We start from the raw sequence: 144,179 nt of genomic DNA on the forward strand, positions 1-144,179 counted from the left end.
GGTTAATTATTACTGTTAGTATGGGGCTGTTGCAAAGACTCCATGAACTACATATGTTTCATAAATAGACATTTATTTGCATCTCTAGATCTAACCCCCCCCCCAACTTTCTATATCCTACTTTATACTGGCTCTAGGCTACCTGGAAGACCTCTATCAGTGAGCATCTTTGTCCTCTGGCTCTAATCAGGCCAGTGGAGACATGAGCAGGAAGAGATGGGCTTCCTCCCAGGGAAGGCTCCATGGGTCATCTCTCTACTGAAGACCACAGCTCCTATCAGATAGCTCCCTACAGGGCTGTCTACTCCCTCTCTGGAAATTGGTAACCACTCTATCCTTTTGATAATGATTTCCTGCTATTATGAGCTCTAGGATACTACAGTATCTTGGTTTTTCCTTCACCCTGTCTGCTTCCTTCCACCCTGTTTGTAAATAGTCCCTTTATTAAACTCTACAGAGTTTGATCATGTGAACTGCTTTCTGCCTGAAATCCAATTGATATGGATTTCATATGATATGTCAGAATAATTTGTGAAGTAAATCATACATGCCTTTAGCCTTCATGCTAATTTTTCCCTATATCCCTAGAAACTAGCAGTGTTAAACACTTGCAAGAGTAAAAATAAAAATCCATTGTTATAAAGAAAATAAATCTAATGTCTAAAAAACATCTCCTAGATATCCCTTAGAAACCTCCAACTCAGCATGTCTAATATTGACTCATCATCTTCCATGTCATCAATCTGTTCCTCCTTTTGTATTCCTAAACACTTGTTAAAGATATCACCACCACTCTGGCCACCCATGTGAAAACCTCAAGTCATGTCAGCCTCTTCCTAGGACCTCATGTCCCACTATGTGCAAGGGGAAGGCAAATATCAAGAAAGTTGGATAGAGCAAGTAGCATTGATCTGGGTACTGTTTACTCCTTATTCACAACTGTTTCTTCTATTACACTTTCTAACACTCTTCCATAACTCTGGTCACAAATTGCTATCATCTGATAAATATCTGACAACCCTGTTTTATACTCACAGACAATAAAGGGTAAAAATTACCCACTAGAGAGTGTAAATATTTTTGAGGGTATAAGTGTGTCCTCTTCATTGTTTATTCGGAGCATTCAGCAGAGTTCCTGGCACATGATAGATATTCAACAAATGAGTGAGTAAAAGGGAGACATAGAATTAACTTTTTCTGAAAAAAGTTATGTTCTTTTTCTGATACAAGATTAGAAACAAGTCACTTTAAATGGGACTGGCTTTTTTTCAGAATGACCCTTCTTCTTCTTTACTTAACCATTTATAAGAAGTACTAGCATTTCTCATCCACACCAATGGACAAAAAACATTACCAGGTGTTAAGTGCCTTTGCAAAATGAACACCTTAGAGCCACTGGAGAACTGAAGATGCCTGTGTCCTTCCACAAGTCTTTGCTTCTGTGACTTCCCTCCATCACCCTCAGTGTCAGGCCTCTTTCTCTAAGCTTCAAGGTTAAAGTCCTTTTGCTATTGTCAGTTGTTTGCTTGAACCATAGCCGTTTCCAGCTGTTAGCTGTAGTGCAGTAACCATTTAAAGGCCTATTACACTTCCTCCTGGAGATAATTGATGCTAATGAGGCATGAAAGAATCCATGGGAATAATTGGTGGAAAAGTTTCAGTTTCTTTTCCTGAAAAAGAAAACCCTCAAATTTGATCATGTGTGAAAGTCAGGCATTGCAATGAAAGGAACTGAGTTTAAAAAATAATCTTTTGTCATTAAACTACCTGAATAGAGAGGATGGTTGGTCCAAGGCAGTGTAATTGAGATTCATGTTTATTATTCCTTTGGTCTTGCCCTAATGGGTTCATGAGAATTGACTATAATGAACAAACAATGGTTCTGATGAATGAGTTTATTGGTGAATTCATAAAACATATGGTAGGCTTCCTCTGCCAGAAGTATTTGGGCAAAGGAAAAACAAATGAAAATCAAGAATAAATAAATGATATGACATAAAAACAATGTTTGAAGCAGACCAGAAAGGTCAACCAATTAGGGTTTTATTGATCTGGAAAAAAGGAAATCCCAATTCTATTCTAAGCACATTTGGGTAAAGCTCTGCTTAAATTGGATATGAAGACTGTGTTTTATTAAAACCCAATGGATGCTTTCCCAATTTTCACATTCTTCTATGTCATCACAGTTTTGTTCTATAAAATTCATGCTGCAATATTAATGAATGCTATATATACAAGGAGCATTACCATCCTTCTATTAGTCTGGATAGGTGAGCCTCTGGTATTCTCTACACATAAAGAACAGTTACCATCCTTATATTAGTCTGGATAGATATGCTTATACTATTCCATTAAAAAAAACCCTCAAAATCACAGTGATTTAACAACAAATTTATTTTGGTCTCATACAAAATGCACTCCTACTTCAGGTAATTCTTTAATCTTGCTTTACTTCCATTTTAAGAAATACTTTTAAGATGATTGATCACTTTTACCAGAGAAGAGGGTACTGAAGGGTCTTCTGCCAACAATTAAATACTCAGCCAGAATATGTCACGTAATACCTGATGTCAAAGACTCAGAACCATTACTGTACCACAGAAGTGCTATAGAACTGCAATCAGTAGTGCCACAGTTCCTTCCAAGTGCAAACCATAGTCAAAACTCTTCTTAGCTATGTCTTCTTCTGCCATGGGGGATATTATGCCTTTACCAGAATATTATAGTAGGAGGGTCCTCAGTTTTACTTCTGGCTGCACCATTTCGAAGGTGAGTGACCCTGGACAAATAATTGAATTTCTCCAAGTCTCACTTTTCTCATTTGTCAGATGGGAATAATAGTATCTATCTTGTAGGATTTGGGGATTGAAAGGAATGATATATGAAAAGTGACTAGCACTGAATAAGAACTCAATAAATCTTGGTTATTCCAAAAAGTACAATCAGACCCAGATATGTACTTGCTACCCATGTCATCATACCTTCCCCATCCACTGAAAAATGCCTGAGAGAGAAAGAAATAAAGCAGCACTGGCCAGAGAAGACTGAACTAGGGGACAAGCAACTGTTGGATCTAAAATCTTGATGTAGAGATTATTAAATGTCTGTGTCACTAGGATGAGAGTTGTCTCTGATCCCTGCAAATGCTATACAATAAGTGAATTTCAGTAAAATGCTATACTATAAATGAACTTTTGCAAGTTCTTTGGAAAAAGCAGTGGTAGACCACAGACAATCTATTTCTCTGAAATCAATTCCAAGCTGATTTAAGTTTAGTTTGAAATATAAACAATGGCCTATATTAGCCTTGTAGATGAAGCCTACACAGGACCTTACTCAAATGTTCACTTTGCTTTTTAAGCTTATTTTAAGAAGGTATAAATGTAACTCTATTTAAACAAAACCCCCCATATGAAAATTTTGAATTATTTAAAATAATTATAGGTATAATTTCTACTTCACAACAGGATTCAGGATAGACTCTGTTTAAATATCAATATTGCCTATCTGTACTCTAAAATGTTGTGATTTGCCAACAAAATTGTAAGAATACAACTCTCCCTGTAATCGGCGTCTGTGATGACTATGGATCATGACTAGAAGACATCATTTCCCTTCTTCCTTTCCATAGCTTTCCAAAAGATTCGTGTCAATATCCAAGTAAGCATAATCATAGGAATTTAAATTATGCTGATTTCCAACTCCCAGAGAAATATTACTTCTGAAATTATTATATTATTGAAAATACCTATTTTCAACAACAACAAAATATGAGGCATGCAAAGAAACAATATTGGCCCATACTTAGGGAAAACAAAACAAAACCATTTTTAGAAGCTGCTCTTGAGGAAGATTTACTGACAAATTTACTGTTTCTATGTTAGATTTACTAGACAAAAGCTTTACATCAGTTTAGATATGTTCAAAATACTGAAGGAAACCATGTCTGAACAGCTAAAGGAAAGTATAAGAATAATATCACCAAATATATCAATAAAGACCTAGAAAGTATTTTTTTTAAAAAAACTCAGAAAGTCTGGAGCTGAAAAGTACAGTAACTGAAAGGAAAAATTCTGTAGCTGACAAAATGGGGAAACAGTGAATTTGAAAATAGGTTGATTAAGTTTACTCCATCTATAGAACAAAATAAAAAAGAATAAATGAATGTGAACAGAACCTCAGAGAATTGGTGGAACACCATCAACTATACCAACATAGGTATAATTGTAATCTCAGGAGAGAAAAGAGACAAAGAAACAGAACATTTGAAGAAATAATGGCTGAAAACTTCTGAAATTTGATTTTACAAAACAATCTTCACATCCAAGAGACTGAATGAATTACAAATAGGATTAACCAGTGAGATCCACACCAAAATACATCATAATAAAACTATTGAAAGTCAAAGACAAAGAGAAAATCTTGTAACATGAGAAGAAACTCATCACATACATCCAGGCGGACCCCAATAAGTTAACAGTTGATTTCCCATCAGAAACTACAGATGCCAGAAGGTAGCAGAAAAACATATTTAAAGTGCTGAAACAAAAAGATTACCAACAAAGAAAAAATATCCTTTAAAACTTGAAGGAGAAATGAAGATATTTCCAGACGCACAAAACTAAAGACCTGCCCTATAAGAAATATCACTATGAATAAGTGTGTATGGTTAAAAAGAAAGAAAGAAGAAAGAATGAAAGGAAGAGAGAAAGAGAAAGAAAGAAAAGATGATCTACATAATAAAATAAACACTTTCAGAAAGACACAAACTTTCTAAATTGATCAAGGAGAAATAGAATATCTCCATACATTTATAGCCAGTAAAAAAATTAACTATCAAAAAATTTCCTGGGACACCTGGGTGGCTCTGTTGGTTGAATGTCCAACTGTTGATTTTGGCTCAGTTCATGATCCTAGGGTCATGGGATTAAGCCCTGCATCAGGCTCTGTGCTCAGCGTGAGCCTACTTGAGATTCTCTTTCTCTCTCCCTCTGCCCCTGTCTCCCACTTGAACTCTCTCTGTCTCTAAAAAAATAAAAAATAAAATAGAAAGAAATACAAAGAAAATACATGGGATTAGACAGTTTTACTAGTGAATTCTGCCAAATGTTTAAAGAACATCAATCCTCCACAAACGTCCCCCCAAATTAGAAAACACTTAAGAACTCTTCTTATGAGGTCAAGAAAACACTGCTACCAAAACTAGACAAAATTAGATGTCACAAGAATGGAAAAGTATAGATAAATATCTTTTATGAATATAGACAAAAAAATCTTCAAAAAACAAACAAAACCTAGAACACTGAATTTAGTAACCTATAACAAGGATTATACACCAAGATGAAATAGAATTTTTTTCAGGAATGTATGTTTGGTTTAATATGCAAAGATTACTCAATGTAATATATAAAAGTATGGCTCCAGGCCAGTTCTACATATGATCTTTCAGGCCTGACTAAAATCAATTATACAGCTTTATCTGAAAGGCCTCTTAGGAAAAGCTGCCCCACCAACATATACACCAAACTTAGTGTGTAGCCATTGTATCACAGTCTCTGGTGGGAATTGCAGTAAAGGATTCAGTACCCTCCACAGCCATTCTGAATATGTGCTTTCTTAGCTCAGTAGCTTTCATTCAGAGGCCTCCTTATTGGAGAAGTCTCAGCCAAGGCCTGTGTCAGGTGCCTCTGTCAAGCCCACTTTCTAGGGGGAGGGGAGCTGAAACACTTTTCTCAACTCTGACTCAATATTAAGTATTTTTACACTAATAACCCTTCTCTCTCTCCCTCCCCTGTACCCCTGGGTCCATAAATATCAGGACTCTTGTTTGGGGCTCCCTCAGCAGTGAGATGATCCCCCTGTCTGCATTAATATATCTGACTCCTGGAACCATTTCATGGGAAAACAGTACACTGGGGGAGCTAGTACTTCCTCTTGTTTAGCTTCTTGGCTCACACTAAATGAAAGCTTGACTGTTAACTTTCATTTTGTCTTGTTGCTTTAATTGACTACCTAAAACCTAGATAGCTGGAAGCTCAAGTCTCTCCAGCTATGCTCTGGAGAATATACCATATTAATATAATAAAGGACAAGACTACATCATCTCAATAGATGAAAAAATAGACAAATATAACAGCATTTGACTATAAAAACACAACAGTAGAATAGAAGCAAATTTTTCAACTTGATAAAGGACATCTATGAAAACTCACTGCTAACATCATACTTAATGGTAAAAGACAGAAAACTTCCCTCTTAATATCAGGAATAAGACAAAGATATTTTACTCTCATCAGTTTTTTTAAAATTTTTTAAAATGTTTATTCATTTACTTTTGAGAGAGAGAGAGAACACAAGCGGGAGAGGAACAGGGAGAGAGAGGGAGACACAGAATCTGAAGTGGGCTCCAGAGCCTGACATGGGACTCAAAGTCGCAAACCGTTAAGATCATGAACTGAAGTCGGACGCTTAACCAATTGAGCCACCCAGGCGCCATTCTCATCAGTTCTGTTCAACATCATACTTCATGTTTTCTGGGTTGCCTGAGTGGCTCTGTCATTTAAGTGTCCTGCTTTGGCTCGGGTCATGATCTCACAGTTCATGGTTTCAGGCCCTGCATTGGGCTCTGTGCTGACAGCTGGCTCAGAGCCTGGGGCCTGTCTCGGGTTCTGTGTCTCCCTCTCTCTCAGATCCTCCCCTGCTCACACTGTCTCTCTCTCTCTCAAAGTAAATAAAACATAAAAAATTTTTAAAAACATCATACTTCATGTTTTATTGTAAATCACAATAAGGCAAGAAAAAGAAACAACAGGTATTCAGACTGTAAAGGAAGAAGTAAAACTATTTCTATTCCCAGATGATATGATCCTTATATATAGAAAATTCTAAGGAAGCCACCAAAAACTATTAAAGCTAATAAATGAATTCAGAAAGGTTGTAATATATAAGATTAACATGCAAAAGTCAACTACATTTCTGCATACCAGTAATGAATAATCTGAAGGTAAATCTGGGAAAATATTTGCATTTACAGTAGTATCAAATAAGGGGTGCCTGGGTGGCTTAATCAGTTAAGTGTCAGACTCTTGGTTTTGGCTCAGGCCATGATCTCACAGTTCATGAGTTCAAGCCCAGCATCAGGCTTCTCGCTGACAGTGGAGCCTGCTTGGGATTCTCTCTTTCCATCTCTTTCTGTCCCTCCCCTGTTCACACATGCATGTTCTTTCTCAAAATAAATAAACATTTAAAAAAATAAATAATAAAATAGTAATAAAATCTAACAAAAGAAATGCAAAACCTGTACACTTAAAAGTATAAAACATTGTTGAAAGAAATTTAAAAAGATACAAATAAATGGAAATACTTCCCATGTTCATGGATTGGAAGACCAAATATGATTAAGGTGGAAATGCTTCTTTTTTTTAATGTTTATTTATTTTTGAGAGATAGAGAGAGATGGAGCGTGAGCAGGGGAGGGGCAGAGAGAAAGGGAGACACAGAATCTGAAGCAGACTTAAGGCTCTGCGCTGTCAGCACAGAGCCTAATGCAGGGCTCGATCCCACAAACCGTGAGATCATGACCTGAGCTGAAGTCAGATGCTTAACCAGCTGAGCCACTCAGGTGCCCCTGGAAATCCTTTTCAGATTGATCTGTGAGTTCTATCCTCATTAAAATCCCAGCTTCCTGTTTTGGAGGAATTGACAAGCTGATCTTAAAAATCATATGGAAATTCAAAGGTCTGAGGAAAGCCAAAACCACCGTCAGAGAAAAAAAAAAGAATCAAGTTGGAGAATTCACTCTTTCTAATTTCAGAACATGCTACTACAGTAATCAAAACAGTGTGGAACTAGCCTGGAATGGACTTATAGATCAATGGAATAGAATTGGGTGTCTAAAAAGAACATCGTTTTAGTTTTTCACAAGGGTGCAGAGACCATTGATTAGAGGAAAGAATAATCTTGTCAACAGATTGTGTTGGAACAGTTGGAACCCAAATGCCAAATAATGAATTTGGATCCCTACCCTACTCCAAATAAAAATTAATTTAAAACTTTATATTAAGGTCTAAAACTATAAAACTCTTAAAATAAATCATAGGCATAAATCTTTGTGATCTTAAATTAGGCAATGATCTTTTAGATAATAACTCCAAAAGCACAAGCTACAACAATAGAAAAAAATAGGTAAATTGATTTTATCAAAATTAAAAACTACTGTACTTAAAGGGAAACCTTTGAGAGACAGTCCACAGAATGGAAGAAACATTTGCAAATCTTATATTCTGATAAAGGTCTTGTATTGAGAATATATAGAGAACTGTTACAACTCAAGAACAAAAAGACAAACCAATTTTTAAAAAGGGTAAAGGATCTGAATACAAATTTCTCAAAATAATGTATGAAAGTGGCCAAGAAGCAAATGAAAAGATGCTTAATATCATTACCCATTTAGGGAACTCCAATTCAAAACTGCAATGTGTACCACATCACACCCAATAGGATGGCTGGAATTAAAAAGATAGAAAAATACAAGCACTGGCAAAGATGTAGAGAAATTGGAACCTTCTAATGTTGCTAATATAATTGTAAAATTATACATGATACAATATAGATGAACCTTGAAAACATCAAGCTAAGTCAAAAAAAGACTTAGCATGTATGAATTTCATTTATATGAAATTTCCATAATAGGCAACTCCATAAAGACAGAAAATTGCTTAGTGGTTGCCAGGAGCTAAAACCAGGGAGGAATACAGAATGAGTGTGAAGGGGTGCAGTCTCTTTTGGGTTTGGTAAAAATGTTTTGGATTTAGATAGGTGAGAATTGCACAGCTTTGTGAATATACTAAAATATACTCAATTTTATACATTAGAAGTATGAATGTTATAGTATAACTGTAAAGCATTATAGTATAAGTGAGAACTATAACTCAATTTTTAAAAAACCTATGGAAAGATCTAAGTAGAAAATTAAAGCTACGGGGCGCCTGGGTGGCTTAGTCGGTTAAGCATCCGACTTTCGCTTGGGTCATGATCTCGCGGTTCATGGGTTCGAGCCCCGCGTCGGGCTCTGTGCTGACTGCCAGCTCAGAGCCTGGAGCCTGTTTCAGTCTGTGACTCCCTCTCTCTCTGACCCTCCCCTGCTCATGTTGTCTCTCTCTCTCTCCTAGAAATAAATAAAACATTAAAAAAACAAAAGAAAGAAAATTAAAACTGTCTTTATGACCTGGAGATAAGCACCACTAACATTCTTGAATATTTCATTCCAATCTCTTTCTTATAAACATATATACCATATATACATATTTTATTAAGTCAAGTTTATGTATACATATGCATGTTATAGATATATAAATTTCCCTCCCCCATGGTATTGTGAGGTGTTTTTTTTTTAAGGACAGAAATATTAAGACAGATACTAAGGAATCCTTTTTCTGAAAAAGTTGGCTAATATTGTGCCAGTTTTTCAGTTTAAGCTCGTCTACTGCTTGGGCAAATGTAAGAAAATGCTTTCTAAGAGCAGGTATTCACCTTGAAAATAATTTTGAAGAGTGATGAAATTGAGTGTTGAGATTTACTAAGTACCAAAGTGTAGCAGAAAAGTTGTTCTACATGGTATTTTTATAAAACTTTTTCTTTCTCTCTCAACATTCTTTTCTTTCATAAATATCCCTGTTTTTAAGTACAGGTCTATAGTCAAAGGCTGTATCCTAGCTAATGAGTAACTAGCTGCCCTCATTATTTGCCAAGCTAATGTTGTACAGGAATACTGCATGTTGAATGATAAAAACCTTGGTTACCACACATTAATTCTGGTACAATATGTATTCTAAATGTTCCCCATTTAAGTAGGAAAGTTCAGTACATTTTAAGTGTTTATCTTTCTGTTTGCATTTCACTCAGAGACTAAAACCACACACCATGCTTTTCTAAGTACACAAACAGCTCCAGTGTCCTGATTTAGTAATAAAAATTAGAAATAGATTAAGACACCAAATTAAAATACAAAAGCATTGTGTTTTTTTTTAATGTTTATTTTTGAGAGAGAGAGAGAAAGACAGAGTGCAAGCAAGGGAGGGGCACAGAGAGAGGGAGACACAGAATTTGAAGCAGGCTTCAGCTCTGAGCAGTCAGCACAAAGCCTGACCCCAGTCTCAAACTCATACTTGTGAGATCATAACCTGAGCCAAAATCAGAAACTTAACCAAATGAACCACCCAGGAACCCCAAAATACAAAAGCATTGTGATCCTTACTGGTTACTTTCATTATATAAAATATTTTTGAGACAAACCAATTGTTCTTGTAAAATAAAAAAATACAATCCTATTTTTAGTATTGCAGAAATATTTCAGAAGATAGTTTAGGTTAAAAATATATCTAGATTATAGCCATTAGAAACATTCATATAACACTTTGTTTTCTAGGCCCTTGATAGTAATAGGTTGGTTATCAGTTACAGCATAACTTTTATTAAAAGATGAATAATGGACCAATTTTTAGAAAAGGCTATTGAAATGATCATGGTTAAATTTGCTCAAACCCTCCCAGTGAACCAATAGCAGGTTGAAAGTCTTGGTTCGTTAATTCCCAGGCCTGGTTCTTTTTTTTTTATTTTTTAATGTTTATTTATTTTTGAGAGAGGAGGGGGGACATGCTCAGGGGAGGGGCAGAGAGAGAGGGAGACACAGATTCCAAAGCAGGCTTCAGGGTCTGAGCTGTCACAGAGCTTTATGTGGGACTCAAACCCGTGAACCATAAGATCATGACCTGAGCCGAAGCCAGACACTTAACTGACTGAGCCACCCAGGTGCCCCTCCTGGGCCTGGTTCTAATGCAGCTGGGTCACAAGACCTTTATCAAAGAACTCATAAAAACACATTTTATGTGAGACAACTAGTTAGAAAAAATATGACCTTTCAAATTATATCACCATTTTCCACATAAAAGCCTCAGCCAGCCTCTTAATTCATGCAACCTTTGGAAGCCATAAAATCACTCCCCAGGGAAAGTTGATGTAGATTTGATTGGGTGACTGTTCCTTGAGACTCAGAGTAGGTAGGAGCCAGCCACCCACAGCACATCCCGGGAAATTGAAATCCACTCAACACAGGGAGAAATTTGCTGTCTGAGGAAGACTTATTTGAGCCCTCAATGAACTTCCTAAAGACAGAGTTATTTATGCTGGCTAGAGGTTTAATCTTTATCTCTTGATTGCAAACCAAAGAAAACCTTTAGACTTGCCAAATGCCTAGAGAGGAATGTTTCATAAATGTTAACAAATACAGAATCCTGTAAATGGAAATGCTAAGAGCATTTATGCATAAAAATTAAAGTTATCATAAAAGGAAGTTCTTCCTGATGCCATATTTAATGGAATTTTATTTTTCAGGCAATATTCTTATCATTTATGGGGTTTTTTTTTCATAATAGGTGTACTCATCTTTAATACCCATCACCTATTTCACTTACCTCCCCCCTTGCCCCCCCCCCCCCCACACACACAATTCCTCTCTGGTAACCATCTGTTTGTTCTCTATAGTTAAGAGTCTTTCTTGGTCTCTCTCTGTCTCTCTCTCTCTCTCTATTTCTTTTACTAGTTTGTTTTATTTCTTAAATTCCACATATGAGTAAGATCATATGGTATTTGTCTTTCTCTGACTTATTTCGCTTAGCATTTTACTCTCTAGCTCTATCCATGGCGTTGTATATATATATACTACTACTTCTTTATCCATTCCTCTATCAGTGGACACTTGGCCTGCTTCCATAGTTTGGCTGTTGTAGATAATGTTGCAATAAACATAAGGGTGCATGTACCCCTTTGAATTAGTGTTTTTTTTTTTTTATTTTGGAGGTAAATATCCAGTAGTGCAATTACTGGATCATAGGATAGTTCTATTTTTAATTTTTTGAGGGAACTCCATACTGTTTTCCACAGTGGCTGCACTCATTTGCATTCCCACAACCAGTCCAAGAAGGTTCCTTTTTTTTACATCCTGGTCATACCAAAACTAAAGCTGGGATTTTTATCTTTTAACAAAGTAGTTTTACTTTATAACTTGGTGGGTGAATGACTGATGAAACAAAAGGAAAAGCAGAGGGCTTGGAAATTTTCCATTTAAATACCTTCAAAAGTTATCCTATTCTAATATAAAGTCTTCTTTTTTTTAAGTTTATTTATTTGACAGAGAGAGAGAGACAGAGTGCACGCACATGAGTGGGAGAGGGGAAAAGGGAGAAGCAGAGAGAGAATCTCAAACATGCACCATGCTATGAGCACAGAGCCCAATGTGGGGCTCCATCCCACAAACCTCGAAATCATGACCTGAGCCAAAATCAAGAGTTGATTGCTACCAGCTGAGCCACCCAGGTGCCCCTATAAAGTTTTCTTTATATTAAAGCTTCATAATAGGAAATACTAAAAAGTTGAATGAATGGAAAAAATTCAATTAAAATTTTTTTAATTCAAGTTCAGTACTTTTTCATCATAGAGATTTATGTATACAGTGAGGTCTTAATTCTGTATATATTTTTACAATCTATTCATGTTCATAGAGCCTTAACATTGAGCATTCCCCTCATGTAATTACAAATTCTATAAAACATCATTTTAAATTGCTGTAATATCCAACATGTAAAATATACCATAATTTATTGAAATATTACATCATTGATGAACATTTAGACAAAATTTCAGCTTCTGTATTTGTAAATAACAATCCAGTGAACGTCTTTGTGGATAAAAGGTTTTTACACATTTCAGCTTCTGTTTAGAATTGATAAACATAGATAATGTATTAATCACCTTCATCACTGAAGATGAAAATCACCAACTGTCTTTCTTTTTCCTTCAGGCATATTGCACTCTTCTTTTTGTGTTTATAATCACTGAATTTAGACTGAAAGCCAAGAAATCAGGTTCAGTACTGCATCTTTACTTGTATGGCACTGATATTCAACAGATTTCTTCGATGATAATTTATCTGCCTCGAATAATACCACAAATCCATTTAAGATATGAAAATGAACTTTGAACAAGAGATAACTAGAAAAATTATATAATAAAGAGGCTCTGGTGATTTTCAAGCAGCTTTGAAAATCATTTTATCTTAAAGTTTTATTGCTATTAAGCTTAAATCCTAGTAGTGCCTGAAGGGACAATTTTTCAAGTACAGGTTTTCTTGTATAGCTTCCCCCTAGAAATGCCTAGAGTTCTCTGATTACATTTGAAAACTCACTGGTTTTGGGACATGTTACATAGCACATGCACTTTCATAACTGGGTGAACACACAATTCTTTTTGTTACAAGGAAATTTTTAAATGCAAAGTAAGGCTTGCCATCCTCAGAGACAATGTTGGCATCCTGAGACAGTTTTGGCCATCAGATTCTTGAGTGTTTGGCCAACAGCTGTGGTCAAAGTGGATAATTGTGCCTGGTTAAATTTAGTTCTCTCTGACATCACACATCAGAGGAAAGCAGCACCACACATTTTTCTTCAAAGAGGGTGGAGAATTTGTATAGATGATTCAGAGTCAAGGAATGAAAATGACAACAGACATTCAGATACAACACTGAAAACAAAAATCTCTCCAAGTTTTTGGCTGAAGAGACAGTAGAAAATTCCCAAGTAGAACCGAGAGATGTGACTCCTGTGGTTAGTGGCAAGGAGTCATTTGCAGCACCATCAGAAAGTAAAGGGGAAGCAACAGAGCAAGGCTCTGTTACATCTGTTTACTAAGCTCTGTAGGCCTCACCGGCTATCTTGTAGTCTTTTTGTGGAAACTAGATAAACAACATGCGTCACTGCGGCTATTTCATTCTATCAGAGAAGTAGAAGGAAGGGTTCTGTGGACTGTAGATATTTGCAGAGTACAGGTCTCTCCAAGCAATTATTCATTATACAAAAGAAAGAAATTGAAATGTATTCTGCCAAAGATTGATTTCTTAAAAACCAAGTCAAACAGAAAAATACTTCTAAATATACAGATGCTTATCAACTGTTTGTTCTCAGAGGCATCCATGTCGGTGTGACACCCTCAATATCACCCCCCATATTTGGGGTTTTCCTGGCCAACTTTCCGTCCCTATCTCAGAAACACTTCTAGGAACTCTAGTCTTCCAAGATTTACAATGTCTTTATCTGCCTCTAGCACTGCAGTTTTATGCTGCAGGAATGGAAAGGAGAGAGGAATGAGAATTTCTGCCCTCTTTCTACTCCACCATCCTCTAATCTCTGCTTATCAACATTTGTTGATTGAAGAGCTGATATATGGTGGGCTTGCCTCTCTCCTGTGCTTACTAAGTTTTGATGGATCCTTACCCTTCCTTCTCAGCCTTCTTCTTTGTGATTTTTTTAAGTGATTTAACAGACACATCCCTGAGGGGACTGGGGTGTGCAGGAAAGAACATAATGTGGTGTGCATAATGTAGAATAAGCCTATGTCTACTTATCTATGGGTTAGTTCTACCTAACAAGTATATTTAATTTAAAAGACATTATCCATCCCAGAAAAAGTCTGATGTAAGGTCATCCTTTTCTCACACTCTCACCCCTGTTATGGCCAGATCCCTTCCTATGCCATGTTTTTTTGTGCTCCTAAGCAAGACCCCTGTGACTTCTCCCCACTTCTCCATTTGTCCATTTGTCCTAGACTCTGGCAAGTTTAATTGTTGACATGAGAACATTGCCCAGAGGCACAGTGTTCATTGAACTCAGTGATGTATCTGATTGAGAAAGAGGGAGACAACTTAGGGACAGGTCCACAATGTAATAATGGAAAGGGAAATGGAGTCCATCAGATTGGGTTAGAATCCTGGTGGCACTATTTACAGAGACAAGTCTTTTAAACTTGAATGTCAGTTTCCTCGTCTTTAAAATGCACCTCTTAACACTCACTGCAAGGAACTTCTAGATAAACTAAATAAACTAATGCATGTGATATGACTGGCAGGAATAGATGATCAATCTCAGGGTCACCTTCCTTACCTCTCGTGTTTAGTTTCATCCCTTCTATCTTCCCAGGCCCTCTTTCACATAGACAAAACAATTAGCAGCTGTTAACTGAATGAATTAGTGTGAATATGCTGATAAGTGGACCTTGTTCATAAAATGTGTATAGTGAAATCTCCTTTGTGACTAGCCCAAATTCTTGCTGTGCATAGAGATTTCCTTAGGCTCCAAAATTCCCCAGATGGACAGCAAGAGGGAATAGGTAAGATGATTGTGACTATTGTTTTTTATGTGCATCAATGTATATAATTACACATCAAATAAATTTTTGCATAGAGTAGATGTATACAAATTTTCTACTTCTGGTAAAGAGTTTCTCACATTATAGTCTTCTGTACTTACTAGAAAGGCCTTAAATAGTGTGGCTTCTGCCAATCTCTCCATTTCATTTCCTGCCATCTTACCTCCCTTCTGGTACTCCAACACCTTCTAAATTATATCTTAAATAATTCAATAGCACCACCTTCTCAGTGCCTCTGCTGAAGTCATTTCTTCATTAGATTCATCTTTCTCTCAATCCCTCCATCCACTATCGATTAACTAACACTTTACTCAATGGTTACTTCTGGAAAGACTTTCCTAAAATCGCTTCCTCTCTTTTCATGGTTTTTTGGACTTTTCCTTTTATGCCTACTGTGTTTATATAATGTTACTGCCAGCTAGTTTGTCTGCTTTCTTCCCTTCTAAATTCTCATCCTCATGAGAGCAGAGTCAACATCTTTTCTGTGCTCTTCTGTGTTCCTACAGTATTCCACATTTCCTGGCACATAGTAAGTACTTTAAAACTACATGTTGAAGGAATGAATGAAGAGATAAAGGTACTTCACAAATTTGCATTTTTTTCTCCTCTTCAAATATATACCCCTTCAAGTAATACTCCTGTCAGTAATAAATGGTTTGGTATATTTTCCACAGGGTCATTTTATGTATTTGGAGAACTTGAAGATGACTATTTCTATCTTAGGCTTTGGTGTCTATTATTGAAAACCAATTACTCATAATAAAATACACTCAAACTTCCAGTGAGCAAATAGAAGAACTATAGGAAGAAACACCCTTTTTAAACAGGCAAGTTCTTTGCATCATTTACTTCTAATGGTCAGCAAAGCAATTTTATTTATTGGCCCCAATTTTATTACATCTACCCATAGTTTTTTAATAAGGATTCAACTATATACCTGTGATTTCCTTCTTAGAATCTTTATGATGTTGTAGATGTGGTACACTCCTTCAGTAAGTATAAAATGATTCATAAGATAGCATCACAGAATGTTTGACAAAGAAAATAAAAGGTAACTAGAGTGCAATTGCTTGACTGGTGTTACTAGGTTACTATTCTGTAAACTTCCCATTAATCTTGGGCTCTGGTGTTTTCAATTCCATTTAACGAGGATTGGAGCTACCTTGATGTGTCTAGCCCTATAATTTATTAAGAGTCTGGCCAGAAAGGTGGTTATTCATAATAACAGGAGGCTGAGTATGTTTTTTTAAAATGCTACAGTTAGAGAAATGGGCCAAGTTATCAGGAAGGACAGTGATAGGAAACTTTGACTGACTTATTTTGATATATTTTTTTCTTAGTATCTGACTACATGTAAGTTTTCACAAGACTTATCCTACCAGCATAAATTGGTAAATTGATGCCTATTTATGGTATTAACATTTTAGACCTGTAGACACATATATTTGCCCCTAAATGTTTTTTAACATAGATAAAAAGAAAATTGAATGCTCTGTTTTTCAATTGTTAAGTTTGTTGTTTATAAAAATGGAATAATGGTGACAAGCTTTCCCAAAAATGTAAGAAGAATCACCCACAGTCTATCATAAAACATAAATGTTGAGTGATATAAATGGAACATAAGATATAGCTATGGACTTTGATCTTTTAGGCCTAATAGAGCTGTCAAAAAATAAAAGAAACTCTCAGTAAATAAGAAGAGTCATTTATTTATTCAGGCAGGAAATCCTATGTATGTTTTAAGCAGCTACTGTGTGTCAGGGATAGCACCGGGAGCAAGGTAAGGGGAGAATTAAAACTGTGGAAATTTAGACAAGATGCGGAACTCTGGGAGTCAGATCCCTAAATTAAATACTTATACTAATGTTGGGCAAGTGCTCTCATACATAAGCAAAGGACTAAGAGAATACAGTGGAAAATTCTAATTGTTTCTGGAGGAGTTCAGAGGGGTTTCAGAAAGCAGGTAGCATTGAGCAGATGGACGCATATTTCTCCACCGAAATCTCCATAGTGTATTGAGGCAATCCACTGCACTGGTGAGCTGAAAGGTTATGAAAGAAAATAAAACACATCAGATAACAGATTGCTATTATAAATTACCTTGAAGTAAGCCCTTCTCGGTAGACCTTAGGTTCATACAACTAACTCCAAGATAATAGTAACAACCACAGTAATTACTACCACTGGTATTACTAACATCCATTCACAATCTGTTATTAAAAATTATCACCTGGGGCACGTGGGTGGCTCAGCCGGTTAAGAGTCCAACTCTTGATTTTGGCTCAGATTATGATCTCACAGTGCGTGGGATCAGGCCCATGTAGGACTTAATACTGACAGCACTGAACCTGCTTGGGATTCTCACTCCACCCTCTGCCTCTCCCCTGCTTGCGCTCGCTCTCTCTCTTTCTCTCTCTATCTCTCTCTCCCTCTCTGAAAAATAAGCATTAAAACATAAAAATAAAAAAATAACCTTTAAAAATTATCACTTGCTTAATATTAAGAATCCATAGCATTTATTTTTTTTATTTTTTTAATTTAAAAAAATTTTTTAATGTTTTATTTATTTCTGAGAGAGAGAGACAGTGTGAGCAGGGGAGGGTCAGAGAGAGAAAGAGACATAGAATCCAAAGCAGGCTCCAGGCTCTGAGCTGCCAGCTCTCTCTGCCAGCACAGAGCCTGATGCGGTGCTCAAACCCACGAACTGTAAGATCATGACCTGAGCCGAATTCGAAGGCTTAGCCAACTGAGCCACCCAGTCTCCTCAAGAATCCATAGCATTTAATGTTAGGTACCAATCTCATTTAATTTCTACAGCCAGGTGATGAAAATATTATCCCCCTTCTACAGATGAAGACTTTGAGATGAAGGAGGTAAAGTTAATTGTCCTAAGGTTTTACAGTCAGGATAAAGATTCAAAGTAGAGTCTGACTTCAAGTGTATGTTTCTGCTTCTTACTTCAAATCCAGGGAAGCATTTGAGAAATAAATTAAAGTTTTAAAGGCATGAGAGAGATAAGATGACAGGTTATCTTCAATTAACAGTGGAAATATATAATTCATTGAGGCAAGAGGTAGAAGTAGAATGTGCCTGGAAGTGGCACATTCTTTTGTTCTGGAAAACTTCAAACATCAAAAACAGCAGAAAAAGTTTAATATAATAAAACAAATGCATGCATTCACCACCTGCCTTCAATAGTTATCAACATTTTGCCAATTCTTTTTAATCTCCCCCTAAGTTTTTTGTTCCTTGAGTATCTAAATACAAATCCCAGATAGCAAATCTTTTCTTTTTTATCTTGTAAATACTTCAATATGCATCTCTATCTGGTAAGGATATTTTCTGTTACCATCATAGACATATTTGAAAGCATTATCTTCTTTAAATACAAGGTACGATAACACTGAATGTTTTCAAACTTAAAATGTAGCCCCTAGTTCATAGCGGCACTCTCAACAATAGCCAAAATATGGAAAGAACCTAAGTGTCCATCAACTGATGAATTTATCAAGATGTGGGTTATCTATACAATGGAATACTACATGGCAATACGAAAGAATGAAATCTGGCCAGTTGTAGCAACGTGGATGGACCTTGAGGGTGTTATGCTGAGTGAAATAAGTCAGGCAGAGAAGGACAGATAACCATATGTTTGCACATATAGGAGGATTAAGAAGAACTTAATGGAGGACCATGGGGGAGAATAAGGGGAAAAATAGTGGGGGAGAGGGAGGGAGGCAAACCATGAGAGACTCTTGAATGCTGAGAACAAACCGAGGGCTGATGGGGGGGAAGAGGAGTGATGGGCACTTGTTGGGATGAGCTCTGGGTGTTATATGGAAACCAACTTGACAATAAACTATTAAAAAAAACTAACTTAGGATATGTGTGTGTGAAAGAGTGAGAAAGAAAGACGTATACAGGGACAAAGAGAGACATAAGGGCAGTCTTCAGACCAAGCGCCATTCACACAGGCAACATTTTTCATTCATAAATAAATAAATAAATAAATAAAATGTAGCCTCTGTAAGAACAAAGTAACAAAAAATATTTTAGCTCTACTGTTTAGACATATAAAGTAATGCTGACATCATTAATCAAATCACATGCAAATGAAGTTATTTTGAATGATCGACTTTTGATCATTTAGGCACACATAACAGAATCTATAGGTGTAAGGAAGCAGAAATCCTTCATTGGCTCAAGATAAATCACATGTATTGAACAATGACATACAGCTTAAAAATGTGTCTTGTGAAAATACATAGGACAGAATTTAAAAATCCTGCTCTTTATATCTGTTAGACAAGAAGAAAATGTACAAACACAAAGAAATTAGTGCCAGAAAACGTAGATATGAATATGAGTACTCATTCAGCTATATTTTTAAAAAAGAGCCAAAGAGCTAGAATAAATTCAATTAGACGTTTATTCTAGTCAATACCTATATCAAGTATACATGTGTCATTTTCACAAGCAAATCGCTTTTCTTCTTTAAGAACCATTCAGCTATAATGCCTATTTCACACTCACCCTCACCTCAGCTGTCTAAACCAAAGTCATTATGTGAAGGAAGAAGCCACGCTCTAACAAATATAATAGAATCATAATAAAAATGATCCTTAAATGATTTACTGGTCCAACCAATTAAGCACAAAGAAAGTAAAGCATAAAATATAACTTTGCCAGAATATCACAATAGAGCCTTCATAAGAGATACTGAGGCTGCGTCTACAAAAGTTTAGCCAAATTGGGCTGGAGAGGAAACAAAAATTTAAAGCAATAACAAAACAAAACAATAACAACAACAACCCATGTCTCATTAGCGATAGCTTGCCATAACTCCACTAGCAGCTAAAAGCCCCAGAATTTTCCTCCACTGATCTTGAGACCATCTTTTCAAACAACCCTATTCCTGAAAGGCCCCGGTGAAAGTCAGCTCCTACAGACTTGCTGACTCAGTTAAGAAAGGCCAGCCAAGCACTACTGAGAGCTCACCTGGTTGAAGGAACCATGAGCTGGTCAGTTCACTTCTGATGTGAGAGAAAGAACAGTTCATTTCTTCTCTAATTAGATACTAGCAAACTAAATGAGTAGATTCATAGAAGTAGGCTATCATTTTGCCACCTGGATGAGAAAACGAGAAATGCCAGAGATATGATTCTTCAGCAAATTGTCTACAGCTGCCAAATTGCAGATTTGGGAAGCCCAAGACAGCAACTATACAACAGAATATCTGTTAAACCTAAAATTTTCCTGAAACATGTTTTTATATATCTTATGTTGCAATCATCAGGTGTGTCAGAGTATATGCTAGAAGTGCCCATTAGCTATTTGTTTTTCTAACTGGATTGACCTAGTGATAGAACACTGAAAAGATTGATTTATTTAAGGTTCATAACTTGACTTTTTGTGCCTCAGTTTATTCATCTGTAAAATGAATGAGATAGACTAATATCTGTCTAGAAGTACCTTCTGTAGGTGCCTGGATGACTCAGTCAGTTAAGCATCTGACTCTTGATTTCAGCTAAGGTCATGATCTTACAGATTGTGAGTTTGAGACCCGTGTCATACTTGCACGGCTGACAGTGCAGAGCCTGCTTGGGATTCTGTCTTTCTCTCCCTTCCCCCACCTCTCTCAATAGAAGTAAACAAACTTAAAAATAAATAAATAAAGTAGCTCCTAGTATTGAGCTGAACATAATATAAATAAGAAAAAGATGCATTTTAAAAGTTAAAAATGCAAATTATAACTTTTATTGTGGATGATTTTTCTCTTTAAGCTGTTTTATGTTCTTGTTTTCTTTGTGTTTTGTACCTACTTTGTAAAACAAGAATGCTTAATATTTAACACACAAAGGAAAATTGGTCAGATGTAATGGTAAAAACAGAATCAGACATTAATCTACAAAAGTGCTTTACTCTTTGGGGAGTCAACTATATCCTAAGTAACAACCTCAAAGAACATGTAATTAATGAACAAAATGAACTGTAATTTTAAGAGAGATAATTTGTAACTTTCTTGGGTCTAGCATTTGTAAACTTCTTTTTGGACTTCAGGATGCAGCAAAAGAAATTATTTTTGTACATATCACATGTTGATTTTAGGTGCCACTGAAGAATATGATTAGAGTTTGGCTCACAAATTGTTGATAGAAAAATTGTTTTAATATTTTATTTGGTAATTTTTATTGAGTGAAAAGTATGGAGGTAAGAAAGATTAATGTCTTTTTGTCTTTTATATATTCCTCACTATTCTGTCCTTGCATATATGTATCAGGGAAGGATGTGGGATAAGTAGGAGGAAAGCTTTATTTAAAAAGGACTGTTTTTTCTGGCCAATTCTCAATCTAAATCTAAATGTCTTCTGTGGAACTGCTACTTTGTAGACATTAGTTTCTGCTGTCATTTTCAGAACAGCACAGTGATTTAGCGTGTTTACTCTGAAATCAAACTTACTGAGTTGCTGTTTCTGCTCTACCACTTACTAGGTATGTGACAGAGAACAAATTATTTAACTGTTCAGTATTTGTGATCTGATCTATAGAGAGGGAATAATGTGGAGTAGTTATGAAGGTTCAGTGAGTTACTACATAAAGTGCTTAGAGCAGAGTAATTGCTCAGTAAGTTTTGCTTATTACTTTCAGATATATTGCACATTAAAAAACACCTTTGTTTGGCATGGAAAATACTTTAATCTTCTTTGCTGTCTTTGAAAATAAAAGATGCTTAAAGTAAAAAGAGAAAGAAAAAAAGAATTCTACTAGCTGAAGAAGAAACAGATTTTAAGTCTTATTTAGAATTGAAAAGAAGACTTCTGATAAGAGAAGACCAGTCATCCTAGAAGAAAAAATTGCCCATGAAACTTCTTTCATGCTTGAAATTTAAACTGTTGCCAGCAGAGTCCACCTTGGGAAAGCAGGATCCTGTAGGCATTGATGTAGATGCAGTCCTTTTGGAGAACAGCCCAGGGATACACGTCAAAACTAGCCAGCCCTCATTCTCTGTAGCTTAGTGAGCAATTCCTGGGAACCCAAGTTCTAAGAAATTAGTCAAGAGGGGAATAATCTCTATCATGTTCATAAAAGTGGTCATTGTAATATTATGTATAATCATGAAAAACTAAGAAATGACCTAAATATCTCTTGGGAGAATATCTTATTGATGAAATATTATATCATTAATAAACTCATGCATATAACTTTAGCAGTTAAAAAATAAAGCTTAATATTAAGAGGAATGGGGACTTAAAAGTATATATCATATTACTGTAACTGTACAAACACATATTTATAGGTATTTTATGTGATTATATAATAACAGGCAAGAGAATTGGGAGAAAACAGCTAGGTTTTGTCTGGAGTAATCAAGAGTAAAATTTTGAATTGATGTTTAAAGAATAATACAAAATTAAAACACAAACACATATGAAGTATAATGCTAAAACTAATCAAGGAATTTATGTTTTAACAAACTGATAGTTTAGATTACAGTTGGAGTTCATTAATTCTTGGAGGATTTTTTACTGCCTTTCTGCTAGTATTAACACTACTCATAAAACAATGTACATTTCACTTGTGTGATAGGATACTTATGACTTGGCAGGTTTGAAGTGAGAAAGTATTTTGTTAATTGCTCAACAGCTAATAATTATAAAGACTGGGAGGCAGAGTAGAAACCAACAGTATCAGGGGCGCCTGGGTGGCTAGTCGGTTAAGCGTCCAACTTTCGCTTAGGTCATGATCTCGCTGTTCGTGGGTTCGAGCCCCGCATCGGGCTCTATGCTGACTGCCAGCTCAGAACCTGGAGCCTATTTCAGAGTCTGTGTCTCCCTCTCTCTCTAACCCTCCCCTGTTCACTCTGTCTCTCTCTCTCTCCTAGAAATAAAAAAAAAAGAAAAAAAGAAACCAACAGTATCAAACACCTACTAGGCAATATGTTAGTTTTAAAAAATTTGACTTTTCATTGGAAATACTACAAGAAAATTATGATTAATAATATCAAAGTATAAAAATTTATCTAATACCACTTTGGTCAGGCTCAATGCTAGCCTCTAGGAATTTCATAAAACCACAGATGTACACTGGAAAGAGTATGTGTTCAATCATAGGGATCCTGACTTCCCTCACTGCTGACTTACTTCAGCAACAGATTTCAGCCTCATGCTCAGAAACATGACCTGGCAAAGCACACCTGAGATGGGTAGACCCAAGGATTGGACCAGCTGTCTTATGGCAGAAACCAGCTAAAGACCACATGAGACCAAGTGACTCCTCCTCCCAACGTCAAAGGAAATCATAAGGATAAACAGACACCATCTTGGGAAGGAAGAAAAGAAAGAGAGAAACCACCATAATAAGGACTCAAACTTAGAACTCATAGGAATATTTACCCCAAAAAGAGATCTGAAATCTAAACAGACTGTATAAAGTAGAGGAAGCACAAAAACCATTAGCTGACAATACTTATCTCTTTCCTTGCCACCCAGAGGAGTACAGTGGGGGTGAGGTATTTATAGGAACATTAGATAAGTGATAGAAAATAGGGTAAAATCTCTTTGTTTAGCCATATGTGAATAGCTTTCTACCTTGTAGATGGTCCTAAAGCAGAAAATACATTTTATTTTTTGACTTCTATCACATTAGAAATTAGGACATTTAGTTATAAAAGAAATGACACTGAATGAAATCATAAGAGCTGAATGGAGCAAAGAAGTGCCCTAATTCATCATCCTGATTTCAGGTAGACTCACATAATTTAGTCCACCATACACCTTTAGCCTGGGCACCTGACACATATATAGAGGGATTTGCTCTTGGTCTGTTGTGGTGAAGAGGCAGAACAGTCACTCTCTACCAGGCCTATCTGTCTTTCCTTTTGTTTCTTCCCTTTCATTTTGACTTGCAGGATATATATATTTTTACTATTAATAAATTTCTGCCCTTCCTGTCTCCACTCCTCATGTCAGTTTATACTTCCAACTAAGAAAACACCACTCTTGTTGAACCATTTAGAGCAAATGTTAGAACAAAATAGCGAAAGGATTGTTTAATCAAGGAAATACTTGAAAGGAGGTGAAATTATTGCCACCCTTTATTATTTTGACTTTTCGGAAGAACTTTAATTTTTTTCCTCTGATGAGCATTGTCTGCAGATTATGCTTTGAATATTTGAATCTTCCTGATGCACTAGCATATTCAATTTTGTACGACATCATACTATTAAACATACCATATACACAATTTTCCAGGTTTACCAACTTATGTTTTGCTTTTTTTTTTTTTTTTTTTTTTTACTTTGGTCTTATGTATTTGGTGGATTTTTTTTTTCCCCTTTAAAGAGAAGGAAGAGCCTTCCCTAGTTACATCTATGTTAGGGACATTTATTTAGAATGAAATAAGAATGACTTGTAATTATAGTTTAATGTTTCAAAGTAGGAAACTGTGCCAAATTGCTTAACCAAATGCAGATTTGGTTGGGACTCCGGAGTTACTTCTAAGTCAAGGCCTTGGAAAGTCTGAACCGTTGCTTATCTTTAATTTATGGTTCTCTGCTGCTAAGGGCATCACTGAACTGATTGCTCACCAGGTTAAAATTTTGGCTTAGAAAATTTGTGCATCACAAAAACTTCAAGACAAACTTACATTGCATTCTTTATCTTAGTTATAACATTTGTTTCTCTCAGCTAAAAACTCTCATTTAGGTGTATCCAATCCAGATTAACAGAGACATCTACAAAACTGGTCTCAGAAAAAGGTAGAATGTTGGAGGAGCTCTCCTGAGATTTCTAAGCTCTTTAATTTCCTTTTTTCCAATTTTTGCCTTATAAAATACTGTTTGTAGCCTCCCACCGGAACTGATCTGGAACATTTCAGCATTCTAATAAACAGTTTAAAAGATCCATATATCTACAAGTTTAGAGTAAAAGATGGTGTAGAACAATGTTTTTCTCAAGCTTTCTTAAGCTTCCAGACTTTTGGCACTTAGGGTGGAGATCTTTACAAAGTAAAATTTTCCCTGTTGTGCCTGGATTTGTGCCTGTACAAACAGCTCAGCCTTCCAGGGAACTAGAAGATGACCAAAGGGTCTATGGGGTATTGAGGGCACTGTGGCTTCATTCCAGAATTTAGCACTGTACTTCCTCATAACAAAGCATATCATATGGGATCTTAGCAAGAAACAGATTGTACACTCAAATTGGGCCTTTTGAGGAAAGATTAGCACAGGTACTATTTGTGAAGGTAAGGGAAAGTCAAGGAAACCACAAGCTAGGGGTTAAGAAAAGCAGGGTCAGAAGGAGGGACTGATATCATCCTGGGTTTGAAGTCCCAAGAGGTGGAAGCAGTTACCAGATCTTAGTGACAGAGGACAGAGATAGAGAGATGCATGTGGAAAAGGCTGTTGGCAAGAGCTTGGCCTACAGTAGACATATGCAGCCTACCCACACTGAACTCATCCTTGAGCTCTATAACTGGCATCAAAGGATAAGGGAGTCTATTGATGCAGGTCAGACTCTTGGAGAAATGGCAGGGTAGAGCCTGGATCTGAAGAAGCAAATAAACAAGATACAAAAATAATTGGGATTGATCCCTCAACTTCAGGGTGATGGCTACTGCTAATCCATAGACACCTCTCTATGTAAATTGGCAAAATGTAAATTGTTGTAGATGTTAGACTCAGATTTATTACTACAAGAACTGTGCTTTTATGAGAATTATGAAAAGATTGCCCTTCTTCCAGGAAATATAGCCCAGTGCCAGAGTGCATAGCTTGGAAAGCATATAGTGGGCTGGATTCCAGTCCCCCATTGACCCCCTTGGCTGAGCAAGACTGCCAGGATCTGATCAAATCTGACCAAGAATACCAGAAGTTGACCCTAATTGACGTGAGCCAACTTAAGTAAAGACATCTCCTTGTCAGAACTATTGGTTCAGTGATGGGTGCAGAGCCCAGCCCAAGTCAATCTGCATCATACTACCCCCTGATTATAGCCAGTGGTTCAAGGGCAGGCACATGTCTGTCATTAGCTTGACAGAATTGAAGTTCAGGACTTTAAGTCTGTGACTGCTCAAGAAGTTGTTTCCCTTACCCCAGAAATAAAAGAGGAAGCATGTGGTCCTGGGAGCTTCTAAACCATAATGGAAGCCAGCCGAAAATGAGCTTGATGCCTAGAAGGACAAAACAGAAAAAATCATCCACAACTCTCATAATATCACAGTGTCAGAGTCAGATTATGCCTGAAGTCTGCCTTGTCTCTGTACTTTTCAATTACATTAGTTAATAAATTTCCTTTAGTTTTTAAGCTACATAGAGTTGGGTTTTCTGTTGCTTGCTAACAGAGACTTATAGTTCTTCTAGCCCTCTAAATTTGGACAATGTGAGTTTTTTCACCATCTTCATTTCCCAACCATTTGAAACCAGGAAAAAAAAATCTATTCAACCCAAACTGAATCTTCAGCTCAAACCAAATTGATTTTCAACCATTCCTGTATGTCTGCTCTCATTATTATTTACTTAAAAGTGCCTGCAAAATTCTTTTGCACATCCCAAGTCATGTTTTCTTTCTGACACAATTCTTAGCAAATTTGCTGTTGAAATATCTTTTATATCATTTGTTATAACAATTATATTTGCATTTATATACTTTGCCTCCTCTGATACCTACCCAGTCTATCTTTTTCATACCGACAGTTGGATTCTCTCTTAGTTTTTCCATATTTTGCATTTTACTTTCTTGCACTCAAGTGTGAAGCTATAATAGCTTATTAGAGATATTGCTATAAGAAGAAATAAAAAACAAAACTAAAGTATAGCAACTCAAGAATTGGTCAGTTTTAACTATCAGGAGCTATAGTACAAAAGTAGACTAAAATGTGGCAGCCCTAATCTCTGTAGTGATCAGAACTTGTCTGAATCCTTACAACAACCTTTTAACCAGCTTCCCTGCATATGATCTTGACCTCGCCTCTATACCACCCCTAAGAAGTTAACAGTTACATTCCTGATTGGAGGGGAACTGGCACATAATAAAACCTCAATAGACATTGGTAAGATTCTTGCTTTACAGAATTGTGTTCAGACTTCTTAAGAAGGGATTTCTAGTTTCCTTCCTTTCTCTTGCATGCCTTATAGTTTACTTTCCAGCATCTTTACACAAGTCTTTTTTCTACCTGTGTCCTTTACATTCTGTCTCCTCTACCTGAAATGTTTTCTTAACCTCTCTTCCATATACTTCCCAGTTTTACTTGGCCAACTCCTACTCCTGTTTACGTCTGTCTTGTGTTGTTGTTGTTGTTGTTGTTGTTGTTTAACATCTATTCATTTTTGAGAGACAGAAAGAGAGAGAGTACAAGTGAGGGTGAGGAAGAGAGAGGGAGACAGAATCTAAAGCAGGTTCCAGGCTCTCAGCTGTCAGCACAGAGCCCAAGTCACAAACAGTGATCATGACCTGAGCTGAAATTAAGAGTCGATGCTTAACCATTTGAGCCACCCAGGCACCCCTTAAGTATTTCTTACCTGTCACCCTCTCCAGGAAAGCTTCCCCTTTCACTCTTCTGGAAGTTGCTCTTTGTTTGTGATCTCCTTTTTGTTCTAACCCTTTAATCTGCTATCCATATGTATCTATACATGGACTTGCCCATTAGATTGAGCTTCATGACAACAGGGGCCATTTCTTACTTCATTTTGTATTTCTATGACCATCAGAGAGAAAGAGCCAGGCTCTAACGGACATCCATATACAAAAGAACGTTTTTATCTCCGTAACAGTTAAGAAACCAACAACATAAGAATTAATCTCCTAAATATGGCTGAGTCAATTGAGAAAATTTTTGCATTCAAGTTAGATATTGGGTTGCTGTTAATTATGAACTGAGCAGGATTGACAATTTGAAAGTGAAATAAAATTTTCATTTTTTTTTAAATTTTTTTTTAATGTTTTATTTATTTCTAGGAGAGAGAGAGAGAGACAGCGTGAACAGGGGAGGGTCAGAGAGAGAGGGAGTCACAGACTGAAACAGGCTCCAGGCTCTGAGCTGGCAGTCAGCACAGAGCCCGACGCGGGGCTCGAACCCACGAACCGCGAGATCATGACCTAAGTGAAAGTCGGACGCTCAACCGACTAAGCCACCCAGGCGCCCCAAGTCAAATAAAATTTTCAAATAACCTTTAAAACTGTAAGTAGCATGTTTGTTCAGTTTTCTCTAGTAGCTCACTAATGATATTTCAAATACTTTGGGCTACTGCTGTGATAGTACCTTCAAACAACAACAGCAGAGATAAAAAATAAAACAACTGGTGCAAAGCATACTTTAAAAATCTGTCATAGAAAATTGTTGGTGAAAAGAGGTTAATTCCAAATTTTAAGGGGTTTTATTCCAGCTGCTTGGCTCTCATCTTTGTTCAGCAGGAACAAAGGGAAATTTAAATGTGCAATTAAAAGGCATTCTGATTTTTCTTAGGATGAAGTCTTTCTAGTTGAAACCTGTCAAAAAACCCACTCTTCCTTTTTGAAACCATGTAATAAATATAACTTGCTCATCCAAGGGTTTTGACCCAGCTGTCAATAAGACTTTCTATCACCAGACTGTTAATAATATTAGACAGACTGGGCCTTGTACCAAAATGAGTGTCCACTGTGATGCCAGCCATGGCACATGGTCACTGTATGGGGACCATGCAGTCTAGCAGCAGTCATGGTTGATCAGCTTCACTGGGGAGATATGGGAGGGTCTACTGACCTTGCAGGCCAACTGAGGCTGGAATCTCTTCATGATCTAGGAAAATTATTGCTGCTCTTAGGGTATAGGTGGACTTGTACATGGGTAAAGAGCACAGTATCTGACAGAGAAAATAATGCAATGGTAGCTGTGACAAAGAACAGTTTTTGGGATAAGGCAGTCAACCCTATTTTTTACAAATTAACTAGACCCTGGAGCAAAAGGAAGGAGCCCAAAAAGCCAATTGTGAGAGACCAGCTTGAGAGTAAACAGAACAGTGAAGGATGGGCCACTGAGGCAAAAGAATGAAGGGCCCAAGACTACCACAGGGCTTAGGATAGACAGAGACATTGGAAACTGACCAAAACCACATTATTTTCTACTCTGATTAGTTATGTGTGTGCCCAGCATCACTAAGAAAGCATGCATATAATTTTCCTAGAATGCCACTTTGATTCTTTTCAAATAATTATGCTTTTATTTCTAAAACTCCGTGTTAAAGTTACTAGAAGTTGTTCTTTAAGAGAGAAGAAAATCTGCCCATTTATGATATATTGTCAGTTGTAAGATGTAGACTGATTATAGAAATATTTTTTTAAAAAGACTGTCTTTGAACCTATAAAATATTGTACCTGGATTCTATCAGTTCATTTCATGGTAGTGTTTGGATGAATATTAACTTGAATGAGTCATCTAAGATGCCATGTACCCTAAAAATGCTCCTTGCTGATGCCTAAACAGACATCAACCCAGCTGGGACATTGACATACCAGCAAAGTATATTAAATAATGCCAAATGGGCAAAACCTGTTTTAAGGTTGGCATGGGATATATATATATATCCCATATATATATGTTTAATTCTTGCTTCTAGAAAAAACCTGGAGAAATGAAATTTGGATGAAGTTAGTATAACTTGTTCCCCATCTCATTCTTTGAAGTTATTCAATTTATTTTTTGATACTCTTTACTATTACCATCACCATTGCTTTTATTTATTTTTTTGCTATTACTGATATAAAGGCTACAATTCAGGAACAGCTGAATGCAAGAGCTGCAGAGTGCGAGATATGGGGAAAGGGTGTAGAGCTAATATGCTGTCTCCACCCCTAGACCTCTATGTGTTCACCAACCTAGAAACTCCCCAAACCCCTTTGTCTGTGTTTTTTTTAAATATAATTTATTGTCAAATTGGCTTCTACACAACACCCAGTGCTCATCCTCATTGCCCACCACCCACTTTCCCCTCTGTCCCACCCTCCATCAACCCTCAGTTTGTTCTGTTTTAAGGGTCTCTTATGGTTTGCCTCCTTCCCTGCCCCCATGGTCTTCTGTTAAGTTTCTCAAGATCCACATATGAGTGAAAACATATGATATCTGTCTTTCTCTGATTGACTTATTTCGCTTAGCATAATACCCTCCACTTCCATCCATGTTGCTGTAAAAGGCAAGATTTCATTCTTTCTCATTGCCATTGTATACATAAACCACATCTTCTTTATCCATTCATCACTTGATAGACATTTAGGCTCTTTCCATAATTTGGCTGTTGTTGAAAGCACTGTTATAAACATTGGGGTACATGTGCCCCTATACCATTGCTTTTATTTTGCAGTCTGTTAGAATTGCTGACAGTCTAAGCCAATGGTCCTCAACCTGGCTGCACATCAGAATTACCTGGGAAACTTTTGAAAAAATATACTCCTGAAATTCAAAAGCTTAATAACATACTCTTTTGGCCAGAATATGGAGAAAGTCTCAAACATTGCTGGTAGGAATTTAAAAAATCATACAACCCCTATAGAGGAGAGTTTGGCAGTATCTATCAAAATATCTTTTGACCCAGAAATCTGACTTAAAAGAATTTACTCCAAGAGACAAACTGCTATAATTATTTTTTTTAAAAAAAGGAAAGGAAGGAAAAGAAACATATACAAAAGGGTTTTTCTGTGTCAAATTATTATTTGCCATGGCAAAAATTGGAAACCACCCAAGTCTATCAATAGGAGGCTGGTTGAATGAACCCTGCTATGCCCACACACAATACAACATTATTTTACAGTAGAGCTATAAAAAAAAAAGAATGAAGATAACCCCTGAGAATTAATATGGAGTGGAAAAAAGCAAGGTGCCAAAGAATATGCTATTATTTTTTATATATCTATACCTACATAAATATATAGTTGTTTATTTTTTTCTTTTTTAATATATTTTTTAAGTTTATTTATTTTTAAAGAGAGAAAGCATGAGTAGGGAAGGGACAGAGAGAGAGAGAGAGAGAATCCCAACCAGACTCCACACTGTCAGCACAGAACCCAAAGCGGGTCTCGAACCCACAAATCGTGAGGTCATGACCTGAACCGAAGTCAGACCCTTAACCAACTGAGCTATCCAGGTGCCCCTATAGTTGTTTATTTTTAACAAAGAAAGAAAGAAGGAAGGAAGGAAAGAAGGAAAGAAAGAAAAAAAGAAAGGAAAGGAAAGGAAAAGAAAAGAAAAGAAAAGAAAAGAAAAGAAAAGAAAAGAAAAGAAAAGAAAAGAAAAGAAGAAAAGAAAAGAGAAAAGAAAAGGTAGATAAAAGAATATAAGTGGTTCCCTATCTGGAGTCAGCAGGAGAAAGAAAGGATGCTGATAGGAATTGAAAGTTACACGAGGCTTCTCTGAGTACAACTTTTTCATAGTTGTAGAAGTTTTGAGTCCTGTCAATATTTCATAGTTTCAAAAATAAAATTATATCAATAATAATGAAAACAACAAACTTAAATTTTAATTCAAACAGAAACAAATGAATTCAGTTTTATATTACGATAACACAACCACACAATTTTTAAGTAACTCTTGAACACATTTCTCTGACTGCGGTATACCCTTAATCTTGTCAAGGTAAAAAGAACAACAATATCATGAATATTACTTAGTAGGATTGTTGCTGATTCTTAAAACTATCCTTTTGTGTACTGTAGGATAAAGCAAATTAGTAAATATATTGGTGGTGTTAAGATTCAGAGTTTTTGTTGTGGAAGAAGCAGTATATAAATATGGAATAGAGAAGGTAAGAAGAAGCCCTGAAGTATGGATTTGAGGTGGAGTTGTCATCATGAACTTATGATTTTAAAAATATTTACATTCTTTTCTCAGTCAACCAAAGGGGCCCAGAAGCAATTTTACCCAGAGAAGATGAACATTTTAGTACAAAAATCTTGGTTTTAAAATACCTACATTCACCACTGAAAAGAACCAGTGTTCCCTGGAGAAATGGTTGACTCCAGATCAGAGACAGAGAACATACAAAGTGAGCCTGTAACACTTATGTGAGAAAACAAAGTAGTGTCCAGAAAATGATAAGTACACATCAAAAGGACAAGGCAGCAAGCATGAGGGGCCAAATAACAGAAGTTAGGACAATGTGGGGATTAAAAAACTAAAAAAAATGGAGTGAATTTTTAAAAATCTATGAGTACATGGAGGTACTGGAGGAGGGAGTCTTTTCTTCACAAAAGATACCAGCTACTAAGTGTTGAAGGAAAACAAAATTAGGAAATTACTATTCTGCAATCCCCAGTGTAGCTCAGACAAAGATCATTAATGCATGCTGAAAGTCCTGCCTGCAAGTGTGTTGAATATAATATTCACACAGTATCAAAATATCATCCCATAGATTATTTATTAATTATAAAGGGAAGGGGATACATTTAAAATGAAAAAAAAAAAAAAGGTAGACATCGTGTTAATGTAATGACCAAACTTAGCATAAAACTTGCATATGTTATCTCCTAGAGTGATGCAATTCGATGTATACAATAGCACCTGTATAGGATTCTTACTGAAAATGTTTAACCTGACTCTAATTGTGAGAAACAGATTCAGACACATTCCATAAAACAATTACCCTACAGTCGTCAAAAATGGTAATTTCATGAAAGGCATAACATAGGTAGAAAAAATGCTTTGGACTAAAAAAAGTCTAAAAAACAGGATTAAATAAATACAAAGTGTGTAATCTATGATTGGAGTCCAGATTTTTTTTAATCAGCCAAAAAGTGCATTACTAAAACAAATAAAATAAAACAGGCAAAAAATTTACTGGAACAGTTGGGATCATTTGAATATGGACTAGTCATATTCACTGCAGTATAAATCTTTTCTTTTAAATCTTTTCTCTTATGGGCACCTGGGTGGCTCAGTTGGTTAAGTGTCCAACTACAGCTCAGGTCATGATATCACGGTTTGTGGGTTCAAGTCCTGCATCAGGCTGACAACTCAGCTCGTAGCCTGAGGTCTGCTTAAGATTCTGTGTCTCCCTCTCACTCTCTTCCCTGCGTCAATTTGCCCTCTGTCCCTCTTTCTCTCTCAAAAATAAATAAACGTTTTTTAAAAAATAAAATAAATCTTTTGGATCTCAATTGATACGATTTGTGTGCAGTGGGTATCAAAATTTCAATGATCAGACATTAATATTTAAACATACAGATATTCTACAGCATTTTATTTAATGCTTTTTAAACTGGTTAGAGTGTTTTTTATTTCCTAATGAGAATATAGTTGCTAGTGTAGAGATTGTTTTACATTTGGTAAACATAAAAGCTGAAGCTTATATGATTTCTCTGTTTCTCTCTCTGCCCAATCAACTTAGAACAATTGTTTTACAGCTAGACAACCACATAAAAACTTGCCACAGAAAGCAAATTAGAAAATAACCACAACCAATAAACCAAAGAAGAAAATTAATTGAAACAATTCATGCATATGGACAAGGGCCTTGACTTTTTAATCAATTTCTTCCCTGTAATAATTAGCACAAGGCCTTTTAAATGACTGGTGCTTGTCATAGCTCAAGACTCATCCAGTTAACTAAAGGTACAGGGCACAACATGGAGATACAATTCCCAGAACATGGAATAAAACAGAAAAGCACTGGTGATGACTGGAGCACAGAAGAGAGCTCCCAATGATAGATCTTACATCGCAATGTGTGGATCAATGATGATAAATCACTGGTGCTCAAGCTGCCCCTCTTTTTTCTACACCTTTGGCAGACATCAGTTTTTCACTGCCATGTTGTTTCCCATTGTCTCACTATCTTTTTCAATCAAGTGTTCAAAGTCACCACCAACAGTAAATTAAAAATACATTTCATATGAAATAAAAAAGAAGACTACAGTTTAAAAATTCTTGTTTCAGATTAGGCTAGAGTTGCAGGCAGAGGAGGGGCCGTATTCCCACAACTTTGGGAGGAAGCTTTGGAGGCTGTAAGCCAGGCAGGGATGAACAGTGCTCAATAACTTTTAAATTAGAAAGTGAACTAAAGTATGGAAGAACAGCAAAAAACAGGTTCCTTCTACATTGTGCCATGTATCATGTCTTCAAAACATAATATGCCAAATACTTGTCTGCAAACTGAGTAAGAGCAAGAGGGCTGCTCCCATTTCAAAAAGGCAAGCTACTCATTGGAATATCGGAAAGTGAGTCTGAACCAGATGGCTACAAAGGTGTTAGAGTTTTCCTGGGGCTGGTGGTATCTGCTAACCTGTGGTGTTTGAAATACCTTCAAGGGAATTCTTGACTGTGATTTCCCTGACTCCTTTATAAATAACACCCATGATTTTCCACTCTGAAATTCTACCGTTATCAATTTTCTTTTAAAACTAGTCTTTCAAGCACAAAATAGGGCATACAATAAAGCAGTTTGAAATTTTAGTAAAATGACATATTTTTGAGAAATGCGTGTGCATTTTTTGTTTGCAAAATATTTTTTATTGCATACATCCTATCTAATAATTCTTTCTAGTTATTCAGGGTCTGATTCACCCTTAAATTACATATGTGAAAAACAAGACAGGTAAATTCAATTTCAGTTAGCTAAACTTTGCATGCCTCCTAGCCAATGGAAATTGAAAAAGCTTGCCCAAACTATGCAGTAAAATCAATCATCCAGTCATGATTAAAGCCGTCAGCCTCTAAAGCTCTAGCTCAACTCATTGAACCATTCAGCCTTCATAAGGATTTTATTACTTTGTAATATATTGATTTTTTTCTTGAAAAATTAAAGTCTGCCTTTCAGCTTCCATGGTTAAGTGTATAGTTGTCAAGATTATAATTGTTGACTACTTGGAAAATAACAAAACCATTATTTGGTCTGTGTCCCCTCTCTTTTATATTCCTGATATTGCCATCTTTTTCCCCACAACTTTTAAGTATAAACATGCACAAGATTCTTCAATTTTATGAATTCTCCTGATTCTATGACCCCATCGGTATATTACTTTATTACTCCTTCTCATATCAGTCAAACTTCACAGTCTTAATTCTGGCACTACCCAATCACTGTTCAATCCACTGAAATTTACTCTCTGCCAGAACCAGTGAACTGATAAGTTATATTCAAGGATATCAAAAGATCTCCATCTTGAATACTAAAATTTTAAACCAATTGCTGTACAGCATAGTGCCTATAGAATTGTACTGTAATGTGCACTTTAAAACTTGTTAGTAGAGAAGCACCTGAATGGCTCAGTCAGTTAAGTGTCTGACTCTTGATTTCAGCTCTGGTCTTGATCTCACAGTTCATGAGATTGAGCCCCATATCCAGCTCTGCACTGTCAGCACAGAGCCTGCATGGGATTCTCTCTCTTTCTCTGCCTCTCCTGATTCACTCATGTGCTCTCACTTCTCTCAAAATAAACATGAAAAAAATTGTTAATAAAGTAGATCTCATGCCAAGTTTTTTTTAACTACAAAACAATAAAAAGAGTCACAAATGAGTTTGGAGGTGACAGATATTAAGGCTTTCCAGGTGTATACATATCCCCAAACCTGTAAAATCGTTTACATTAAAAATATGAAAATTTTCATATATCAGTTATACTCACTAGAGCTGTTTTGGAGAAGTCTATTTTATAACCTTAATTACTTCCCACTCCAAATGACACTTTAAGACTTTATTCATCTTTCTGGATCTGACTGATACATTTGACTTTTTTGAATTCTCTTTCTTGGCTCTCTATTTTTGCCTCTCTCCATTCCTTTTTTCTCTTTTTCATGAACTCGTCCTGATTTGTATCTCTTCAAAATGTTGGAGTTTCCGAGTTCTATACTTGGTCAACTGCTTTTCTTATGGTAGAGCTTCTCTTTGGATTGTTCTCCACTCCAGGATCTTAACTACCTCCTGTATACTAGTGATTTCCAAAACTAAATCCCTATCCTTGACCTTTCCTCTGGATTTCAGACTTATATTTATAAATACCTGTTGGACATTTCCAATCTTGTGAAATCCACTAATATTCAAAGTATAATTTACCCTCAATCCTGCTCCATTTATATTTCATGTCATTTAATGAATCCACATTTACCAATTCTTAAATCTGAGAGCTTTGCCAGCCTTCCCCTTGCCCTTAACTTCCATATTCAATTAATCAAGAAGTCCCATCAATTATGTCTTAAATATTTTTAAATTAAAATTAAATAAATATTAATCTTATCTTCTCTACATCTACTATCACACAGCTTAGTTGTCTCTGATCATTTTAATTCTGTTCTAGTTGAGTTTCTTATTTCTAGTCTTGACTTCTTCAAATTCATTCATTGTACTACAGCCACAATAACCAATGTAAAACAAAATCTGACCATCATTCTCCTTCTTATAGCCCAAAAGTTTCCCTACAGCTTAAAGAATAAAGTCCAAGCTTATCAGGGTGGCAAAAAGGACTTTTATAACCTGGCTTCAATCTACCATTGCCAACAAAGATACCTGCTTCACAATTTATTTAGCAATACCAAAATTTATAATTTCCCATCCACATTGAACATTATCAGGCTTTGCCTCTTGGTTCTTTCTGGAACACTGATGTGTCACATCAAAGCATAAGCTTTTATGGAGCAGATGTACGATTTTCAATCTTTCTTCCGCCTGTCATGGCAACTAGCAACATTCCAAATGATGGACTGTCAGTTTCAGTCCCTGAGTAAGGACAATGTCCTGAGATGGATATGAAAATAAGGGAGCAATAAACCTGTGTTGTTTTCAGCCCTTAAGAATTTTGAGATATCTACTACTGCAGCATATTCTAACCTATCCTGAAACATATGCCTTATTCTAATTTGTTAATCTAATTATTACTATGCTTTAAATTTTACTTGGTTACTACTTCCTTTCAGAAAGTTTTTCTTGAATTTCTAGGGTATTTCCTTAACTAAAGAATAATAGAGCTGCTATAGCTTTAAAAGAATTTAATCGCATAAAATACTTAAAAGGCTAATTATTTTTTATTTTTATTTTTTTAATGTTTTTTTATTTATTTCTGAGAAAGAGAGACAGCATGAGCAGGGGAGGATCAGAGAGAGAGGGAGACACAGAATCTGAAACAGGCTCCAGGCTCTGAGCTGGCTGTCAGCACAGAGCCTGACGCGGGGCTTGAAGCCACGAACTGTGAGATCATGACCTGAGTCGAAGTTGGACGCTTAACCGACTGAGCTACCCAGGCGCCCCTAAAACACTAATTATTTAGATATTACCTTCATAAGATGTGCCTATTTATGTGGTTGCTATTACGCTGTAACTGTCTGTGTCAGTTACCTGATTTCCATCTCTTTCTGTTTTGCATTTCATGTATATACATAACTCTTATATCTCTTATAAAAGAGCAAGCTAACCAATATATTTCCCCAAATATCTCTCTTTATTAACATGCTAACATTATAATTGCCAGTTTCAGGACTAGTAATGTCCAGAATAAAAAAAGGAGATGGTGTAGACACTACAGTCAGGCTTCAGCTACACTCAAGGTTTTTCATGCAGCTAATGTCTCTGAGCTTTAATTTCTTCAGTTGTAGTACAGAAATAGTAATGTGTGAAGTTTTTTGAAGGGGGGATTGAAGTAAATCACACATACATAGAATTTAACATTATATCTGATACATAGTAATTTCTCAATATATGATTACCATTACTGGTTACTTTATACTTATTATCTATCATCACTAATTCTGTGGACAGGCTGTTGTTCAGGGGCTGTGAATAGTTTGTAACTTTGACATGCCTCCACTAAAATTTGTAAGACTAGGAGCTCTCAAAGAGTATGTATCCCCATTGCATTTTATGTATCCAGAATGCCATATATTGAGCTCAGTAAATATATATTTAATTCAGCTGACGTTTTAACAGATGTCTTGCTTACTAACCCAAACTTGTAAGTCATCATGTTGAGGACAGAGTTAGTATTATTTTTGAAGATGGCACAAATCCCAGTTCTCTCGCAGCTGGGAGACAGCCGCCATTGGCATGCTCCTGGTCCAAAAAATTGCCCCTTCATCTGAACTGTATAGAGTTGCCACCTACGATGTTGCTGATTGTTCACAAACACTGTGCACACATTTGTATCAGGAGAACAACAAATGTGTCTTCTGGACAGTGAGATACTGGAGTACCTTGTCTGCAAGCTTTAGCTGGCTGGAGAATTCAGAACATCTGGAGGTTGAAATCTCTACTCCCCTTTTAAGGTGTGTCAACAAAGGCAAACTGCCTGAAAGTATTTGTTGAGCTCTACATGAAGGCAACCAGTGGAATGACCGACAAAAGACTATATTATAAATTGAAGAATTCTGTCGCTTACTGTAAACAACCTCGTGGAAATAAATAAAATAGAAATTTGTGAATTAGGGAAAATAGCTATAAAAGTATAATATATTTTGTCTGTATTTCATGCTTTATTTTCAGCAGAGAGTGGGAGCATGCACCTGGGTGGCTCAGTCAGTTAAGTGTCTGACTTCGGCTCAGGTTCGAGCCCTGCATCAGGTTCTGTGCTGACAACTAGCTCAGAGCCTGGAGCCTGCTTCAGATTCTATGTCTCCCTCTCTCTGTCCCTCCCCTGCTCACGCTGTCTCTCTCTCTCTTTCTCAGAAATAAATTAAAAAACATTAAAAATTTTTTAAATAAAAAATAAAACAATTTATAGAAACACAGTAACCTGTAGGCCAACCACAATGAGGAGGGAAAAAAGAGAAAACTAAAAATAATTAGATGCAGTTCAATAAACCACACAGGAAAATACATTAGTGGGTTCTGACAAACTGGTATTGAACAAAGAGAATTTGTGGTTCTATTTCCATGCCTCATGGTTCAGATAAAGAAATCCTTATGATTAAGGTCACATAAATATTATGAGAGTCAACAGGACAACAGATGATTTGTCCTTTTTGATGTGATGTCTAACTTGTTCAGTTTGCCCTTTGGATACTGTAATCATTGAAGGTATCTCAAAGATACCTGCAGAAAAGAAAACCAAAGACCAGCCTTCATACTACACAGTGAAGATATGCCATTTGGCAAGATGCCAGCCCCCCTGACCACACCAGCACTTTTGGTGTATGACAGTGACAGTGTTGTAGACAGTAAGCAGCTGAGCATCGAGTCCTAAAGAGTTCATGTGATCTTCATGTTCCCCTTCCTTGTGCAAACACATTTATCTTTTACCTACTTGATCGCACATAGGTTCCAATTAAAGTAATAGCATGAAGACTTTGGATTTTATGAAAATGTTTGCATTAGCTAAAATAAGTACATGCATACATTAAGTCTTTAAAGTAACTTATTCTTTGTCTAGTTTGCATTTTGTTTATTTTGAAAAGCACATGAAAAATTCTTTTCAGCCAAAAAAAGAAGTATTCAAAAAAACATGGAAGAAAAAGAAACAGTTACTAGAACATTTTATTCAGATCTCTTTCTGAAACTTTATCTGGAAAGTCATATTAGAAAACATAACACATAATCTGCTAAAAATTTTAAAAGTGACTGGGAATTTTTATTATCAATCCTGATGTTCTGACCAAAACTTTCTCTTCTACCTCTAAGGGCCAAATTCTTCATTGACAAATGCTTTTATTTCCACAGCCTCTCTGGATTTCACGGTGGATAAAGTTATTCTAATATTTTAGGAATTGGATGGCTTTTTGGTTCATAATGATTTTGTGAGAAATGGTGTTCTGTGAAGAGAGTGGGGAACTGGGATCTAATTTCTCCAGTACATTTTTTTTCTGGCTCAAACAATTAAATTTTGTTGGCACCATAGAAATGGTTTATTCTTTAAATTTTTTTTTAAATTTTAATGTACTTTTGAGGGACGAGCGGGGGAGGGGCAGAGAGAGAAAGAGACACAAAATCCTAAGCAGGCTCCAGACTCTGAGCTGTCAGCACAGAGCCCAACCGGAGGCTGGAACTCACCAACCGCGAGATCATGACCTGAGCCAAAGTCAGACTCTCAACTGACTGAGCCACCCAGGAGCCCCAGAAATGGTTGATTCTTACATATATTGCTTAGTGTGGCAGAATGGAAGAGAAAAAAAAAAGATGCTGGGCTTTAAAATTAAACCAGGAATCAAATTCTAACACAACCTCTTACTAGTTGCATGAAAGCTATATAACTACTCAGAAATCTGGTTTCCTGTCCTTTCCTCCTCCTCTTCCTCCCCTTCCTTCCCCTCTCTCTTCCTTCCCTTCCCTTCCTCTTTCCTTTCCTTTGCTCCTCTTTCTTTCTCTTTTCTTTTTTTCTTCCCTGCCTCTCAATCTCCCTCCAGCTACCCACCTCTCTTGCTCCATCCCACCCTCCCTTTCTTCCTTTCTTCTTTCTTTCCTCTCTTCTTTTCTCCCTATCTATTATCTCTTTAAGCTATCCAGAAATATCTACATTAAAAGAGTATTGGGAGAAATAAGCACATGAGAGTACATCGAACAGTGTCTGGAATGTAGTAGGCCCTATATAACATTAGTCTCTGTTCATTTCACCATTTTGCTATCTGAGAAGCCCCAATTTGTTGATGAACATAACATCTGAGTAGGCATCTCACACTTTGGCATATATCAGAATCACCTGGAAGTCTTGTTAAACCTGCCTCACTCACCTTGGGGTAGGTCTGAGAATTTGTTTTTGTTTTTGTTTTGCTTTTAAAGCACCTGTTTTAAGAAGTGCTCCAGTTAATTCTTTTTTTTTTTCTTTAACATTTATTTATTTTTGAGAGACAGAAACAGAGCATCAGCAGGGGAAGGACAGAGAGAGAAGGAGACACAGGAGCTGTCAGCACAGAGCCCAATTCAGGGCTCGAATCCATGAACTGTGAGAACTTTGATCCTTGCCAAAGTCATAAGCTTAACCAACTGAGCCACTCAGGTGCCCTGAGAATTTGTATTTCTGAAAATACCTAGGCAGTGTGTGTGCTGCTTGTCCATTGACACAATTTAAGTGTCTTTGATCATTCTAACAGATAGCAAACAAGTTGTATCTCTTGGGCCAACTCCAGTTGATTGGTGTGCTCTGTTGAGTTGAGACCATGATAGGCCAGAAGGTTGTGTTTTTGAAGTGCTACGTATTTAACATCTCTACCCTCCCTGCAGTAACTTTTTTCTTCTTACCACTTTCCCATCTCTCAGTTAAAATGCTGAATAAACCTCAAATTCCAGCAACCTCAAACCACCTACCAATCCTCATACACAATCAGCACAATTCAGATTTGCTTCATCTACTTCCCGGTACCAGACCTCCTTTCAAACCCAAAGATACCTATGAACAGTCAGAGATGAATACCCATATATGTCCATCAGCCACATAGAACTCATAAAGTCCAGAAAAATAAGTAATAATAATAAACTTAAAATAAATGATAACTTTTCTGACTATGGCCAGACCCTAAGATAAATGCTTTCAGGGGCGCCGGTTGGTTCAGTCGGTTAAGCATCTGACTCAGCTCAGGTCATGATCTCACAGTTCATGGGTTTGAGCCCCGCGTTGGGCTCTGTGCTGACAGCTAGCTCAGAGCCTGGAGCCTGTTTCAGATTCTCTGTCTCCCTCTCTTTCTGACCCTCCCCTGCTCACGCTGTCTCTGTCTTTCTCAAAAATAAAATAAAAAACATTTAAAAAAATTTTTTAATTAAAAAATGATAAATGCTTTCACAAACATTATTTTATTTAATTCTCCTAACAATTCTATGAAATAAATATTTGTATATCAATTTAGAAATAAAGAAATGATGGTTAGAAGAGTTTTCCCAAGTAATTTTCCCAAGGTCATCCAGAAAGTATGTTAAATATTTCTAATCCTAAATTTGTGTTTTTAATACCAAAGGCTGTGTTTTTAATCCCTATAGAAGTAGGTGAGAACACTGAAACACTTTTTCTGGTTGTTAGGAAAAAAATACCTATTGTCCTTTTGGGGTTAGGATCTGTTTGTTTGTTTGTTTGTTTTTTAATGGATGGGATACATAATTTTAATGTCATATATAAGTGAAGTACTGAATGCCTACATAAATGGAGTCCTATGCAATTAAAAAGTCACCTCTACTAAATATAAATCTGTATACATGCTCTGGTTTAGTATTTGTCAATAGTATTCTTTGTTATCAACTGTTCTTATTATAGAAGTCTCTCATGTAAAAAGTACTACATCTTAACTCAGGTCTGATGATTCTTGTTCATCTCCAGTTTCTAAATTTGATGCATATTCAATGCTTGGTTAGGATTTAATATTAAAATATCCTTACTTTTTACTTGTAAGGCACCAGGGTGATTTTTGATTAAAGATTTCTTGCTTCTGCATGTTCATTATCAAATTAACTTAATTTATGTATATCCATGCATGATTCATTCCTTATTTTTAAGAAAAAGCATATTTAAAGTGAGTCTGTTCATTGGTGAATTATATGCATGCTAGGAATAATTTGATATAACTGCTTGATAAAGAGCTACTATAAAAATCATCCCCTCAAAGCTCTAGAGAATATAATTTGTGGTAAAAACAAGAGTTGCCTCCCTGCCTCCCCCGGCCCACCCCACTGGGTGCTGTTGTGTTTATAATAATGGATAATCAAAGCCATTTTAAAATGTCATTCATTCTATTCCTTTTATGTTTGGGAAACTTCTATTTCTCTGAAATAACATATTTGTTTATGTTGATAGAAATTAATTTGGCACTTGCAAATGTTTCTTCAAGCATAGTACTATCAGTTGTTTTTAAACTTTCTTATTCTTTAGGACAACTCATACTGCCATGAGGACCATGAAGGGAAATAGCCTGGTATTTGTTTTTCTCTGCACCTTACAGAGCTGCTTTGAGATCAAAGAGATTCCTGTGTGAGAAGGAGGTCCACAGAGTACAGGGTGAACAGGAGATGATGCCCAACGGGCAGGGGAGTCTGATTATGGAGACCAACTTCCAAGTCACCAAAAATATCAGCTGACTTACAGAAACAAGAATCACAGGATTATAGAGCTTAGAAGCACAATGGTACATAAGAGAAAACCTTTTCTGACTTTATCTCATAACTGATTATACTAAAGGAGAGAAGGCCACGAAGCCAACTGCATAATAATAATAATAATTATTGTTGTTGTTGTTGTTAAAATAATCACAGATAATGCTCCCAGAAATCTTTAGAGTCCTAGCCCAAACCAGAATTTTCCAGAATAAAAATCAAGTGACACATTCATCATTGAACAGCCACATATAGGTGGGGAAGAGCTTCATGCTGTGGAGGAAGAAAACCAAGAGTCAACAGTCCTTTGCAAAAAAAGTGGAAATTAGTTTATCATCATAGTCCATTTACTTATGTCTACAAACTCTTAAGTCTGAATTAGAGAAACATTTGCTGAAAAAGTGAAAAACTCTTTTGGACTAGGACATCTTTTGTTTAGGAACAGCTTTGACCAAAGTGTGATTTCCATGGCGACTTCTGAGGCATTAGATTCAGCAGGGGACCAACAAAGAGATGACTCTGATCATGAGAAGAGAAGCATTAATATGGGATCCTGTATGAAAAGACTGGGAAGACACAAAGGAGAAATTTTGCCCACTCTACACTCTGGCTCATGATGTGATATCCAGCACTAACTGTGGTACCATCCTGGCTTAACCACAAGACATAAAATTGAAACCATGATTCTAAAATAGACCTTATATAAGCAAATCTACTATAGAATATGGGTCTACAAATGAGGATAAATATAGTAATACAGTGTAAAGCTACAAGTTAATACACACACACTAGCAAATAATGCCCCCAGGATTAATTCAAAATTTTACAGAAGGAAACTTAAGTTGTTATATTTATCAGTACAATGAGTAAATGTTTGCCTTCTTTTCCAAAAGGTGGTAGAGGCAAACAGTATAGGTACCTGTTTACTTATAAGGCTGGCGTTGATTCCCTTGTTGCTCTGGGAGATGGTTAAAGTTGATGTCACACTCTAAACCAAAATGCATCATATCTGTACTTTGGGAGGAGCGGATGGCTTATATGGCTGAAAGCCAAGGTGTTCTGTATGTGATCAGGCCCTGCCTGTGTGTTTGTTTAAATCATTTCTAGCAGTGTTGGTGTTACTCTAAGTAACCAGGAATTGCTTTCTTTTTTGGATATCATAACACACTTACATTGGCACTCATGACAGTATTCAAGAGGAGGAAATGATAATATAGGATTAGCAGCAGGGTGATTTGCTGTGTATCCTAGGTGGACTATTCATTATTTCCTGAACATATAAGCTCTTACACACCTATGTTAATTGCACACTCCATTTTAGCTGCTTAGAATACCCTTTCTTTCCCAACAGTGCATTCCTAGCTATCCTGAAGACTCAATTTTCTTTATCTTTTATATTAGAGAATACTATATGTCTAGCATTACAGGTTGCTTTTCTCAGTATATTTAGGAGATTATTCCATACTCTGTCATTCTATATAAGCACACAGAGATGTATTTTTAATAATCTGCCAGTTTCTCTTGGGTCACATAACATAATCTGTTTAACCAACCTCTTATTGAAGGATATTAGTTGTGTCTGCTGTGTGAAATTACACAAAAGGCTGCAAAGATCCTGAGTTTGTATGTATGTATCTTTGAACACATGTGAACATATATATAGCTAGAAATTACTGAGTTAACATATTTATTTTATTTTATTTTTTAAAGCATATTTATTTTAAATTAAAAGACTACAGCTTTTATAGTTATGCCTGTTTAACTTCATTTTGTTTGACTCAACCGTTCTGCCAGCTGGTTTTGCGATACCATGGTTCACTGTATTAAATCACCCCCCTCCCCAGCCTTGTGCCTATGTCCTTCCATAAAGTACAGCATTGTCTTCTTCATCCAAGTTTCTGGTTACAATGTGCAGTGTATGCAGTGACCAGGACCTTTTCACTGATATCCTGGGGCCCTGCCCATTCTGACAGAATATTCCATGGGCCCTCTTAGTCCTGGGCTTGCCATAGAGGCTCAGTTTTCTACCTGTGAGCTCTGAAACATGATTATAAGACTTCTCCTGCATTGGAGCTATAAATGGGGATGTTTCTGCCATATTTAAATGAGTGTTGTTCACCCCCACCTCTCACCACTCATCCTGCCTTCTCATGGTTGTTTTTGTCAGCTGTATAATCAATCCTGGTGAGTCATATCTTAACTACTGAGGGAAAGAAGATGAAGGAAAAGTTCAGAGAAACAGGTTCCTGATTTAGTGTATAAAATCCACTGACTAAATGAACAGAAGTTCCGGGTTTGTTTTCCATCAGCTGATATACTTGAATGTTACACAATCATCTGATTTATCAGATACTTTCATAGAAAGTTTCTTTTTTTTTCTTTCCTTTAAATTAGTAAATTTATTTATTGAAAAATAAAACTGATCACTGGTTGACTTAACTCAGTCCCAATTGCCCTTCTTTTCATTTCTCATTATGCACTTATTTTTGTTTGTCTTATCTTATTTTCATCTGCAGATGATTAAAATTTATTCTAATTCCTTAGCATATCCATCCAGATCTTTTCCCCAAATCTTTTTAATCGTGATGCACTGCCTACACATACCCATAAAGCTATGTCTCGGGGCACGAGATGTCCAAACTCCTCTTCAGAGGACAAAAGGGCGGGGTAAGCAGGAAGGGATAGACTTCTTTCAAATCACAGCATGTCTAGACTTATGCCCAAATACATTGCTTCATGATAAAGTAGTAAGTAGGACTTTTGTGGAAAAATATATGGTAGAGAAAACAACACAGAAGCTTACATCCTTTGAAAATTGGACATAGCATAGGGTTCAGGAATTGTCTAGCCACAGGTTGTTTACATGTGGTCTGAGCATTTTCTTAATGTGATCCTGTACTTAAGTGTATATAGGTTCAGCCAGAAAAGAGAAAGATGAACATCAAAGTTGTTGCAATGCCAGAAGAAAATTACAGGGTGTTTCCATGTTTGAAAGATCACTAGTTTTCACTATTGGTTTAGGGCAATGAATTATCCATAAATAAAAACCTTAAAGACCTCTGACCAAAAACATATACTGTGTTTACAGAAAGTACAAGTTTAATGAGTAGGAGCTCCTATCACAAAAGATCAAGTGTACTCAATTAGGAAAAAAGAATTAGAGGAACTAAAAGCATTGAAGTAGTTTTGGAAACATTCTGCCAACACATTCTAGAGGGTTTTTTCCCCAATATGGATTTATTACTGTTACAAAATAAAACACTAAACAGGTTTTAATAACTAATTTTATTTAGAAATATTTGTATGGTGCCTGGCTGAGTCAGGTGGTAGAGCATGTGACTCTTGATCTTGGGGCTGAAGGTTCGAACCCCTGTGTTGGGCGTGGAGATTATTTAGAAAGGTTTTAACTAATAATGACTTCCACTTATTGCTTGCTTACTCTGTTCCAGGCACTATACTAAGAAGTTTACATGCATTATCCCATATGAACCTTACAACAGTCCTGTTCACTGGTCAGCACAGGTTCTCTAGCTATGACAAATAAACCCAGATATCTCAGCACAATTAACAACATGCAAGTTTATTCTGATGAAATTGGGTCCAGTAACTTTCAGGAGTGGATCTTCTGCTTCCAGATCACTTCAACAGGGACAATTAAAGATTACACAACAGCAAGAAAATTCTTTGGACTAGAAGTAACATACATCACTTTTTTTCACAACTCATTGGCCAGAATGAAATCCCATATCCAGGGATATCTGCAAAGGAGCTTGGAAATGTAAAGAAGCACATGAATATTTTGTAAGCAGTGTCTTTTTCATATTCTGTAAAGTAGACATTATATCCATCTCATATATGAAGTGAAGCGTTTCTATACATTCTAAGATAAGGGGAGTAAATCTGGAATTCAAACCCTAAACTCCAACCAGGTGCTTAAATCTGGGAGCCATTTTTGTTTTTCAAATGATGATACAATGCCTTATTCATCTTTTTATAAATTCTCTATACTGACCTATCAGCAAATGAATTGAATGTAGATATAATATGGGCTTTTCCATGAATTAAGTCATGTAATTATTTCTTAACCCCTTAATTAGGTTATAATTGACAGAGTCCCATACTTGTTATCTCTACAGTCCCAAAACACAGAATTTATAATGAACGCTCATTAAATATGTGTTAGTTGATTGAAACCATTTTTAGCTTCCCATTACTACTTTCAGTTTTGGCTAGATATTTGCATTTTTACCTTCTGATAGCAGAAGAATAAATAAAGGCAAAGTCCTTTCGAGAAAAAGAAGATGTTTATTTATTTTTGTTTTTCTTGGCTTACTTGATTTTGAATTCAGGTAAAGAAAACAGCACTTAAAAATTATTTAAAGCTGACACATACCATAAAATAGCAGAAAACGAAACACTGCTTCCAGTCAGCCATCATGATTTTATATGATTTGGCTATTGTATTCTTTTTTAACACATTATTATTTTCTATGTCTAGGATAGTTATGGTTTTACATGAGTTTTTACCAAATTTCTTCCTCTGCTTCTGTATATTTTTTTTATAATTTTCTATGCATTTTCATACTTCTCTATCCTCTTATTTTGTTTTTTTTACATTTCTTCTATTCTCCTCCACTATATTATTTTTTATATTTTAAAATAATATTCAGTCAAGTGTTTATATGCTTCTTAATTCTTTTTTTCTAATTGTTCCTCTCAGCTGTCCAGATGTTTTCATTTTATAGCTTCAACAGGACCTTATTGTATCCCCAGATAACACTCTTCTTGGCACCAACACACATTTTAAGTATTACTTATGGACTTAGCAGGTGACATCAACTTTCTACAATGTCTTTCCCAGTGAATGTTCATTTTCTTTATTTTTTCCAAGTTCCTATGATGTTTTGTTCTGTCCTTTCAAGAGATTATAAATTTTTTCTAACATCCCATCTTTAATTATTTAATAACTTTATCATCCTGTTAATTAGATGACTTTGTCACCCATTTTCTATATGATATCTATATAGTTTATGTGTTAATGAACAGTGCTCTTAATGCTTTTTTAATTATGTCTACTTGTATGAGTTCATCTGTTTATACTTAAGTACTTTAAATAAAATGACCAGATAATCAAATCTGCTTGAGCATAATTTATATTCAAACATGAATAAAATGAAAGACATCAAGTATGACATGATTAATGTATTTTTAACAAATGAGTTATTTTCTTTTTTTAGAATTTATTTTTTAATTTACATTGAAGTTAGCATATAGTGCTGTAATGATTTCAGAAGTAGATTCCAGTGATTCATCCCCTATGTATAACACCCAGTGCTCATCCCAACAAGGGTCCTCCCTAATGTCCCTTTCCCATTTAGCCCATTGCCCTACCCACAACCCCTCCAGCAATCCTGTTTGTTCTCTATATTTGAATCTCTGTTTTGTCCACCTCAGTTTGTTCTCTGTACTTAATTTAAGAGCCTCTTATGTTTTGTCCCCTCTTTGTCCCCCCTCCTTATTTTTGCTTTCCTTCCCTTATGGTCATCTGTTTGTATCTTAAATTCCTCATATGAGTGCAGTCATATGATATTTGTCTTTCTCTGACTGGCTAGTATCACTTAGCATAATACCCTCTTGTTCTATCCATGTAGTTGCAAATGGCAAGATTTCTTTCTTTTTGATTGCCGAGTAATCCCAATGAGTTTTTTTTTAATTGTCAAGTGAACTGAGTGGAACCTCAGCACTGGCATTATAAGGGTTGCCATAAAAATAAGTCTTCAAATTATGTTTTAACAAATATTAGGTGCCACACATCATGTTGTGTACAAAAATCACATTAGAGAAAAACATAGGCAAAGTGCAGACTTTCATAGAGCTTACTTTCTGGTAAGAATGCAAAAGGAGAATAAAAATAAAAATAAAGCAAACTGAGCTATAAAAAATTATTAATGACAAAGTTATGTGACATAAAACAAAACAATAACAAAATACATAAGGTACATGTACTGTCAATAGTGAAGTAAGGAAAGACTTCTCCAGGGCAATCATATTTAAGCTCCTGTCTACTAAACAATAAAGTTCTTGTGGAAATAACTAGGGATCTTGAAGAGAGAAAGAACTCAGTGGGTTTGTATTGAAAGATGTGTGAATTTTATTGTGGAAATGGGAAGCTCTTGAGTTTTAAGCAGAGAAGCAACATGGTTCTAGTATTGTTTGCACCACATATATTTATTAAGCACTTACTATGAGCCAGGCACTGTTCAAGGCACTGGGGATACAGCAATCAATACAATAGACACAAATATCATCTGATGGTATGGAGAATTTCCTTCTGGTATTTTAAAAGTATCCTAATGATTGCTAGGTAGAGAGGGGAGTGGGGCAGACAAAATTATGAGAATAAATGGGCAGAAGACATGAATAGACACTTTTCCAAGAAGACATCCAGGTGGCTAACAAACACAGGAAAAAAATGCTCAACATCACTCATCATCAGAAAAATACAAATCAAAAGCACCATGAGATACCCACTGCACACCAGTCAGAATGGCTAAAAAATAACTACTCTGGAAACAACAGGTAAAGATGTATAGAAACGGGAGCACTTTTGCACTGTTGGTGGGAATGCAAGCTGGTACAGCCAGTCTGGAGAACAATATAGAGGCTCCTCAAAAAATTAAAAATAGAATCACCCTACAACCCAGCAATTGCACTAGTAGGTATTTATCCAAAAGATACCAAAATGCTTTTGAAGGGGCATGTGCACCCAGTGTTTATAACAGCACTATCAACAATAGCCAAATTATGGAAAGAGCCCGAATGTCCATTGGCTGATGAATGGATAAAGAAGGTGTGAGATACATACACACAGACACACACACACACACAAAAACACACACACACACACACACACACACACACACACTGGAATATTACTCAGCAATCAAAAATAATTAAATCTTGCTATTTCCAATAATGTAATTGGAACCAGAGGGTATTCTGCTAAATAAGTCAGAGAAAGACAAATATCATATGAGTTCACTCATATATGAAATTTAAGAAATAAAACAGATACAAAATATAGGGGAAGGGAAGGAAAAATAAGTTACAAAGAGACAGGGAGGCAAACCATAAGAGACTCTTAAAGACAGAGAACAAACTGAGGGTTGTTGGAGGGGAGGGGGATGGGTGGATGGCCTAAATGGGTGATGAAGATTAAAAAGATACTTGTTGGGATGAGCACTGGGTGTTATATGTAAAGTATGAATCACTGGGTTCTACTCCTGAAACCCATAGTACGCTGTATATTAACTAACTTAAATTTAGATAAATATATTTTTTAAAGGATAAAAAAAGAGAAATGTGTCACAAGAGTCCAGCAGAGAGATGATTCATGCAGCAGTCCAGTTGAAAGACTCATCTACTCTAGGATATTTTATAAATAAGATGCTTTCCTTTTTTTAGTTTTTACTTACTTATTTTGAGAGAGAGAGAGTGAGCAAGAGAGAGCAAGAGCAAGCAGGAGGGCAGAGAGAGATGGAGAGTGAGTCCCAAGCAGGCTCCACGCTGTCAGTGCCAAGCCTGACATGGGGTTCAAACTCACAAACCATGAGATTATGATTTGAGCTGAAATCAAGAGTTGGACACTTAATTGACTGAGCCATCCAGGTGCCCCTAAATAAGATGGTTTGAATACATCTTCCCTGAATTTTATAGTCAAACCAGGGCAAAATTGAAAACTACAAAGTTACAAAGTAATGTACAACAAAGAATATGCATTAATCATTAAATCAAAATAAACTGTAGACAAATATAAATTCCAGATATATTAAGATCTAAATATAGAGAAATAAAACCAAAATATAGAGAAATATTTTCCCAATTCTGCTGTGGGAAAGCCCTTATAAACATAATATGAAAAACGGAAACACTGAAAGAAAAATTGTAAGGTTTGTCTACATAAATAAAAACCACTTTTGTAAAGCAAAAACACCATAAATGTAGTTTAAAAATAGCGACAAAATGGGAGTGGGGAGAGCTGGCAAGATACATGCAAAGGGTAAAATATAATACAGAAAAGCTTCCAAAAAATCAATGCAAAGCATTTTTTAGAAACACATTTTGATTTTTGTCAATATTAGCATGATATATTCCACCTAATTTAACTGCCTGCTACTGTGCTCATTCAACAAATTGCAGTGAATGTTTATTTAATCCTAACTCATGCCAAGTGCTAAAGAGTTCAATATGAACAAAACAGATGTATACCATTCTCTCATGTAGCTTATAGTTCAGATCTGATACTTACATGATAACAGCATTTAATAATCACTATAGATGCTACAAGATCATCTATCTAGAACACCAATAATAAATAATCTCATTGTCTGTTTGTCTTTCCACATAGTTCTATAATTATTTCAATTGTTCTTTGGAAATCTACTTCTCAAACTGTGAAGCTCCAAATGGGGTTATGGGTATTTTTTGAATACTTCCTGTTTCCTAGTTAATAATCCTTTTAGCAAATTTATTGAGTTCATACTATGTACCCAGGCTATAATATATTCTAGAACTATAAAGGTGAGTCGATATGGTTCTTGCTTTCAAGGAACTTACAGCTACAGGGAAGATAGACTAGTAAATCAACAAGTATGGAGTGGTAAGGTATATGCTATGCTAGAGACACATATGGGACTGGATAGGACTATAGAGAAAAGACATCCAAATCAGTATCGGACTGGGGAGAAAGTCTATAGAGGATTCTGGGCTGATGGTGGTAAAATTTAATAAAAATTCGGAAGGACAGGTAGGTTTCAGCTAAGTGAAGGAGAGGGGATATTCTCAGCAGGGGGACTAGAATGTGCATGAGCACACAATAGTGACTCAAATGTTGGAGAAATTGCTAAAGAGTAATGTATGCATGACACTGAACATAGAAAATTAAAAGACAGATAGAGAAGCTGTGTTGAAGACTTTAAGAAGTATTCTGAAAGCTATGGGGAAACAAGAAATTTAAGGAGGGGTTTGACAAGATCCACTTAAATTTAACAATTTTACCCTAGAAGTATTATGGAACATAAATTAGGTGGCAACTGCATAAGTCCATCTCAGAAGTGATGGGAACTGAATGAAAGCAAGGAATGATCAGCTATGATGAATATGAGAAAAACTTAAAGCATAGTTCATGACCTATTATTTGGGAGAGATAGAAGGATAAAGGAAAGAGAAGGGTTCAAATGACTCCCAAGTTTTCTAGTCATGATGCTGCAGTGAATAATGGTTCCATTCATGAAGATGAGGCTTTAAAGAAGGGGAGGTTTGGAAGTAAAGAAGATAAATTCCATTTGGTCACATTGCACTTCACTATCTAACTGGATATATCCAGGAAGTTATTGAGTATTTGGGTCTGGTGCTCAGAAAAGATGAACTGGACTGAATATTTATTTCTTACCATGCAAATGATAAGAGAAGTCATGGATTAATATAAGACCACCCAGGCAGAATATGTTGAGTAAGAAGAGTAGATATATTGAAAGGGAGTCTTGAGAAGACACTTTGGAGTGAACAAAGGAAAAGAGGCTAATAAGGAGTAGCCAAAAGAATATGAAATTAATCGGAAACCTATAATGACACAAAAACCAATGGAAGCACTGTAGGATATGTCACTGATAATTACAAGGTAAATGAAAATACAAATTTGTCTCTTCATGATTTTTCTGATCAATGTAATTTAGTTTCATGGATTTATGTATTTCTTGTATGTAGCTGATTCTCAAATGGTTATCTATATATAGTCCTTAACTCTCTCTACACTTCTATTAAGCATTCCATTTACCTTCTAAGATTCTCCATCTATTAGTCCCAAAGCATCTACAAAGCAGTATGTCCTAGTAATAAGACTGCAGACTCAAAGAGCTGAGCTGCACTTGGATGGACCTAGAAGGGAATATGCTAAGTGAAATAAGGCAGACTGAGAAAGACAAATACAGTATCATTTCACTTATATGGGGAATCTAAAAAACAAAACAAATAAACAAAAAACAAAAGCAGATCTATAAATACAGAGAACAAATTTATGGTTGCTAAAGGAAAGAGAGAGGAGGAAATGAGCATAATGGGTGAAGAGGAATGGTAGGTACAGACTTCCAGTTAAAGGAGTGAATTAAGTCATGGGAATAAAAGGCACAGCATAGAGAATATAGCCAATGATACTGTAATAACATTGAAAGCATAATTTATTGAGAAGTTGAATCACTATATTCTACACCTGAAACTAATGTAACATTGTGTGTCAAAAATACTCAAAGAAAAAAAAAGAGCTGGAGTACCTTTGTTTGATCCTTGTTCCTTAGCTCAATTTTATAGCCTTTGTATGATTTGGTTCCTCCTCTGTATAATGGGGATGATAATAACACCTAATTCACAGGATTATAACATGGATTAGTTAGTACAGGCAAAGTACTTAAAATATTATGTGTGGCACAGAGTGAGAACATGATAATTATGTACAAAACTAAAAATATTAAGTTTTCTCTGAAACTTCCTATTTCTCTATTTACTCTCTATATTAATGGCCTCATCATCTTCCAATCACTCAGGTTGTAATTTTGGTTTATCCAGTGGAATGTGAGATTTATGAGGACTGAGACAGTGCCTGCCTTTTCTACTGCTCTGTTGGCATCATCTAGAGTATGCCTCATACTGAGTGTTCAGTGAATATCTGCTGAATGAATATCAACAGAGTATTAGTTGACTTATAATTATTCCTTCTCTTCCTTAGTCCTAACACCTCAGCTGTTAAAATATATTGATTCTACTTCTGTATTATTCACTTTTATATCTTGTTTCTTTGTCCACTGTCTCTACTTTAATTCATATTCGTATTACCTTTAGGTTAACTATTATCAAGCCTTCTAACTGGCCTCCCTCTCCATTCGGGCTCCCCTTCCTCCTTTTCACCTTTTCCTCTCAAAACACACACACATCTACCTGGATCACACTGACATTAGATTAACTTTCTTAAAATAGTTCTGATTCAAATCTAAATGTGTTACCCTAGAATAAAGACCTTGTCTAATATCACTCTAATCTGCTTTTCAATCCACAGTCCTGAACTGGATAAGAGAATAAAATGGAAACACATATATTTAAACAAATATTCATCACACTGTATGCTAATGGGTAAACATAGTAAATAAATTAAGTATTATCATATAGGGGAGATTTGTAGATTTGTACAACTGGGCAATGTTTATAATGAAGTATAGTACTGTGTTGAACCTTTAAAGGAGAGTAGAACTCAGGCAAGCAGAACAGTAAAAGAAATGTGTTCTAAGAAGATAGAAAGAATATGCAAATATAGGAATGCATATGAAATATACATAGACCAATAGTAGATCTGAGATATTTAAAGAAGGTAACTTAAGAAGAAAGAATGGTGTTTAAACTGTGATAATGAATTCAAATGAGAGGTAACTGAAGAATCAAATAACATATCAGAGAAAGAATTCATTGATCTGAGTATGTATCTAACATCAATAAAAAGGAGAAAGAGGGATCTAAAATGATTTTGAATTAATAGGAGTATTGATAAATATGGAGCTATGATGAGAGAAAGCTGTTTGGAGCCAAAAATGATAAGCACAGATTCAGAACTGTTAAGTTTCAGAAGAGGACCTTAGTGGAGATATCCAGTGGAGAAGAGCTTGAGTTCAAGTTAGTATTATGGGCCAGACCAGGAATTTTGAAGACATCTAAGCACAGATGGTTGTTATAAACATGAAAATAGATAAGATCCCTGAGGGAAAAAGTTAAGCAGAAGTTTGCAACAAAAGCTGTGCCCATATTGAGAACTTAAAAAACACAAGGAATCTATTGTGGAAGACACATCTATAAATAGCAGAGAGAGCAGCTTCATTTTTATCAGTGCAGAAAAAGAGCTTTTAAAGGAACCATCAATAGAATCAATAGAATTTTAAAGGAACCATCAATAGAATTACTGGGTAGAAGTGGAAAAGAATAATCATTTGATAGATCATAGATTAAGAGCCTAATGGTGGTCTTAAAGAGAACAGTGTATACAGAAACTAAACCACATTTGCCTATTCTATAAATAACTATTGAGCATCTACTAAGAGCCAGGAGCTGAGCTGAATCTTTGAATCATAACAGAGAATAGAATAGTGATATTCCTAACTTCAGAATTTATACTTTAGATGGTAAAATGGACAAATAACCAGATAATTAGAATGCAGTGTAATAGGTGAAGGTAGAGGTAGGGAGAGGTCCATACTGATGAAAGCCCAGGAAAGGGCCCAGGGAAGTGTTAGTGCTGTGTTATTGCTGCTGTTGTTTGGCCAAAGTGATGCCAAAACCAGACAATGGAGGGTAATTGAAACAATTTGAATATTATAGTCGTAAAAGACACAAAAAGGTAATCCAGGAGGAGGAAAACATGTTTACAGACCCTGAGGTATGAAAAGACATGCTAAGAACACAGAGTGGAGAGATAGGACATTATTAGAGGTCAGATTGTGTAGGACTTTGAGAACTGAGTTAAAGAGTTTCAACTGCTTTATCATAAGACTAATGAGGAGGCTTAAAGAGAGGAGTGCCACAATTGGACTTGGGGTTCAGAAATGTTCTTCCAGATGCATTGGTATGACATAAGGTTTACAGGAGAGTAAGACTGGGCAGGGGATGAGAAATGGTGGGGAGAGGCCACTGACTGAGAGCAAATATTGTGTTGGACTGAGAAGAGAAGTGTCTCCTAAAGACTTAAAACTTTCAAATAGCAATGGAGACACCATTATGGTGTTTTGTGTGGTTTTTTTAATTTTTTTAATGTTTTTATTTATTTCTGAGAGAGAGAGAAACAGCGTGAGCAGGGGAGGTCAGAGAGAGAGGGAGAAACAGAATCTGAAGCAGGCTCCAGGCTCTGAGCTAGCTGTCAGCACAGAGCCCAACGCAGGACTCAAACCCATTAACTGTGAGATCATGACCTGAGCTGAAGTTGGATGCTCAACCTACTGAGCCACCCAGGCACCCCTATTTTTTTTTATTTTGTTAATGTTCATTTATTTTTAAGAGAGAGACAGCGTGAGCAGGAGAGGGGCAGAAAGAGAGTGAGACACAGAAACTGAAGCAGGCACCAGGCTATGGATTGTCAGCATGGCTCGAACCCACAAGCCATGAAAACACAACCTGAGCCAAAGTCGGACACTTAACCAACTGAGCCACCCAGGGACCCCAAGACCATTATGTTTTCAACAAAGACAAATATGGATTTTGTTTTGCTCAGAAAGGGCCCAACTAATGTTAGGTAACCTGAGTGTACAATGGACTATTTAACAAATGCTATAAACTTTATGCAGCAATGCTAAGTGACCTAGGAGGATTAAGACTTTAAGCATGCTCTGGGGCTAGGGATTAGTATGATATTCAAAGTAGAAGGCTATGAATCTCATAGATAAATAATTATGTTGGAACTGCTCATCTTTCACTAACATCATCCAAAGATGGATTATCTAACAGCTTTTACCTTGAAAAAAGATCAAAAGCTGATTTTAGGGAGAGAAAAGAGCGGCTGAGTAGAACTAGAACCCCAGGGTTCTAGGATGGAAATGGAGGTAGACAAATAGGACAGAACATTGATCATCAGAAGTTGGTCACTTAAATGCATTAAAGGATTCTGCAGTACAAATGGAGAGATATGGAAATACCGAATAAATGCAAAATATGATGAAGATGACAGGGCATTTTTCCTGTTTTGTTCATTAATCTATCCAAGGAGGGTAATGGTGCACAATAGGTTTTAATAAATATTAGTTGAATGAATGACTGAATTTATTGATAATACTTGACAGACCATAAAGCAGCAAAATTATTAGGGATAAAAGATCCAAAAGAAGGAAATATTTCTTTAACTTTAATTTTGAAATTAGTGTTATGGAGCATGCTGAGAAGAGCTAGTAAGAGAATGAGTCCAAAAGGAAAAAGGATTCTTGAAACAACATACACAGAATATGAATACATCCCAAGAGCCCTCAGTTTGTTGACATCGTCCCCAGTCTGATTATGTCAATGTATAATATTTAATACATTTATTCTGAAAGGCACAGAACAAACCAGGATTTCTTCCTCTGCAGCATCATGTGTGTCAAGAGACCTTGGCTTTGTTCCTTAGCTTTGTATTTTAGCATAGGAAGCCTTTTAGGAGACATTTGACCACATATAGCCAAACAGAGGCTTAACTGTTTTAATACTGTTCAAATGTTAGGAATTATAAACATTGACAGTAATCTATATTTTTTAATCCATTACATGTATAAATACTTTTCATTTGTGTTAACTTATTTCCCAGTTGGAACAACTCTATATATAGAAAAGATAGAGATACTTTATAGGTGAGTAACAAATGCTCAGGATTTACAGGATTTACTCTGCACTACCTGATTAGAGGCCAAGCAGGGACTAGAATTTAGTGTGCCCAACCCAAAGCAGCATTCTTTCCAGTACCCCACACAAATCTCAAACCACAGTTGAGTCACATTTTAGAGCATGGCGATAGCCCGTGGTGCACAAGCTCTCAGTCTGGTGGTTTAAACACCACTTGGCTTTGGTGCAGAGCTTCAGCCCAGTGACCCAGTGCTGAATCTGAGTGCATTGTGGAAATCTAGGTATAAATCCTAAGGCAAATGTTGTCCTTTTCCAGAACAGTAGACACTGGCATCCCTTAGTGTGCATTTTGTTCAGGGTAAGTAATTGTTCTGAGGTCAAGACAGAACATCTGAGCCATAGACTTCTACCAGCTTTCTTTCATAGCACTGGGTCTGGGTAATGTTGTTATTGGGAGACACCAGACAATTTACCTTTAGCTGAAAAATATAAAAAAATACAAGTAGCCACTCCAGATTTACTTTGCGAAAGACTTAAAAAATACTGTGTGATATACAAATAAGCCTATTTTTCTATCCTTTGTTGCATATCCTAGAAAACTGATTCTAAAGGAAAGCATATTCTATGGTATACCAGGAAATATGGTTTTTCATTCTTCTTTGCCAGCTGAGACTTTCTTCAGAGCACTTGCTTTACCAGAGGCTCAGTTTCCTTGTAAGTTAAAAAAAAAAAAAAAAAAAAAAAGCCTCTTCCAGTCTGTGATATCATCATTTGGATCTTTTAAATATTGAGATATGGTGGAGTTACATTTTTATAACTGGAACACGAAGATATCTCAAGCATAAAAATAAGTCATAGAAACATTGAATCATGCTAATACTTATCAAAGCTGGGGGTTAGTAGAAATACATTTGGAGGTATGACTTTTCATATCTCTTTTTTTCCACTCTGAGGTTTCTTGAGTCCTTATTCATTTACCCAAGAAAGCTTAATTTAGAATTGGCCTGATTCAGTCTTTAGGATTGGTTAGGAGAGTCCTAAGTGCCACTTAAATGCCACCTTCCATTTCCTGGGCAAGAGTGCCTCGGCTGGCACAACCCCACAGCCCAGCAGGGCAGCGGCAGTTGTGGTAGGAGCTGCAGAGGGATTGCTGTTTCAGCCCCTAAAATTAGTGCCTAGAGAGCTGGAAATTCCAGTAGTCTCTGATCAGATGGTCCGGAACTAGAAATAACAGGAGTGAGAAGTTCATGAAAGAGAAGGCTACAATCCCAAGGGAAATTTGCACAAGTGCTGCACACTGCTTTCAGCAAAAAAGGATTTCTACTCCATTCTATCCTGGCTGTCTATCTCTAGATCTTTTGTCTTCTGCCATCTATTGACATTTAATATCCAATCACATGGCACACGTGTCTAGACCCATACAAACAGAAGACCAACCCCGCCCTCACCCCACCTCTCCTGTCGTCTTTCCTCTTCCTCACATTCTTTCTTTGTTTTCTTTGTCACCTCCCCTTCTCTCTGATTGCAATGCCTTGAATACAGTATATACCCCAGCAGTTCTTACACACTTCTTGAAATGTCAGGCAAGGAATAAACACGAAACAAAATGCAGAAACTGCATGTTTAGTTTCTACATTGCCAGAAGAGGGGATATGATTTTGCATTACCAAAGGTAATGTTGGTGTCACATTATCTGTTAACGTTCCAGATAAACACTGAAAAGACCTGTTAAAGGCCATATGAGACTTCTCTCCCAAGCACCAACTCATGGTCACCCATTCAGTAACTGACTGTAAAAATGTAATTTTCCAGTAAAAGGGAAAAATATATAATAGTCACTTTTTGCTAAAAGTACCTTACCTTTTTGGAAGTAAAATAAATATGGATCTCTAAATTGGCATTCAAAGCTGGCATACAACAACTCTATCTGGGAGGGAGCAACTTGTGATTCCTGACAGTAAGGCAGGGAGCTGATATAAATAAGGGAGACACTGATACTCTGATTACACAACCACTGATCTGATAAAATTAAGAGGAAGGCCTGGGATTATCTACATCAAGATATAAAGAGCTCCAGGAGATTAACCAGAGTCAATGTTTGAGAAGGGGAACATTGGTTAACTGACTTCTTAACTATTTTTGAGAGTATTGGTACTAAGCAAAAGAATGACAAGGGCAATAGGTATATCCAGTCTTACCCATCTTCAAGCTGTGCCTATAAATTCAGTAAAGCAGAATAACCTATAATTATTTACATAACAAAGGAAGCTAGTCAAATACCATAGGTTCTCTGGTCATAGACCTTATACTCTGAATGTATCAATTTTCTTACCTTCTTCAAACCAACCTGGCCTATTCATGCCACTAAGCATTTGACAGCATTAACTTCCCTGTCTGAAATCTCTTCTCCTTTCCAGGTCGTGGTGCATTGCTTCCCATTCTTCAAAACCAACTCAAATATCCTTAGTGAAGCCTTTCCCCCCCCCCAATAGACTCCCCTAGCAGAGTTAAAAACTTTCTCTTAGGGGTAGCCCACAAAATTGATTTCTTTCCTTTTATAGAATTGAGCACATTATGTTGTAATAAACTGTATATGTGTCACTTCTTTCCATGTCTTCCTCCCCATCTTACCTCCGAACCCGAGTTTTACTGGAGTAGAGCCATTTCTTAGTTATCTTCTTATCCCTAGCACAGATCTGACATACAGTAAAAACTCCTTAGATACTGAAGATGCAGCTGAAGCCGTTAGAGATGGAATTGGAGATACCAGGGGCCCAGCAAATAAATTCACAAAAGCTCATGGAAGGGGAGACCTTAGGGAAAGCTCTCATCTCTCCATGGTATATTAGATAATACCCAGGAGATAAGTAAGTTGTATGTTTGTGTTGTGAAATTTTGAAGAGTATTGTATTCAGCAAAATGGAATGAACTTTCTGTAACAGTTTAGAAAAATAAAGGCAAGGAAAGCATTCATGAACATGCTTCAGTGATAAGAAAAAAAAAAGAAGTTATCTGTTTAAAGTCTCAGATAAGGACTAATCACTATTAGTGAATTCTGGGTTAACTCATACATCCAAGTTTCCAAAATTCAGGAGTGGAATATTTAGAAGGAAAAAAATCTATAACTGCAAGTAGAGCAGTGATGAGTACCTCACAAACATAAAAGAATTGTAATCTCTAGTTTTCTGTCTTTTTACAGAAAGCTTACAAATGCTTCCACCCTGCATAATTAATGTAATGGTATGAAAAGCTACCACTTATAACTTCCCACTGTTGATCAGACGGGGAGATGTCCGGGAAGGCTGGGAAAAGCTTGCTGTTACCTCACAGATTCTGGGAACAGATTTCACTCATCTGTATGACTTCACACACATTGGACTTAAATCTGAAGCGAAGTCCAAGACAATTTCACAAGAGATGAAACTTAGAATTTTTCAAAGAAGGGAAAATAAAACATCATCCATGTCTGGGCAAGAGCACTGAGGCAGACTCAACATGTGTTTATGAACATGGGAGTGATGACTTATGCATGCTTGAAGGAGGCAGAAATATATTTATTTTCCTTTGTAGTTATCTCTATGCATTTATGAGGTATAGAAATTCGTGAGCCCTGACCTGAGACAGAAGCAGAAAAAAAGAGACATCAAGGAGATGGCAAAACTACACCACAATTTCCACTGAGGTGTGCTATGTGAGAACCTAAAGGCAAAGAGACCAACAAGGAGAGTTATCCACTGAGAGGCACAGGTATGGCTCTCTATGTGGCTTAGCCTCTCTAAGAAGCACCGAGGAAAAACTTTGTCAGGCCTTGTATTCAGAATTCCACTCTGGGACAACACAGCTGTGAAGACTGCTGGTTCATCAGAGGACAGGAGGCCGAGCAGCTTTGACAGGAATGGTATTTGTGCTGCTGACAGTTCTGTTGTGCCCTGTGTGGCTACAACGCTATAAGGGAAGCAGGACAAAAGGGCATTGATGCTCTTTGGCACTGTCTGAATGAGAGAAAGTTGTGTAAGGGGCCAGCAGGCGGGTAGAATGAATGGCATCATTTAGAGCCAGAATCAAGCAGAAGGGTCAGGGCAGGAACATTTTCATTTCTATGTTCCATCCACACAGTCCCTAGAATTGTTCCCCATATACTTGGGAACTTAGTCAATATTAATTAGGAAGAAGGAAGAAGCACACTTAGAAGCATGAAGTACCACTGTAAAAGACTGAACGTGGATAGAGAAAAACAGAAAAAAAAAATGGGGAAGACATACTCATCTGGAAAGTTGAGGTCAAATCTGTAAGCTTTTAACCCGAGTGAAAAGCTGATTCCAAGCTTCTTGAATAAATTCAGTTTTAGGATCTTAAAGCAGGCAAGACTGAGTTAGTGACTTCAGTAAGTAAAAGTTTTCCTTTGTTTGTTTGTTTGTTTGTTGTAATGGAAAGAAAGAGAAAAGATAAGCTCCAGAATATCCAACATTGCTGAAATTCTATGCTATTAATGAACTGGGGGCCTGAAAGGCAAGAAGCTCATTAGTGGCTTCTGTGGAGAAGTGTGGGGCACTCAATGCTAGAAGGAAATGGAAAAGCAGCCAGTTAACAGCAGGAACATCTAAATCATCACACTTAGGAGGAGAACTGGAAAAACAAGACAGCATTTTACTCTCCACAGAAAAATAATAGTGAAAGAAAGCCTTCATTGAGTATATATTCAGAATGTCTTAAGTCAGGCTGCTAAATAAATAGTTGCTGTTGATGAAGGCAAGAAGATAAACAGGCATTCATAACGGTCAGAAGGGCAGGGAGCATCGGCTGTGGGATAGAGTGCACCTTCAACTCTAGATCACTAAATCTAACATACCCCAGCTAATACTGACTCAGAAATGACCATATGATGTCCCCTCGGTCTGTGGCAAATACGAGGCCCAACTAATATAATATAATATAATATAATATAATATAATATAATATAATATAATATAATATAATACAGCATGGCCTGGGTCATATCAGATAATCAATGTTTATTAACTTTACCATCTACAAGATACTAGGCTAGTCACTCGGGGGAGGGGAGACATAGAAGCATCCCTCTTCTCAAAGCATTTCCTATGTATGTGGATAGACAGATCTAAACGCATAAAAGGATAATGTAACCAGCAGTGCAATTCCCAGCACAACACTGAATGGCCAAATGATGATACATATTCCAGGGATTGAAAGGAGGGCAAGACTGCCAGAGTATGAGGCATTCAAGTTGACTGTTCAGAGACAAAAGTACATTTGAGTTGAAAGGGAGTTTATAAAGCAATGCAGTCCAAAACTTTTTAGAAATGAGAATATGAAGGTCCTAAGAAGTCATAATTTATCATAGCGACTAGTAGTCTTTCAGAGGGATTTAGTATTTGAATCCCAACTCCATGTGTACTTCTGGCAAGTTCTTTAACCTGTCTACACTCAGTTCATGAATAAAATAAGGATTAATAATCCTCAGAACAAACTAAAGGAAGAATTAACTACAATTATTATTATTATTATTACAGTTATTACTCAGACATGATATTTTTCCCTCTGATCCAAGCTCAGGCTCAAAACCTTTCTCGACACAGAGAACCAGCTTTTCCTAATTGTGCAGAATTTCCAGTGATACTAAACATATTTTTTTCAGTATGTCAAGGAGTTTTTTCCTCCGCTTGATGACAAAGATCTATAGACACATTTTTTTCTCCTATTGATGACAGACCTAAAAACAGTAGTTTTTTTTTTTAATGTGCAATCTAACTCCTTTCTTAAACCTAAATTATTTCTTGGTTAATTTTGTAGTTTCCAAGTCACTAGGATTATCTCCATTAGTTCAAACCGATTACTCAGAGATTCTCTAAAATACCTGATTGTTCCCATAGTCTGCTTCAAAATGCAGATTACTTCTTCCTTTTTTAGATATGACAAGCAGTGGTATGGCTTAAATTTATTACATGTATGTCCTGAGATGGATGTTCATTAGCTCTCTTACACTGAGAAAAGCCAAGCTTTCCCCACTGCAATCTTCAGATGAAGAGGCTCAGGCTAAATACAATCACCCCCAGTTGTTTTAAATGCTCCCCTCTACTGTCATTTTACTATTTTTCATTTAATGGGCAAAGCAGTCTAGGAGCCACCAAATGTTAAATGTGGGAAGGGACCTTGGAAGTGATTTAGTTCACTTTCATCTAATGCACAGTTCCTTGTCACTGAAGATTATCTTCCAGGGCAAGTTGGAAGTTACCCATCCCATTTATTCAGCAAGACTGAATTAAAGACACGTTAATCACCCAAAGAGTCAAAACAGCTAAAGCAGGAGCACCAATGAAAGAGAACCCACCTATTCAGCAATCTTCCTACTAGGCCATTGACTGCTTACCCAGTTCAGTGCAATATTGTATTTGCGTACAATACCGTGGGACCCTGAGAGGCAGGACTGAAGAAGCCCTAATGCTGAATGATCAACAAAATGTGAAAATAGTGGAAACTAAACATGCCTGTCCTCCATGGTTCAAAGGGCACGTTTGCAATGCAGCAACACCCAACTCCAGAAATGGGGAGATGTTGGGATGGAAGTAGTATGGATGACAGTTCTCTCCAGACTGTTCAATGGGAAAATTGTGTGCTGTATCCAGCTTCATAATGGAGGGAATCTAAAAGACTTGCTGAAAAATGCTGATGGAAGTGCTCAGCTGCAGACCACTATTTACCTCCTTTGATTCACTAAAGTATAAATAATGAAAATGATACATAAATTTAATTGCCGGTGTCGTGTAGTTATTTTTGAGGAACAGCCACAAATCTGAGATCTGGTATTTAACAAACAGCTCAGGCTACCTACTCAGACTAAACACATAGTGTGTTTTCCAGGCTGTAATTTTATAAAAACAAAATGTCTTGAGAGAGAGAACAAGCTAGTACGATTGCTTTAAAAATCACTTTAGGAAAAGTTTCCTTACTAAACTAAAATAAAACGTAGACAATCTAATCCATTTTGCTGGCTGGCCCTGATCCGCCACCCTGCTGTGCTATGTTATTACCTTCATTTCATTGACATCCACACAAATATCTTCCCTCTAACAGTCTTTAGGAGCAGGTAAACTCTTCTCTTGTGGGGTTTTGTTTCTCCAAGAACAAAGGTTTACACATGTTTTAGTTCTAGACTCCTTAAACACTTAACAATTAGAGACCCCAAAGACCTTTTATTATGTCTGTTTTATATATCAATATTTAATATATTGCAAATTAAGTGTGTCTTCATAAAAATAATTGTTTTAAAGCCAAGTACAATTTAGTGAGAAGAGTGACATTTTTAATTCACTTGTTTCAATGTGAATCTCTTTAATGTCTGGATTAACAGTAGAAAGCTGGATTCTCATATTTATATCTATGTTTAATCTGCTGGGGTGTGTTATTTTGAAAAATCTATCCTCACACAGATCTGTAGATAGAAAAGGGAAATTGATTCTAGTAACCTTTCAGAGAATTATGGACATTCTTCTGCCATCCTGTTCAAAGTTAACTAGTAGCAATTTCTTAAAAGATTAGTTGCAGTGTGCAATTTGATATATTATCAATGAACTTTTCATATTCTGAAACACGAAAGCTCATTGGTATATCTTGCATTTTGAATGGATCTTTTACTCATGTGTGATTATATAAAATTATGCATTGGTCATTTGCAGTTGTCATTATAGAGTATCTTTAAAAAATCACACACATGGATGACATCATAGTCACATAGAAAAGTCTTGAAGCATTAGGAAGCTTTCAAGCTCATGCTGGTTGATGTTTTCCAAAATTTTAAGTATTGCCCTAAAACTTGTATTTTATCATTGACCATGAATATTGTGAGTTTTTTTTTCCTTGAAGAGTCAGGCTCACTTTGTTCATTTTTGAGGAAACATGCACCCATCTCTGAACTACCATGGTCTGGCTCAGACATTCTTTCAGAAAAATAGTATTCCATGGGAAAAAGTGGCTAGTTCCACCCAGAACCCAATTAATTGCACAAGTACTTTTCCTGGAGATAACCACCATACTTAGATATGTAGCAGAAGTGACTTGCAGGCACTTCTCATAGAATATCAAAAAGATGTGTACTCAGGAGTCAATACAGTAAATTTAGTAATTTTTGCTGCTTCAGCATGGACAATTTAAGTGAAGCGGATTTCTAAAAAAAATTGTTTGTTTATTGTGACTATTTGGAGAAGAATACAATGACCCCTAGTACAGTTTAGAACCACTGCCTTGATTTGTGCTGAGGCACCAGCAGTTTTATTCACCAATGTTTTAGCCCTATCAGTGCAAATGTAACACAGTGAGAAATGCAAATAAGGCTTAGTATTGTTATGAAAATAATTTTGACCTGCAGATACCATAAAAGTGTTTCAAAGACCCTTAGGGATCCAAGGAACAAAGTTTGAGAATTCCCATCCTGGCCAAGTCAGCATAATTCTGTGTAACAGGAAGACCATCCAAATGGATAGCAGTCATTAAAAAAATTTCTTTGTAAGTGATTTATAATAAAGCCAATGAAAATCTCAAGATAGAAGAATGTTAGGTTCCTAAAACAAAACTTGTTCGCCTGCCCCACAAATTTGCCTATAACTCTTGATTACTTTCATCTGTACCTCAGATCTTGCAATAAAATTGAAAGAACAAAAGCACCTTCTAATAGTATTGTTTGGAAGATGAGATAATTCCAAATCAGGAGAGTACTTAGCACAGTGCCTAGCACATAGCAAGTGCAAAATAAATGTTACTGGCTACTATTTTTTCCATAATCCTTCATCAGCCTTAATTTCCCTCACTGTTGCTCAAAATGGATATCCTCCCTTGTGAACATTGCAGACATTTCATTTTTTTCACAAATACAAACTCTTCATTGAGGACATCTCTGACTCATGAGTGTGAAGTTATTTACAGTACTCTTCTGTGATAAAAATATAACTGTGCTCCTCCTTCTTTTAGTGTTCTCATATCAGAATGTGGTTTGATAATTTCTTCCTGAAAGATTTTTAAAAATAAACTTAATGATGTCAAGGCAAATATGAAACAAAGTGCAAAGAGCCTATATAATAAATACCTCCACGGTACCTGGGTGGCTCAGTCTGTTAAGCCACCAACTCAGTTCCCACTTAGGTCATGATCTCATGGTTTTTGGGACCAAGCCTACATTAAGCTCTGTGCTGACAGTGCAGAGTCTCCTTGAGATTTTCTCTCCTCTCTCTGCCCCTTCCTTGCTCTCTCTGTCTCTCTTTCTCTCTAAAAATAAATAAATAAACTTTAAAAAATAAATAAATACTTACTATGTTTTATCTATAAGCAAAGGATGAAGGGTAAGCTCTCAGCCCTTGTACAGTATGACTATTGACTCAGAATGATGAAAATTATCTTGAAAGAGTTTAAAAGTGTCCTTAAACAACTCAAGATTTTAATGGATGAATAGCATAAAATATTAGTCTTGACATGACTTGACTTTTTCCTTTATTAGGAAATATTTTTAAATAGTTAAGGAACAACACCATTAGCAAAAATATTTAATTTTTCAGAATATTATGCTGGGTGCCGGCTGGCAGAGGATGAGACATACTGCTTAGTACAAATTCCGCAGGCTGAATGAGGCTTTGAAATTGAATGAATGTTCACATACTTCACAAAATGTTGCCTTCCTTCTGGCTCAGACTTTGAGAAATACCTCTGTCAGTGTTTACACAGTTTTAGGAGGGCTCCATGGTTTATGATCAGATTAGCCTATTTTCCTCTCAGTGCATGGCTCTCAAATCCACATATGGAAGTGTTTCTCTGAGACCAGGAATAAGGTAAGCATGTGCTTCCAGAGTTCCTACACTCATGAATTATCAAAGTCTAATAAAGGCAGTCAGTTTGAGAAACACTAGATTTCAGATGAGATCTTACTTCAGCAAGCTAGATTATAAGGAGAAAAACCTGGGTTCTTAAATAATATTTGAAAGTGAGTCTTCCCTACTCCACTCCCCTGAAAACTAATTAAACATCTATATGAGTTTTAGACAACAACTGCCATGTTAAAAATGAAAGTTAGATATAGTATTGGGGCAGTGCAAAATGTGGCTAATTCACTGTCTGTGTCTCTGCTACATGCTTCTGAAGTGGCCTTGAAATGGGGAAAAACTGAGTCAATGGAAAGCACCCAGACACTGACATTGGCTGTGGTCATGCATGGGCATGGATGATGATATGTTATCCAATCCATTTATGGATATTGAGCCAGTGAGGGATACCTTTGATAGAACAACATGAAGAAGAGCTGTGCATTATGGATATCAACCATTGCTGATTGTTGTTGTTTAGAAAACAGTGGTGGGAACACATCTGTCTAAGCACGCTCTTATCAATCATAAAGTCTCAATATGCACTCAACTGTATTTAATGGATTTACATTCTGATCATTGGGTGATAATGTTCATTTCAGTAACATGTTTTGTGTAGATCATAAGCCTAGGAGGGAGCCACCATAAGGGGCAACATGCATTAAAGAAAGGGTGACCAGTGGGCAGAGTGTTCTTGGCTATAAAAGGAAAGAATATGAAGATTTGCCACCTTAGCAGCAACATATCTTCAAATATATACATAAAGACAAGTGAATGAGTGAATATGTACATGAATAGACAAAGGGATCACCAGTAATTCAGCAGTAGAAAATCCAGGCATCTTCTACAACTTGCATAGGTACTGTAATGAATAACTCACTTTCTTACTTTGTTTCTGCAGCCTCTTGAGCTCAACTTAATCCTTGCATAAAGTGACAGCTGGAAGTAGTATTTCACTTTTATAACTTTCAGAACATTTCTTGCAGTCAAGTATTTGGTTTTGTGCCCATGTTTGTTTTTGCACCTCCTTGTGCTACACAGCAACCCTGCCTTCCCCAAGCCAAGGCCAGACAGTCTGGGAGACAAATTTCAAATGGCTGACAGTGCCAGGTTCCAGATATAAAAAGGCATCTTTCCTCTGTCTCTTTCTTTTCTGGTGACAGGAAGAGTGATTTTTCTGCAATGTAACATTTGAAATTATGCCTAGCTTTTGCTAATGATAAGCAAGCTGCCAGCCCTGAAAGAATTGGGAGGACACAGGATTTGAGAGCCCAAGGAGTTTTGGGAAGTTTATTCCTCACCTACTTGTATGGTTGTGGTAAGAGCCAACCACATTCAATCACCCTCCTCATTTTCAGGATTGTGGGCATTCCAGTGAGACACAACACAACACACACACACACACACACACACACACACACAGAAGTAAAATCCAGTAGTCAAGGGTAGTTAATAGAATAAGAGCAATGGCTAGACTTTCTAGTAAAGAAACTAAAAAGAAAACCAAAGATATATTACATATAGGATAAATGTCTTTTGTTCATATCATAAACATCAAAATTAAGGCAAAATTAATGTCAAAAAAACTATGGAAGACTTTAAAGGCTTAGATGTTTACCTCTTCAAATAAGTTGTCTTTCCTTTTGTTGAACTTGCAAAATATTTAATATCTCTGCCTTTGACACTTTATACCAGTTTTAAACGTAGTAGGCATGAGTTACGGTGAGAATTGTAACAAAGGAAATTATGGGGAATTGAAAGCCATAATCTTACAGCTTTTCATTTCCTCCCCATTCTTACTGTCAACAACAGACTTCATACCATCTCTGCAAAATTTCAGATGCCAATTCCACTCCATTCTTATGACTCTCTGCAAGTATCATTTGGGTATTATCACCTTATTAAATGTATGTAATGGTTCCCAAATTTCTTCAGTTACAAGCAAAGCTCATAAGCATAGGCTTCCAAATTTATCAGCTGCTAATTCCTTCATTAAACATTTATTGCACACCTAGTGCATGTTAGGCATTTGAGAGTTTTGGAGATACACAAATGAAAGATGGGCTTATAAGGTTGAACAACACACAAAACACAGTTTTGGTAAAGAGGATGATATATAAATGGCCTTCCACCAATCAATATGATGAGTGCTACAGGGTTGAAGCATATGGAACTCTTTCTGGGAGAGATGATTCTTCACTTGCTTTTAAAGTAAAAAGTAGACATTATCAAAGTGAGTGAAGTCCACACACAGGAAACAGCATGATGTACAAGTGCACAGAGGAAAGAAAGCACTTAGTTCAGGGAAGGAAAAGAGAAGCAGCATGGCTGGAGTATAAAGCATATGTATCAGGTGATGAAACCATTCTATTAAGCAGGGGACAGCTCACTAAAAGCTCTCAAAGTGTTTGGATTTTAACTCTAGTATAATGAGGTGACATCAAAGATTTTAAATAAGGGGACTTAAACATGATAATTTTTTGTATTTTAGAAAGATTTCTCCAAAACTTCTGTGGAGAATGGATTGATAATAGGACCAACCCAGAAGTTATTAAATAGAGAGAGTATGGAAAGAAAGACATGGAAAGAAGAAGTTTAGAATCAGAACACAAAACAACTGGTCACAAATTGTATTTAGGAACTATTGTTGAGAGAGAGAAATTAAATAGGATTCCCAGCTAACAATTTTGTGACTTTAAAGAATGATCATATCTGGGAGGAGAGATAAACTCAATTGTGGACTTGTGGCTTTTGAATGACCTTTGCATGTACGAGCTTGAAAGACATGTACTAGAGCAGGAGGAACATATTTAGGAGTCATCAGCCTACCAGTTACATATATATTAATTAAAAACCAGGAAAGTGATGAGATTTTGGGGGGGGGGGTTTAAACCTAAAATACAAAATCAGTTATCTAAAAGGTGAGTCCAAAGTGTGATATCGTGGAAGCCATGGGAGAAGATAGTTTTATAAAAGAACTCCTCAATCCCGTCGCCATCCTCAACACAGGAGGCTCCACTCAACACATGCATTTACAACTGTTGCAACAAGAAAAAGAGAACTACACAGTGACAACTAAGTACTTTCTCCTGGAAGCAATATTTGACACTTCATTATTATTTCACTGGCAACACAAGTCATATGGCCACAGAAGGCAGAGAAGTATAATACACCTTGTGTCCAGAAGAACAACTAGGATACTAGTGTACAATCTTCATGAGGATATTAGACCATCACTAGAGACAAAAGTTATTAGGCTTGAGGACAGATTTTTGTTTGAATTTTAAGAGACAGGCAATGGCACAGGTGAAATGCATTTGCACAGCTCACACTTTGTGCTCTTGTTTGCAACCTACCCAGTAAACATCATTCATGTCTAACCTCTGCAGGAATATCCTTCCTACTAGATTGGATATATCTTCAAAACTCTGCTCAAGAATCACTTCATGTGTGAAGCTGTCCATTGATGAGGTTTCTTGGCTACATGTGTCTAATTTTATTTAGGTAAGTATATTTCTTCATATTTTCATTGTTGACTTAATTGTGTCTTTTTCACATTTCAAAGTCTTTTCCCCTAATCTTCTAGAGTGCAAGAATGTTCCCTTTTTTCTTTTCTTTCCATGTGTTAACTGGCCACAAGGTATATTCTCAATCTGTGATGTTTCTTTATGGCCAGAGAAGTCTCCTCAGCAAAGTTCTTTGAATCTGACCACCCCTGAGGACATAGAGTCATTTATACAATGGTTTATGAAGAAAACTGCAGCTTGTTTTTTTCCATGGCTAAAGAAGCAGGAAATTGAGCAGCAGTGGCCTAACTCTTATGGAAACTCCACCCTGTGTACTGGCACCATGGTAATTTTGCCTAGACTGCTTTCTGGGACTAGCCCAAACCTGTCAAGCTCTCACTTTAAAAACTTGCAGATGTATCCACCACATATTTATGCACTCACATTTATTTGCAAAGAAGTTGCTACCGAGACCAGACACCTCATCAAGAAGCCTTACAACTGAGGTGTTTTTATGATGACAGATTTACGCAGATTTGCCTTCATTCTCTCATCTGGTTCTCCAGGACCATGGCCATACATGTGCAGAGTACCTGTCTGGGTTCAGAGTACAGTCTAGCCTGCAGGATATGTGCGCTAACTGGCACCTACACATCAAAACCATAACCTAGGCCTCGCTAGCTCAATCCAACCTCCTGAGAAACACTACCACAGATATGCAAGCTCGGATGGGCCTTAAAAATGAAGCAGGTGCACATGCATTGTGGTGAGGATTTCCATTATGCTCAAAGCTAAAAATTTAGATTCAGTCATTAAATTTTTGAGCTAGGAGGAGTCACAGAAATCACCCACACACAAAATAAATAGGTCAATACATAACCCAGACAGACCAGAAGAGAGTTTTTAAAGAAAAGGGAAAATTTTTCAAGAGTGTGTTCAGTGAGAAGATGAGTTAGGCAGCAAGGACAGTGTATGATTAGAAAAAAGCTAAGCAGCACTATTTGGATGTGTCCTAAGGACAGGATCTATTGTGATCCAGTAAAGCTACAAAAGGTCTTTCCCAGAGAGGTGAGAAAATGCAATTTTTGGCCCTAATTCCAATTCTTGATTCAGGGTAAAAAAAAAATACTAAAGAAGCCTTGTAGCCAAATTGTAATCATAAATAATTTTCCTCTCAAGTGAGTTGACTCCAGTTGGCACTTATCAGCTTACAGGTCAGCACAAATGTTTTTCTAATGAGCCATAAAAGGGAAAAAGTATAGTCTAGACTGGCAGTCAAAAAGTCTACTGCTTTCTTTCAGCAATTCGACTAAGTCTGACTTGGAGTAACTGGCCAAAACTGATAATATCAGCTCCCTGACATGTTAGGTGCCGGCAGGATCTTACCTTTTAAGTGTTGTGAACTGTTGTAACAATAGGCAATGTGTACTTCAGGGCTGGGTGGTCTGGGCCACTGAGTGACTCCCAATATAATCACACATTTCTTTTTATTCTTCTTTTCCCCTCTAGTCCTGCCTATATTCTTACTTTTATTTAATGTGTCTCCGAGCTGATATGTTTTAGGCCTTGCTAGTGGTTTCTACTAGAAGCTTTATGAAGGGTAAAAGAAGATGCTGTCTCATTATGTGTAGTGAATGCTGTTGAAATGGGAGCTCCATAAGGGTAAAATTGTGTCTCCTTTGCACATAGTAGGCCCTCAGTAAACATAGACATATGGTGTTTAATACGCTTTCAGTAATTAAAACTCATTTCTCTTAAATTTTCTGATGAAAATATGTATGAACAGTATTGAGGTACTATATCCCATCCCCATTCCCCAAACATCTTAAAACACCAGGTACAGAAAGCTGCTTGTTAGAAACTATTTTCATGCCTCCCAAATTCATAAATTGAAATCTAATCTCGAATTTGATGATATTTGGAGTGGGGCATTGTGAGATTGGGTCATTAAAGTGGAGTCCTCTTGAATGGGATTAATATTCTTACATACAAAGAGACCAGCAAGCTAGCTAGCTCTCTTTCCACCACATGATGATATAAGAAGTTAGCAGTCTGCATCCTGGAATTGGGTCTTCACCAGAGCTGACCACATTAGCCCTCTGATCTCAGATTTACAGCCTCTAAAACTGTGAGAAATATATTTCTATTGTCTATAAGCCACTCAGTCTATGCCCTTTCTTAATAACAGCCCAAAGACTATATACTGTTTTTAGAGCACCAAGTCTGAGTGTTTCCAGCCAGCCAGCCTCTCAATCAGTAGTTCTATTTCAGTAAAATCAAGAGAATAAAAATGGAAATAGAACCAGGAAATAGTTTGGACGTCCCTAACTCATTTTACTCATTTAGAACAAGACTTCACAGGATTTTGGAAACTCATGTTGTCACTGTTGCCTTTCTAATATTTACCCCAACAGCTAAAACTCTTATACCATAAACAATTAAAAAATAAAAAAGTAAGCATAAGCACGATATAAAGTCTGTAGCAAACTCTGAGGAATGTGAGCCTCTTATGGAGAGGTGTTTGGGTTACAGCTCAGCAGACTTGTTGAAAAGGGGATGGGTCCAAATTGTAATAGAAAGAAACAAACAATCCTTAGCATTTCTTATCTATACACAAGTAGAGATGTTTTCCAATTTTACACTTCCAGTAACTAATGTTGGACCTAGCCCTTCAAATTCCATTGACAGGTAACCAGCACAGGCCAGTTAACTACTTTCCTGAGTCCTATGGTGACCAGTGAAGACTTCCAAATCATTATTCAATTTGTTTTTTTATGACATATTTTGAATTTAGAGATGAAAATACCAAAGTCATCTACTACTAATTTAGACTTCTACTTTAAATTTGAGGCCTTTTTTATGACAAGGGCAATAGAAATTTTAGAGTAAACCATCATTAGCACAGCCAGCATTCTACCTTTCAAATCATCTTTAGGAAAATCATCATTCTACAACCTTCCTGTTTGAAACAGAAACACAGATTACTTTTACCCAGGAGACCTGGGAGGGGCTTTGCAAGTATATGTGATCCCTATATAACATCACCTGAATCATTACATTTAAATAGATATACCCTGAACAATGTAACTTAAAAAAACCTCATTTTTAGAAAACAGATAAAACTGATCATTCTTTTTTTTAGGGGATCTGAATTCACTCTCAGAAAGAATGTGAAATAGCCACTTTCTATTTAAAAAAAGATAAGTTCTCTAATTTGTACAACCTACAAAAATCTCACTTCTCTCTCTCCTAAATAAATCTTTGCTTATTCTTTTGAAGATTAAAAAATTAACATTTTAAATGCTCTCTATTATTGTTTGTAGTTGGAATAAAGTATATACAAAATTGGCTGAGATTTTTCAGAAAAATGTAATTATACCTAAGCGGTATACTTTTCAAAGAAAGAGGGAACAATTTAAAACAAACTTAGACTCTATTTGCTTATTAAACATAATTCCATTGAATTTTTAAACTTCTAAAAACTTATGACACTAGAGTATTAATCAGAGTTTGTCAACTGGCACATATGGTTCATAGCAACATCCTCGTCCATCTGAGACAACCTTATGATTTCAAAATAATAAACACTAAGGAATGAAGGAGACTGTAATTGCCATTAACCACAGTGAACACTGCAGAACTTCCATCCAAGTTAAGGCAAGGCATGTGATGGCAGTTGAAAAAACAACAAAGAAATTAATAATTGTAGAAGACTTAGTATGAGTTAGAACACCCTCTAGAAGTATATCACTTAATCTTTACAACAAACTTTAAAAGACATATTATTAACCCCATGCAAAAGAGGAGGAAACCAAAGTTCAAAGGCAAATTATTTCCCTGAGATCTGTCAGTGAGTGATCAGTGGGGCCTTAAGGTATATGCACTATGAACTATGTAGCCAATATAGGTGTATATTTGTGTTTTAAGATCATGCTGCACTTCTGAGACCTCCTTGGAGGCACTAATGGCTAGTGATTCTAGCATTTTACAGAAGACCTCAGTGAGTTTTCATCCAGATCCTGAGGCTCAGCTTTGCATATGTGAGTAATAAAGCTAGTCAGAGGCAAAATTGTGAAGTTGGCAGGTGTGGTCTTTATTGTTTCCACCCTACTTTTCCCTGAGGCATCTTGATTCCTTGCAGATGCCTGGCCCCTTCAGTTGGCCCAAGCACTGACTGGAAGTGACCACTACAGCCCCTATAGCACCTCATATTGCCCTGAGTTATAATCACCTGAGTGTCTACCTCACCATACTCTTCACCGGATTGTGAACCTCTAAAGCACACACAGAGAGCATCTCATGTTTTCTATGCAGTTCTCCAAACTTTGCTTCTTAAGATGACAACTAATAATATGAGAAGTTAACTTATTAAGAAATGACTCACTGCCTGACTCTCTCAATCCTGTCTATCAGTATTGTTCTATATGTGTGTATATGTTTTGAAGACTAAATACCTAGTCTTTATAGTATATAAAGTGACTACTTTAAACTTGGGCATTTGGACACAAGTTATTAGAGTGGACAGTATCTCATTAAAGTTGAATATGGAACAATAACAATGCATGGGGCACAACCAGCATGCCAATGCCTAGGGGATGTGGTTAACAACAGTAGAAAACTATAGATAAATGTTAATACTGCACATTTGACATATGCTATCTTATTTAATCCTTATAACATTCTTTGAGGCAGATACCAGTCCAGTTTTACTGAAGAAAAAAAAATCAAGAGAAGTTATATATTTTGCCAAGACCAACATGGAGTAAGTAGTAGAGATAGCATTCATATCTGGCCTAGCAATATCTCTCTTTTACTATGCCTGAATCCCCTGGTCTTCAGAGTTATTGTCCAAGCAGCAGCTGAAGGATTGATGACTTAATCTACTCCAAGGAAGTTTACCATGAGGACTAGAGTTATCAGCTCTGTTCATATGACCAAGAGAGAAATGTCAGGGTAGAAAAGAGGAAAAAAAAATCCATCTGGGGCACAATTGTCAGAACCTTGGCAAGGACCCCACCTAATATGCCAAGAGTACCCTTTCCCTTATAATAGAAGCCCTTATCCTGGTAACCACACAGCTATTTGAGATTCTGAAACAGCCATCTCCCCAAGAGGCTCTCTCCAATAAGAACCTGGAAGGTTTCTATAGCAATAGCCTCAATGAAGATCCCATTTAATTAGAAATTCACTTCATATCCCATCAAGATATTTCAGTTCTATCTAAAAGTCACAACGCAAAATAAAATTCAAAACAATCTTATGGCAGATTAAATGGAGATAGTGGAAAGAATGAAAGACTGACAGACAGGAAAAGGACCTAACTCTTGTCTCTAACACCAACTCTGAAATTTTTGGTCACTCTCAAATCATGATGAACATCAGTGTTCTCAGCAACAAGATTGTAATGATAGCAACTAGTTTTTAATATCCTTGTGAGAATTATATGAGATAATGTATAGAAAACATATAGTAGAGTTTCAATGAATTGTAGCTCTTATTTATACTGGAGACTTCTATCTATTAAAAAAAGATTATTGGTATTATTTTCAAAGAAAATTGTGAATCTTGACAACCAGCCTGATATTCACTAAGAGGAATTATTCTGAAATGGCCTTAATTATTTGCTGGTAATCAAAATGTAGTTGGATCCTGTGAAGAATATCACGAAGCCTCTAATGATTATCCTGTGGGCATGAAGACAATAAATAGTGCTTATATAGTTAGGGGCACTCATGGCTGTTTAGATAACCATAGTGAAGATTATTATATATAAGCCTGTAGTAAATTTCTAGGGCTTTGCAATGGTGCTACTCAGTTTTTAGAAATGTATTTTTTCCAAAGAGTACAACCTCCAGTTGTAAGATGTATACCGAAGTATTTTTAATCTCCATTTTACTTAGTGTTTTATCAGCATTTGGTCCTGACATCTCTTCAACTTCAGGTGTTCGTTCATTATTCCTTCCTTCCTTCCTTCCTTGTATGTTTTCTTTTTTTATATTTTTATTTATTAAATTTTTAAAATGTTTTTATTTATTTCTGAGAGAGAGAGAGAGAGAAACAGCGTGAGCAGGGCAGGGTCAGAGAGAAAGGGAGACACAGAATCAGGCTCCAGGCTCTGAGCTAGCTGTCAGCACAGAGCCTGAAGCAGAGCTGGAACCCTCAAACCGTGAGATCATGACCTGAGCCAAAGTCAGGCACTTAACCCACTGAGCCACCCAGACGCCGCTAATTTTTTAATGTTTATTTATTTTTGGAAGAAAGAGAGAGAGGGAGAGAATGAGTGGGGGAGGGTCAGAGGAATAGGGGACAGAGGATCCAAAATGGGCTCTGTGCTGACAGCAACAAGCCTGAGATGGGGCTCAAATTCATGAACCATAAAATCATGACCTGGGCCGAAATTAGACCAACTGAGCCACCCAGGCACTCTACTTATTAATTCTTTTTGTATCAAAAACTGCATACTACCCTAGCTAAGTGGGGATTTTTTGTTGTTTTTGTTTTTTAGTTGAAGTAAAGTTGACACACAGTGTTACATTGGTTTCAGGTGTACAATATATTATTTTTTTATGATTGCAAACAAAACATGTTAATTCCTGAGAATTCAAAAATCTTAAACATTATAAGGGAGAAATGAAAGTTATTCCCAATACTAATGTTAATATTGGGTTTATATTCTTCAGTCTCTTATTCTCTCTCTCTCTTTTTTTTTTTTTGTTACTCTTTAAATGTGTGTGTGTAGACAACCACAAACTCTTTTAAATGTACTGTTCAAATGAAGTATTTTATGACTATTAGATGTTCTTCTAAAACATGGTTTCTAATGGCTACTTCATGTTGCGTCTTATGAATTTCTTATATTTTATTTAACCAATTCGTTTTTTAATGTTTGCTTATTTTGAGAGAGAGAGAGAGAGAGAGAGAGAGAGAGAGAACATGTATGAGTAGAGAAGGGGCAGAGAGAGAGTTAGAGAGATAATTCCAAGCAGGCTCCACTGTCAGCACAGAGTCTGACACAGAACTCCATCTCACAAACTGTGAGATCATGACCTGAGCTGAAATCAAGAGTCAGACACTTCACCAACTGAGCCACCCAGGCAACCCTAATTAACCAATTCTTACTGGGAATTATAACTTTGTTTTAATGTTTTATAATTTTAAATATTGATGATGAATATATCTGTAGACAAATTTTTGGACATATTTCTTTTTTTAATAATTTTATTTTTTATGACACATTTGTAAATTTGCTGTGAAAATAGATTGCACATTTTCATTCTTTGGATATATATTTCAATATTGTCCCTCAGTGTATCAATTTAACTCATGAAACTACCAACTACCAATGTTTTACTCATATCTACAAACTCTGGGTATTGTGATAAAAAGATCTACCAGTTTTATAGGTAAAAATGCTACCAAATTATTACTTTGATTTAAAATTCTTTTCTTACTTGTGAGTTTGAGAAATTTTTGATTTTCCATGTTAAGACATTTTTCATTCGTCAAGTCTATCAATCTTTTCAAAAGAAAAGAAGGAAATAACAAGACCCATATAAAACAGATAATGTAAAAAGTTATCAGAAATAAAACAAATGCACTTCAGTTAAGACAGAAATAGTATAAATTATTTAATCTTCCTTATTAAAAAATCTAAATCCAAAATTTTAGAAGATGGTCATCAACAATGTTATTTATTTAAGGTGAAAAGATAGTAACTAATGCATCAGTGAATGATAGATAAGAAGCAAATAATAATTGCAATATTGGAATGAGAAAAATTAGGATTCAGGGCAAAACAAAATAAAAACAGATGACAAAGAAGTACATCTTATGAATGATTTGTAAGAATATAGAATAGTCACAAAACTTTACAAGTTGAGTAGTCAAGAATTAAAATACATAAATCAAAACTATCAGAGATTCAAGGAGAAATTAACAGAAATACAATTTTCTTGTAATAATGGAACTTACCACTCAATCTTTGGTCAAGTAAGCAAACAACAGTAACAATAAGAAACCAAAAATAAGGATGATTTGAATGAATTTATTATATTGTACACCTGAAACTAATACAATGTATGTTAATTAACTGGAATTAAAATAAAAACTTAAAAAAATAAAGGATGAGTAAGTAGATATATATCAAACTCTGTGGCCAAAATAAAGTACACCTTTTTTTTCAAGCACCCATTGAAAACAAAACAAAACCAAAAAATACCTCTGTTCTCACAAAGAAAATGTAACTTCTGAAAAAGTAAATACACTGTGTATAATCTGATCACAAAATAGTAACACTAGACATTACTAACAAAACATAAACAAATACAGTGAAATGGGTTGGAGTTTTTTTATATTAAAAAAAACTTGACAGCTCATATCAAATAAGGAATTTAAACACTATTTACCAATTAGATCCAAATTGTTGCCAGAATCACATCTAAGACCTTAAATGTTTTAATTATTAACAAATTATTTTAAGCATAAAGATAAATTTTTAATCCTGAATTTGTGCCTCAAATGGCAATTGCACAAGCATAGAAAGAGGACTTTCATGACCACAAACTCCCTAAAAACCTGCACTGTCTAATGGTGGACAAAGAAAGGAACCAGTGCCATCTTGAGCTATGTTAATAGGCATTAAATGACCAGGTAAATGCCAGAGATGATCCCCATTCTACTATGTATGGCATCAGCCTCCATTCCTCTTCCATATCCCACTACAGGGATAGAAGACATTATGTGGCTCAAACAGAAGGAGAAATAGAAAGAAATACTAAAAATTTGGGGAGAGTAAAGCTCTGACTTTCTACTCCCTTTACTGAGTAAATCTCTCACTTTTCTTTTGCTCCCCAACTTCCAGCATCAACACAGCATAAGATATCATAGGATTAGGCGAAGATGATGGCCATATTGTCAAAAACTATGAGGAAATTAACAATGCTTTCTTCATCTCTCACATTTCTCTAAGGGATGGTACTTACAGAGATGTGCATTTGCAGGTGGGGGATTTCTTCAAGTCAAGAAGCATTGTTGACTTAAGACAGAAAGGATCATCAAGATAGAAACCTGGGAAGGAATACAAGGAAAACCTCGTTACTGGTGAAACCTCTTATATCTGTTCTTAAAACTGAGAGGGAAAAAGTGTGCTTAAGTTTCCCTCTAACTAGTTTGTCCTAGTAGGACAGTTAGGAAAAGATTCAGGATATAAACATGATCAAAGAAGGAAGTGAATTTGGCTGAGATGAACTTAGCTGCATTTTCTGGGTTCCTTGAGCTCTGTAGCTAGGATGACAAACAGATGCAGAGGAGAACATCAAGTCATTGGTCAGTTCATGTTTAAGAAATGTATTCAGGTTCAAGAAGATGTGGTTTATCTATACCATGGAGTACTACATGGCAATGAGAAACAATGAAATCTGGCCACGTGTAGCAACATGGATGGACCTTGAGGGTGTTATGCTTAGCGAAATAAGTCAGGCAGAGAAGGACAAATATCATATGTTTGCACGTATAGGAGGATTAGGAGGAACTTAACTGAGTAACAAGGGGGAGAAGAAGGGGGGAAATGGTGGGGGAAAGAGAGAGAGGCAAACCATGAGAGACTCTTGAATGCTGAGAAACAAACTGAGGACTGATGGATGTGGGTGGCAGGGGGGAGATGGGCATGGAGGAGGGCACTTGTGGGGATGAGCACTGGGCGTTATATGGAAACCAATTTGACAATAAACTATTTGTAAAAAAAAAATAAATTAATTAAAAAAATAAAAAAAAGAAATGTATTCAGTGGTGGGTGCTACATTTTAATTATAGAATGTAATAAACCAGAGAACTTCCAGAAGAGGAGGGCTATGGATGATAAAGGGTCTGAAAACCACATTCTATGAGCTAAAATTGTTTAGCCTGAAAAATTATGAACTAGATCAGGGGATTTCATGTATATAAGCTTATAAGAGGCTTCTATGTGTCTATGATTTCAAAAGGGTAAAGCAAAGGGGGAAATGGTGCAAATTATAGGGTGACCAAATATGTTTCCAAATTGAGAACATTAAAGCAATTCTAAGCTGAAAGTGCTGTCTTATGGAGCTAATGAGGTCCCATCACTGGATATATCTAAACAGACAGCAGAAAGATTATCTTATAATTCATTTTTAAAATCTCATGTCATTCCTTCCTTCATTTATTCATTTTATGGAGCATCTGGTGTGGGCTAAGCCTATGCTAGTTGCTGGGGAGAATAAGAAGAATAAAGCATGGTCTGGCAACAAAGAGCTCTCTTCTGGAGGATACTGATACAGTATAAGAAGGGTGGTGGGAAGGAAGCCAGCAGACAGGGAATCCATGTGGACTGGCAGGGCTTGAATTGAGAGATAATTCTAGGGGAAGGGGCACGAAAGAGACCACCCAGCCTCAAAGCCTGAGTCATCACACTTACCCCTCTCTCTGCAGCGTAGCAACTGCACAGGCACTCCCTGAGGGGTCAAATCTCTGCCAGAAAAGGGGCCCCCAAAGTCCAGGACAGTGGTTATGAAAGTAGTAAGGTTACAGGCCTAGAATCTTAATTGAGATTTCCTCCTGAGCCCAAGTAGTATCAACATATAAATAACCACCTTAGGCATTGAAATGCTGATGGCCTTATAAAAAGTTGAAAATGATATATACTATTGTAAATGTAATCTCCACTAGATGCTTCTAGTTTACACTCAACCAAAATGCCTGACTGCAATCCCAATAACAACAACTGCATGGGAAAATAAAACCCAAATTGATTCTTAACCTTGGAGTAGCATAAGGAAGATACTCTGACTGTGTCAGCATCAGCCTCATGAAAATAGCTGTGGGAATATAGAGAGGAAAATGAAAAAAAGTGGGCAGAGTGATAAAAGAAGGTAAGATTAAGTACATATAACCAACATCTACCATGAGTTGGTATAATATATCACAAATTTTTCATTAATATCATTTTCTAGTTAAATGTCACCCTCAGGGTAAAATGGTAAGATCAACAATGTGTGTGGATGAAATTATGCCCCACTGAGTGAGGGCACTCCAGCACTCTGAGTACTTGTTCTGTCTCTTCCTCTTCTAACTCTACTTCTTTAGATAGATAGATAGATAGATAGATAGATAGATAGATAGATAGATAGATAATAAATAGACAATAAGTAGGTAGGTAGGTAGATAATATACAGATGATAGATGGATAGGTAGGTAAGTAGATGATAGATATAGATAGATACATAAGCTTTTGTGATATCGCACTTTTACACAACTTCTTTGGTTGCTGTTAAAATGCATATTCATTGGAAAATAACATATTATTCTGTCAGACATTGATGCTCTCTAAGACTAGAAGTGCTAATGCAATATCATTGCACTCCAAAGCTTGACTTGAGAGATGGAGAAATGAAATGAGAATCTTTGTAAACTGATGAACATGATGTTGGCCACATTGTAGGTGCTTGATGAAGGCTAGTTTCCTCTCTCCACATCCTTACCTCTTGTATTTGCTTATCCCGTAAATAAAGTAAAGGAGTCACATTGTTGGAGTCATGCTCATTCTCCAACTAGGTGGTCCAGTCTTGGGAGTGATGACAAGGACAAACTCCTCATATGCCTCTATTCTTCGGTATAACTTATTATACCTTCATTCATAGGCATTATAGAGCCCTGCACATGTATAGAATGCTTTTTTGGTTTTATCACAATTGTGAATTTGAATGAAAGAGCAACATTGCTGCCTTTGGAGCCCTGATTAACCTAATTTGTTAATAAGGCCATGACTAAGTTTATCTGATATCCAGGATTTGGTAATGGAGACATTAAAAGGTGTGTACATCTTTTCCTGTAAGTATAGGGTGTGGCTAAAGCAGTAAAACTGTTTTATTTCCAAACACAACACTGCGTTATTTCCAGGTTTGACAAATTGGTTCATGCCTACAAATTTACCAGCTCAAGGAAAATTCTTGCCATTTTCCACTGGTCCCCAACATGTTTTGATTAATCCTTCACTATACCTCTTTCCTTTCTAAATGGCTTAAAACAATGGCAGTGTGATTAGGAGAGAGATACAAGATATTTTACCTATGATAGTTCCAGAACTTTCAAAAATATAGAGGATGTGAATAACTAAATCCAACTTTCAGAGAATGTAAGAGGTGATTTGTGAACAAGCAGGTATACTTGGTCTTCATGTGATCACAAGCTTCCATCACATCATCTTAGGTTCTTAGCCTATCATTTTTGCAGAGCACTTTTTGAGGAAGTTGATACAACACTGATGTCCTATCTACAGAGTGACACATCCGTGCCTCTTAAGGGAAAACTACCTTATTAAGTCAAAGGTTTTAACTCCTAATACCTAACAATTACTGAATCTGTACCATGTATCTGGCACTGTCCTCCAGACTTTACATGAATTATCTTACAGAAGATAGATCATATTACTCTGTTTTATAGCTGGTAAAACTAGGGCTTAGAAAGTCATTGAAGCAATACCAACAGTAAAAGGCAGAGCAAGGATCTGACTAGGCCTCACTAAACCAAGCCACACTCTTAATTGCTGTACTGGATTTCCATAGAAAGAAGAAACTCTTTAGAGTCAGAATAGCCTGGACACTCTGATACCCTGTACAACCAATCTCTCTCCTTGTGCCATAAGCCAGATTTATCAAACAGAATATGATGCACTCACATCCCTACACACATACTTTTCATATAGAAAGTTTTCATGAATATATACAGAAAGTAGAGATATTTACTAATAGCCTTTTCTTTGAAAAGTAATGAACATCAGTATACAGAGATAGTGAAATGATAAGATGAATATCGGTTTCTGGTAATGTGAAGAATTCTGGTAAGTCTTTTCTCCCTTCATAGAAAATTCCACATACTGTTGGATATTGGAAAGCATATTGTATGAAGAGCTTTCTTTTGCTGAACATTGCCCTTTTGGTGATATTCCCCCTATAAAATGCAAATATTACTGGAAAAGTAAGATATTAAGTCATGAACAATTTTATGAAATAGTTTTATTATAATCATTATTTCCTATGATCCAGAGAAGATATTAAGGTTCCTGAACACACAGTGGACCTCAAGGGGAAAAAAGAACAGGACAAAAAATATAGTAGATATATAGGATTTGTCTCAGAACCAGTGAACAAGTTTGCAGACTGACCAACACATGGTGGTGATGGTATATCTTTTATTTTAGGGGGAGCTAGATGTTTCTGTTTTATAACACAGCAGTAACTTTTTTAATGTGATTTTGATATTTAAGTTATTTCCAAATGTTATTTGTGACCTCTGGGCATTCTCAGATTGCCCAGCAATCTCAGAATCTCAGAATTCTCAGCATTCTTGGATTCTATACCAAATGATCATCCCTTATTATAAAACAGTCCAGGATATTTTCTAAAATTTTGTAGTGAATAAAAAAGATAGACCTGGAATTCCACTTCTGGGAAGATGGAGTAGACATGCCTTCTTCTATTCCTCCCACTAAGTAGAACTAAAACCCTTGATATTATATATAAAGCAAACATAAGAAAACTTTGAAAGATATAGAAAGGCAGTCTGCCTATAGAAATCAAGATCCAAGGAACAAGACAGCAATTAGTTCTCTGGATTTTCTTTATTTCATATATCCCAGACTGGAAGATGAAGAAGTCAGCAACCCAGAAATATTAATGAGTAAGAATATAAAAGTCCACAGCAAGGAAATAGAAGGTATAAGAAAATGTAAATTTTAGGGACACCTGGGTGGCTCTGTCTGTTAAGCGTCCGACTTCAGCTCAGGTCATGATCTCATGGTTTATGGGTTTGAGCCCCACATCGGACTCTGTGCTGACAGCTGTCTTCGGATTCTGTGTCTCCCTCTCTCTCTGACTCTCTCCTGCTCATACTGTCTCTGTCTCTCTCTCAAAAATAAATAAAACATTTAAAAATTTTTAAAAAGAAAATGCAAATTTTAGAAATTAAAAATATAACAGCTGAAATTAAAAAGCTCAGCAGATGGGTCTAAGAGCAAAATGGAGGAAACAGAGGAAAGAACCAATGAGCTAGGTGATAGAGCAATAGAAATTAGCCACTGTGAAGGAAAGATGGAAGGAAGGAAGGAAGGAAGGAAGGAAGGAAGGAAGGAAGGAAGGAAGGAAGGAAGGAAGGAAGGAATTAGCCAATATGAATAACCAACCCAGAGAAAATTCACTGAAAAGGAGGAGGAGGAAGAGGAAGAGATGAAGAAAGAGGAGGAGGAGGAAAAGGAGAAGGAAGAGAGGAAGAGGAAGAAGGAGGAGGAGAAGATGGAGAAGGAGAAAAACAAGAAGAAAAAGAAAATACTCAGGGACCTGTGAGACTAACAAAATATTAACATTTTTCTTTTGTCATTGAAGAGGAAGAGAAAGAGAGTGGTGCTGAAAGCATACTTTAAGGATGAAACTGTACAACAAACAAGAACATGGGTTTAAAACTACACCTTTATTCTTTTAAATTTTCTAAATTAGTTTGATGGCTGAAGCAAAAGTTTTCACAGTGTATTTTGCACTTTTAAATGAATGTAAAGGAAACATTTAAGACAATTATAAATGTGATAGTATAAAGGGATGTAATGGGAGATAGGGTTTCTATACTTCACCCAAACTGGTAAAATGACATCAGTAGACTGTGATGTTATGCATATATAATAGAATATCTAGTCATATGAAAACGCTTTCTTTTTTTTTTTAAATGTTTTTTTTTTTTCTTTATTTCTAGGAGAGAGAGAGACAGCGTGAGCAGGGGAGGGTCAGAGAGAGAGGGAGTCACAGACTGAAACAGGCTCCAGGCTCTGAGCTGGCAGTCAGCACAGAGCCGGACGCGGGGCTCGAACCCACGAACCGCGAGATCATGACCTAAGCGAAAGTCGGACGCTTAACCGACTAAGCCACCCAAACGCTTTCTTAAGTTACATGAAGAGAAACATTAAAAATACTATAGAGAAATAAAAAATGTAATTCTAAAAGATATTCAAGTAACCCATGGGGAAGTAGGAAACAAAAACACATAAATGAAAAACTGAGATAACAAACCAAAAACAAAAGTAAAAGGGCAGACTTAGGTCCTAACTTATCAATATTTGTGTTAAATATAAATATACCAATTAAAAACAGAAGAAACCAAATTCATAATTTATAACTCCCAAAAAAAGATATCTCCACACCAAGATGTGTTCACTGGAGATTTTTACTAACTCTATAAGTAAGAAGTAAAGCCAATTTTATACAGTCTCTTGCAGAAAATAGAAGGGAACACTTCCCAACTTATTTTATGAAACTAGTATTACCTTGATGCCAAAAACCATATAAAAACATTACAAAAAGAGAGAACAACAGATTAATATTACCTATAAATATAGATGCAAAAATACTTAATAAAATATTAGCAAATAGAATTCAGCAATGTATAAAAAGAATGATATTCTATAACTAAGTGGGATTTACTTAATGAATGCAAGTCTGATTCAGTATTCAAAAATCAATCACTATATTCTACCATATTAACAGGACAAAGAAGAAGAATCACATGATCATATCAATTGATATAGAAAATTAGACCAAATTTAAAACCTATTCATGTTAAAAACTCAAAAATATAGAAATAGAGGAGCATTTCCTTAGCTTGACAAAACACATCTAAGAAACCCCTATAGCTATATTTAATAGTGAAAGACTAAATAGTTTCTTCCTAATATCAGGAACAAGGCAAGGATGCCCCCTCTTATTACTCTTATTCAACATAGTGCTTGGGGTTCTAGTCAATACAATAAGGCAAAACGAAGAAATAAAAAGCATACTTGTCAGGAATGAAAAAATAAATAAACTGTCCCTATTTGCAGATGACATCATAATCTACATAGATAATCTCAAGTAATCTACAAAAAGACTGCCAGAGCTACTGAGTCCAGCAAGGTCACAGGATATAAAGCAAATATACAAAAGTCTATTTTATTTCTATATACTGGCAGAAAACACCCAGACACCTAAATTAAAAACACAATAAAACTTACAATTGCTCAAAATATGAAATACTCAGGTATAAATCTACAAATACATGTATAGGATTTATACTGAAAACTACACAATGCTGATGAAAGAAATCAAAGGTTTAAATAAATAGAGAGATATACCATGTTCATGGATTGGAAAACCAGACATAATTAAGATGTCAGTTCTCTCCAAAATTGATATATAAGCTTCACACCATTTTTAGCAAAATCCTAGAAACACTATTTGTAGATATAAACAAAAGTATTCTAAAATTTGTGTGGTAAAAATTTTTCAAAAAAAATAATAAAGTGAGAGGAAACAATCTACCTGATTTCAAGACTTTTTACATAGCTACAGTAATTAATCCTGTGGTATATCTGTAGGGATAGATACAAAGATTATTAAAACAGAACACAGAAATAGACCCAAAAAATATGACAAGTCAATTTTTGACAAAGCTACAAAAACAATTCAATGGAGGAAAGATAGTTTTCTTAACCACTGGTATTAAAGCAATTGAACATCCTTAGTCAGAAAGAGAGAGAGAAGGGGGAGGAGAGGGAGGGAGAAGAAGAGAGAGAGAAAGATAAAAGGAGGGGGGAGAGTAAGATGAGTGGAAGGAGAAGGAAGGGGTGGAAGGAAAGGAAAAGAAAAAACTTAGTCGTTTCTCTTATACCTTATACAAAAAAAATTGAATAAAATGAGATCACAGGCTTAAATTTGAAACATAAAACTATAAAATTTTTAGAAAAAAAAACAATAGAAAATCTTTAAGATCTAAGGCTAGGCAGAGTTCTTAGACTTGACACCACATACACAATCTGTAAAAAGAAGTTACTAAACTGTACTTATCAAAATTTAAAACTTTTATCCATACAGGACTCTGTTAAGAGGATGAAAAGACAAAGCTACAGACTGGGAGGAAATATGTACAAACCACATACCTGACAAAGGACTGATATCTAGAATATATAAAAGCTCTCCAAACATAGCAACAACAACATTAAAATCCTGTTAGAAAACAGGCAAAAGACATGAAAAGATATTTTATGAAGGAGAATATATAGATGCCAAATAATAAGTACAAGAAAAATGTTCCGTATCATCAACCATTAGGGTAATACAATTTGAAACTATAATAAGACGTCACTATGTATCTATGAGAATGGCTCAAATTTAAAAAATCGTGATAAAGAATGCTGGCAAGGATGAAGAGGAACTGGATCTCTAGTATATTGCTGTTGGGAATGTAAAATGTTACAGCCACTTTGCAAAAACAGTTCGGAGGTTTTTAAAAGTAAACATGCAACAATCATGTGGCCCAGCAACTATACACCTGGATACATTTTTCCCCAGAGAAAAAAGACACCTTTGTATAAAAACACAAACACAAACTGAACACAAATTTTTGTAGCGGCTTTGTTCATAACACACTCAAACTGGAAACAACCCAGATGTTCAACAGGTGAATGTTTAAAAAACTGTGGTACATCCAGATCATGAAATACAACCTAGCAATAAAACAAACTATGGCTATATAGAGTGATTTGGATGAATCTCCAGAAAACTATGCTATGTGGAAAAATCCAGTCAGAAAAGATAACGTATTACATGATATCATTTTTATAACATTCTTGAAATGACAAATTATCAATTAGTGGTTCCTAGGAGTTAAGGGAGGGATGGGGGCAGTTGGATGTGGATGTGGCTGTAAAGGGCAATATGAGAGATCTTTGATAATAGAGTATTTTATTTTATTTTTTATTTTTTGTAATGCTTCATATCTTGACTGTATCAATGTCAACATCCTGGTTGTGATATTGTACTCTAGTTCTGCAAGTTACAATTCGGGGGAATTGGGAAATGGGTCCATGAATACCTATTTATTTCTTACAATTACATGTGAATCTACAGTTTTCTCAAAACAAAATCTCCCAAAAATTGATCAAAAATAATACCCTGAAGCCTCCAGAACAAAACATACATAGGTTATTTGAAAAATGTACATTTTGAGATATATCTATATGCTATTCGACATCTTCTACCAGATGTTCAGAAACTAAAAATTTTAACCATAGAGATTAAATAATTAATGTTAATTTTAAAAAAGAGATGGAGAGGGGGCACCTGGGTGGCTCAGTGTGTTAAGCATCTGACTCTTGATTTCAGCTCAGGTCATGATCTCAAGGTTCCTGAGTTTGAGCCCTTTGTAGAGCTCTGTGCTGTCAGTGCCTGCTTGGGATTCTCTTTTTCACCCTCTTTCTCTGCTCCTCCCCTGCTCTCTCTCTCTCTCTCAAAATAAATAAGTAAACTTAAAAGAGAGAGAGACCTGGAAGAAGGATGGCAAACATTATTGAACTCAGAGATACTCTTATTTTTTTTAATGTCTTTATTTTATTTTGAGAGACAAAGACAGAGACCCAGTGGGGGAGGGGCAGAGAGAGAGGGAGACACTGAATCTGAAGCAGGCTCCAGAATCTGAGCTGTCAGCACTGAGCCCAATGCTCAGAGATATATCAGAGATATTCTTGATGCAAAAGGGGGTTGTAGTGAAAAAGCAATGTGTGTCATGGGCCTTGGAGTTGGGGAGATCTGTAGTCTTTGTGCCATGTAAATTCCCTTCCCTGATGTGGAGTTCGGAGTTTTAACCTAAAGGTTTATCAGTAGGATCTCTGACAGCTTGGGAGCTCCAAAGACTACGACTTTCCAAAACAGCACTCATTTTAGCATCACTCAAAACCTAGAGTTTAAAAGTGTCTAAATTCCCTGGGCTGTCACTCTGATTGTGCCTCGTAAAATCCCCTGGCTACAGAGTTGGCTGTATAGCTGATGTTCCACAGTGATCATTTGCTGGCCCCCAAATACATTATGCAGTTCATTGCTCAGGAAAATTTTCTCTTTGTTTGAGTTACAGGGATTAAAAGCATTACAGTTTAATCCTTTTGATGCATCCAGGCCATTTTGAAATTGAATGTTTTTCTATTAACTCTCCTGCAGGGAACCAATTCACTGCCACTGTAGCAACAGAGCCAGGCAATCCTGATTAATTACAGAATTTCTGCCCTTCTATCTCCATGAGTCTTTCTAAAATGTTTAATAACAAAAGCACTTAAATAAATCTGTGGGGTTAATCAATATTTCATGTAATTTGGAATAAGAAACCTCAAACTCTTTCAATAAAAGTAGTGGGGAGAGAGATAAGAACTAGTAGATTGAAGAAATCAGCATTTAAGAATTTATATGCATTAAAGGCTCAAGCCATGTCAACTTGCAAACTCACCCCAAAATGAATCCATGTTAGAAAATCAGCATACACTTGGTTTATTACAATTGTTGAAGTGAAGAACATGAGTTTATAAATTAAATTATACATTCAATTCAGAAGCTGTAATGCTGCTGTTAGATTTATAGCTTCTAACTTATAAAGACCAAGGCATAATAAACTGTTAGGGAGGGAGATTGTCTGCTTATCAGATATGCATTCAGAAAGATGGGTTAGACTGAACATTCTCCATATGGGAACCACAAGATGAATAAAGAATTCAACTTTGCTTTCCTTTGTCAGCAGTGCCTGTGGAGAGAACTATATCAGAAGGACATGCCTGATGAAGAAAAAGGAATACAATACTTCACTTTCTATACCAAAGAAAATGGAAGAAATCACAGGGGAAATTTTAAACATTTCATTCACAGGCTAGCATATGTTGAAAAATAAATCTGCCCACTGAATAATAAAAGAAAAAGTGGTGACTTCAAAAGATTTAGCATCATAGGAAGACCACAGCATGGAATGTGTTTCTATGCTTAAAAATAAGAATTGTTGCTAACTTAAAATTCACAACCACTTCAACATTATTTCTCACTGGCAACTTATTTGGCAAAACATTTCATACATTGACAAGGATAAGCTCTATACATGACTATTATGGTATTATCTTACTTTCTGAAAAAGACAGGATTTGTTTTCTGAGCCCTACATGATAGCATATGCTAAAGAGGAACAACAGTCCTGGGGAATCATTCATAGTTACTTAAAGATGGCACTATGTTGAACACATCATGAAATTATTACATGGTGTGCATACACAGAGTCCTCAGAAATGAATTTAGCCATTTTCATGAGTGAAGTGAAATATACCTCTTTGAAGTCTGAAAGATGAAGTTTAAGAGGGGTCATTTGTCAATCTCATAAGAAAATCGTCATCTGCTTTTCCTAAATATTTTCCTGAAGCTGTTCTTTTTCCTCAAGATCATGTATGCATTCAAATATTACAAAATTCATTTCTTTTACTTGCAGTGTTCCAAATTTGATTCATTTGGAACACTGCAGACTATCCATAGATTTTCCATTTTATTCTCTAACAAGTATTTTCTTTTCCTTTTCCTGTATTTTCTGTTTACTTTATGTAATTTAAATTTAATCATTTTACTGGTATTATTGGTCTTCAATATTTGCATAAGGAATTGTGCTAGATGCTGGAAAAAATACCTAGTTATGAGTCCTGGCTTCCACCATCCAGGTAGCTTTTCTTTCTACTTGGAAAAGAAGACATATAAACCAAACAAAGGGAGCATGACTGAAGGCCTTGCTGCTCACAGGGTGGTTCTCAGACAAGAATTCCCATCTGAGAGTTTGCTAGAAAAGCAGAGTCTGATAACCTCTCCCATACAGCAGGTGGCCCTTTTGTTTTGTTGATGGTTTCCTTTGCTGTGCAAAAGCTTTTACCAAATAGGTGTAGTCCCTATTGTTTATTTTTGCTTTTGTTTCTCTTGCTGCAGGAGGCCTATCTAGAAAAATGTTGTTATGGTCTATGTCAGAGAAATCATTGCCTTTTTTCTATTCTAGGATTTTTATAGTTTCAGGTCTCACATCTACTTTTTTTTTTCTCCAAGTTTTTATTTAAATCCCAACTAGCTAACATACAAGGCAGTATTAGTTTCAGGGATAGAAATTAGTGATTCATCTGGGGCACCTGGGTGGCTCAGTCAGCTAAACGTCCGATTTAGGCTCAGGTCATGATCTCGTGGTTCCTGGGTTCGAGCCCTGCGTCAGGCTCTGTGCTGACAGCTCAGAGCCTGGAGCCTGCTTCTGATTCTGTGTCTCCTCCTCTCTCTGCCTCTCCTTCACTCACACTCTATCTCACTCTGTCTCTCAAAAATAAATAAATGTAAAAAAAAATTTTTTTAAAGAAATTAGTGATTCATCACTTACATACAATACCTGGTGCCCATCATAGGTGCCTTCCTTAATACCCATCACCTGTTTAACCCATATCCCCGACCCAACTCCCCTCCAGTATACATCAGTTTGTTCTCTATAGTTAAGAATTTGTTTCTTGGTTTGCCTCTTTCCCCACCCCATGTCATTTGTTTTGTTTCTTAAATTCCACGTATGAGTAAAATCGTATGGTATCTTTCTCTGACTGATTTTGCTTAGCATATACTCTCTAGTTCCATCCACATCTTTGCAATAGCAAGGTTTCATTCCTTTTTATGGCTAAGTAATATTCCATTGTATTATACCACATCTTCTTTATTCGTTCATCAATTGTTGGGCATTTGGCCTCTTGCTATAATTTGGCTATTGTTGATAATGCTGCTATAAACATTGGGTGCATGTATCCCTATGAATTACTATGTTTGTATCCTTTGGGTAAATACCAACTAGTGCAATTGCTGGATCCTTAGAGTAGTTCTTTTTTAAATTTTTGAGGAACCTCCATACTGTTTTCCAGAGTAGCTGCACCAATTTTCATTCCCACCAACTGAGTAAGAGGGTTACTCTTTCTCCTCATCCTTGCTAACACCTATTGTTTCCTATATTGTTAATTTTAGTCATTGTGACTGGTGTGAGGTGATATTTCGTTGTAGTTTTGATTTGTATTTCCCTGATGATGAGAGATATTGAACATCTTTCCATGGTCTGTTGACCATCTGTATGTCTTCTTTGGAAAAATGTCTATTCATGTCTTCTGCCCATTTTTTTAATTGGATTGTTTTTTGGGTGTTCGGTTTAATAAGTTATTTCCATATTTTGGATACTAACCCTTTATCAGATATGTCATTTGCTAATATCCTGTCCCATTCTATAGGTTGCCTTTTAGTTTTGTTGATTGTTTCCTTTGCTATGCAGAAACTTTTTATTTTGATGAAGTCCCAAAAGTTTATTTTTGCTTTTTTTTACCTTGCCTCAGAAGACATGTCTAGTAAGAAGTTACTACAGCCAATATCAAAGAGGTTATTATCTGTGTTCTCCTCCAGGATTTTGATGGTTTCCTATCTCACATTTAGATCTTTAATCCACTTTTTAACTTATTTTTGTGTATGGTATAAGAAAATGGTCCAGTCTCATTCTTCTACATGTCACTATCCAGTTTTCCCAACACCATTTGTTGAAAAGACTATCTTTTGGGCATTGGATATACTTTCCTGCTTTGTCAAAGATTAATTTCCCATATAGTTGTGGATTCATTTCTGGGTTTTCTATCCTGTTTCATTGAGCTATGTGTCTGTTTTTGTTCCAGTATCATATTGTCGTGATCCCTACAGCTTTGTAATATAACTTGAAGTCCAGAATTGTAATGCCTCCAGCTTTGTTTTCCTTTTTCAGGCTTGCTTTGGCTCTTTGGGATATTTTCTGGTTTCATACAAATTTTAAGATTGTTCTAGCTGTGAAAAATATTGGTGGTTTTTGATAGGGATTACATTAAATGGGTAGATTGCTTTGGGTACTGTAGATATTTTAACAATATCCATTCTTCCAATCCATGAGCATGAAATGTCTTTCCATTTCTTTGTGTCATCTTCAATTTATTTTATAAGTGTTCTATAGTTTTTCAAAGTACCTATCTTTTACCTCTTCAGTTAGGTTTATTCCTAGGCATCTTATGGTTTTTAGTGTAAATTGTAAATGGGTTCAATTCCTTGACTTCTCTTTCTACTGCTTCATTATTGATGTATAGAAATTGAACAGATTTCCTTTTTTAAATTTTTTTAAATTTATTTTTTGAGAGAGAGAGAGCAAGTGGGGTAAGGGCAGAGAAGGAGGGACAGAGATCAGAAATGGGCTCTGTACTGACAGGCTGACAGCAGCAAGCTGATGTGAGGCTCTAACTCACAAACTGGAAGATCATGACCTGAGCCAAAGTCAGATGCTCAACCCACTGAGCCACTCAAGGGCCCCATCAACAGATTTCTGTACATTGATTTTTGTATCCTATAGTTTTACTGAATTCATGTATCAGTTTTAGCTGTTTTTTGGTGAAATATTTTGGGTTTTCTATGTAGGGTATCATGTCTACATATCACTATATGCAAATATAGTAAAAGTTTGACTTCTTCCTTGGCAATTTTAGATACCTTTTATTTCTTTTTGTTGTCTGATCGCTGAGACTAGGATGTCCAGTAATATGTTAAATAACAGTGGTTAAAGCAGACATCCATATCTTGCTCCTGTCATGTCTCAAATTTAATTTTTTAATCCATTTTGAGTTTATTTTTGTGTATGGTATAGAAAAGTGGTCCAGTTTCATTCTTTTTCACGTAGCTGTCCAGTTTTCCCAGCACAATGTATTGAAGAGACTGTTCTTTCCCTTTATATATTCTTATCTCCTTTTTCATAGGTTAATTGATCATATATGTGTAGGTTTATTTCTGGGCTGTCTGTTCTATTTCATTGATCAATGTGTTTATTTCTGTGCCAGTACCTTGCTGTGGAGAAAAAGGAACACTCATACATGGTTTGTGAGAATATAAATTGGTACAGCCACTGTAGAAATCAGTATGGAGGTTTCTCAAAAAATTAAAAATAGAAATACCATATAATCCAATAATTCCCTTGCTGGATATTTACCCAAAGGAAAAAAAATACAGATTCAAAAAAGTATAGACAGTCATATGTTTATTGCAGCATTATTGTTAACAGCCAAGATATGGAAGCAAAGTGTCCACTTGTAGATGAATAAGTAAGAAAGATGTGGTACACACACACACACACAAGAATGTTACACAGCCTTAAACAAAGATAAGATTATGCAACTTACAACAACATGGATGGACCTCTAGGGTATTATTAGTGAAATAAGTCAGAATGAATAAGTCATGGGAATAAAAGTCACACCATGGGGAATATAGTCAATGATATCGCAATAACATTGTGTGGTGACAAATGGCAGCTATACTGTGGTAAGCATAGCATAACATATAGAGAAGTTGAGACGCTATGTTGTACACTTGAAACTAATGTAACATTGTATGTCAACTATACTCAAATTTAAAAATTATTTGTAAAAAATGCAGAGGCAGAGACCCCTTACCAGTGCTGTTAAATTGGAAGCTGCATTTTAAAACAATTCCCAGATGATTAGCTCCCAATACAGTAATAGGATTGGAAAAAGTTGATATTGAATGTGAATTGAGTATGCTAAAAACCAGCTTCAGAACTCCACATGGTAGCATTGGCAGAACAATCGTGGAAGAATTGCTTCATAGTCATTTTCTAAGGCTATATTTATAATTTGAATCTTACCTAGGTCTGAGGATAACTGAGCAATTGGATGGGTAGGAATCCATTTAAAATAAATAAAGGCCTTAAGAAACATCTCAAATTATAAGATGTCCCAGTTCTGCTTGTAATTTTGTGTATCAAATTTTTTAAATGTAATTCAGAGTTTTCCTGACATCACTAGCTTACAAGTAACAATAAGGTCAGATTTACTTTAATACTTAAATTACATAGATTTCTAGCTCCCTAGCGATCAGAAGAACAATAGCAGTAAAGTTATTCACTAACCCAACCTCTGACACCTTACTTTAAAAAAAATTTATTGTTTTAAAATATAGATAACATTAAATTTACCATTGTAACCAGTTTTAAGTGTACAGTTCAGTGGCATTAAGTTCATTCACATTATTGTGAAACCATCACCACTATCTGTTTCCAGAACTTTTTTGTCACTCCAAATAGAACCTCCATATGGTAGTTAATAACACTATTTATTAAATAATAGTTCTTCTTGCCTCTTACCCCAGTCCCTATCAACCACCATTCTGCTTTCTGTCTCTATGAATTTGACCATGCTAAATACCTCATGTAAGTGGACTCATACAGTGTTTGTCCTTTTGTGACTAGCCCATTTCACTTAGTATAATGTCTTCAAGATTCATCCATGTTGTAGCATGTGTCAAAATTTCATTCCTTTTTAGGGCCGAATAATATTATATTATCTGTATATGACACTTTTTGTTTATCCACACATCTATTAATGGATAATGTGGGGGCACCTGGGTGGCTCAGTTGGTTAAGTGTCTGATTTAGACCCAGGTCATGATCTTGCCGTTTATGGGTTCAAGCCCCACACTGGGCTCTGTGCTGACAGCTTGGAGCCTGGAGCCTGCTTTGGATTCTGTGTTTCATTCTCTCTCTGCCCCTCCCCAACTCACACTCTGTCTCTCTGTGTCTCAAAAATAAAAACATTAAAAAATGAAAAATTAAAAAAAATAGATACGATGGACTGTGTCCACCTTTTGGCTATTGTGAGTAATACTGCTACTACAGCTTACTATTTTATATTACTGATAATAAAACGATTGAAAACTACCTTTATCTTGTTAAGCTGAGCAAGTTAGGCACATAGAAACTGTCACCACATACATAATGGAGCCCTTGAGGGAAATGTATCCCATTCCACTCTGTTGTTACTAAAGTTCAGTATCACTGCCAAAACTAAGACATTCCACTGCAAGTCCTAGCTACCACTGCTCTGATATTTCTTCCAAGCACAACATTCCTAGTGAGAAAGAGAAGACACCCTCCCCCCAACATTAAGTTTACACTCAAATCTGATGGGTGCCATGTGTACAGTACTGTCAGCCATTTCTTATCATTCAGAGTCAGACAATTCCCTCAAATCACTCCACGTGTGGGTTAGAGGTTATTCCAGTGCCAATCAGAATATTCCAGAATCAGTTCTCCATACCAACAACCCATGGCCTAGGGTGCAATATAATAAGCCAGTCTGGATCCCCTTTCCTTCAGTTTCCATAGGATATCTCTTGATAACAAATTTCCTAGCTCACTAGTCTTTTCTTGCCATCTCACCTCCGTGAAGATTACTGCCAGTCCCTTGGATGTGTTTTTACAACTTTGAACCACAAAGTGAAAGAACTGAGATCTGAAGTGTTTTCATCCCATGACCTCTCTGTGTTACAAAGTCTTTTTTGGATGTGTACCTTATAACCTCCAAGATCTGTAAACCACTGGATTTCAAGGAGGGGCATGAGGACTCCATCTGTCTACAGAACTGGAGTCCGCCTTGGCTCAGTCAAGAAGTCCCATTGTATTCTCTTCAGAACAGGGGTGAATATTTGCTCTACATCTCTATGAAATTAAAAGATGCCATAAAAGTGGTTCTTCCCAGACCAAGGGAATCTGCCCAAAGGAGAATGGACAGCTCCTCTTCAAGACATAGAAAAGAGGAACTTATTTTAAATAATTTTCCATCCTACAAAAAAAAAATTTTAATCTGACTTCTGGATACTCCATTAGACATCTATGCACTTACCTACGGAGCTCTGCTGAAGCAGGCCCACAAGAATGCTCATTAGTTAAGACATAGCTCTCTGAAGGAAGAACTCATCCTGGGGGGTGGGGGGAGGAGAATCTGGGCAAATGAGCTTGACCCAAAAACTAAACCTCAACTATTTAAGGGCCATGGAAATTTTGAATGCTGCAAGGCATCTATCCCTCAGGTCTGACTCCACACACAAACAAGTGAGTCCTAGGAAGCAGACATATTCCGAGAAAACTTGGGAAGTTTCTCCTTACTAAGAACTCTGTAAGGCACTGGTGCTTAGCAAATGCTCTAGTGGTGTGTATATGCTATCATGTGCCACAGAAGTGACGGTTTGTAGGTAATGATCAGTTCTGCAAGGAACATATGAACTTTTGGTCCCTGAATGACTTGAGGCATCCTGATGTGCCTGCAGCAAATGTGCAGGAGGAGGTAGTGTGCCTGACAGAGGAGAGTGGAACTGGTGTGACTAGAAGTGGTTTCAAAGCCTGTATTAGTATTGGTGCTCACAGAGATGCTGATGCCAACTTATGGAAGCATCATGTTTAGAAAAGGCAGATTGTGGGTAGCAATTTCATACAGCTTTGCTAGTAATGGCCTTGCTGAAGAGGACTGGAACAGAAGAGCAAAAAAATAATAATAATAATAATAAAGGCACATGCTATGATATATCATAAGATCTGTGCCTGAGCATGTATGAGACACTCTTGGGGACTCTTGTCAGTGAGATGAGTTGAAATTCTGACTCATACTATCAAAAGGGCTCTATTACTTTTAGCCTGGATTTCCTTGGACTTGGGAGGCACATGGCTCCTTAAATTAGACACATACAGGCAAATTTGAGAGTGTTTCTTTAAGATAATCAGATGATCAAGTTTTTACTTCTTAACTCATTTCCTAGACAGGATTCTTTTTTTTTTTTTTTTTTACTAATTTGTTTCTATTTGTTTCTAATATTGTCTTTTATGTTTCTAAGAATGAGGAACATTTAACTATTTACTGCTTTTAAAACTTTACATTTCTTTTAATGTAGAGTAGGGTGTCACAGTTTCAAGGACAATAGGGTGATCAAACAGATAAATATGTGTGAATGAGTGACATGATGATTACAAGACAATAGGGAGTGGCTGGAGAAAATGCAGTCCCTTAACAAAAGCATGCTACTTCATTAAAAAAAAGAAAAAAAAAAAAAAACTCTGCTAGGCCTAACAAAACCTGTCTAGTGGCCATATTAACCCAAGAGGCCACCAGGATCATCACCCTATCTTAATTTTTCTAACCCTCACCACATAGAAAGTTGATCTCAATGCAGCACTTCTGCGATCAATGATCTTTTTCATGATTAACATAGATGAAAACCAACAGAAGGATATCATAATATTGCTCCAATTATCCTAGAAGCTGATCAAAAGCAGGGACCCTACTGCTTTATCTTTGTATTCTGTGTACCTATCCAGTTAGTAAATACTAGGCATCATGACCTCATGGAGAAACCACGTCAGATAAATAAAAGTGATAATACCTAACAATCATTGAGTACTCATTTCTTGCTAGGCATTGTACTAAGAGCATTCCATATGCTGCCTCATTTGCTCTTCCCAACTAACTTATTACGTAAGTACTATCGTCATCCCAAATTTACAGATGAAGGGATTAAGGCTAGAGTAAAAAAAATTGTAAAGCAGAGATTCCATGATTCCAAAGTCCATGATTTTAACCAAAATGTAAATACTTATGATAAAGCATGCATATGAGTCAGCAGTTCAAGGATTGTGCAATCAGGTGGAGCAAGGATATTGAATGTAGGTAAAATTTAACAGAGAATTATTGCTTGCAAAAATAGACCTTCAGTACATTATACAGAGGGTAAGAGCAGTGAGTCCAGGAGGTTTGGACAGGAGTTTGGTGGTGGGAGGGGGATGTCAGTGGGGTAAAGGAGAAGTGGGGTCTGACCAGGAGTATACAGAGATAGCCTTGAAACCCAGCTGCTCTTCTACCATAATTTCTCTCTTTCCCTCCCCCCTCCTTCACCCTTCATCTGTCCACTTCCAACTAAGAAGACCTAAACTAAAACTTTGAAAAAATACTCTATTTCATATATTTTAAGCACATTTGATTTTTCTATCCACCTCCCAACCCACCTCTAGGGATCTAGCCTTTATCAAGTTAGGGAAACAGAAAAATATAAACTTTAGTAATCTAAAGAAAAGGACAGAGACTTTCCCCTTCATAGCATACTAGCTATGCTGTAGGCAGTGAATTTCATTGTACTGTGGTTGTTTCCCTCTGAGGGAATGGCTGGAAGAGATCAGAGAGGATGAACCCCCAACTCCCACAGGAACTTGAAAGGCAGAGCCAAGTGCTACTCTTCCCTGTCTCTATACTCTATTTGTGGGGGTGATTTCTAGCACTAATGTTTCTGGCAATGAACACAATTTTCCCACACTGCTTAATGTCACTCTTTGATGGTCAATTTTATATGTCAATTTGTCTAGGTTACAACACCCATGTATTTGGTAAAACATTATTGTACATGTTTCTGTGAATTTATTTTTACATGAGATTTACATTTAAATCAGTAGACTTTGAGTAAGCCAGATCACCCTCCATAGTGAGGTGGGCCTTATCCAATCAGTTGGAGGCCTTAGTAGAAAAAGACTGATCTCCAGGAAAGAAAGGGTAATTCTACCAGCAGACTACCTCTGGAATCACTGCAGCTCTTCCCTGGGTCTCCAGCCACCAGCCTACCTTTTAGATTTTAGACTTTTTAAGCTTCTTTAATCGTGTGAGTCAACTTCTTAAAATAAATCTTTATCTATCTCTATATCTCTTTCTCTTTTTAGATAGAAGATGATAGAAGATAGATGATAGATAGATAGATAGATGATAGATAGATAGATAGATAGATAGATAGATAGATAGATACAGGTGTGTATTAGTGAAATTTCTCTATAGAAATAGAACAAGGGATGTGTGTCTGTGTGTGTGTTCATGTGTAAACACATATGCATATATACACATACATTTCTCTGTGGAGAACTTGACTAATGCCTTATTTTATCAGTTCTAAGATATACTTGTTTGTGTTTTAATGTATCTGGAGTCCTAAGGTATCTTAAATTGATATTGTTTTATTTTTTTTCTTTTTTAATTTTTTTACAAATAGTTTAATGTCAAGTTGGTTTCCATATAACACCCAGTGCTCATCCCCACAAGTGCCCTCCTCCATGCCCATAAATTGATATTGTTTTAAATGAAATATGGTATTTGACAGAGTATTCAATTCCCCCCACCCAACTAGATCTTAATTTGGAACATGCAGGCCAGTATATTGCTCTACTAAGCCAACTGATTATAGTACAACCACCGTCTATGTTATGTGTAGTTATGCAGTAACTTCTTCCCAAGGATCTAGCAACTCTGTGAAGTTTCAATTATTTTCATGATCCTATCATTCAACTTCCATCTGTAAACTCTGAACAATAATTTTTTTCTAAAAGATGAACATTGTGAACATTATGAGGGCTATAGAATCTTAAGTGAATGTTTTGCAAGGGGACAATAGAACCAATAATACAAGATATTTCTCCTCAAGTAACCCTCACCACACTTCAGTCCTACTCTCTTTTCAGCACAGGTTTCTAGACAGTTAGCCATATTATTCTGCTGCAAGTAATAGCATTTTTTTTTCCTCCTAGGTAAATTTTCAGAAGAACCGGATAATTGGACAATACTACAACACGTTTTTGACATTCCAGTTCCTTACACAAAGCTGAGAGCTCCTTGAAGGTAGGAATGGTTCTTAGGTGTGTGTGTATCTCTGGTACTTAGCATGTGTACATGGTACACATCGACATTTGTCAATACATGCATGTCATTGGGGGCACCTGGGTGGCTCAGTTGGTTGACTGTCTGATTTCAGCTCAGGTCATTATCTCATAGTTCATGAATTTAAGCCCCAAGCTCTGTGCTGACAGCTTGGAGGCTAGAGCCTGCTTTGGATTCTCTGTCTACCTCTCTCTGCCCCTCCCCCACTTGTGCTCTGTCTCTCTCTCAAAAATAAATAAGCTTTTAAAATTTTTTTTAAAAAATATGCACATGTCATTGAATATGTTGACTACATTGTGAAGTGTTAGTGAATCCAGGGATCCAAGGGAGGTTGTCTCTTCTAGGTTGTGTACACCTTGAACGTAGCCTAGTCAAAATAGCAAAAGGTTTGGTGCTATCAAAACACTGGTTTTAGTACTGGGTCCACCACTGGGTGGGTCAGGCTGGGTGACTTTGGAACATTAGTTGACTTTTCTGAACTTCAGGCTTTTGCACTTAGAAAGGAAACATTATAATGTAGACGTTGAGGAGTTTTGTGAAGGTTAAAGTAAATTTTGAAAGAAATACTTACTTCATACTCAGAGAAATGTGGTAGGTAGCTCTCATTGCTCCATCTCTCCTCTCCTGCTGTCGCTGCTATATAGCACTAGGCATAGTGCCCAGCACTTTAAAGATATTCAGTCGTGTTTGTTGAATGAATCACAAAGAAGTGTCTTGACAAAAAACATACACTATGCTTGGCTTTTTATAAAACCATGCAATAAATTTTACAGCCTCACTCTTACAAATAAAAAGTAAAGAATCGTTCATGGTGTGATTGTTTTTTACCCTGAACTTTCAGTATTTTCAACTGAGGAGCCCTCAGCTCTACTGTATTAGTCATGTTCTAATCTCTCTCCCATTTCCATATATCATCTTAATTTAAATGAAAAATAACCAATCAACAAACAAAACTACAAATACTTTAAATCACAGAAGTTACCTCAAGTTTATGGTATTACTAGGCTGAATTTTCAGTCGGGGAACCAAAATGCTTATTTCTAGTTTTTAATAAATAATCCAACATTTTAGTGTCAAAATTATTTCCTCTCTCATTTCTTTCTTTCCTTCCTTTTTCTCCTGTCTTCTCCCCTACCCACCATCTGTTTTTTGGGAGTTCAATAAATGAATCATCCAACAGTCGAGCGAACTCTGGATGACACATTACTTTAAGCCACATCTGAAATGAATTGAAAGTTTAAAAGGCCACATAACATCAATCGGTGTGCATGCTATTCTCTCTGAAAGACAATCAGATGCCAGAAAGGCCTTTTGTAACACACTGTCCCAGGACAGTTCCAATATCCACATGTACATTCTTCATGTGAAACATTGGCAGCCATTTTGTACTTACTGTTGTACTTCATAATTCTTCAGATAAATGATTTACACATTATGGTAGCATTAAGTCAGAGAAGTGAAACTAATAGCTAGAGGAAAATGTCGAAACCAAGTTTCAGGTGGCAGTAGGCAGAGCAAAAGCTAGATAGACTAGAAGCTGAGTGCAGACACACTGAAGAAAGGTAGGAAGGAAAGAGGTGTGGGTTGGTGGGTGGATTTATGGCCAGATTAGTTCAAAAACCTGAATCAAATTTCAACTCTAAGCTGTGGAAATTGAGCAGAAGTTCAGTTTGTTTCCAAACAATCTGTTTCCAAACAGAAACTTCATGTGTTCAATGGAACCATTTAGCAGATATTCTGTGTCAGATGTTTAAGACACTGGGGATATATCACTGAACAGAAATCTATAAACTCAGAGATTATGTTTTAGTAGGGAAATATATAATAAACAATGCAACCAATAAATAATGTATATTGAAAGAGAAAGAAGATAAGTGCTATAGAGGAAGAAAACATCAGAGTAAAGAGTAGTGTAAATGCTAGAGTACCAGAGTGGAAGTTTCAGTTTAATGTAGTCTTAACATGAGGATTACTTTAAATATCAATTATTTAAATGATTGAAAATGGCAGAATCACAAAAATAAAAAACAAAGTGTAACATTACAAAAAGAGACAAATTTTATGACATTTAAAAAAACAATTTTCATCAAACTTAAATAAAACATATGCTATGCATGTAACACTAGAGAAGCCCTAAAAACACTTCAGAGATAATTACTTGCCGATATTATTTTTTAATAAAAACACTGTACTGTTAAAACAAAGAACACAGGTATGTGGGTTTTACTTACTGACAAGGTTAAAGTCCTTTAAAAACAGTTTCATCTCATCATTGTCCATGTGACCGATACTATTATCCCTATTTTACAGGTGGGGACATTGAGGGCCAAAGAATGTTTTTATATGACTAAACATAATGACTCAGTGGTAAGGATTACAGAAAATGCATGTCCTAAGCAGCATGCAAATGACTTCATCTTATGTGGGTTTGGCTTTATAAGTTACATTATCTCAGCAGTTTTGTGAACATGACTTTCTTCATGATTAATCCTCATTCTGTCTGATCGTCCCAAGAGAACTGGTTATTGAGAAAAGCTCAGTGAGAGCTGAGGATGAGTGCAAATGCGCGAGAAATGCCATAGCAGTATGCAGAGTGTGACATGCTACAGAGTTTCTCTAATGAACGAATTCAGGAAAAAAACTTAACTACTGCCAAGCAGTTTCAGTTCCGTGTGTGTGTGTGTGTGTGTGTGTGTGTGTGTGTGTTTTCCCTCCTAGAAAAGTACTTTCTTGGCTCTCACTTCACAAGAAAGTGACACAGTCTTTACAGTAAGTTAGTCCCTTATCTCCTTTCACTTTTTAAATCTTAGGAACATGGTTAATACCGTGTGTGTGACTCAGCTAATGAACTTGCTGATTACACTTGGCAAGTGATAGCAATGGCAACAACTCCATTAAACTTAGAAAATAATGATTTCTTTAAATTTGGAATTCAAGATAAAACTGGGAAATTTGTCATGGAGGGGCAAGCTTTTAGGGTTGTCCTAGCACATAATTTAAATTTTTTGGCCAAAAAAGTGCAGCTAATTATGTATTTTCTATATGTTGATCATTCTGAAAATTTTCCAAGTTACTACAGATTAAACTTAAAAGAGGATATTGTATTAATCAGATTTTAAATATTAGTATGTTTCTTGCCAAACTGGTTTCCTTGAAACTTCTTTCATTTGTGTTACCCCACTGTTTCCCATGAAAGAGATGAAGATAAATGTGCAGTGCTGTTAACCCATTTTGCTACTTGGATTGTTATGTTCACACATTTACACACACACACACATACACACACACACACACACAGATGGAGTGCCTAATTATCCAGGAAAAAGGCCACTGAATATTCAAACTATTTTTGCCCAAGTTTCCTTTATTTATCTACCTGTCATTCCATTAGTAGCCATTTTCCTTCCCTTAAAAGGTATCAGAATTAAAACTCCAGAAATACCAAAAGAAACAACTCCTCCCTCCCATTGTCACACTTGTTCTGCTGCTTCTGACCTTGACCCTAATAACTAATCAGGCTTTATCAGAGCCAATCAAACTGACTTGGGTTAAGGTCAATTTAATTAGAACTTGAGTGTGCCATCAGGTGTATGAATTTTTCTCCCTTCCAAAAAGAGGCTAGAAACATGAGAATGGAGCCCTGGTCTGGTTTGCGAGAAAATAAATTGGTTTCACTATGACCACTATGACATCTGGCTGTCTAACATCTCAATTGGATTACAACTAGGTGCCCTACACACAGTTCAATAGGTACACAAGGATACCAGAAGGAAACTTTAACTGGTGAGAATGCTGGAGCTGGAACTGTCAGGAAAATGGGAACAAGAGTAACATCAGCCAGCCTCCAGAAGTTTTGAGAACTTCTGCTTGGCTTCCAAGAACAATTCAGGTGTTAATTCTGGTTTATGAAATTGTCTGTGGTTTGGATACTAGTTACCTTAGAAATCAGCTCTAAGATTATAAAAAGTTCCCAAATTTATACTTCAGACACCCCAGAGTAATACCCTCCCATGAGAAGCCAAGATGATTGGAATTAATGGTGTCCTTAATCTGGCAGAACCCTATTTTGTACCTTCAGTTCCCAACCCCACTCCCGGCTTCCTTTACTGAGTAGAAACGTGAATGTGGGAACACATTGGCATAAATACCTTCATATTGCTGAGTTTTCAAATATTCAAGGTCCAATTTGAGAAGTGTAAATTCAAGTGTGTATTGTAACAAATTCTTATTTATGACACTATGACACATGTTTATTTGTATTAGATCAAATATTTAAACCATTATATTCTCACTGGCAACCACACGTTCCCATGAGCAACGAGATTTAAATAAATTAGGAGTCATCCTCTATAAACACATTGTTTTAATCTGCCTTTATTTATTTATACCAGAGGTTTTAAAGGGTTCAGCAGATTTTTTTCCCCTTAACCCTTTTGTGGGATTGATTTAACCTGCATGCACTTGTACCTTTACTATTACATACTAACTACTCAACCATTATCTCATTTTTCCAAGAAATTCTGAAAATTCTTTGATCCAAACAGTGAACTGTTGAGGCAGTCTGGTAAATCACCCAAAGTATTCCCTGGAACCAGTAGTATTGTCAATGCTCAATGCATTGACTTTTTAAATATTCTTCAGAGTGTTCTAGGACAATTCTGTGACATTCCTTTCACTTGCAGCTTGTCTTCCTAATATTTTCTTGACAAGCAGTAAAACAGAAGCAAACTGGTTAAGAGGCTTGCCTAAGGCCATCCAATAGATTAGTAACAGAAGTGGGATTGGCATACCCTATCTTCTTGAAGAAAGCTTTATGTGTGTATGCATTTTTCTACCAACTTAAATTACCCTGTATACTATCAGCAGAGTGTCTCAACACATTGTTCTTGCTGTTTTTGTGAAAACAGGTATGGACCACAGACACATGAGAAGGCCGTATAAAAGAACAAGAAATAAGTAGAGTGAGAGTCAATTCAACGTTTTAAGTATGAGTAAAATATATAACTGAAATTATGTACAACCAGAAGTGCATAACTTTAAACCTGGAAAATTACTGATAGCCTTAAACACTCTTATACTGCAGAGATCAAAAGCAGAGAACTGCTGTGCTAACACACTAGGAAGACCAGCAGTTATTCATTCCCTGTAATAAACTCACCAGTACAGTCACTAGCATTAAAAGTAAAGATTGTTAGCAATGTCTAACCACCTGATTGCCCAAGTAACCGTTTTTTCTTATTGTCTTGAACATGAAGGAAGTGGCAAGCCAACAAGACTATAATCTGTTATCTGTTACCACTGAGAGCAGTGTCATGTTGTGACACCAAGACAGAAAAAGGTCAGAGAGACAGACATAGGGGAAACTCCAATAAAAGCTGTACTAGACACTACCTTCATCTTTCCTTCAAATGACTCACTTTTAATTGTAGGTATACTGGGTGTGTGTGTGTCCACAGGAAGAAGGAGAAAAGAAATATTCAAAGAAAAGTTTATGAGACAGAATAAGGTAGACTGCACCAGAGTAGGTAGTCCCCTGGTCCTGATCTACATGCCTAGGAATCAATGTCATATGGGCACACACATCCCCATGAATTAGTTATCCCTACAGATATTTGGATGAAGAAGCCCAAACTTTAGGTGGCAGAATACATGATGAGTCCTGATGCCAGGGCCCTTGCATAGTACATACAGTGGACGTTGGGTAGCACATGTCAAACGTACACTTGTTCTAGTCACTAGAAAGCACATGAATAAAGGTAAATGCAAAAGGAGCTAAATTGTAACGCTGTTTACTAAGCTCACCTGGCTGCCAAGTATGGTCAAAACAGATTTTTGTTTGCTTGTTTTAAGCTATAGAGCTTGTAGCTGTTGGCTTTTATGATTAGGACATCAATTTTGAGAAAATCCTTTAATTGTTATGCTTTTTAAACCCTAATGCCTGGATGCTACTCTAAAGATTTCCTTGCCTCTTTCCTGTCCTACTCTCTAAAATGTCAGCTCCACAGTTCTTCTAGGATCCAGTGCAAAGCTGACTAGAAAGGTCATAAAACTAGAGGATCACAGACATTCAGATAAAATAATTCTTTGTCTCATGAACTAAAACCTAGTGTAAACTTTTAAGTAGTTTAAACTTAAAGTTAGGCTTCAAATAATTCTAGAATTAGTCAATATGAATTATGGGATAGTAACCATGAAGAAATCATGTTTTTATAACACTTTGGTTCTGTAGAAAAAAATGTTTAAACATTCTTTTTAAAAAAATGTTTAGCTTGACAGAGAAAGAGTGTGTGCGTGTGTGAGGGAGGGGCAGAGAGAGAGAGAAGAAGAAAGAGAGAATCCCAAGCTGACTCCACATGGTCAGCACAGAGCCTGAGACAGGACTCAGTCCCAGGAACTGTGAGATCATGACCTGAGCTGAAATCAAGAGTGAGACACTTAACCCACTGAGCCACACAGGTGCTGCAAATGTTTAAACATTCTTAATGAAATATTTTAAGAACCTAAATTGAAGAAAAGAGAAACACTTACTTGAAGTATTAATACAAAGTCTTAATTAATAGAAATGAAATTAATTAGAAATTAGAAATTAAATATAGATATTAAAATATTAGATATCAGTTAGCTGTGAAATAGTGTGCCATGTAAGCATATTCTGACTGGACCCCTTGAAGATCAGTGGGTGGATTTCAGACAATATACCCTTTAAAACTGTATGAATACTTGTGCACCTCTGTGAAGACAGCTTCCATCAGAATTTCAGATGGATTCAGAACATATATAAGAAGGCCCTAAAAACATTGATCCAAAGACTGTATCTTACACATTTCAAATCTTTTTAGCAACCAGTAGTACTTTGCTTTTTTTAATGGTTTTCCCCTTAAGGTTGTTATACTTAACCGAACTAAGAAGGTATTATCTCAAACTTTTATAATATTTGGTCTGTGCTCTCATTGCACATTGCAAATTTCTTTTCATTCTCCATTCTGCATGGAAGAAAGGAAAGAAGGGCCTAATAGAATAAAAACTATCTTATAGACTATTAAAAGTGGTATTAGAACCTTAGAGAACCTTTAGAACCTGTTTTGATTTTAAAACCAAAACAAAAATGCCAATATAAATATCTATAAATTGCAAAGCAGTTTCATTTCTTAAATTATCTTTCAGAGAGAGAAAAAACTTCCTTACCCAGTATTTCAAATATATTCATAGGCACTGTAAGTATATTATAAGAAGGATATTTGGCAATATGTTTAATGATTTGCAACTAAATAATGATCTTTAATCTATACAGACTTCTTTCCTTCAAAAGCAAGTCTTTCATTTCCAGAACAATCTCATTTAAAAACAAATCTGCATAGTCTCTCTTCTTTGCTGTCCAAGAGGAAAGAGCAAACTGGGATATTTTAATCCAAAAAATGTATTTTTCTTCTCCATTTCTATGCATCAAAAGTATCCTGGCTATCAGGGATAAAAAGAGACTTTTCACAAAGCTGATAGTATAAAGTTTGCAATGGCAAAGGACCTGTCAACACAATTAGGAATAAATAATAAATGCTTAATTGTCAGTAAGCATCATGCTGTTGGAAGGAACGTGTGGTTCTTTGTTCAAGCTGTTTTATTAACTTTATATAAACACAATTCAAGAGATATTCTGAAGAAGCCATAGACTCCCAGTATTGGAGCCTTATCTTTATCTATATTCTGATTAAGTATCAACAAGTTTTGAAAGTTGTCTACAGACTTATCTAACTCATAAGGCACTATCTCAAAATTTTGTAATATTTAGCCTATGCACATATTATGTCCCACTTTATCATAAATGGACTCCAAAATCAAAATGAGAAAAAAATTTCACAAGGGGAGCAAACCAAGAGAAAAAAATTTCACAAGGGGAGCAAACCAAGATGTTTAAACATTTCACTTTTTGGTTAGGTAAAGGGTATGGTTATTGGTTTTCTATAACCTGCAGAAAAATTTCTGAACTCTTTATCCATTATGTTTGAAGTTTTTATAACTTTATCTAAAAATTACATGCCTGGATTTGCTTCCCAATTTAACAGTGTGCTTAAGGTTTTAGGACCAGAGAAAACTTGAATTCCAGCCCCAAGTCCAGCATTTACCCATTGATGGACATCAGTAACTTGTTTAATGTACCTAGGCTTCAGTTTTCTTGTCTATAAAATGTGTATTGCCTCATTTAATACTACAAACTACCTGACTCATAATATTTCTGTGAAGATCAAATGAGCTAATTTACATGAAGCTGTGCAGTGTCTGGTACAAAGTAACTTCCTAGTAACTCCCAGCCATAGTTATTAAAATGTACTTATACAAATGCTCTGCTCCTGCCTGGTTGTTTACCCATTGTACACTAAGAAGTATTCTGTCTCATCTTCCTGACTTCTCAGAGGATCCCACACATCCAAATGCTACTTACACATCATGTCTTTCTGATCTACATCCTCATAAAATCTTCCCTCAGAATTTCTTCAACCTCTTTTTTCATCAGGTAATTATTGACTACACCTATCATTTGATAGTTAATTTTTACTGACTATCTGTTATTTATCTTTACTTCCCTAAACAATTATTTATGCTATTATTTCAAGCTTTGTTGTTTATGATGTCAAGGATTTATGGTCAGTATCCCAAACCAGATTGTAAATTCTTTAAGGACAAGCGCATCTTACATCTTTTTTTATTCTCTATAATACCTAGCAGAATGTCTTGTTCTGTATGTACTATGTAGTGTTGACTTAATTTATAAGTCTGTGTGAGAGAGTCAGAGAGAGAAACAGACTATCTAAAATTATCTTAAATATATTTTGCTTTAATATAACCCATGCCTATATTGCTGAGCTACACAAGGGTATTTGGAGTCACGAGAAGTTGTTAACAGCCAGTAATGTGCTGGAGCTAGACTGTACTATTGCAAGAGCCAGTGGTATGTATCTCTTTCCCAGTTCTGTTGGTCGTGATATCTGATTGGTAATTTGAAACAGTCTGTACTAGGAGTATTTATACTATGGGAATTGACAAATGCTACAAATCTGGGCTTTCTTTTTCTCATCTCTTTTATTCTCTTTCCTTCTTTCTTTCTTCTTTTATTTCCTTTCTTCCTTTGTCTTTTTTTTTCTTTCTCTCCTTTTTCTTTCTCTTTTTTTTCTTTCTTTTCCTCTTTATCTCCCATTCCTCCTTCCCTGTCCCTTTCTTTGCTTCTTTCAGAGCAAGTTATTATATATTTACCAGGACACTACTGCTTAGAACCCACAAAGACAAATTTAGAGTCTTCCATAAGATGTATAGAGATACATCTTAACTATTGAGCAAACTCAGGTAATCTATAACTGTTTTCCAAAATCAAAGCCTTTCTGTGCACATAGAAATAACATATTCATATGTTATAAATTACAGTACCACTTAAATATTAATATCCTCTGCAAAGTTTCCTGTCACATTTAGGTCTTTCATTGATTCTGAATTTATTTTTGTGTATGGTGTAAGAAAGTGTTCCAGTTTCATTCTTTTACATGTGCCAACACCATCTCTTGAAGAGACTTTTTCCTTTATTTTATTTTTTTCTTATTTTATTTGGAGGAGAGAGTATGCACAAGCTGGGGAGAGGAGTGGGGATGGATAGAGAGAGAGAGAGAGAGAGAATGAATCTTAAGCAGGTTCCACACTCAGAACAAAGCTTGATGTAGGGCTTGATCCCGCAATCCTAGGATCATAACCTGAGTGGAAATCAAGAGTTAGAGGCTTGCGGCACCTGGGTGACTTATTCAGGTAAGCATCTGACTCTTGATTTCAGCTCAGGTCATGCTCTAACAGTTTCATGGTTTCGAGCCCCACATCAGCTGTCAGCGCAGAGCCTACTTGGGATTCTCTCTCTTCCTCTCTCTCTGCCCCTCCCCTACTCACGCTATCTCTGTCTCTCAATACAGGAAAATAAACTTAATTAAAATTTTTTTAAAAAGAGTTGGAGGCTTAACCGACTGAGTCACAGTCAGGCACCCTGGTGCCCAGAGACTATATTTTTTTCCATTGGTTATTCTCTTCTGCTTTGTCAAAGATTAGTTCACCATACATATACCTGTAGGGTCCACTTCTGGGTTCTCTATTATGTTCCATTGATCTATATGTCTGTTTTTGTGCCAGTACCATACTGTCTTGATGACTACAGTTTTGTAATATAGCTTGAAGTCCATAATTGTGATGCCTCCAGCTTTCTTTTCTTTTTCAAGATTGCTTTAGCTTTTGTAACCTTTTGTCATAAAGAATAGTGAAATTTTTTTGCACATTATTTTATTTTTTAAATATAATTTACTGTCAAATTGGCTAAAATACAGTGTGTAAGTGTGTTCTTGGTTTTTGGGGTAGATTCTTGTGGTTCATAGCTTACATAAAACACCCAGTGCTCATCCCAACAAGTGCCTTCTTCAATGCCCATCACCCATTTCCTCTCTCCCCCATCCCCCATGCACCCTCAGTTTGTTCTCTGTATTTAAGAGTCTTTTATGGTTTGCCTCCCTCCCTCTCTGTTTGTAACTATTTTTTCCCCTTCCCTTCCCCCCATGGTCTTCTGTTACATTTCTCAAGATCTACAAAAAAAAAAAAAGAGAGAGAGAGAGAGAGAGAAAGAAGAAAAAAAGAAAAATAATTTATAAGTGAAACCAACAGTGTTCTTCTTCCACTTGAATCCAAGTATCTTTGTGAGTTATCATTTTCAGCTGTGATACCATAAAAACTCTTATTAAAGAAAGCTAATTTTGAAATGATAACTTCAAACAACAGTATCAGTGCTAAGCCAAGATTTTCAAATATAATTGGAATATTTATTAACATCACTCATTAAACATCATCATTATTATAAGACAGCCAAAAGGTATTATGAGTCATTAAAAACTAAAACAAAAATTATTCTATATATTCATTTTATTTTCACTTATCTTTTTAAAATTTCTATATGTGTACATTTATAATATATACAAATAGTACTAATACAATGTTAATGTAGATAATTTATGGAAAATAAATATATTAAGACAAAAAAAAGAATGAAATCTTGCCCTTTGCAGTGATGTGGATGGAACTACAATACATTATGCTAAGTGAAATAGGTCAGTCAGAGAAAGACAAATACCATATGATTTCACTCATATGTAGAAGTTAAGAAACAAAACATGAATATGGGGTGATGGAGAAAGAGAAAGAGAGAGGGAGGCAAACTATAATATAGTTTGTATAGAGAACAAACTGAGGGTTGCTAGAAGGGTGTTAGGTGAGGGGATGGGCTAGATGGGTGATGGGTATTAAGGAGGATGCTTATTGTGACGAGCACTAGGTGTTATATGTAAACGACAAGTCACTAAATTCTCCTGAAACTAATATTACACTATATGTTAACTAGAATTTAAATAAAAACTTGAAAAAATATATATATCCTTTGCAAATGGTCTTGATACTTGGCAGATAATCCATATGTTTGTATACTGCAGCTATGCCCTTAGGGGTTATTTTCTGGGGATGCTATGCATGTATAACATGTAATCCTTCTAAGCCATGAGCTCCTCAGAGAAATGTAGAGTTAAAGACTAGTGTGAATCAAGAGCTATACCAATGACTGTGCTGGGCTCTAACTAGTCACTCAGGAAAAAAATATACATATATGTCTATTTATTACTTAATTTTAAAATTTGACATTTTAAAGATGAGAGCAAATTTAAAATAAAAAGAATATGTTCCAGAGACTAAATAATTATCAATGCACACTTATATCCTCAACCTTGGAGATACAGGTAGAGAGTGCAGCAGCTGTTTTTTAATGTCTCCTTTTGTCATTTGTTTTGTAATTCAAACTTCGGTTTTTAAAAGGCTCCATTGTCTACATTAGGTCAGCAATGTAATCCTTGAGAAACATATCTATTCTATAAAACAATGAGCTTGATTATTTTTTTTCTACAGCACCTCCAGTTCAAGTCCTGGAGTCAGCCCATAGCCTCTCTGTATTGTATTCAGAAGTATTCTTCAAAGTGAAGAGGGAAAGGAGCAAGAGGAGGGCACATTAGTAAAATCTTCATTTGCATGTAATATATTTTTCTGCCATGAAAAGCTTTGTTATGAAGGCTGATACAAAATACCACTGAAAATAAAAATATCATTCCATATCATAATCACATCCTAAAACTCCACTGATCCATCAAACACTAAGACAAGACTTCATTGTATGTGAGCCTAGAAATTCATCTCCTGTTTCAGGAAAACCTCTCTTACCACAGAGGCACAGTGTTTAAGTCACCTTAACCAAGAAATCCAAAGGAGAGCAGTGAAGCAGACATGGGGTTCTAACTCCCTTGCAATAAGAACTCCTTTGCAATAAGTTAAACTTTAATGATCAATTTGCTCATTTGCAACTTCCCAATTATGCCAATTCAGGATTTGGGTCCTGGGATGCCCCCTGCCAGGGGCTGAGTGCTTCATGTTCCCTTCTTCCAGTGGCAGCTGCCTACAAACAGACCAAATCTAGAACCTACCTTCTCTGTTAAAATGAAGATTAGCAGGTGTTAAAGACATATTAGCAGGTAGGTGAGGGTCTCACCCAGATGTTAACAGAAGAAATTAAAGAATATTTTGGGCAGAAATTGTGCATCTCTGAAACATATCCTGTGACAGGAACAAACATTCCAAGTATTTGTCTTTTGTGGGAATCACTAGAATGTTCCTGCTCATATTCTAAATGAGGAGAGTATCCGTGATGGGACGTCTAAACAGAGACCCAAGATTATGGTGCTTACTGGAGCAAAGCAGCAAGGAAAAACATCCAAACTAAAAAGGCAGCTTACTCTGTAAACAGTAATTTTAAATTGACATTTGACTTCAGATAAGTTGAAACATCTGAGCCTGAATCCTATGCCAAATTAAAACATACATAAAAACCATACTTTGGGGTTGCAGACTTTTCAGAGATGGAGTGGTAATATAAGTATATTCTTTACACAGACCTGTTCCTAATCATGTATCTTCCATGTTTAAAACACTTCAGTTGTTTCCTTTTTCACTGTAGGACAAAGTCCAAGCCTCAGAATGGCAGGCAAAGCCTAATGATCCCACTCCTCCTGCCTCAAAATTCAGTTCTTGCCCCCTCTCCAAACCTGCTCTGGGCCACTCATAATACATGTCTCCCAGTTATCTTGTTTTCAGGCCTTTCCACCAACTATTCTGTACCCAAATTTCCAGATGATTCCTATATATTAGGGAGGCCTCTGTTTGGCCCTTTCTTCTGAGAAAACTTGCAGACTCCTAAAGGCATGGTTAGGTGCCTATTTTATTTTCCCCATACGCTGGGTACTTCCTCATGTGATGCAATGAGATATTTTAAGTGTCTGTTTACTTGTCTCTATCTACTAATAGGCCGTCAGCTTTATAAAGGCAGGAGACGGTTAATTTTGTTTATACTATCTCCTTAGCATACTACCCGCCTGTCAATAATCACTGCTTATTAATGAATAAATTAAGCTCTTATAACATTCTAGTTGATTTATGACCACAGTAGCTAAATGGTTAGTTTCATTTCAGGGAAATTCATGGAAGAAGAGAACTTGTCCTGTTCACTATACCCACAGCACTAATATCATACCAGACAATAGTAGATGTTCAATAAATACTTATTGAAGAAAAATTTGCAATACTGAGTAACCTTTAAAGTATAATACATTGACCTTGATATAGTGGTTAATATGTTATTAATTCTAATCTCTAACAAGAGTACTAAACAGTTACTGATCTGTTAAAATCATAATTACCTCGGAGGGGGATTACCATTGTTGTTATAGCAATCATTTCTGCTGTCAATATTAATGATTTTGCCTATTATACATCAAGAATTTTTCCCTCTCAAGTATTGTCCTGAGTAAATATTTTCTTTTTTTTTACCTTTTTGTCTATTTTGTAGAGAGAGAGAGAGAGCAGGAGTGGGAGAGAGGGGCAGAAAGAAAGAGACAGAGACAGAGAGAGAATTCTAACATAATCCCACAATCATGGTATCATGATCTGAGCCAAAAACCAAGAGTCAGACACTCAACTGACTGAGCCACCCAGGTGCCCCAATATTTTCTAGTCTATTAAGTGGTGTTTTCAGATTTGCATCTTTGATTCTCAGTAATATCTAGCGTCCTTAAAATATGTTATTTTTCAATTACATAAAAATGCTCCTTGGGGTGCCTGGGTGGCTCAGTTGGTTAAGCGTCCGACTTCAGCTCAGGTCATGATCTCATGGTTTGTGGGTTCAAGCCCCACGTCCAGCTCTGTCCCGAGAGCTAGCTCAGAGCCTGGAGCCTGCTTCAGATTCTGTATTTCCCTCTCTCTCTCTGACCCTCCCCTGCTCATGCTCTCTTTCTCTCTCTCAGAAATAAATGAAAAATTAAAAAAAAATTTTAATGCTTCTTGGGGCGCCTGGGTGGCTTAGTCGGTTAAGCGTCCGACTTTCGCTTAGGTCATGATCTCGCGGTTTGTGGGTTCGAGCCCCGCGTCGGGCTCTGTGCTGACTGCCAGCTCAGAACCTGGAGCCTGTTTCAGTCTGTGACACCCTCTCTCTCTGACCCTCCCCTGCTCACGCTGTCTCTCTCTCTCTCTCCTAGAAATAAATAAAAATATTAAAAAAAAAATTAATGTTTCTTGATTCCTACAATAGAAAGATGGTTGGGTTTCTATATTCCTCAAAGAGAAACACAAAAGAAGTTATTTGTACACATCTTCACCTAGAAACTTTTTGGAGAAAATCAAAACATCTAGCTAATTAGGATGATCGGATTTAGCACCACATTTAGGAGTGAGTGACCTTTTCCTCCTTTAAAGAAAGAGGAAGGCAACTAGTATTTGACTAGTCCGCTCCAGATAGTTAACTATTTGTCCTTAAAAATAACACTAGTCCACACACACATACACATCATTCAGTTATTACACATAGTGCAAACAATTTGCAAAGCTACTATAAATGACGAAAACACATGCCTCCCCAATCAAGGAGAGGTAAACAGAGTATGCTTAGATTTATGGCAATCATATCACACCCATATAAACAGTACTCTCCACCACTCCCTATCTCTATCACTACCATTGAAGTGAAAGAATCTCTCTTGCAGTCCTAAGTCAAGAAAATATATTGAGTCATAATGATTATTGTGCTACAAATTATATTACTATAAAAACACGCCCATGTTTTATTTTTAATAGAGTAAAAGAATGACAACAAAATTTATTTGGTATTAATTTCATATCTAGAGAAGTGTTTCAAGTTTGAGCCTCCTATGTTAAGAAAATTGCGCAAATTAGGAAGCTGGCAAGGTCTGCATATCTTCCTTGCCTCTCATGTAACACACTGCTCCTTGCCTCCACAGCTCCTCATTTGGGCCTGGCTTCTTAAAACTTTCTTTTCTCTGCTTGAACTCAGGAATCATCAGGCAAAGCCAGTACCATCAGAGGTGTCCCTTGAATGCCTTGGATTTGAGAAAACCCAGGCTTCTGGAAGTAATGACAGAGGAGCTGCAGCAAGAGACCCCTGTATGGTGGCCTGGAGAATATGGCATTTCCATTCACAAACCAAGCACCAGGGGAAGCAAGGTGAGAGGATAATAGTGGAGCATCTTACACTGGTGGCAAAAGAAGACTTTCAGGAAAAGTAGGGTAGGTGATACTGGCTCTCCAGTAGGTTACTCATCAGGTATTGTATGAGGAGCCCATATTCACATTCAAAGTCAGGGATTCAGGAAAACAAGCAAGAATAAATCAGGGTCCAAGGTCAAGGGGAAATGAAGGTGCCAATAAGGACATGAGAATAGAGCTGTGAAAACAAAGATCAAAGTAGAAGGAGCTTATCAAGCTGAGCTTGGGTTGATACTGGGTGACTGATGTTGCTGAGCCACCAAGTGTTAGTCTAAATGGTTCATGAGATCCTGGAAAAGGGTGTACTGGGCCCTGAGGCTTGTTTAGAGACACCAGACTCACAGAGGATGGGAAGGCAGAGTCTTGGAATTAATTTCTGAAACTTTCTCTGATCTTGTGATTTCCTTCAGAATTTCCTGCACCGGCCTCCTGGCTTTTTTATACATATAATTGATCCTTTCCATTTGTGTAATCTTAACCAAAGGATGCCCCTTTACCAGTTAAAATTGTCCCTCTCCATATCTCCAGAAGGCCCTCACAAGTCAAGGAGGAAGCAAGTTCTCAGCAAAATCAGCCGAGTGAGTAGAGGAGAATTTTGATGCTGTCCTGCCTCTGTTTCTCATAGTTTTGATCTCATACAGGATGGCAGCCAGAGTAGGAAAATACACTCAAGGAGAAAATATGTTGCACTGATAAAAGGTAAAAATGCTTGACTAAGTGTACTTAGGGCAGAAATAACCACAGCTGACTGCGCATCAACTATATATCACTGTCACTAAAAATAATATCATACCCACCCCCTCTTTCCACTTACCTGTCATTATCCTTGATCAGGCCTTGTTATTGCTAATTTGGATTCCTAGAGTTCTCTGTTAGACAATCCCACAGCAATTGATTTTTTTCCCTGCTCCAATCCTATCTATATACCAAAGCCACTGTGACTTTTGTCACTCTGCTATTCCATATATTTAAGTGGTTACTACTGCCTACCAAATTAAGTTCACTTTTCTTAATCTGACTTAAAAATGTTTGCAACATTACCTTCTACCAGTCAACCTGTACCCAAGGTATCCATGAACTTTTATTATTCTTAGTTTCCCAAATACATTTATCCCTTTCTCATATCAGGCCTTAGTCTTTGCTCTCTCCTGCTGAGCATCTCCTACCTCTATCTCTACCTGATAAAATCCTACCTATTCTTCTAAATGCTGCTTAACTATCTAAAGCATTCACTTTCAACCACAGACATTTCCTCACCTCTTCAACTTTCTGTAGCTCTCGATCTCTCATGCCAACTAGACTCATCACATTCTGCTAAATGAAGAGTTTTCTGTGTCCATTGCATATGGCTTGATCCTATTAATACTCACAAATATTTGTTGAAATCAAAAAAAGGAAGCATGATTCTTACATATATAGACATACACATATGAACCACACACAAACACTATTTCTTAATAGAGTACTATGCCTAATAAAGAAATTCAGAACTATTTTTTAAGTGACACTAGGCTTCCATAGAGAAAGTACAGAGATTCTAATCTAATAGAGACACAGCCACCATGCAAAGTGTACTTTCAGTTTTGTGAAGATTGACTTTAACCACCATCTTCTTGAAAAGACTGTCTACAAAATCTGCAAAGATTCTGCTTTCAGATTCTTTATGGAAATCACCATGTAGTGAAATGAGAGAAGAGAATTAAACTAATCAGGAAATCATAAAAATCATATTTTGGTCATTTAGTCATTCCGTTAAAATATATGGAAGCTGAACATATAGCCAGGAGCTTTTTTTCTTCTTTATCAAATTATGCAGTTAATTCAAAAAGAAATCTCCATAGCAAGATTTGTTTTGTTTCCTTAGGTTTCCTTAGTAGTTGTTTCATAAATAAGAGCATGGGTCAGGATAGGGATAAACATTAAAGCCCTCTTAACTTAGAAACACTGACCTCTGTCTTCTTGATATCCAAATAGTGCTGGGAGGGGAAATGACATATTCCACATGACTCTGAAAGTAAATATGATCAATATCTGAAATCCAAACTTGACATGGCTTTCAATTTTAATTGAAATCACTATAGTTTTCTTTCTTTTTTTATTATTCATAAATCTCTCTCCCAAAAAACAAAATACATACCCAAACCACTAATTTTGATTTTGCGACAGCAAAACAAGTTTTATAGTAAAAAGCCAAGAGCTAAGAGAATGAGATGGATAGGTATAGTTCTAATTCATCTGTGTAACCTTGGGTGAAATACCTTACCATTTAAGTATCCCATCTCCAGTCTATAAAATAAGGAAATAACCCCGTTACCTTACATATTTCATGAGGATTAGATGAAATAAATTAAGTAAAAGCATTTTGTAAATTAAGTACCAAAATCTCGGATGGCCCTGATGCCATTTCCCATTAACTGTGCAATGATCTCCATCCAGCACCTCTGCAGTTGGGCTAGCTGTCTCCCTATCCTCTTCACATATACCTGTTCTGACAGATTCTGTGGTTTTTTAGTCGTCCATACTTGTGAGGATGTCTGGTTCTTCCGGTCTGCCCAGCTGAGTTTTGCACTTTCTTCAGAGACTTCATTTGCCCATGAAACTTTCAACCCACTAGGATCTTTGTTTTCAGAATTCTTTGTACACTTATACCGTCAACCTTAAATAGGACATTAGTTTATGATTTTGTAGATTTCAGTTATTACAATTTATAAGTGTTGGTTCCACTAGAGTATGAATTTCTATGCATAAAGACAGCATCATATGCCTCTTTCATATAACTCAAAGTACCTAGCTCAGGGCTGAGTACTTCTTAAAAAGAATGAACTGCCTATTTCCCAACTTTCTTTTCCCTAAGTTACTGACTAAAGGACTCTTAGCCCCCTAACTTTTGACATCTAGTTAATCATAAAGTCCTCTCTGTTTTGTCTTCAAAATAAAGTCTCAAATATGCCCACTTTTCTCTTTCTTCTTTCTCATATCCAAATTTCATCAACAACACTTCAAAAACTCGTTTACCGCACCCTTACTTCAGCAATGGTTTTCAACTGTTACACAGAGCCAGAAAAATTCACTTTTAGAAATCCAGTTATGCCTGCTTTCTGCTTACAACCCTTAAATGTGGGTTGTGTTTTTTTTTTTCATTAAACTTTAAATAAAATCCCAATGACCAACAGTGGCCTCCAAGGCCACATATGATCTAACCCTCACTAACTTCTCCATCCTCACTGTGGGCCACTTTCCCCATGTCCCTTTATCCCAGGCACATGGCCTCCTCTAAGCCCCTCTCAGAGGCCATGGTCATTTGCCTTAAGACCTTTGCACATGTTGTTTCCCCTTCCTCAAAGTGTTCTTCCCTGACACTTCGCATAATCAGTTTCTTCTCTCCCTGTACAGAAGCATCACACTTGGTTTTTTCCCCAGTTCCTTCTCTTTAGAGAGGACTGTTTAGGCAATTCCATCTCATTCCCTGTTCATTTATTCCATCTTACTTATCATGATGGGTAATTTTGTTATTTGTTATTTTTTATTTACTTCTGTATTATTTCTCTTGTCAATAGATTGTAAGATGCATGAAGGAAGGAACCATGTATGTTTTTTCCATCATTATGTATTCACAGTACCTAGTACAGTTGTGTAGCACAATGAGCTCAAGTATTTGTTGAAGGAAAATTTAACAAGTGAAATTTGAGTATTTAATATATATATGCCAGGTGCTGGAAATCCAAAGTAAAATAATTCCAGGCTTATACCCCTAATTCCATGTTCAGTGATGTCATCATGTTGGTAGCTTAAATTTGGCCATGGCGAGGATATTACACAAGAGAAATCAGCAAATACTGCAAACCAGGGCTTCTCTCCATGCTACCCCTGCCCTGCATGACAGCCGTTTATAGGCATATCAGTCCAGATAGGAAAATGCATAATTATAAATACATGTGCAAAATGTTATGGGAGTTTTCAAGAAATAGTACTGGGAAGATTGAACATACATGTACAAAAGTGAAATTGGACCCTTACCTTACACCATAATGCAAAAATTAAAATGGATCAAAGACCTAAATGTAAGAACTAAAATTATAAAACTCTTAGAAGAAAACATAAGAGAATGGCTTTGTGCCATCATATTTGTTACTTTCTTGGCTAAAACACAAAAAATACAGGCAACAAAAAAAAATAGATAAAATCCATCAAAATTTAAAGCTTTCATGCATCAAAGTATACTATCAACAGAGGAAAAAGGCAATCTACAGAATGGGAGAAAATATTTGCAAATCATGTATCTGATAAGGTATCCACAATATGTAAGAACTCCTCCAACTCAATAGCAAAAAGCCAGATAACCCAGTTTAAACAGAGGCAAAAGACTCGAATGGACATTTCTCCAAATGTGGAGAAATAGCCAAAAAAGTACATGAAAAAATGCTCAGCATTACTAATCATTAGGGAAATGCAAATCAGTCAAACTCACAGTAAGATACCATACCACCAAACACAAATTAAAATGATTATTATTTTAAAAAAATAGAAAAAAACAATTTTTGGCAAAGATCTGGAATGGAACCCTTCTGCATTTCTGGTGGGAATATAAAGTGGTACAACTATTATGGAAAGCAGTATACCTGTTCCTCAAAACGGTCTTATTGTATGATCTGGCAATTCCATATCTGGGTATATATATTTTTTTTTCGGTCAACAGAATTAAATAACATCTGTTTATTTGAATTAATTGAATTTTATATACTATTTGAAACAAAATAAAATGTTGCTTGACATTTGCATACAATCAAATATTTAACCTGCAAGTTCACTTAAAATTACTTCATTGTATCAATAACAGAGAATTAATTACAAATAACAATAACAAATTTAAAATCTTATATTACTTGGAATGTGTTTGGAATTTAATGTCACTTACTTTGAAATAATTTATTGAACACTTTTGAGACCTATAAAGAGAACTAAAAAAATTACAAGACAGAGTTTATCTCAGTTTTGGCCTGATATTTTCAAAAAAATTCAAAGCAGAGATGAACAGATATTTGCGCACCAACATTCATAGCAGTATTATTCACAATAGCCAAAAGGTAAAAGCAACCCATTGTCCATCAACAGATGAATGCATTAACAAAATGTGGCCTGTACATACAACAGAATAGGACTCATCCTTAAAAAAGAAGAAAATTCTAACACATGCTACAATATGGTAAACCTTGAGGACATTATGCTAAGTGAAATAAACCAATTACAAAAGGACAAATATTGCATGACTGTACTTTATATGTGGTATTTAGAGTAATCACATTCATAGAGACAGAAAGTAGAGTGGTGGTTGCTGTGGGCTAGGAGAAGGAGGGCATAAGGAGTTCTTGTTTAATGGGCATGGAGTTTCTGTTTAGGCAGGTAGAAGAAGGCTGGACATGGATGGTGGTGATGGGTGCACAACTGTGTAAGCATGCTTAATGCTACTCAGCTGTACATGTAAAATGATTAAAATAGCACATTTTGTATTATTTACTTTTTTATCGCAACAAAAAGTAGTTACAAAAAATGTTATGGAAATATAACAGATCAAATAATTAATTAGGAGAGAGTCTGGTGAGGGAACTAGGACTTAACAGGAGAAGAGGTCTGTTCTAAATAGAAAGGAAAGGTATTTCTGGACAAAGGAAAATTATGTACAAATGAAAGGAATACGAGAGTGTAGGGTATATTCAAGGGATGGCAGTTCGGTGAAGACTGGTCACAGGGATAAGCCTGAGCTGTAACCACCAAAAGATCCCTACAGCTCTGAATCAAAGAAATGTTGTTTTATTTCTACTTACTTGAAACTTGACAGCTTATGTATGTTGTATTTGCTATCCACCTGACTATATAATTACCCAGCATAACCACTTTCCCATTCTTACTAGATTTCAGACAGTTTGCTCAGTTTAACAGTAAACTTGAAGGTAAGAATTTTTGCCCTAAAACTGGAGAAGTATATTTTACAGATGGTAGGCAAAAAAGATTTTGAACATCCAAAAGCTGGAGTAAGAAGAACTGATACCAGTGCATTCCAGAGCCAACGCACCCAAGCCTAAACCTGGGGAGAAGTCTTAATTCTCTACTTAAGATGCTTTCAAGAATCATTAAAAATTGGGGCACCTATGTAGCTCAATCGGTTAAGCATCTGACTCTTGATTTCAGCTCAGGTCATGATCTCGCGGTTCATGAGTTTGAGCCTTGCATTGGGCTCTCTGCTGACAGTGTAGAACCTCCTTGAGATTCTCTCTCTCATCGTCTCTCTCTCACCCCTCCCCCACTGGCACTCTCTCTCTCTCTCTTTTCTCTGAAAATAAATAACCTTAAAAAAGAGAGAATTATTAAAAATTTTATTACACTTTTTTCTTCTAATCTAAAAAAGTAAATGTTGGAAGCCTAAGGTTAGTGCTTTATCTTGCATGATTAATTGTGTGGGTCTATTATGAAGTAGACAAGGGGCGCCTGGGTAGCCCAGTCAGTGACTTTGGCTCAGGTCATGATCTCACAGTTTGTGTGCTTGAGCCCTGCATTAGGCTCTGTTCAGACAGCCTGCCTGAAGACTGCTTCGGATTCTATGTTTTCCTCTCTCTCTCTGCCCCTCCCCCAATCATTCTCTCCCTCTCACTCTCTCTCTGTATCTCTCTTTCACACATTAATAATATATATATTAATAAAATATAATAAATATATATACTTAATAATAATATATAATAAATATAATAAAATAATATATATAATATATATATTATAAAGTAGCCAAATAAATCTCACACCTAGTGTTGCCACTTTGACCATAAAGAGTTGACCACAGTGAAGTAGTGAAAAGAAGTAAGTATCATAATATTCTGTCAATATGATTCCACGTGGGTTATATCAATACCATTAAAGTATGAAACAGTGTTTCCAACACCAAAAGCAGTTGGATAACTTTACATAGGAAAACCTGCTTCAGTTCATTTAAATGGATTGGGATGGTTCACACAAATTCTCAGAGACTTATCCTAAGGTCCAAAGTTTCTCCCAGGATAAGATCTCATATACCAGAGGATCTAAATAAAGGAAGGAAATGAGCAGAGGAATGAGTTTGGAAAAAAAAAAAAGAAAAAGAGTTTGTGACAGCAGAGCCTCTTTTGTCTGTTTCAGTGCATTAAATATGGGTTAAATATCTGCTGAGAAGATAATCTGCAAGCCAAGTAAAAAGTAAAGTCATTTCTTCTGGACAAAAGACTTGTCAGTTTTGATCAGGTTTCTACCCTTCATATATCATCTCACTCTACCCTGTTTTGTTCTTCCTTCTCTACTCTCATTATAATCTGCAAGAGAACCTCATTTAGTTAAACATCCTCCACCCAGTGCCTTCGGAGAATGAGGTTGCTTCTGTCTTTTGGGTTTGGTTTTTCCTGTAAGTATGTTGTAAAAACTATGTTCTTCCTTCATATCAAAACATAGGCAGTTTCTTTCTAATTTTAGTTTTCCTCTCTGAACAGCAACCTGCAATCAAATTTTTGGCAGATAAAATATTACAGGGCTTTTCATTTTATAAGTGCTGCTGTTGAACTTGGGCATACAGTATGGGAAGTTAAAGAACATTTTTCATGCCAATCATTAATCTCCTCCTCTTTGTTTCCATCACACTCTAACTCTGCCTTTATTATTGCCTATACCAATTCCAGTGTGTTTAGTATTATATTATCTGCTCCATGAAGGTAAGATTAAATTTAATTTACTCCTTCATTCAACAAGCATTTATTGAGTGGCAGCTGTGGGCCAAGCACTAGACTATTGATTGGAGATATGAAGAGAAATAGAGTCCCTCTCTTCAAGGAGCCCACTTTTTTCCCTATTCTGTCACATGCACTATATATATGTTTGTTCCATTAAATCACTAGATAATGCTTCAGCGTGAAGATGACTAAAGGACTTTGGTCTAATTAAATAATCAGATGTTTCTATAAAATTCTCACCACACAGCATCATGTGCTTGTTTCCTCTTGAGGGTCTTCAATATTGAATATTAAAGGAACTATGTATAGCCACAAATATGGCAGAGAAAAGGAAGCGAAAATGTCTATCCAGGTAATACAGAAAGTGAAAAAAGAGCCCAGATGGAAGTGGAAAGCAAGAATTGACCGTGTTCTTTTGCATCTATGTCTGGAGTAAAGGGTAGTCTCGTTGACCTTGGATAGTTCTAATTCATATGGGGTTTTTCTACTTTTAAAATTTGACCAAACTCAGAATTCAAAGAGGCTACAGCTGAGTTACAATTCAAAGTTTTCACCAAGTTGGGGCAAGTCATCAACTAAAATGCTTCTTTCATGTCTTCATATGGTGTCCTATAATCAGGCATACTATCGACACAGGTGTGTAGGCAGATGAAGAAAGAGATGAAGTGGTTAGACCACTTACTAAGGTGAATTACTATCGGACAAATAATCTGTGGGTAAGGAGACTTAGAATCTCTTTTTATTTGCTTTCTTGGTTGTATTACAGATTAAACCAGGTTCATTTTTTTGAGTTTCTATTTAGAAGCCCTTTATATAAAATAATAATTTCAACATCTATCCAACAGTTACTGACTGTTTTTCTGTGCCAGGCCCTGTGTTGGGGGCTGTAGGCATAAAGGGAAATATGACATGCCTTCAAGAAGCTCCCAGTCCAGTGAAGGAACAAACAAGTGTGCTCCTAAAACCGGATTTCTAATCCTCTTTCAATTCACAATTTCTCTAGTCACACATGTCTTCCTTTTAAAGAGAGCATTTGCTAACTTGATTGCTTAACCTTTTGAGACACAAATCTGGGAAAGTAGAGACAAAGAAGAGATAGGAAATGGGAGCAGGGGAATCAATGGATAAAGGGGCTAAATCAGACTACATAAGGAGAAAGAATGAATGAAGTGGTGAGATAAAAATAAAAGTCACATGGACAGGTGCCTGGGTGGCTCAGTCAGTTAAAAGATTAAGAGTCCAACTTTGATCCAGATCATGATCTCATGATTCATGGGTTTGAGCCCTGCATAGGGCTGTCTGCTGACAGTTCTTAGCCTGGAGATTGCTCTGGATTCTGTGTCTTCCTCTCTCTCTGCTCCCCTCCTGCTCATGATCTGTCTCTCAAAAATAAATAAATGTTAAAAAAAAAAAAAAAAAAGAAAGAAAGAAAGAAAGAAAAGAAAAGAAAAGTAAAAGGCACATGGAACTAAAGCTGAAGAGAGCATTTTGAAGGCTGGTCTGTAAGCAGCTCTGGAATATAAGAGTTTATAATATAGAGGGTAAGAAAACAGAAGAATAGAGAAAAGAATTTCAAGAAGAGTTATTCTGAAGTAGAGTTGAATACCCTTTGTGTTTGGTTGAGAGAGAAAAGTAAATTTAGAATATATTGTGAAATCATTTTTGACCTGTCAGGCCTTACTTCTTTGCCTGTAATTCTTTACAAAGACTGAGCCACATAGGGCCCCGAGATTTAATGTGCATCTGGAATACAGCATCTATAACTGGAGTGTGTAAAGGAGTATACATATTGAGGGTCACAGTCTGGAAACACCAACATTATTTAGCTAAGCAGAACTTTCCTCAGGCTCAAGTGTCCTAATGGGTGATTTATTTCAATATAGCATTATCTTAAAATGGTCAAGTTCTATTGAATGAATGAATGAATGAATGAGATAAAAATTTTTAAAAGAAAGGCAGGTATTCAACAGTAAAAAGATGGAAAAGGGATTGGAAGGAAAGAGCAAATAGAAATCCAGTAACTTAATAAGGTTGGAGGACGTAAGGAAGAACACAGGTAGTAGGTGGGCCTTTGAGTTGTCATCCTCCGCTCTAGAATCAAATACTGCAACCTTGATGACACTCATCCACCTCTCCCAAGGGAAAATGCTCAGTTTTACACGATGACATTAAAAAAAATTGTCATGCTTCAACAGGATTATTGGTTTTTCTTTCCCCTTTAGAGAAGTTAGTGGAACTTATTTCTATACCCCATTACAATATTATGATACAGTATTATGGGAGTAGAGCAGATCAACATGAAATAGCATGGCATGTACAAGAATTTGCAAGTTGTTCCTTGGAGCTATAATAAATGAATAAACATGCCTCATATGGAGCATTTAATATGGGCTAGGCACCCTTTACCTGTTTCATTTCATAATCCTAACAACATATCTAAAGTAGATGCTATTATAATCCCTATTTTATGAATTTAGAGGGATTAAATAACTTTCCCAAGATCATACAACTAGCAAACAACAGAATCAGGATTCAAGTAAGCAATTAAATTCCACAGCCATGCTCCTAACCATTTGACTATACCACCCCTTATGAATGGTGTAAAGGAAGGTCTGAGCTTTATCCTCTAGTCAGTGCTTCTCTTACTAGGGCCTGTGTTCAGGGTGGCCATTTGCCTAGGAAATCAATTGTACTCAAAGATTTGGGAGGGGAAATCCTACTCAAGTGAGAAAACGTTAAAAGATAATAATTTTAAAACATCTTATAGGAAAAATAAAGACATGTTGTGGATTAATATGTAAAATTTTGAGTTACAAAGGTAAATAAATCATGAGGTTTTGGAAAAAAATCTCATGATTGTTGGTTATTTTAGGCTATACTCCCTTTCCTCCAGACTTACCCATGTTCACTCTTCTTTAGGGCTTTCACAGAGATTTTTGTGAAATATTGCTTTAGGCATGAGAGCTGTGGACAGTTTCAATAGCATTGTGTAGTCAAGTTTACATTTTAGAGAGCTGTTTTACAAGTGAGGGAGAAATACAAGGAGAGAATCAGGTTTCACTAGTAGAATGGGGCATGTATTACAGGACACTGAGCTCACTTTTAGACAGTGAATTTGAGGGGCCTGGGAACCTCCAAGTGTGTGTGTCTGTTGAGGACAATGTGGATCTGGAGCTCCGGAGAGAATTGGTTCACAAAGACCTTGCATCACCTTCTTGTACTTACCAACATTCAAGATGGGATCCCCACCTAGTGCCTAGACAGTATTTGGTACAGAATAGGAACTTGAAAATGATTTGTTGAATGAAGGAAGTAGAAATAAGAGGGCATGCATGTATTAATAATGTGTTTGATAAGACATTCTGTTTATGATAAACTACAAAAAATTGTTTAGAATTAACATTTTGTATCTAATATGTGTATATTAAATTCATAAATACTTTATAGGGTTCATGTGGCATAATGTTAATCCCTGTAAGAAAACTACTTTCAAGAGCACAGAGTTTTTTAAATGTCTATTTATTTATTTTTTTGAGAAAGAGACAGAGAGAGAGAGAGCTCTCATGCATCCGTGAGCCAGACAGAGCAGAGAGGGAAAGGGAGAGAATCCCAAGCTGGCTCCACTCTGTCAGTACAGAGCCTGAACTCACAAAACAAATTGTGAGATCATGACCTGAGCCAAATCAGGAGTCAGATGTTTAACTGATTGAGCCACCCAGGTACCTCATGTGAGCACAAAAAAGATTTTTTAAGTTTTATTTTTTATGTTTTGGGAGAGAGAGCATGAGTGAGGGAGTGGCATAGAGAGAGGGGACAGAGGATCTGAAGTAGGCTCTATGCTGACAGTAGACAGTAGCAAGCCCAATACAGGGCTTCAACTCATGAACTGTGAGATCATGACCTGAACCAAAGTCAAATGCTCAACTGACTGACCCACCCAGGTGCCCCAAAGCACAAAGTTTTTATGTAATCCTACAATATTTTTTTGTTTGGCTTTAACCAAATTATGGAAGGAGTCCAAATGTCCATCAATACATGAATAGATAAGGAAGATGTGGTATATATACACAACAGGATATTACTCAGAAAATAGAATGAAATTTTTTTCACGTGTGACAACATGGCTGGATCTACAGAGTATAATGCTAAGCGAAATGTCAAAGATAAATACCATATGATTTCACTCATATGTGCAATTTAAGAAACCAAAGAGGAAAGAAAGACAAATCAAAAAACAAACTCTTAACTGTAAAGAACAAATTGATGATTACCAGAGGGGAGGGGAAGAGTATGGGTGAAATGGGTGAAGGAGATATATACACTTATCTGATGAGCCCTCAGTAACATATAGAATTGTTGAATCACTGTATTGTGTGTCTGAAACTAATATAACACTATATGTTAGCTATATGGGATTTTCTTTTAAATTGCCTTTAAAAATACTATTTGCTATCTCTGTAATGTAAAGACATTACTAAAGGTAAATGATCATTAAGAGCTTTTAAATAAACTCTTCTATCAGAGAATAGGAACTGTCTCTTTCAAAATCTCTGAAAGGATTCTTGGCTGCCACTGCCATGTGGTCTGCCAGAATTTGGCCTTTCTGAAGTAGCAATTGGATATGTATATGTGCAATTTTTATATATCTGTGTGTGTGTGTGTGTGTGTGTGTGTGCTTGTACATACTTGGATGTATATGTTATAAATATATGTATCACAGAATGCTTGTATCACAAAATACCATTTCCTGTTTTCCAGTCTGACCTGTGCAGTACAACAAATCATTCAAATGTTTATTTTGCCTCAGAATTTTCTCTCAGTGCCTTCATTACTTTTCTCTTTTTTTTTAATGTACAGCCATATTTCCTAAGAGGCTTACTACTTCTGAGTTTCCTAGTTACAGCTTTATAGATTGCTAGGAGTTCAGTAGCCTTTTGTTACTATGAGATTGAGTTCTGAATTTATGACTCACTTTCTGGAAGTCAGTTTTCTCAACCCAGAGTCCATCTAATTTCATTGGCCATGATAATTTTGAAATAAAGTCATATATGTCTACAGATAATACTTTCGAAAATATTATCAACTTGGGTTTTACATTGAATTCCATTTTAATGTTCGTATTGGGCTTTATAATATTTACTTTCTTTAAATGCATTTTTAGTGGGAAAATAAAATTTTATTTTTTGTAGTTCACTTATCATAGAGGATGCAGGTATATGTGTAACTAAACACTGCTACTGTTAAGTCTTATAGGTTTTAGTCTGCTTTTCCTTCTGTCAGTCATTGAGTAACTATGTGTGGTTGGAAAACAGGAACTAGACTACATGATTCTCCTCTGAAGCAACCAATTAGAGATGTGCATTATGATAGTGCTCTGTGACTGCCTACTCTTGACCTTAACTTCTAGCTACCCCCTCATTCCTGATACTTTCATTATGCCTCCTGAAGCCCTCAGTCCCTGGCCCTGCTACTAAACTCACTCCACCTTCTTGCCTTAATTGAAGCCTCACTCTCCCCTGGGACACTTGCTGCTTCCCCAGAAGTCTCCCCGAATGGAGAATGTGGCTGTCTACACCCTTAGTGTCTCAGAATGAGGAAACAGAGCTCAGGTTCTCCTCATCTAGTGGTGCTTCACACCAATTATGTGCTTCACACCTTCTCCTTGAAGGTCCAAGTTTTCCAGCCATACCATATTCCACCCCCCCTTGTACTCAGAGTACCTGTGGATTACACAGACAATTATCCCATATTTAGTAAACACTTTAGCACCCAACTATGGTCCTCCTTTTCATACCACTTTCACCATCATTTTGGGCGATATCCTGTCCATGCAGTATCTAAGTTGCATAATTTCCTGACCTTTTCATCTTCAATTACCTTCTTCTCCACTTTATTTCAGCCATCCTCTGTTAAGACAAATCTGTATTGTGGCATCACTGTTTCACCTCTGAAAACTTAAATTCAACTATCTCATTTTTTATCACAACCTCACTTAGTAATACTTCAGTACATGTTTTTATGTTCATTAAGTCCTCCAAACACCTGATGGCTTTACTTTTTCCCTATGTAGATTTTTTCTATCTTTTTTCCCTATCCATCTAGGAATCCATAGTTCGTCAAATCAACATTTTTTTGCCGGTATTCTCAATAACACTAACCTACTGTTTTTCCAATTGTTCTGGGCTAGCAAAACCTCGATTCTGGGCCAATCCTCATGTCTACCCTATCTATATTCAAGGCTGAAGAAAATCATAAAAACACATCCGTTAATGCCAGTGGAAAGTCATGTCTTCTTCATCCTCAACAAGATCCTCAGTGCTGCCTGGCTGTCCTTCCATGCTATTTCCATCAAGTCTCTCTATCTCATTCTCCATAGTGGATTGCAAATCTCTGCTCTCCTAGAATCACCTATATTACCACATCACCCTTCACTGTCAGCACATGACTTCATCTCCTGCTTCATGGAGTAAACAGAAGCTGTTATTCAAGAAGTTTTTGAGCTTCCTGGCCCAAACACACACATTTATTTGTATTTTTCCCTGTCCCTCTACCTTCCCTACTGCCTCAGTAGATGTGGTATCCATTCTCCCATTTAAGTCTGATGCCTCTACCTAAATGCAGGATCCCATTCTTCTCATATCCTCAGGAACTTGCTACTTTAAACTTCTATTTTAATCTTTCCCTATTATTAGTTCTTTCCCACCAGCATTAAATATATTCAAGCTTTTCAAAAGTAATATTTTTTTCTTTGACCTCACATTCTTTTCTAATTTAATGCAACATCACAGGGTTCTTTGCCTTCCTCCATTACATATGTGTACAGAGAATTTTAATTTCTAACTATAGTAGTAGTATACTTGATAGTTTGCTCTATTTTACAATATATAAAATTGTTTCAAATTACTACAACCTCATCACCAAAAAGAAAATTACCATATAAAGTCCAATATTTCTTTGCAACTATTCTTTTTCATTCTCAAATTAGTTAACATACAGTGTAGTCTTGGCTTCAGAAGTAGAACCCAATGATTCATCACTTACATGAAGTGCCTGCCCTCCTTAATGCCCACAACCCATTTAATCCATCCCCCATCTTCTCATCCCCACCAACCCTCAATTTGTTCTCTGTATTTAAGAGTCTCTTTTTGTCTTTAGAATATAATTATAAGTATACAGTCAGAGTACTAGGTTCAAAGTTATTTGAATCAATTCTTTTTATGTGTATGGCTACCTTATCACTTTGACAAAAAGACTAATTTATTTCTACTTATCTTTAGTTTTAGAGTTTATTTTCTTCATTTTTAAAAAAGTTTATTTTACCTTTGTATATATAAAAACGTTTACGTAGTTCAAAATAAAAGTTAAACTCTAAGAAGTCTCATTCCCACCCTATTCATGCCATTCTATTCTCTCCCACCCCTAATGGGTAATCATTTTCATTAAGTTCTGGTACATCAATGTTGCATTTCATCTTTTTAATAAAAATTATGTATCTTTATTCTTTTCTCACCCATATTTCTTTACAAATACTACCATACCATTATATCCACTTCCTGTGCTTACTTTTTTTTACTTAACAATACATCCTGGCACAGGTCTGTAATATTATTTTATGTTATATTTACTCTGTGTATGAATTATATTTACTGTGTTTCTTTCTCTACGTCATATTTCTTCATTTTTTTACTACTTCTTTTGGCATTTAGAAGGATTTTTCTTTTCCTCTAGTGGTTATAACTTTTCTAATGTCTTTTGTAAAAGATAGTCCACTTTTCCCTGAGGCTTCTATATGGTTTGTCAACTTTAAATGATATATTTTGACTTCACATATTATCTTTACATCAGTGAGTTTATTTTACTGTCAACCTTTTCTCCCCACTTCCTCTATCATTTTTATAAGGAGTTGGTTTATTTCTATTTTGTCAGAACATGTAATTCTTACATAATCTTCCTCTACCCTTTGTTTTAATCAAGAGATCCACATTGAAATGTATTCAACATGTATCATCAACCCAGGTCAATATTCTTGATGAACATAGATGCAAAATTTCTCAAAAAGATAATATCAAACTGAATTCAAGAGTACATTGAAAGGATCAAGTGGGATTTACTCCAGGGATACAAAATTGGTTCAACATTCACCAATCTGTTAATCTGATACACCATGTTAATGAAGTGAAAGATAAAAATCATATGATCATCCCAATAGATGCAGAAAGCCATTTGACAAAATCTAACAAACATTCATGATGAAAATTCATAACAAAGTGAGCAGAGGCAATGTACCTCAACATAATACAGTCCATATTTGACTAGCCCACATATAACATACTTAATAGTGAAAAACTGAAAACTTTTCCTCTCAGATCAGAAATAAGACAAGGATGCCCTCTCTTGTTACTTTTAGTCAACATAGTATTGTAAATCCTAGCCAGAGCAGTGAGGCAAGAAAAAGAAATAAAAAGTAGCCAAATAGGAAAAGGAAAGAAATAAAACTGCTCTATTTGCAGATGATATGCTATTACATATAGAAAACCCTAAAAACTTCACCAAAAAACTGTTAGAACCAATAAGCAAATTCTATAGAAATATAGAATACAAAATCAAGATACAAAAATCAGTTGTGTTTCTAAAATAATGAACCATCAAAAAGAAGTGTGAAAATAATCCCATTTATAATTGCATCAAAAAGAATAAAATATCTAGGAATAAATTTAACCAAGGGGGGTGAAAGACTTGTACACTGAAAACTATACAATATGATTAAATAAACTAAAGAAGCCACAAGAAATGGAAAGGTATTCTGTGTTTATGGATTGATAGAATTAATATTGTTAAAATGTCCATACTATGCAAGCGACCTACAAATTGAATGCAACCCCTATCAAAATACCAAGGGTATTTTTTACAGAAAATTACAGGAAAAGACAAATAAAAACCACAGTAAGATTTCACCTCACACCTGTTAGAATGGCTGTCAACAAAAAGACAAGAGTGTTGGTGAGGATATGATATGGAGAAAAAGGAACACTTGTACACTTTTGGTGAGAATATTAGTGGGGGCAGAAACTAAAAAAAATAAGCAGAAAAATAATATAAAGTCCCTTCAAAAATTAAAAAGTAAACTACCATGGAGAAACCTGGGTGACCCTGGCAGCTGAGCGCCTAAGTCTTGATTTCGGCTAAGGTCATGATCCCAGTGTTGTGGGATTGAGCACTGTGTTGGGCTCTGCACTGACCATGAAGCCTGCTTGGGATTTTTTCTTTCTCCCTCTGCCCTTCTCCCTGCCTCACGCACAATCTCTCTTTAAAATAATTATTTAAAAATTTAACTACCATGTGATCTAGCAATTCTGGATATATATAATCAAAGGAAATGAAATTACTATATCAAAGAGTTACCTATACCCCCAGGTTCACTGCAGCATTATTTACAACAACCAAAGCATGGAAACAACCCAAGTATCCATCAAAAGATTAATGGTTTAAGAGAACATGATATGTGTATATGTGTATAATAATATGTAATGTTATTCATTCATAAAAAGTAAGGAAATATTTTTTGTTCCAACATGGATAGACCTTAAAGATATGATGCTAAGAGAAATAAATCAGAGAGACAAATACTGAATCATCTCACTTATATGTGGAATTTAAAACAAACAAACAAAAACTCATAGAGACAGAAAACAGATTGGTGGTTGCCAGAGGCAGATGGTTGGAGGAGAACAAAAATAGGTAAAGTGATCAAAAAGTAGAGCCAGTTATAAAGTAAATATTGGGGCGCCTGGGTGGCTCAGTCAGTTAAGCATCCAACTTGGCTCAGGTCATGATCTGAGCAACACGTTTATAGGTTCAAGCAACACATCAGGCTCTGTGCTAACAGTGCAGAGCCTGGAGCCTGCTTCAGATTCTGTGTCTCCCTCTTTCTCTGACCCTCCCTGACTGGTGCTCGCTCTTTCTCTATCTCTCTCTCTCAAAAATAAACATTAAAATTTTTTTTAATAAATAAATAAGCCCTGGGCATATAGTGTATAGCATGGTGACTGTATTTAACAATACTGTATTGTATATTTGAAAGTTGAAAAGAGAGTAGATCTTAAAAGTTCTTATACAAGGGAAAAAGTGACTGTGAGATGATGAATATCAACTAAACTTACTGTGGTGATCATTTAGCAACATGTCATATATACAAATAGTATGTTGTATACCTTGAGTATAATGATATATGTCAATTATATCTCAGTAAAACTAGAAAAAATCAATTCAATTAAAAAATAAGAAATAAAGGCTAAGAATAGCAGAAATTCTTGAAGGTTTGTGTCTGTGGGTAAGAGGACTTAAGGGTAGAAGTGAGGAGAAGTAAAGAACTAATATTTCCATTATAAACTTTTGGGAAATATTTGACTTCATAAAAATGAGTATGTGTTTGATTTAAAATAATTAAAATAGATTTTTTTCTCCATCTGGAATTTATATTAGTGAGTGGAGTAAGATAGAGATCTAACATCATAGTTTTCCAACTGCCTATCCAGTTGTGACCTAGGCCAGTTTTAATTACAGAGAAAAGAGCTTTTTTTATTCTTTCTCTCTTTCTCACATTATTATTACTTCATGGAGCATGAAGAAACATCAAAATATAGAATCAAACACATACTCAGTTCTTCTTTTTCATTGAGGTCAATGCCATACCCTTAGATAATTTATACCTGCTTTAATTCAGGGCACATATAGGATGATCAGATAGGTCAGAAACATCAGGTGCAATATCAGAACTGACTTTTTAGATGATGGACACATTAAGAGTATTTGTTTAAGATAGATATTTCCTTAAAGTCTCCAGGTACTCTCTATTAAATGTATATTAAAATAGTCTAGCATGGAAATAACCAATAGGCACATGCAAAAATATTCTACATCACTGGAGGGAAATGTAAATTAAAACCACAGTGAGATACACTACACATTCATCTGAATGACTAAAATGTAAAAACTGATAATACCAAATGTTAATAAGGATTTAGAACAACTGGAGGTCTCATAAATTGATAGTAGGAAGGTAAAATCATGCACCCTCTTTGGAAAATTTTCTAGGAGTTTCCAGTGAAATTAAACCTACATCCACTCCTATGACCAAAAATTCCACTTGTAGATATTGAGTAAAGATAAACGAAAACATAAGTTTGCAAAAAGATTTGTACAACAATGCTCAAGTTGTTTCATTCATAAAACCAAAAACTGGAAGCATCCTCAGTGTCCATTAATAAAATAAATAAACTGTAGTATATTCACATAATGAAATACTACTTAGGAATAAAAAGATGAAACTACTGATACAAACAACATGAATAAATCTCAAAAACATTTTTGTGATTAAAAGAAACTGTTATGGGCGAAATTGTATTTCCCCAAATTTAAATATTGAAGTCCTAACCCTTAGTACCTCAGTATGTGACTATGTTTGGAGATAAGGTCTTTCAAGTGGTAATTCAGGTAAAATGAATTGTATCGGTGGGCCCTAATACAATACGCTGGTGTCCTTATAAGAAGAGGAACTTAAGACACAAACATAGAAACAGGGATAACCATAGAGGGCACAGCAAGAATGTGGTCATTTGCAAACCAAAGAGAGAGAAAAAACCAAATCCACCAACACCTTCATCTTGGATGTCTAGCCTCTAGAGCTGTGTTAAATACATTTCTGTTGTTTACACCATCAGTCTATGGTATTTTTTATAGCAGCCCTAGCAAATTAATACAGAAGCCTTACACAAAAGAGTACATATGACTCCAATTTTATGGAATTCTAGAACAGACAAAAATATTCTATAGTGAAAAAAAATTTATGACAATCGTTGCCTCTGAGCAGTGGGCTAGGTCAGTAACTAATTGCAAAGAGACATGACAGAAGTTTCTAGGGTGATGATAAATTCTGTTAAATAAAGGATTTTGGAGAGTTAGTTACCCTTCTGAAGCATGACTGACTGATATAGTGTCATTAATGTGTCTAATGTGTAAGTACTAATAACCAAAGGCATGTTTCCTTTCTCTAATGCTGATGAATATTTCTAAAACCTCTCACTCTTTGTCAGCAAAGTGAATAGTATATTGGTGGTGCATTTGTCATAACTCACAAATGTTCACTTAAGATTTGTGCATTTGACTACACATAAATGCTACAACAAAAGAAAAAAAAAGACTGTAATCAGTCATTGAGCCCGCTTCTGACATTAAAAGCCATTCTCTTCCCATTTCTTTTATTGCTGCTGCTGTATACCCAAGCACCAATAGTACTATTGTATTTTGCATCTTTTGATATTTTTGCATTATTTGCATATTTGCTCAAACCCGTCAAGGTGAAATTCCCTGGTTAACATGTGTCTGCTGTGCTCATTTGGTCAAGAGAGGTTAGATGAAGAATGAAGCTGAGTTGAGAGAATATTTAAATTTTTATTCCCTGAATAAGAAGGAAAACAAAGGTTCAGCTGTACCACTGGCCAAAAGATTTTTTGATCCTCAGCCAAGGTGAATTTTATGGAATGAAAAAAATAAAATTTATAATATTAAGGGCCCTGAGCTGAACATTAGTGGACCAAGAGAGGCTAATTTTTCAAAATTACTTGAGGAGTAAAGAAATAGAAATTTGCAAGAGACTAGGTGATAGCAGCTGGGCCTGTTCATGGTAAGTAGTTCTGGCTTTCTTCAGGTGTAAAATGAGGAAGCCCCTAGACTGGCTCAAAGTTCAGGTATGTTTTGTATGTACAAAGGAGAAGAAAAACTCCACCGTTCTATTTTCTCCTGTCTATGGGTTGTCTAATCTATAATCCAGACACTAATATTCTACTTGTTGAAAATTCTACCCTTATGTCATTTAGATTTATATAATTTCTCAAATTGCCTCAGGGAATCAGGTACATAATCTCCTTGGCATTTTGATTCTTTCTGACCAAGACATCAAGTTACTTTTTTTCTCAGGGAGTCAGATCTCTTTTACATAACTAAACCTTCTCATTCAACAGTTAGGAAGTGGGTAGGAAGCCATTGTTAAAGGGTAGCCCACAGAGTTATGGCACCACAGATCTGATGCTAGAAAAGGGAAACAAACAGTGGTCCTAAATCTATAAGATTTGGGTTGAGGCACAATATAGGATCTTTATTTATATTACTAAAGCTCTTCTCAGAATTGTCAACTTTTGAAATATGCTTGAAAAAACTTGTCTAGCTTTCGGCATGATGGCACCACTGAGAAAATCTCTTACTGCCTGAACTCCTCAGTTTCTCCTATGTAGTCTCCTGTAAATGAAAAGATATTGACTAGAACTGGCCAGAACCTCAGAATCCTCTGATTGAGGGCTATTGTTAGTCTGCAGAGTTACCCTAATCTCATACTATTTAGCAGTGAGTACCAACACCTAGTTATAATTCCAAACTCTTTATGAGTTTCACACAAAATGCAAATCCTTATTTTTAGGCTCTATATTTCTATAAAAAAAGATTACAGAGAAATGTATTTAGGATCCCTTTTATGTCTTTCTAAGAATATTAATTCATAAATACATAAACAAATCCTTAAATAAGTAAAATCTTAAATAAAAGCCTTAAAAAACTGAACACTATGTAAGATCTAAATCAGAAAAGTGATGTGAGTAATATTATTATTACCCCATGAAGTTACTGAACATATGTTATCCTGTTCAATTTGACTCAGTACACAATGGATTGGGAATTTTGCTCCGTTTGTGAACTCTGATATGACAGTATGTCATAGACAATCTATTCCTCCAGATGTTTTTTAAGTTTCTTTCTGGTTGGTCATTCTCTACTTCACGTAGACTCTCATTAAATATCTCTCTCTTCAAGTATAGATCATAATCAATTGATGTCTCAGCCAACTCCTTTTCAAATCCTCCTATTGCTTAGATGCAATGAAATATGAAGCCCATTAATTCTCCCAATAGAATAACTGTGCTATAATGCTTTATTTCAGCCCAAATCAGTAAAAATTTAAAATTCCAGAATAGTAATGACCTAATCAATAACCCCAGAACTATAAGACTTTATAATTCAAACCCCAAGAAGTAAATAAATGGATATTTGTTGAGCCTGATTGCACTTTTGATCACATTTTTTACTAAATATTGTTTCTCAGTACATGGCAAGACAGAAAGTAAATGAAAATATGTTAATCTCTAAAGTGTCCATGAAAGCAATTCTACGTCCAATCTCTTAGGCTTCTTTAGAATCCAGGCTAATAGAAAAAATAATAATTTGATACACACCCATTTTTAGGTAACCTCACAAAAGGAGCTTTTGAGCTATTAAATCTGTAAAAGACAACTGTACATTTCTCAGTTCAATTTCCAGAAGACGTTAATGTATTAAGTCTCAATATGTATGCATTGACAAGATTCAATTACTTTTTGTATGGAATCAATTTAAATTATATTAGGCATTCATTAGATATCATTAGTTAATGTATTATAAGGTAATATAAGCTATATCAATGGTTCATTCAACTTTTCATCTATAAGAAATCTGACTGCATTAGATCACTTCACACATACTCTCTCTAGTCCTTTCTCTGTTGGATGAAAAAGAAACTTAGGTTGTCAAACTCATTCATCATATTAACTTTACAGTATTAAATGCAATCTCTGTGATAATCTAAATGTAATTTCACATATAGTTTTAAGAGGCCAGCATTACTAAATATTCTAAATCAGTTCATTGGAAATGCTAAAATATGAAATGATTTCATTCTAAAACTTAATATAAATTTCATCATCACTGCTAAAACTGTGTCATCATTAGTTTATTAGAGTGAACAGTATAACAGACATAAGCTAACAAGTATGGAATGATAATTTCTATCACTAACACTAAAAATTAATAATAAAAGATTAATAGCACTTTTTTCTGTAGGGGGAGAATGTTTCTTTTAATGACACTTTTTTTTAAGTTTATTTATTTATTTTTAGAGAGAGCATGTACAGGAAGGACAGAGGGTGGAAAGAGAATCCCAAACAGGCTCCGCACTGCCAGTATGAGCCCAATGCAGGGCTCAAACTCATGAACTATGAGATCATGACCTGAGCCGAAACCAAAAGTTGGATGCCTAACCAACTGAGTCACCCAGGCATCCTGAGAATGTTTCTTTTAAATACATACATAGGTGATAGGCTGAAACCACTGTTAACCATACCTATTCTAGGGAAATAAAGTTGGCTATCCTGTATCTTGATTTGACAATGCCTGTAGGGAAAAGACATAATCTTTCCTTTTCTTTTGAGTTTCTTGCCTAAGGCTATTAAATTCACTTTTACTTAAATCACTCAATGACTTATAAAGTTTCTAAATAGACCATATCTGTTTCTAAGATATCTAAACAGCAAGCTCAATAACTAGTAACAATAATAAGTAAAAATATTTTGGGAAACTGTCACTCATGGTAATATATTTTTTAAAAGAAATGATAAAACTGTAAGTATCCATTGGAAACTAGACAACTCTGGGATAGCAAAGCCCAAGAATCAGGATGACAAACATAACAAGCAATAAGAAAACCCAAACAGAAAAGATCTCATATACCCAGTCATTATTAAATAGATGATGAATCTATATAACTTATGTGTAAACAAACACATAACAATTAAAATCTCTCATTATTTCAGATATTCCAAAGACTATTAGGAGACAAATGTAAATTTGGCAATTTATTTTTAACAGCTTTATTGAGGTATAATTGATATACTAAAAACTATAAATATTTAATATGTATAATTTGATAGGTTTGATATAGGCATACATCTGTGAAACTATCACCACAATCCAAGGTAATATAATAACTGCCACCTCTGAAAGTTTACTTCTGCCAACATGGTAATTTTAAACACCAAAATTTTTATTATCTAGGGGAATTCAGGTAAATAAAGGTAAAAAGAAGATTATTAGCATTTCTATGGCTTCCCAGTACAAAACAAGTTCTTTATATTTTGTAGCTTCCATAAGCCCCCTCAGATGAAGAGAGCAGAGAATGTAAATGTACAACTATAAGTCATCTTCAGTCTCATAAAGTAAAAATATTTTCAAGAAAAGGTCTTTTGATATAGACTTGGTTAGCATCTACCCCAAATGGGATAATGAAGCATTCCCAAGCTGGTTTAAACTACTAATCGTTAAGAGATTGTATGTATAATTTCCTGCCTGATACTGAAATTGAATTCTTTATCTTCTCAAATTAAAAATATTTTATCTGTAAACCTCATACAAAAGAGTAGTTGATCTGTGAAGTCAATGTCACAATTTTAATTTCATTGTATAATGTAAATTGAAACATAAAATAGAGAAAACAAACAAAATAAAAACTAAGATTGCCAGTTAACCTGTTGCATTCATATGTGAGAAATTTTAACTAATTACAAAGGCAATGAACTGATTTCAAAAACAAGCACTCACCTATCCATGTTTTACTTCATTAAACATAATGAACCTGCCAAGTTGAGAATAGGCAGAAAAGAGACTTTAACACACCCCATTGTCTATTCCCCAGCTCAGAGAGCCACTCTATTCATTAATCTGAGGGTTTCACTATCAATGTTGAGCCAAATTTCTGAATCAGCCAAAATATGAATTTCCATATCTCTCCACACTCTCTTATCCAGTAAGTCTATAAAAACACTGAGAAATTATAATGTGCATCAGAGAAATAGACTGTGAAATGGAAGAGTTTCCATCTGATGCCAGTAGAACCTTGTTTTTAGGCTAGGTATTTTGTATATCACACTGTCCTACAACTAAAGATCTAAGAATCTACAACTCCCAAGTGTGCAGTGAGTAGCACACACATTATGTAGCCAAAAAAAAAAGGAGAAAAAAAATGTTTTTGAAGCTCAAATGAATACAATCCCATCCTCCTTAGTCCAAAAAGAAGGAATGTTAAATACTAAGTTATGATAAAAACCAGAAGAAATGTTTAGAAAAATGCTTGGTTTCCTCAGTAAGGTAAAAGAAGACATGGTTTATATGATGAAATAGTAGAAAGTGCTAAGGAGTGAACAGACTGAGATTTAAAGAGAGTGAGGGGCAGGATGCTTGGGTGGCTCAGTCAGTTAAGCATCCAACTCTTTATTTTTGGTTCAGGGCATGATCTCAGAGTTCATGCATTCCAGACCTGCATCAGGCTCTGTGCTGACAGTGCAGAGCCTGCTTGGGATTCTCTCTCTCTCTCTCTCTCTCTCTGTCCCTCCTCTGCACACTCTCTCTCGAAAAATAAACATAAAAAGAATAATTTTTAAAAAAGAGAGAGAGAGAGAGTGAGGGACACTTGGGTGGCTCAGTCAGTTAAGCGTCTGACTCTTGATTTCAGTTCAGGTCATGATCTCAGAATTCACAAGTTCAAGCCCCATCTGCTTGGGATTCTCTGTCTCCCTCTCTCTGACCCTGTCCTACTCACACTGTCTCTGTCTCTCTCAAAATAAATAAATAAACTTAAAAATAAATAAATAAAAGATATTATAGCAAGCTCAAGTAAGAAACTTAAATATGCAATAAATAAAAAGTAGAGACAACAAAAAAAGCAGTTTAAATCCATTAATCATTGAGAAGAATCAATTTGAGAAGATATTTCAGAATGCAAAGGAGAATAATAAATATTAAAATATTGAGTCAACATGGAAGGAATGTATCCATCATAAGAAGTCTAGATGTTCGTAAGAAAGCTACAAGAGTAGAAAGAAGCAAGAAATTAGAAACAAAGCAGTAACCAAAACTACAGTGAAAAACAATCTTCCCAAACTAAAACAAATCAATATGTGAATATACATTCATTACCTACATAATTATTGGGGATCCTGTTCTACAAAATATGTTGACAATAAATAAAACAAAAAGGAACATGTGTCACATTCTTGCTTTGTGGGTAATTGGAGGGATAGATGGATAATCGTATGATTATCAAAGATTACAACCAAAGTCAAAGTGTATAGTGTATACTATATACACTATATAGGGATTTGGCTTAGCCAGGAGGTCAGAGCTTTCCCTAAATAAGTCAAATTATATATGAGATCTGGGAGGCACTGAGAAATAACCAGGAAACTGTCCCTGGCAGAGAAATAACATATGTAAAGTCTTCTAGTAAAAGTGAGCATAGCATGGTTTAGAAACCATAGGAAGGCCAACGGAGCCAAGATACTCAAAAGGAACATGTATCAGATGACAATGCAGAGAGGTATGTAGGGGCTAGACCATTTAGGGTACTGCAGGTCCGAGACTTTAAGCATTTTTTTTTACCATAGCCTTCAGTAAGAAATATTTTTTACACCATAGTCCAGTATGCATACCCATATATACATATATAGAAATCAATTTGCTAATTCATGAATGCATTTAAAAAAAAACACTCTGAGGGGTGTTTGGGTGGCTCAGTCAGTTAAGCATCAGACTTCAATTTAGGTCATGATCTCATGGTTTGAGGGTTCAAGCCCTGCAGTGGGCTCTTGGCAGTCAGCTCAGAGCCTGGAACCTGCTTCAGATTTTCTCTCTCTCCCTCTCTCTCTCTCTCTCTCTCTCTCTGTGTGTGTGTGCCTCCCCTGCCTGTGCTCTATCTCTCTCTTTCAAAAATAAATAAATGTTAAAAAAAATTTAAAAACACTATGAAATAGAACAGAATACGATAGGACATATAGAGTAGGCAACAGCTGATGAAATCTTTTGTTTAGTTATGTACATTATATGTGTTTTATATGTGTGTGTATAGATACATTGTATATAATAATTTTTTAATAATCTTATGATCTAACAAATTGATTTTATGACTCATCAATGGATCCCCACCTGCAGTTTGAAATTTTCTGTGGCAAATACCTGTTAGAGATTTAGCTATTTTTTCAAAAGCCATTGAGGTCATTTAAGCAGATATATAAGGTAAACAGATATGAATTTGGGGGGGGAGAATAATTTCTCTGGCTACAGTGTGAAGGCTTATTTAAAGAAGCAAGTCAGAGGTCCTTATAGTGAGAGTCCAGGTAAAAGATAACAGTGGCTTTTTTGTTTTGCTGTGTTTTTGTTTACCTTGAAGGATAGCAGAGGAGAGTGAGAAAGATTCCAGAGATGATTAGAAGTAAAAAATCAACAGGACTTTGTGATAAAATAAATGTGGACACAACTGTCAAAGATGACTCTTTGGTTGAAAGGGGCCTATGGTATTATTGAAAAGAAATCCGATAGTAATAAAATATTGGACTTACAAGAATAAACAAAACCATCTAACAAGAAAGCCTCCAGAAAATACATGTTACTAACAGAGAAATTGAAATTGGGTTAGCTTCAGACTATTCTTTTGAAATGTGAAATGCCAAGAGGCAATGAAAAAATG

At 36.1% G+C, this 144,179-nt stretch overlaps 2 long non-coding RNA genes across 2 annotated transcripts; one reads left to right on the forward strand and one right to left on the reverse strand.

Moving 5' to 3' along the window:
- Positions 1 to 16,988: 16,988 nt before the first annotated feature.
- LOC120243549 lies at positions 16,989 to 80,030 on the reverse strand. Its single transcript, XR_005531335.1, has 3 exons — positions 79,957 to 80,030; positions 26,345 to 26,423; positions 16,989 to 17,296 (listed from the first exon to the last, which is right to left on the reverse strand). It is a non-coding gene; the product is annotated as an uncharacterized LOC120243549 (long non-coding RNA).
- On the forward strand, positions 70,890 to 116,999 carry LOC120243550. The gene is made up of 3 exons (XR_005531336.1): positions 70,890 to 70,973; positions 101,270 to 101,360; positions 116,848 to 116,999. It is a non-coding gene; the product is annotated as an uncharacterized LOC120243550 (long non-coding RNA).
- Positions 117,000 to 144,179: the final 27,180 nt, after the last annotated feature.

The sequence above is a fragment of the Hyaena hyaena genome, unplaced genomic scaffold (genome assembly GCF_003009895.1).
Source record: "Hyaena hyaena isolate Hyena2069 unplaced genomic scaffold, ASM300989v1 scaffold_344, whole genome shotgun sequence".
Classification (NCBI taxonomy): domain Eukaryota; kingdom Metazoa; phylum Chordata; class Mammalia; order Carnivora; family Hyaenidae; genus Hyaena; species Hyaena hyaena.